At 36.9% G+C, this 124,233-nt stretch overlaps 3 protein-coding genes and 1 long non-coding RNA gene across 10 annotated transcripts; 3 read left to right on the forward strand and 1 right to left on the reverse strand.

Moving 5' to 3' along the window:
• Nucleotides 1–17,456: 17,456 nt before the first annotated feature.
• Nucleotides 17,457–27,431, forward strand: LOC143341782 (myosin-IIIb). 2 transcript variants are annotated; one of them, XM_076764988.1, is made up of 16 exons: nucleotides 17,457–17,588; nucleotides 18,751–19,085; nucleotides 19,235–19,516; nucleotides 19,793–20,377; nucleotides 20,500–20,891; nucleotides 20,985–21,313; nucleotides 21,408–21,914; nucleotides 21,998–22,284; nucleotides 22,402–22,676; nucleotides 22,822–23,192; nucleotides 23,329–23,436; nucleotides 23,529–23,785; nucleotides 23,898–24,106; nucleotides 24,218–24,298; nucleotides 24,683–24,850; nucleotides 25,513–27,431. In XM_076764988.1, exons 1-16 carry the CDS (start codon nucleotides 17,573–17,575, stop codon nucleotides 26,465–26,467), a joined length of 5,157 nt encoding a protein of 1,718 aa, XP_076621103.1. In that variant the 5' UTR covers nucleotides 17,457–17,572; the 3' UTR covers nucleotides 26,468–27,431. The 2 variants fall into 2 exon arrangements, with proteins under 2 accessions (XP_076621103.1, XP_076621105.1); XM_076764990.1 differs by lacking the exon at nucleotides 24,218–24,298.
• Nucleotides 27,432–27,838: 407 nt separating this feature from the next.
• Nucleotides 27,839–109,745, forward strand: Alpha-catr (alpha-catenin related). 5 transcript variants are annotated; one of them, XM_076765966.1, is made up of 13 exons: nucleotides 28,090–28,184; nucleotides 42,664–42,719; nucleotides 65,954–66,143; nucleotides 83,695–83,972; nucleotides 84,559–84,801; nucleotides 87,895–88,158; nucleotides 89,240–89,491; nucleotides 89,716–89,875; nucleotides 90,032–90,150; nucleotides 90,771–91,100; nucleotides 93,914–94,120; nucleotides 96,037–96,538; nucleotides 98,504–98,616. In XM_076765966.1, exons 2-12 carry the CDS (start codon nucleotides 42,705–42,707, stop codon nucleotides 96,439–96,441), a joined length of 2,463 nt encoding a protein of 820 aa, XP_076622081.1. In that variant the 5' UTR covers nucleotides 28,090–28,184; nucleotides 42,664–42,704; the 3' UTR covers nucleotides 96,442–96,538; nucleotides 98,504–98,616. The 5 variants fall into 5 exon arrangements, with proteins under 5 accessions (XP_076622079.1, XP_076622083.1, XP_076622081.1 ...); XM_076765964.1 differs by lacking the exon at nucleotides 42,664–42,719 and having other exon boundaries at nucleotides 27,839–28,184; XM_076765967.1 differs by lacking the exons at nucleotides 28,090–28,184; nucleotides 42,664–42,719 and adding an exon at nucleotides 29,072–29,244.
• A 5,030-nt stretch (nucleotides 109,746–114,775) lies between these two features.
• On the forward strand, nucleotides 114,776–118,977 carry Nbs (nibrin). Of its 2 annotated transcripts, XM_076765176.1 has the most exons (9): nucleotides 114,776–114,971; nucleotides 115,050–115,183; nucleotides 115,255–115,415; nucleotides 115,488–115,647; nucleotides 115,852–116,107; nucleotides 116,176–116,313; nucleotides 117,236–118,368; nucleotides 118,463–118,546; nucleotides 118,626–118,977. In XM_076765176.1, exons 1-9 carry the CDS (start codon nucleotides 114,947–114,949, stop codon nucleotides 118,704–118,706), a joined length of 2,172 nt encoding a protein of 723 aa, XP_076621291.1. In that variant the 5' UTR covers nucleotides 114,776–114,946; the 3' UTR covers nucleotides 118,707–118,977. The 2 variants fall into 2 exon arrangements, with proteins under 2 accessions (XP_076621291.1, XP_076621292.1); XM_076765177.1 differs by lacking the exon at nucleotides 114,776–114,971 and having other exon boundaries at nucleotides 115,056–115,183; nucleotides 115,475–115,647.
• A 116-nt stretch (nucleotides 118,978–119,093) lies between these two features.
• On the reverse strand, nucleotides 119,094–122,271 carry LOC143341862 (uncharacterized). Its single transcript, XR_013079687.1, has 2 exons — nucleotides 121,977–122,271; nucleotides 119,094–119,692 (listed from the first exon to the last, which is right to left on the reverse strand). It is a non-coding gene; the product is annotated as an uncharacterized LOC143341862 (long non-coding RNA).
• Between the last annotated feature and the right edge of the window lie 1,962 nt (nucleotides 122,272–124,233).

Here is a 124,233-nt window from a genome sequence, read left to right on the forward strand (position 1 = left end):
CACTCGCGTGCCCTGCTCCTACGTCGCCGATCCTTTTTGTATCGTCTCGACTGTACAGTACCGGTTAGACAGTCACGCAGTCGCGAAGTGCTGGTGAACTTACCTCGAGGACTTTAAACTGCTCGTTTTTCTCCGATCGACACGCAACTGGTTTCGTGTTCTATCGACGGTGCCTCCTCCGGTCATGTGAGTCTTCTTCGCCAGCCCCAGGAAGCCTCGTCTTACTCCCAATTAATCTCCAGCCAATGACCCGGGTACGTAATATCCAGCAAATTCGACTCTTTTACGCGTCTTTCGAATTAACGTTACGCTATCAGTCGCGGTAAACAATCGACGAACTTTACCGAACTTTGGTCCAACGTTTGCAAAGTCTTTCGTAGATATTGTGTGAAATATATTAGGTCTACTGGAAATTTCTGATCGTCAGGAAAGTGTTCTACGAAAAGTGTCTTGTGATTTTATTAAAAAGCTACCAGAATATTTCGGTGGACCGAATACGTTTCTTGTTTCGATCGTTTCAGTATTTATTTACGGCGAAGATTTGTGAAAATGTAAATTTCGAGGCGATGCGTTGCCTGTTGTTTTTAATTAAATAGCAACGGATCATGCACGAATGGACGATCGAAACGTTAAAGCAATTACAGCGACGGTGAGCGTACTGCACGTGATCTGCTTAAAATAATGCAAGTTTTATCGTGGAACGTTCCTACCGATGCATTATACACGAGGCTCGATCTATCCGTGAACTTTTGACGGTTGTATTTTATCTTGACAGACAACAATTATGTTATTTCGTGGCGCAACGTACGGTCTGCGAGCCAGAATCCATTTATTTACCTCGTCTGAAATTCGTTTCGTCGCTGGTAATCGCGTTTGAAACGATCTCGTTGGTTGTTGTAGCCGTTTAAATGTTACAGCATAGCGATTGCTTCGGAAAAAAAGAAAAAAAAATATACATTCTGCACGCTAAACAACTCGCAAACACGTCAATTAAAGCCGAACTAAAAGGATTCGTGCAATTGCTCGTAGCACGAAGCGTGCAATATGAAAACATTTAAGAGAATTTGTCCCGTTAACTTCGATATCGAAATTTACCGGTGTTTCAAGCTTTTGGTAGGTGTAACGTGAAATTATATCGAAATCGAAGTAACGATCAATAGATATCACAGAGTGCTAAAGACCCAAATATGATTCACAGATATCTACGAACGTCGCGTTTATTTTTCGCACAGTAGTGTCAAAGAAACTTCTCTTTTAATGAATTAAACATTCCCTAAAAACACGTTTCTTTAATAATTGACGTACAACATTTGCTCCGCATATAAACATAACGTATGACGATCTCTATGGTCTCACTGATTGTAAAAGTTTATCAGAATTTAGTGATTAAGAATTATCGAGATAAATCGTGTTATCTGGAGTTGGAATTCCAAAGCAAACTTGAAACACGCTCACGAGTAATCAGGTATATCTGTACCTTGAACTCCAGCATGGACGAAAGGTCAAGAACAAATTTTGCAGGCCACGCTCAAAGCAAATATCCCAGAGATTCAGAGAAAGGTAGAAAGGCTGGGCAACCTGCTATATAGGGTGTTCCCAATACCCACGTGTGTTACAGAAATGGCAACAACCAATAGAACCAGTTATAAATCGTCCAGCACGTTAATACGAGGCTTCGTGGATCACGAGAGAGTACCTTTTGGAATACCACACCCAGAAACACGGTCATTTCGCGAATCTATCTTGAGACGGTTAATCCCCAGACACTGTATTCTCATCGGAATTAATACTGTGCGTACAATATTTCTAGAACCGTGGCGTGTCAGGCAGAGTCAAAATATTATTGTTTTCTTTTTTGCTCGTGCAAACGTAGAAGACGAGATTGATAAGATATAGGTGTGTTATTTGGTTATATCGAGCAAACTGAGGTTGTAGGAAAAACCGAAAAATTATTAAGATCCCAAAGTATTACAGTTATAGATTGTTATTATTATATATTTTAAGGCTCGACTGCCGCCTTAATTGGCAAGAAAACGCGGAAGGCAAAAACTTGACAGGACTCTTGGCAGCGTTAAATTATTTTCTGTGCAATTTGCATCCTTGGTATAGAATTTTATAACTCACCATTACCTTTTCAAGATTAATGTACATTGGCGCACGTAGAGATACCGTTAAGCACATGCACGCGTGTGCACAACAAACCTAATCAAACGCTCGTTAACGCGTTTGTGGTTCAAGGTGCGTTTAAATTGCTGAAAGCAAAATGCAAAGTGTCGTGCGATTTAAACGATCGACATTACGTGTTCGAAATTGCTGGATTCGACTCGTGCGAACTTCACGTTCCGTGGTTCTGTATGACGTAAGCGATATTGTCGCAAGAAACGAACAGTCATTTAGACGGTACGATGACCATTGGATCTCGTGTCGCGGGAATAATGTGACTGTTCATCGCTGATTACGAGAAACCTATCGCAGGAAGGAAACGTGTGCGACATATGATTATTAGCTGCATGAAAATTATTGCATAAGAGAAAGTTCGAAGTTGTGAGACTTAATCGTTTTATCGCGTCGTTTCGACCAATCTTGATCATTAAAAAACCCTTTCTTTCCCACATAGTTTTACTTTCGCTCTTTTATCGGACACGTTACATAAATAATTATTTGAGAAAAGCACACTAAGAACTAACGGTAAATTATAAAAGTTCCTATTTATAATTTAACGTATATAACCATTGCATTTTCTTGATCGAATTTGTTTTAAATTTAGAGTAGGACTAGTACAGATTGTTCTACTTCGTTTTTAAAAGCAATAGATTCGGTTTAAGATGAAATCCCTCTGCAGGATAATTTCGCATAGTATTGAATTCTAATTAGATGTTGCGGCAATAAACTTGCTTTATATTACCACGAACAATTAGTATGGTAATTTGATTCTAGTCATATTTAGTTTAATTGTATTTGAATTTCATATCAGAAACAATTTAGTCGATATAAATAAAACGAAATCTACATCAATCCCGTTTTAAACTTTCAAGAAATTGGAGCAAAAAGATGCAACGATAGTATCGTTTAATTGGAGTTCTGATTAAAAAGTTGATTAATGCCATACTTATATTTTCTGTAATATATTGTAAACTTTTATGAAACTTGTACAAAATTTATAATGACCATTACTGATATCCATTTTATTTTAAAATCGTACGAAATCATTCATTATTAAAAACTTTTTGTCTCAAACGTAAAGGTAAATCGATAGTCGTGTCATAATTTTTTAAATTCGCCAATAATTTCGTAACTTTTCACTGCACGCAAACAGAAGAAAAAAGAATTCAATATAATAGTGTGCAACGTTACATCCTATTACGTTAATTTTCTTTTTATGCGCTTCGTTGCATTCAGGAAGTGCATTTCCACTTCCTCTACGATTGGTACCAACATCTAAATTCACTAGATTTTCGCGTGATTTACAAAATACAGTTTCACAATGTGACGCTAATTGCATGGACGATGAAGAAAGCAAAACAGATGGAAACGATCGCACATACTACTTGAATTACAAATAAATAAGTTAATTTTTAGGAAATTATTGAGTTTACTATAATACTTGCGTATATCATTAGCAATATATAAAAATTAATTGAAATTATTACCTTGTCATAGAACTATTTAACTTTGCATTTACCAGTGTCATTGTACAAAAGGAATTAAGTTTAAATATTGTCGTTTCGTAACAGAAAAGTCACTTTCGCAGTAGAATTTCTTTTACAAGGAGATTTCTTTTCTCTAATTGTCGTTAATTACAGTCGCATTTAGACGATTAACTGGCAAGGAAGAAAGTTCATTTCCTTAGAATTTAGTTCAATGTTTCTTATTTCGTAAGATTACGGAAAAATTCTACGTAGAAGTACAGTTGTACAAATTTTTTAGTACAGTTTAATTTTTTAAATATGAAACTTTAAATAATATGTATTGTAATAAGTATAATAATTTCAGTAATTTAGATACTTTCATTATGGAAGTTAGTAAGTATCACCCATATAAGTTTCTTACATCGCAGAAAATATTAACCGATATCTTTCTTCCATTATAGTTCTTATAATACCTTTCTATAGTCTGTACTTATAGACAATCGAACCAATTAAATAGAAGAAAGCGAGTAATTCCGTGCTTCGATTTGTTTCTCGGTCGATTCACACGATCGTGACGAATGTTCGAACAACGATACTTTCACCGATCTTGGTTATCACTGTTTTTCCCTTTTTTATTGCAATATTGTTCCGGTTCTCTGAATCCTTTGTCATTTTCGATAGGAATTTATTTCTGAATGGAACGCGCCCAACGCTGGAAATTGTCGCGATACGTTGTGCGATCGAACGAGCGATATAAATATGAATCATAATTCAAAATATGACTACACTTTTTAATATCTAAATAAACATTCATCTCAAGTTCCATTAAATCATGATTCGTATGATATAAGAGTAAATATTTAATTTAGACACACCTGAAAATAATCTACAGGAAAGTAAAAGATAACGAGAGATTTTCTCAGTGCTTATTATATTACTCATTTTTTACTTCGTAAAATTTACGTACGTAATATATTTATTTATTTATCGCGTAGAAGCAGTCAACCAAATAACAACAATTTTTCTAAAAAGACAGCGACCGCGAATGATCTGATTTCATAAAGTAAAAGTATGAGAGTTGTACTCATCGAGTGTACTCGTGTGTAAAATTTCAATGAAGTACCTAAGCAATCTTTCACTGACGACAAACTATAATGTGAAATATCCTCGCAGTGATCTTTAACGATTTAGAATGTTCAAAGTAAAAGTTGACATAAAAATCAAAATAATGGACCTTGTGTGCTAGAAAAAAAATTACAAGTCTAAAACACGTCCATCTTTCCACTATTAGCATTGAAGTCTTTTCAGGCAAGGTACTGAGTGACCGATGAATAGATTCTGAATCATATTTATACGTTCTCTATGCTTGCAATGACGAATTAAAAAGGAAACGTGAAGTATGTTTTAAACATCTGTTGCCAGCTATTCAGTACCTTCTTTGAAGAAGCTTCTATAGGAATATAAAATTTAACGTTTCCATATAAAGTTTCAATCAAAACATAGTTTAGTTAAATGTGTCAATCATTTTTTATAGTAATTAACTGTTTTAAAATACTTAATATTGTTACCTTAAGTAAGTGTTTACTAATGTGCATCATGTAATCCTACTTTGACGTTTCAGAGTTTTTACAATTGCAGTTACTATTTCCTTAGTATCTACTTACGTGACACTCGATTCTTAAGTACAAGAAACACGCTAACGACTCTTTAGGCATTTAATTGTTCCTTCTCACGAATTTCTTACCGCCATTTACATTACAAAAACAAAGTATTCGAAGCACTACTTCGCAGATTAATGAAGTTTTATGTAACAATTGAAAGTATTGCTTGTTCGAGGAAGATTGTTAAAATTTATATTTGCAGAGACCTTAACGAAGCAAGGATCTCCGGTCTACTTTCTGGCGCTTATATGTCTTGCAAAGAGTGACATTTAGATTCTTACCGCCATTAGAAAATATATTCATGATGTCAATATTATGGTCGATGCCATTTTAGCTTCGATACTCTTAAGGAATTGAAATAGTGATCTCATAAAACTCGTGTGGCATTTGCTAGACCCCGACGTGTCATTCGTGTATAAATTTTATTTAGCAAGTTGACGTCACCTTCTAAAATTTGATCAGAATTTTAAAATATTTGTGGCATGTTGATCTCGATTGATTTTTAAATAAAAAAAGGAGACTTCGTTGTCAAAATAAACTCTATCAATGGGTATTTGATAAACAAAATGCTTTTCATTAGCACCAAACATAAGAAAGTTTATATTTCGATGCACTTAGTATATTTCTGGAACTACTGAACATCTTGATTTTTATACTGAATTTTAAAGAGCAAGTTACGTGTTATACCTCTTACAATTGGTATCCTTCTGGTAGTTACGCAAACACAATACGTATTCTTCTCTTATTATAATAACTAGGAAAACAAACATGTTGCCAATTTCGAAGAATAAGATTTCCTTGCAATCATTCCTTAAATAATAGTCGGAAGTTGTGCCCATACGTGAGAATTACACACAATGTCTTTCTCTCGCAAAGTGTAGAGAAAACGTCGATGCAAAAGAAGGTAATCACAGTATTCAAGGTACGCGCGTCTTGTACCTTTTCTTTAGCCAATTTGTTTCCTTTCATCATACGTACTCGAACACAAGAGACCATAATAATAATTGATCTCTGCACTAGCATGATGTTGCTCCCAGAGAACGTTTCTACCAACGAATAACATAACGAATAGCACACATAATGTATGTCATAATTCAATGATAGTTTAAAATTGGAAAAATAATTTTTTATTATTATCTTATGTACTTAATATAACCATAATCATAGAAGATGAACGAGCTATAGTTAGTAAGGTATAAAAGATCTATTTGTAACATATAAAAGTGCAAATTTAGGAAATATTAACATACAATAAGTGTGCTGTAAGACGAGTCAAACGTCGTGAAATTAATTAGATTTTGAAGCTTATTAAATCTTAAGGAAAAAAATTGAATGATTGAAATAGATCAGACCAGGAAGTATAGGAAGACTTCCCTTATTTATTGTCTGCGATATTCGTGAGTATTCCCTGACATTGTTCAACCTACGCTCCTAAGTAAGCGTGGGCGTTTGATATTCATACAAAGCATCCCGATTGCATTCAGTGGCTTTTCAGCTGTTAAAAAGCAGTAATTAACTCCGTGGCTCGTTATGTAGGAAGTGTGTTGCGCAATTTACTTGGCGTTTGCCTGATCCGTTCCACGGACCAAGACTAGGTTCGATTTACAAGGCATTGTAATTGAATTTTCCCTCCATGTTGAGCGCGTGTAATAGAGCGATGCTTCGTGGTTCGTTTGAAAATTTCGATCGTAAAAAGAAACTGTGCTCGTCTGCCTTCGTTCACCTCCTTAAGGAGCTGTTCTTGACGAGCAGTGGCTCGTTGAATCGCTATTGCCAAGGATTCTAGACGGTCTGATTATCACCAGACAACCGATAAAAATTGCGTTATCGATTCTATAAAATAATTAAAAGAGCTCGCGTGTTTCTTGGGAATTCGTTTCTGCCAGATCGTATCTTCGAATTTATAGCAAACAAAACGAGTGTTCGACACAGAATAAACACGAGAAATGAATAGAAATGAGTTTGAAAGCGACTCGTTACGCGTTTTAAAACAAATATAATTCAGTCCATACAATTAAAAAGGGTGCAAAGTTATCGCTTTTCTGGTTTCGAATTTATTTAATCGACACAAGACATTTAATTTTGCTATTTAGTGCAAGTTAAACAATGTTTATCTATGAAATTATCCAGTATACGTTTTCTTGTCGTTCTTTTCAACGTATTAATCGATCAGGTTTCTGCGACAGGTAAAAATACCGACTGTGGAAGCTCGTTTATCTCATTAGAAGTACAGACTTGCTCCACGCTGCTTGTCAGAACCATGCAGAATTACAACGTGCAATCTCGATAACGTAATTCGATGAAGTGTATCAAGTATCCTATAACATATATGTATAAAAAATGTACACGACTCGCGGATCTGATAACAACATCATAAGATCAGATGTCACTCGTAGAAAGCTTCTATGACATGTTCAAATTCATCTCGACTTGGTTTTGAGATTCGTAGTAATCACTTTTAATATATTAATCTTACTACCTTACAATTGTTCTTTATTTCGATTCCTCGACTATGGTTTTATATTTAACACAGGACTGATTCCAACCGGAAGATTAACCCGAGAGGAGAAGTAGCAAACTTCCTGCATAGGATAATAACCAGTAATTTTCAACTATCGACGATATTAATTATACAAAAACAGGTTCCTCGTTAAACGGATTTCCTCAATAAACGTCTGTGTATGTTAGGAATACGGTATTTTTTCAGACAAAGTCCACACGAGTCAACAATATTGAGTGTGTAAATAATATACTGTTAATAGAATTATTGTTAAACTGTAACGCGATTATCTATGAACTGCTAGTGTTACCTTTACAAGGATTCACGCTCTCTTACGGATGATTAAAAAGTCTACAATGGCTACGTTGGAGCGTAACGAGTATGAAAGCAAACAGTGGTCAAAGGTTGGAAAGTAGGGCTTCGCATTATTGTGGAATTAGCACACTTTTACGGAGTCACAGGTGGCAACGACACGGAGTAAATTTTATGCATTCTTCGGAATATCGCATGCACAAGCGGAAGGGGTACTTGCCCTTGAACGCCATGCTATACAGACGTCGATACGCGTTCATCTATTGTTTGTAAAATCATATATTTTCAAAGAACGATTATGTGAAAGTATTAAGAAATTGATTTTCGTAACTTAAACCCTTTTTAAAACAATGCAAATTGTGGCCACGAGTACCAAAATATCTAGGTACGGCCCTGATTACGTGTACTACTTTTTAGTCTTTTACTGAGTTCCAATTCGTGTGAAATGATCTTTCACTTTTGACACACAGTACCGTGTATTTCTTAATTAATTGTCGTTCGTGAGCGTAGGAATGTTAACATTTGTATTTCATTTTCTCTGTCTTTGTTAAACTAGACCGCCAAATTAAATTTTATCGACCTACTAATTTTCGTGTGAAAACAATTATTGAAGAACACGAAGTAACACCCAGTTACCACTTTCGATCAAGACGAAATGATTTTACCATAAATCAGATACACTGTTCTAGGGAAAAACTTGTTCATATTATCATAAATGTGCTAAAGTCATCGCCAATCAGCTTATTCATCCAACCATATTCTACAAATTGGAAGTTGAAGCGTACAAGCACATTTCTGGTACTACGGACAAGTTTTTCTTGAAGTGAATGCACATTGCATATAAAGTTCGTTTCACGCCAAATCGATCAAATTTATCTTCGATGTCAAAGATTTTGTTCAAATTGAAATACATTGCAGTTTATTGGAAGATATAGGAGTTTAAGTAATTTAAAAATCATTTCTTTTGTTCTCAAGACACAGATCCTCAAAGTTGACAGTTTTTATATTAGACACTTCAAACATTGCGTGTAACAATTGCAACTATTTCTCATGTTAATATTATCGTGACGATGAGTGAGAATTTTCACTAGACTAGATATCTTGAACTGTAATTAAACCTCAAAGTCAACTGTGTCATACTAGCTCAAACCACACAGGAAAAAATCGATTAGATAAGTTATATTGTAAAAAGCGAGGTGTTAATTAATGAGACAAATTTATATTTATATATCCTCAAGGTTCCTGGTGTTTTTAATTTAAAATAATTCGAAAGAAACTGGAGAAATACCGCGACTGCAGTTTCCTCTTTATTATGCAGTACGCATGAGCGTATAATACACATATTGTCCAATCAAGCACCGCGTAAAGTAATTTATGGAAAAAAGTTTGCATTCACGATGGAAACACGATGAGCCGTTTCAACGTCACAGAAACTTTTCAAATGTAAACCATTCGGGGTAACTGTTATAGCGAATTTGTCTGGAAAATTCAAGCCCAGAATTAAAACTGGAAGAAAAATTAAGAGACATGCAACCCAGTCTTTCAAGACTTTATACACGCATTTAATAGAGTCTGAAAAGCCACTTAATATAGTATGAAAGTCAGAATAAATGATATTATAGGATTATCAATTTTCATTATCAAGGATCAAGGAAATATTAATGCATAAAATAATAAACACAATTTTTATATATTTCGATACATCTACGTGTAATAATTGTTATAAGGTTTTATTCTGTGAAAAGAAAGATCCGATAAATGATAACGATTGCAAACCGTGGAAAAATTTCGACTTCCACGCGATCAAAAATTTATCCATTGAACGGTGAACGCGTAATCGTATTAAGCACAAACGGCCTAGGAGGTTCGCCTTTGCTCCTTCGTGGCATGACACATGCGATTCGCGAGATGGATTGCGGAAGTGTAAAAAGCAAAATGCGGAGAAGCTATTGCACGGTGTTATGACAATTCACGTCGTTGCAATTTTTCACCGCTTCACGTTCTTATCACGGCGCGGCCGCCATAATTCGCCGTGACCGTAGGAAAGCCAAAACAGTCGCGATAAAAACGCGCCTGGGAAAGAAACTCGTGGCCGTTCGACGACGATTGTCACGTTGCGCGTCGGACACGGTGAAACGATCGCGCGAACCAGACCGGCAATTTCAATATTCACCGTCGCGCACCGTCGAAATACATACGTATTTCGCGTCTACCGGAATTAATATCGCAGACCCGTTCTGCTCCGGCAAACAGGCGGTATCGATTTCGCGGAAGCGCGATCCGATTTTATGTCGCGATAAACGAGGGGAAAAAATCAAGCCGCAGAAAAAAGGGCACGGAAATCGAAGTCGGTCACCGATCGGTTTGCGGGATCGGCACGCGAAACCGCTATGATGGAATTTTGCCGTTTGTTTGTGGAGCGTATTAATCGTGTTGAGTCCGTCATTTTGAAAAATCTACCATTTATAATATTTTAAAAAGAATTATTTTAAAACTATCGAAGAATGCGGAATATTACTTTCCATAGGGCGATTAACGTCTATTACAATCGATAAGAATTGATGAAACTTCTTTGAATACATAGCGTCAAAGTAAATGTTAAAATAAACATAGAAGACAGCATAAATAATAATATTTTATATATTCATATGATAGAGGATGAAACACCCTTTAAAATGAGCGTTTGTGCGAGTCGATAGCTCAATTAGTTCCCGAGATATAGCGATTTTAATTTCAAGTCGATGCGGTGGATAGTTTCGGAGATATAAGGGTTTGAAGTTTTGTTTACATTTCGATGCGCTCGCGCGAGTTCATTCATCTCGCGCGCGTAAAATAGTAAAGAGTGCGTAGTAAATTCTTGGAAATACTACGTCTTCCTGGTCACGTGACTGTCTCGACTCACGCGCGACAAGGAGGTACGACGCGACGCGTCAGACGGAGACAGCGATAGTCAAATTAAGAAAAATACCCTTTTACATAAATTACGATATCTCGAAAACGGAAAGTCGGATCGGCAAAAACCAAAAACCATTTTAAAGGGGAAGCTTTGCCGCTGCTAACAATGCCTCAATAATTAATAAAACACTAGTAGTTTCGGAACTGCACGTGTTTAAAATTTTAGTATTTTTAATACGCATTAATAGGCTTCCGTAATGTGAAGAGCGGAATTTAAAAAATTATCCTTTTACATAAATTACGATATCTCGAAAACGGAAAGTCGGATCGACAAAAACCAAAAGCCATTTTAAAGGGAAAGGTTTACCGCTTCTAACAATGTCTCAATTATTTATAAAACACTAGTAGTTTCGGAACTGCGCGTGCTTAAAGCTTTAATATTTTTAATACGCGTTAATAAGCTTCCATAAGGCGATGAGCGGTATTTAAAAAATTACCCCTTCACATAAATTGCGATATCTCGAAAACGGAAAGTCGGATCGACAAAAACCAAAAACCATTTTAAAGGGGAGGCTTTGCCGCTTCTAACAATGTCTCAATTATTTATAAAACACTAGTAGTTTCGGAACTGCACGCGTCTAAACTTCCACTATTTTCAATATGCGTTACTAGACTGTTTATTAAATTATTACAACCAGTAACTAAATTATTTGCATAATTTTATAAATAACAATAGTACTAAATGTCTGTTAGCTGGTATTTATTATTCAATTTCATAAGTACACTGTTTAACAATTTTAAATAATATTAAAAGAACCCCTGACTTACAATAGTATCAAAGATTATTGACTTTTGTAACGTTTCGAATATGTTTGAAGATTTGCTTTTTGTATTAGATCGTTTGCTCTATTCGACAAGGCCTAGAAGGCTGATACCAGCGACAAATAACTGAGGAAGTCTGATCAATACCCGCAAGAAAGACTTTTAAGTGCCGAGGCAAAAGTGATCCAGGGTCACCATCCGAGGGTTAATGATAGAAAACAATACGAGTCTGATAGAGTCAAATTATTACGATAGCTTCTAATTTAGTACTTATTTAAAATCTGAACAAATGTGGATTTAAAAATTAACATGAAACCGTTTTTATTACAAAAGGTACCATTATAGTATATAATATTTTAATATTTCGTCGTGCCAGATTATTTTACAGTTGTTTCTAATTTATAAAAGTATGTTAGCTGTGACTATACTCGATCAGAATATTCGGCACGATACATTGCTAAGGCATTCTGTCTATTTTTATTGCATTTCACAAGCACTGAATACATTAACTTTCTCATTATTAGCAAAACTCATTACGATATGTTTCGAACTGATATAATCACGAATTAAATGAAATGATCTAGAGGGATGAATAGAATTTTAACATGGAAATTGAAATATTAAATATCTTTTAAAAATTCAATTGTTACACGATAAATGTTCGATGCATTCACGTTGCATTGTTATACCAAAGTACAACTGCATAGTGAAATTTTAAATGGAAAGAAATCGCGCGGACTTAGTTTTATTGGGTTCTATTGAAAGGCAAATAATTGGTGTTAAATTGCCGTGTAACGAACATGTTCGCAATAAAGATAGTCTCGTCAAAAACTTCAAATCGTACAAACATTAAAATATTACGAATTTAGTATTGAAAAATTAGAAACAAGAATGTTATATCATTGCATTCTAAATTAGTATTTCCTCTATCCAAGTTCCTTTATACGTATATTCAATTTGTATGATTTACAACGATTACTTTCACTTATAAGATAAGTACGTTTACGATCGTCGATAATAATCTATAATTAAATGTTCATGCACAAAACAATTTAACGCTTCGGTTTTTTCGTTTTTCTCAATGTTATCTTGTATAAGATGTTAAATACTACATTTTACATAAAATTTAGTTATTTTTATCAAACGTGTAGTAATCGTAGATTCCCCGATATTATGTCAATTCTAATTTTTACTTGTGGCTAAATAACTTTATTGCTGTATATTTGACGAACGTGCAAAATTTTGGCGTTAATATCATCGACGGTATACACACACTATACCGTTACACCGTCACGGTGTGTAGATCAAACCAGAACCGCGAAGTTGGTAGCGCTTAAAGAGGATTTACATTTCAATAAGTCAATGAAAAATCCACGATAAGAGTTACTTTGTCGCAAAGTTACATTCATAAACTGTAGACGTAATGAAATTATTAAAAATGAACTAATTTCAAAAATTTTATTTATGCCTTAGTAACCAAATATAGTATGTTTTGAATATTGTATGTGGGCAGGAATATGTTCCTAAAATTATTAATTTTTCTAGAAACGAGATTGCACTCGAAACAATTAGCATAGAGACTGTTTATAGTGCATTGTTCACCACACTGGATCCTCTCATCATTACCCTGAAGTAATATGGCCATTGATGGCACGCACTATACCGTTAAACCGTCACGCTGAAAGGATTAAAACAGCGGAACCGAGTAAGTGTGTGTGCGATTGGAAAAGCTTCTGACCTTTCACTTCATCCACTTTATTGTTTGATTAACATCAAAAACATACCATGACACATTTTTCACGAAAACATGGGTTTCTTATATCCATCAGTTCTGTTAATTAATATCCATAAAAATTGTTTTAAACGTTAGGTGCAAAACTTTCATGACTGTGCATATCTAATAGAATCTATAGAAAACGGAATAATTTACGATACAGAATTTCGTAAGTCGATAAAATGTAAGTGAAAATTAAACTCCCTGCAATTAGTATTCCAATTATCATTACATTATTTTTATATCGCGTTAATGTTAATATTACTAATTAATCATGATAATAGCGCGTTTCATTTTGCATTGAAAGTAGATTCTGTTAACCATAATATGGAAAAATAAAACAGTGAATTTCGATTCATTTTGAAGAGTTTCGTAAAAGTACCAACGAGAATATATTATAGTCGATGACTAACTAGTGTAAGTAATTTATAGCGTAATAATTTTTTCAACATCTGCACAAATTCGTACAGCATTTTATTTTATGGCTAGCTACGTGTTACCTCGCGATTGATCTTTGAGCCAATACCTCGTTTTATAATCTAGCTAATTCTGGTTCAAAGAAAACTGATAAAAATAGGATGTCGCGAAGGTCTCGTCAAAGAAATAAATTCGAGGCGGTTATTTGCATGAAAAAATTGTTAAGATTGATATAATCTATGCCCGACCATTTAAGTAAAAACGATTTCTAAAGGAATCATGCTTCGTTTAACAAATGATGTTTTGAATATGAAAACAGGAGTGACTTAGTTGATGCTTTTTTAACTTCGATCTCGCGGTAGAAAATGTAATAAATATCGCGGAATTTCATTTTTCATGCCAGTTCAACGAGAATATCTATTACTACTTTTTTTGTCGAAACTTTCGAAGGCATTGTTCTTTTGTAAGTGGAGAAACGAACCAGAAATATCAATGAAATTTATTGCTTAAAGTTTCCAATTTTTAAACGTTTGATTACAATTGTCTAATGTTGCTTCTTTAGCTTTTTCGAGGATAACTATACAACTTCGTGATATTATTTAATAGTTATAAAAGAATAAAGAATCAAATGTTTTTAGGAGAGAACAAAATTTATTCTTTTGAATAACACGTTACGTTTCGAAATAAAATCTTTGACCAATGCAATATGATAGTCAGAAAGCAACGCAGAGACGTATTTCAACGAAGAAACTGTGATGTACAATGGAAGAAAGAGCGATTAAAATCAATAATTGTTAATTACGAGATGTTTATAGCCAATGACACCGTTATAACTGAGAAGCCACGACGTTCGTGACTTCGTTGGCTTATGCACCACCTAATGTGGTTCAATCAAGTATTGACCAAGGCAGTCGGATATCCTGACGCAGCTCCAAGAGACATTACTTTACAGTCGGGACTTTTAAGCCAATTTCACGTCGGGTTTCTTTGCTCTAATACCCATCTCACCACGTGACCGTGCACACGGCGATTGGTTACTGTTTACGATTTGTACCTTCAACGAAGATATCGAACCATTGACCAGCCCACAGATCGGTCGACCATTTTAGCAGATGGACGAGATCATAATCGAAAGTAACGACTGCGATTCGTGACGAAACTGACAATACTTTCGAAACGATTGGAAAGAAGGCATTGTTCGTGGAAAAAGCCATCGATCTGTGAAATTGACAGGATTCTCGTATTCTAGGTCGAAGACACTAATCGGTTGTTCTTTTCAGCAAATAACGGTTTTCAGGACAAGAGTTCAAGAGAAGAGTTAATCCGCACACCGATAAAGAAATTTATTTTACATTTTATTCTTCCATGAAAATCGTCACGGTCGAGCTTTGAAGTAAATTACGGCTTAACGAGTGTTGAAACGAAGTTAGATTCTAGAATAGCTAAAATTTTCACGAAAGAGTAACCATGTTAGGCTATTTCCTTCGGAATTCTTAATAATTAGACAACACAGATAATAATCTGCTATAGGAAATGGATTTTGGCATAAAATTAGTTATGATTTGTAACGAATTACCAAATTTTTTTCTATCTTTTAACAGTCTGTATCTGTATACAAGGTATACTGTATACAATATTACAAAAAATTTCAAATCGTTCTGGAAAAATTAGTTTTGGTTGCAGGGGTCAATTACAATCATTTTTGGTGAATAGACATACCCCTCAATTCCTACGCATTTTCGAGAAAAAAATTCTTTACCGAAAATATACTGTGTGGTCGGAAATATTTCTATAATTTTTTAACGAAGCCTTAATCAACAAATTAGTATCCTTGATTTTCATCTTATTTTGACCTCTAGAATCTCCCATTAAAATTTTTCCCAAGGGTGGCCAAACACCCTGTATGTATTAGTATTAAAATGAAAATGAAATAACCTTATTAAAATTTAATTTCAACGCATCGAGTTCCATTAATTTTAATTAATATTTCAATTACGTTTTTAGCACCGATAATGTGAAAATATTATTTTGCATTACTTTTAGCTTTTATAGGATGTCAAAACGCCTCGAATAATCAGTTTCGTTTTTAATAGTAAATTATGAAACAGGAAATAATTTCCTTTGCATGTTGAAAATGCATTGTATACCTGATGAAACGATTTCTACGATTCGTAGTGTATTTACACTTACTCGATCGACGTTTAAAATGCAAAATCACAATTTTACACGCAAATTGCTCTATAAATGTATCTATTTAACACACCTCACATCGTGGAACATATCGTGTACAATAATTAACAGGTGCGCGTGCTCGCTTACAAGATTATGAAATTATCTGTGTACTTCAGCGTGTCCTTGCATTTCCATTTCAAAGCGCATGAAAATTTTAATTATAGGTTTAGGAGAGGAAACAACTGAACATCTTTTAAAAAGAAATCAATTAAACGCGTTCTATGGAACCTGATAATAATCGTTCTCTTCTCTTATCATATTTCATTGTAATGTTGCTGTTTAGAAATGGTACTTTCCAGAAAATAGCTTTTAAAATTATATAACACTTTATCAAAATAAAACTTATCGAAAACTGATTGCCATAAAGATGAAATAAAGCTTTTCGAAATGTTATGTTAATCTAAATAATACGAAAATGATTAGAAATTTATCACTCGTGATCCATAAATGTCCTGTTTAATTTTGTCTTGCAAAGTGACATTCGAAACTACGGATGGCTTCGATCCTTAGGCGGCTTCATCCAGTAGCATAGACCACCTATTATTATATCTCGAATATTTTTTACTCCACTTGCAGGCAAAGAAAAAACATTGTTCATGTTCTCATTATTTCCACACACAAAATTTGTATGAATTTGTCCCCTCATAAAAGAAAATTACTTCAAGCAAATCGATTAAAAATCAAAACAAAAATACAAAATATTTTATAAGAGAGTGAATGTTATTTCCTACTACCAAGGAAAGAATAATTTTAAAATAGATTTTCCGATACAATTGACACAAACTACTTGTGTTCGATACAAATATGAAAACGTATTGCAACTATCCGTTCTGTTACATTCACACATGGCTAAACAAGATTATAAGGTAACATTTAATTTTAAAAACAATACCGTAAAATCAAAAAGTATTACAACACGATTCGTCCAAGAATCGATGTGCTCGTATAATATCATCAAACGAGTCGCATTAATTAATTCCCTCGTTACCCGCGAGATAGTTCCCATTTCTCACAGCCCTGGATACTAAACTCATAATGCGTGTGTAAGCCTATTGAAGTCATTATGGAATTAATATCAAAACCGCGAATTGAAATGACAGAAGTACAAGTGGCATGGTCTTCTTACGAGACCTATTTCTGAGCCCGAGCAGAAGTGCGCCGGTCTTACAGAACCCAATCCTATTAAGGGGTTAACAGGTATCTGGTTAGAAAACGAACGACCCAGTCGTATCTCGCACCTGGTCAGGTGAACAGTGTTCAATAATATCACTTGTATTTAAATGAAGTACCGAGATTTTTGAATTTCCAAGCGCGAGCCACAGTTACCGATATGGGTGATATAATCGGTTAGTAAGATTCATCCAGGAATTCTGCCGAGCAATAGAAAGTGTAGTGGCATGAATCTAAATATTTGTAATAAAATTTTTAGGAGAAATTAGTGCCCAATTGTTGCCAGATAAAGGGTGTATTCCAATGAAAAATTGCTTCGAGTAGCAGTGAATGTTTTGTGTTTCATGGAACAATAGAATTGCAGATGAATCGTTCTGGAATCATTTCAGATAATAATTACTTTAACGCGAAAACATTGGAAAAATTCTGGTAACCAATTCTAAAAAAACAGCCCCGCGAAACGTAAATTCGATTATTATAAGAAGATATAATATTATGTTACATAATCGACTTTGCTGACTTGTAGAAGACCTGTCTATATTAACTGAATTATAAGCTGACTTTGCAAATTCAACTTTCCTGAACTATCGAGAGATATGTTTGTTTTCAAAATTATACCTTTAATAATTGTATTCGTGTTTATTGGTTTACTTTTAGAGTATTGGTGAACAATAAATTTAGAGCTTAAAAATGTAATTTGTTTCAAGCTTTGGAAGAGCATTTCTTTAAACATTCTTTTTCTACAAGATTTAGCTTGAAAACGTTTTATCGCAGATATACATTTCTTCCTGTGGTTCACCGCAACTTTCTATGAGGCTAGATCTAGAAATTGCTTCACCACGGTAATTTCCGCTCAATGGCTATAAAGTTATTAATAAATATAGGGTGGAAAACACTACCAGCGTAATTTTCCAAGTTACTGTCTATAACGTTACTCGCTACAATGTAATAAAGTTTCTCCTTTTCCCTAAATCGGCATAAAAATGATTTCTAACCGTTTATACCTTGGACGTATATTCATAGCAAAAAGAAAGCTTTTAATAATAATTCATATGCAACGACCGTCATGTGTCATTTATACAAAAATTATTCCACGAAAAATATTTTCTCTTTACGCTAACAGTTCGAAATAAAACAGTGTTTGTAATTCAACTGTATTTTAATGACACTATTTACTTCATATAAAATTAGTATACAAGAATGCAAAGTCAATACAAATTTCTTCATTTATCTTTTAACGTTTCATAAGTGAAGAAATTTTTACTGATTTTGCAATGAAACACCAAGAAGAATAAAACTGTTTTGTAATAGTTAATTTTATATAATTTACTGTCCCAGAAATGACCGGTGGTGGGACCAATATGGCGTATCACGGTCTCAGTCAGCACGTTAATTTCGATGCGATACCAGATCCTGGCGATCGTTTTGTGTTGGAAGAATTGATAGGCGAGGGAACGTACGGAGAAGTTTATTCCGCGCATTGCAATGAAACTGGCAATAAAGTTGCAATCAAGATACTGGAGAATGTTGCTGATAACATCGAGGAGATCGAAGAAGAATATCTCGTGTTAAGGGATTTGTGTCTTCACCCGAATATTCCACACTTTCATGGTTTATTCCTAAAAAGGGCGAAGCCTGCTCAGGAAGAGGATCAACTATGGTTCGTCATGGAGGTACTGTTACTTTAATTTTGTCAATTGAAAGACACATTCTGTATGTTTCAATATCTTAAACGTTCGCTTCGTTTTTGTGATTATTTATCGTGCAATTTAATAGGTTGTAGTTTCCAAAGTGAAGAATAGATTAATTATTTTTGTTTCAGTTATGCACCGGAGGGTCGGTGACCGATTTGGTACAGGGTCTCAAGAGAAAAGGAAGACGTCTAACGGACGAACAAATAGCTTACATTCTCAAAGAAACGGTGGAAGCGTTAATTTATTTACACAGCAATCACTGCATGCACCGTGACGTTAAAGGACATAATATTTTGCTTACCGAGGAGGCGCATGTTAAATTGGTTGACTTCGGTGTGGCTTCGCATCTTGCTGCCACGCTCGCGAGGAAAAACACGTCTGTCGGAACACCATATTGGATGGCACCTGAGGTAAAGTACAATCATCGTTAAATTTCTCGAATTACATACGAGTAATTAAAATTTCTCAAAATTGTAAGAATTAAGAGACATACGAAAGCGAATTTTATTTATATCACTTTGTGTAATATTATATTATTATTCATTTATTAACGGAAAAAACTCTTTAGTACACAAAGAAGCAATATATAAGTAACAGTAAAATACAGAGAAAATATTATTGCATATGAAATGCAGTTTAGTAGATTGCATAGAAAGTTGTTTTCATAAAATGCAAACGTCGAACAGGTAATAGCTTGCGAGCAACAACTGGATTCCTCTTACGATTCCCGATGCGACGTATGGTCAGTAGGGATCACAGCGATCGAGTTAGCAGAGGGTGACCCGCCCTTGTCTGAGCTTCACCCCATGAGAGCACTGTTTCAAATTCCTAGAAACCCACCCCCATCTTTGAAAACCCCAGACATGCATTCGCCAGAGCTACTGGACTTTATCACGGAATGTTTGGTCAAAGATCTCGAACATCGACCTTTCGCTAGCGAATTAAAAGAGCATCCTTTATTGGTGAACATTGAATCGAATATGGAAAAGACCAGGATCGAACTGAGGGAAGAGATTCGTCGGCAGAGAGCGTTTGGCAGGGTTCACAGGCAACCGGAAGTGACGACCAAGCATGGAAAATTAAAGACTGATCGAAAAACCAGACCGGAGAAAATGTATATGGACGATCTGGCTGCTCTGGACATGTTATCGGAAGACGGAATCGTCGAACAATTGCAGCATAGATACGAACAGGGTCAAATATACACGTATATCGGTGACATACTCGTTGCAGTTAATCCGTTCACGAATTTGGGATTGTACACAGGAATTGTAAGTATTTGTAATCAACTTTAATAACGTTTAAATACAGAGTCAAGGAAGAAATTTCTTAAAGCGCAAAGGGTACTCGACGTTAAAAAATAGATATAGCGAGAACATTTTAACGTCTGCAGGAGCAAAAGAGATACAAAGGTCAGGCGAGGTCGGACAATCCGCCGCACATTTTCGCTGTCGCCGATGCTGCCTATCAAGCGTTGCTGCATCAGCGACAAAATCAAGCGATAGTTATCAGCGGCGAATCCGGGGCTGGAAAAACCGAAAGCGCGAATTTACTGTTGAAGCAATTGGTGTACCTCAGCAAAGCACCGAATCGTAACTTAGAAGAACGAATTCTACAAATAAATCCAATAATGGAGGCTTTCGGTAACGCGACTACTGGAATCAATGCAAACTCGTCGAGGTTTGGGAAGTACTTGGATCTAACGATGACCAAAGGCGGCAAAGTCACTGGCGCCAGAATATCTGTATACTTGTTAGAACAGTCTCGAGTAGTGGCTCAAGCTGAGTGAGTAACATACGATACGCTTCAGGTTTAATATGGTAAACTAGGTAACGAACTGTTGGACGCTTCACAACACAAAATAATTTTATTTTCCAGAGGCGAGCGTAATTTCCACATATTTTACTACATGTACGACGGTCTGGAGGCAGATAATCGTTTGTCAGAGTTCTATCTGGATGAAAACCTTCGAAAGCAGCACCGATATCTCATGGATCATAGTCAAACGTCTCAGGCGCATATCGACAAGTTCAAACAGTTAAAGAATGGCTTTAAGTTGCTCGGTTTTCAAGACAGCGAGGTGGACACGGTTTACCGAATTCTGGCTGCCGTGCTTCATCTTGGCGATATTGAATTTGGCGAGGTAGCCAGCGAGGACAATACCGATAATAAGAGTCGAGTAATTGACACAGCACCTTTGCACAGAGGTAATTACGTGTTTTCGTCGGTAAATATATTTGCTTCGAGCGCGATTCTCTCGGGGAAACGCTTCCGGTTCGTGACCTTTAAAACACGTTACAGTTTCCCAATTGCTCGGCATCGAAGAGAACGATCTTCTAGAAGCCTTAACATCGAATTCGGTTATGACCAGAGGAGAAACAATCACGCGGAACAATACAGTGGCAGAGGCGTGTGCAGCGAGAGACGCCATGGCCAAAGGACTTTACGGTCGATTGTTCGACTGGATGGTCAATCAAATCAACTGTTTGCTATGCTTCAATCGTTCCCCGAATTACGAGCCGTTGGCCATTGGTCTCCTCGACATTTTCGGATTCGAGAATTTCCCTAGAAATTCCTTCGAGCAATTGTGCATTAACATCGCCAACGAACAGATACAGTATTATTTCAATCAGCATATCTTTACGTGGGAGCAGCAAGAATACATGGCAGAGGGAATACCGGTAGATCTGGTCGAGTTCTCGGACAACAGGCCAGTCCTTGACATGCTTTTAAGCAAACCTATGGGACTTTTAGCCCTTTTGGACGAGGAAAGTCGATTTCCTAGAGCCACGAATAAATCTTTGATCGGTACGAATCGCTATCTATAACTCTTCACTTGAAATTTTCTATTTCGCTATTACACCGTATGGGAATTTTAATGTATATTACAGAGAAATTCCACAGCAACATCAAATCGAAGTTTTACGTACGACCGAAATCGGACGCGGTTTGCTTCGCGGTCCACCACTTTGCAGGGCGCGTGGTTTACCAAGCAGAGGGATTTCTAGAAAAGAATAGAAATTTCTTGCCCCCCGAAGTGATACAGCTGGTCAGGCAATCTCAGTACGACATGGTTCGCTTCTTGTTTCAATGCCCGATCACGAAGACTGGCAATCTTTACTCGGCGGTACACGAAACCGATTCGAAGAAATTGTCGCAATCCCATCAGAACACAAAGGTATTTGCAACGTGACGTATTTGTCGGTTGCTTTTTAATTCAGTGGGAAATAAAAAAATGTCAGCGGTATTATTTAGTCGCGAGGGAAGACTAAAATAAAAAATTGAATCGTTCCAGGAACGTTATTCCAGCCGGGGATTAGCGTCGCAGTCCAGGGCTCAACAAACGGTGGCGACGTATTTCCGATACTCGCTAATGGATTTGTTGCAAAAAATGGTGTCGGGGTTGCCGCAGTTTGTGCGTTGCATAAAACCGAACGATTCGAGGAGCCCGCGATTCTTCGACAAAGAAAAGGTCGTGAAACAATTGAGATACACCGGGGTCCTCGAGACAATTCGAATTCGACAGAATGGCTTCTCGCATAGAATACCATTCAACGAATTCCTGAAAAGGTACTTACTAAAATGTCTTTTATTAGAAAATATAAGTACAACGAAATTCCTATAAATATCGTCCAACAACCAAGTTTAGTGTCTTTGGATTTCTCAACTATGCCATCATCGTGAAGTAATTTAAACCTTAAACCATGAATTATAGATACTGCTTCTTGGCATTCGGTTATGACGAACGAGTGATGGCAAATCGCGACAATTGTCGTCTTCTTCTCATCCGCTTAAAAATGGACGGATGGGCGTTGGGTAGGACAAAAGTGTTCCTCAAATACTATCACGTCGAGTTTCTTTCGAAGATGTACGAGGAACAGCTTAAGAAGATCATAATGGTCCAAGCGTGTGTTCGTCGATGGCTCGCCAGGATCAGATTCAAAAAGCAGAAATGGCAATTCGCTGTGTCTGTTGTTACTTTGCAACGTCACATTCGTGGGTGGCTATCGAGAAAGCATTTGCTCGAGGAGCTGAAGAAGAAGCAAGAAGAAGAGGAAGAAGCCACTGTTCTGCAAAAAGCGCAAGGTAGTTACGTAATATCAATATATTCATTACTATTACGCAATCCTAATCTTTGCCCTTCCTTGAAAAATAAAAGGAGCAGAAAGTTCTTTTCATGAATCTATGATATAATAAATGTGATTAACAAACATCGTTACAGAAGAACAAGAAGCAAAAGCTAAAGCTGAGAAGCTGGCAGAAGAAACTGGTGAGGAGAAAGAAAAGGAACCATTGAAAGAAACCGACGCTGCCGTCATCATCCAAAGTCGTAAGATCATTTTAAAAATATATAGTCTTGCTTTGTAAAATCCTGGACCAACTATTTTCGAAATTAAAATCGTGTTTCTGGACTATCTGCAGACTTCAGAGGATACACTATTCGCAAACGTTTCGGGCCCGAACTGGAGGAACGCTTTAAGAGAATCCTGAACGGTCACAACGACAAGTTCGAAGCTCACAAAGCGTTGTTGCGGGAAGGTTTGAAGAACGCTGATGCCGCGTTCATTGTCCAGCGATGGTATAAAAAGGAAGAAAAAGTTAAAAAGAGGAAGCCACCTCCGAGGGACAGCGTACATCCCAAACTAAGACAAGCTGATCTTATACAATTCTCTCAAAACGTGAGTGAAAGACTAATTATTATCGCCCTTCCAAAAACTACGTGTTTTCGTGATTATTTGCAACCAAGCTATTATTTTAATTGTTACGATGATTATTGGAATTCCATCGAAGGTCCACATGAAGAACCAAGAACTGCACAAGTATCAACGTCGCAATAAACCGGGTGTCCGATTAAACGATATAGACGAACCACCTCCTGATTACGTTCGCCCCGAAGGGTTCAGCATGGTTCAACCTATCATGCAATATCGAAGTGGCACTCAAGTGGAAGGGGAGGAGACCATTAAGTACTATCACGACTTGAAGAACGAGATGAGCAGGTAAATAGACTCAGTGTTATATTGAAATCGATTGCCCAGTTTCTTTTTTCGCGTACGAATGCGAAATTCGAATGCTCAATTTTCGAATGCTTTTGGCACTCGCATCGGAAGTGGTTCGGACTTCGAAGACGACGAAGTTGGCTGGGACTTACCGTTGATACAGCTAGAAAATGACCTCCACCCATTGTCGAGGTACAATCGTACATTTCAAGTCGGTCTTCCTTAGAGAACTTCTAACTTTGAATGACTAAATATTCTTAAAAAGTCCTTGTTCCTCCCTGAGACATCCAATACAATAGAAACAATTAGAGCGATCAATTGCTTGAAAAGTAAAAATTCATACTTGCAATAATCATAGCGAGCTTAATTTTTGTGGAATACGAATTTATATAGATACGTAGAAAGCTGTAAATTAGAGATCTGTGCGATTCTTAATTTTGTTTCCTAGTTGTATGTTCGTAGGAACTAGTACGTTTTAATCCATCGTCGTAGAACTTTAACGATTGAAATTAAAATTGTTTCGTAGTTGAACATTTTGTAACGATGTGATGGATAATATTGCGTTGAACGTTTCAGGAGTCGAATGGGTCAGATTTTAGAAGTGAACGCCGAGAGGAGAGAACGCTTGGAAGCTCAGGGCGACTATGCGATAGCTTCGGAGCAACAGCTTTCGGATATATGGCACAAAGCTTTGAGAAATCCAGGCGAGGTGACACAACAAGAAGACAACTCAACCAAAGTGAGGTACGCTCAGGCTTTCTCCATAATTAAGCTTCTTGTTCCTTTCCCGACCAATCTTCAATCCTTCTACGATCTATTAGTTTCCTTTATTTATTCCCCCGATTCTAAATTCATTGATTCGTAATAGGAAGCAAAGTATCGCTGAATTAATAATCGTAACATAGTGATTGAGTTACTAATCTTTTTCGTTGTGTTTCTATACTTTGCCAGAGGTATCATGGCAAACTTCCAGGTAAAATAATAAAATTATGCCCTCCGTAGATTTAATTTCATTTAGAAGTCCCTTATGTAGTCGTTACCGCAAATATAAAGAAAAAAAATTAAATTTCTGATTCGAGAAAACAGCTAAGCAAGGGAATCGTACAAGAACGACTAAAAACATAGTTTGTTCTACACGGGTTATAGTTGAGACATTAGAATAGGTAGTGAAGGCAAAAGAAATACGGCTGCAAGCATAATTGAATATCTGGATCGAACGGTGGAGTACTGTTGAATTTCATGCTGTCTGATCGAGCATTTCATTTATTTCTATTTAAGTAATATGATATTTAGATACCTAAGTCATGCGTTCGTTAAAAATTTTTATTTATAAATCCGTAGCTTTGAAGCCAATAATAAACCAAAGAATTGCAACAATGTAATTGGAAGAGATTTTTTCCTTACAGTTCAAGGATTAATCACGTGCCTAACAACAAGCTGCGGTCCTCTGAGGGCTATCCACACCGTAAACAACCTGGAGTCAACTCTTCGAATATCAACAATACAAATGGCTTACGATCCAGATACGTCGACAGACACAACGGTGTAAACGAACATCAGCAACCAATCAATAGTCACCAGCGTAATGTCAACGGATCTTCCGTAAATGGAAACCAGAACGCATTAAACGGACACTCCAGTTTCACAAATGGGCATACCACTTTCATTAATGGTCACACAAATAATAGTCATAGCCCTCTGAACGGACACGAAACCCCCATTAATGGCCATATAAATTCCGTAAATGAACATTCTTCCCCGATCAGTCACGTGACTAAAGTCAATGGTCATCGAAACATTGTCACCGGTTGTCAAAATGGTTTATACATTAATAGAATGGTTGCAAATGGATTAGCCAATCAGAGTGACTTGAACAAACAGTCTGGATTCGCCAGTGGCGTTAAGAATAATCTGAACGATCGGAAAGGAACGAAGCTTGCGAAAGAGAATAGCGACGTCGAGAAAAATCGACAAATTCGAGTGGACAGTAAGAATGGAATCAACCGATCTGTTGCCGGTCAAAACGCTGTGGGTGGCCGGGTGGGAATGAGAAAAGAACTGGGGAAGGATACGTTCGGTATTCCAGGTGATCTTAGACAACTTCTGAGGCCCACCGTCGTGCAAAAGCGGCAAGAAATCATCAAAGTCGATTACGATCCGGAAGATATCAACGGACCATATAACTTTAGACAGCTTTTGAGACCAGCCGAATATCTTCCGACTGAATCTTTGAGGAAGAGGAAAGGTGGACTAGCTTGCAACGGAGTTCCAGTGTCGAAGGATAAAATTCCAGAGAAACATGTAAAAAGAAGGGCTCCGCTGGCACCGAATCAAAATAAACTCGTTAACGTAAAGAAGTAACGTTACGTGATGCCTGAACGTTCAAAATTTCTCAGAGCACAGGCAGTTAGATAATTTATTTGCTAAATACGAGATATTAATCAGCACAGTGATTAGAAATACGGAGTGTTTGGAGAAGGGGGTTTAGAAATTCAGAAGCATATAAACTTCATTCATAAAATATTGCTTAAAGTAATTATGAAATATTTTTGTTTACTCGGGGTTTATCATTTTTTTTTTTTTTTTATGAAAAAATTATACATCAGTGAAGAAATTTTTTTGATAGAATATAACAATCTACGTTAATTCGACATTTTTTGTTTACTTTCAGGTGTATCATACGCTTCTGAAATCCTGAACCCTCTTAAACACACTGTGTGTAAAAGCAGCATGCATCTCATCCCTATATTACAAATTTTCAACAAGGTTACTGTAAAGATCGTGAAATATAATTTATTTTAATTCCAGAGAATGTTCCTGCCGTTTTTCAAATTCGTTTACGATTTTTCTCATTTTCTTTTTTATTTATCTACAAAGACGTAATTGTTTAATGGCCGGAAAGAAATCGTCAGTTCATTGTTACTTCGCCAGGGAGTGCTGCTGCTTAATAAAACGTGTTTCAATGATAATCTATGTTTAGAACTAGTCATGTGTAGCTTTACAAAAGACTTAGATGTATTCGATAGCGTTAAAAAAAAATTTGTTCCCGAAGTTTTAACGGTGTTTACCTCGTATCATGACATTTATATTAAATAACTTAACTTGTAATGTATGACTTATACGATTAATCGACGAGGTTGTTTATTAGTGCCTTGTCTCGTTAAATATTTACGAAAACATCGTGATTAGTGGCTATTATCAAATATTTGTTAAATATTATTCACTGATACATATGTCGACAGTACAGCTTGTATATATAATTCTTATAGAAATAAGAATAACAATAATATATTAAATATATGTTTCGCTTTAGACTACTAAAAAATTCGTTCTTTGTTATCCTATCGAAAACATTTTTGTATATCGAGGAATCAATGTTGCTCGACTCGTCAATAGAAATTACAAATTTGATTATCATTTTGTTCCATTAGCATAGAATATGAATCGAAAGAAGTTATTTCCTAGCATTCGGCGCGAATCTCCATTGTCGTACAACGGTCATGGCGCGCAAGCGGGAAGTAAATATGAAATTACATATATTATACCTTTATTAAATATGAAGTTACATATATCATACCTTTTCTTGCGATCTAGACATTGGTCCTCGACTAAACAGCACGTAACGTCGCACCAAACACATTGCACTTTCCTGTTTTTAAACTGCACGAAGAATCACTGTCAAAACGTAACGAAGACGCCACAGTTTGGGAACACTACGATAGATGGCAGAACTGCACCATCTATAAAACCACGATGGTTGGCCAGTTCCGAGCAGTTGTCTACGCGTCGCCGCCTTAACGTCGTGTCGCTCGCATCGACGCTCTTCTGCGCGATGATTGGCCAATGGTTTCACGAGTAGGGAGTCTAGGGAAATAAATGGAAAGGATCGGTCGTCGCGAGGGGGTTGTGGACAGGCACGAGAAGTGAGAGGGGTGCAACGAACCCTCTAGGCTCGGTTCGAGTCTACGGAGCGCGGAGTTGTGTTCTAATCATGGCGACACCCGACCCCGTAGACCCAGCCACCCTAGAGATTAAGACCCGTAGCATAGAACAGACACTACTCCCACTAGTAAAACAGGTAAGACAATTAATCGGAAAGTGGAGGAAAGGAACGTTCGTGTGCTCTAATCACTCGGTTTTTATTTGAGCCGCTTACAGTCCCTGGCCTTTAACCGCGATAGGTTAAGGTCTTCCTACCCCGGCTTTCCTCGATACTTTACGTTCTGTTGCACGGCACTCCGTTTCACCCATATAGCAACCGTGTTCGCGTGTGCGTGTTTCGCGATTCTACGTGTGCGTGTGTGTGTTGCACGTGTGTGAGTTTATACGACGGGAACACCGGTGCATGTATATATATTCGTAGGAAAGCGAGTGGACCGCGTACCTGACAAAGAGAAAGAGAGAACGTAAGACGAGCGAGAAGGCTGCGTACGTGCGACGAGGACAAACAATCGTGCCGGCCGCTTTTAAGAGCGAGACAGACATACGAAAAAGAGCGTGCTCGCGAGGGATTAAGAGTTACTTAACAGACGAGAAGCACATAGTTATCAACCGTTCCACCGAATATCGATTTGATCTGAACGAAAATGTCTCTTTCTGGCCTCCGCGGCCTTCTTCGTTTCGAGAGAGACACTCGGATATTTGACAGTTCTCGCACCGGGCATGTATATAGTTTGCATCATCGAGCGACCGAGCTGCCACGCGCTCGGTGTAACAGATATTTTGGTATTTCTTCGTTCTCTCTCGCTCTCGCCGTCCGTCGTTGAGCTTTCTTTCTCGTTCTATCTTTTCTATCCGTAAATGTATATGCGTACGTGTATACGCACACGCCGTGTATGTACATCCATACACGTATACTTCCCGCGGAAGTCACGTGATCAGTGTTTCGTGCCGGCGGCGTCGATTTCGAGCTTTTATAAAATTACGAACAAGTTTTCGCTGTGTGATCCGCGAACACGTGTGCGACAATAATTTGTGTGTGCACGAACGCGGCAGCACGCTGTGTCACAAGGAAGAAACATGCCGCGAAAGTCAAAGGCCGTTGAACGTATTGAACCTGAAATATGTTTTCGTTCTAACTTCTACGAATTCGACGGACTAATATCACGGACCGTTAAGAAAGCTACGTCGCTACGGTGGTAAATACGATTAGTTTTACTTCAATATAAATATTCACGTAGGTAAATTCCTTTTTCATTCGAAATCGGAGAAGACGCGCGAATGTCGCCATTCTGTTTACAAAGCTATTTTATTGGAAAATTATAACAAAGTAAATATACTTGTGCTATAAATAACTCTTAGTATGCGTATCGAAGAACATTGTTTTGTAAGAAATTTCAGTAGCGTGTCTTATACTTTATTGCGGTATTTCTCAAATTGTGGTCCACGAGAAAAATATAGTACTTCATATTTATTAGAAATATTTTATCGTTAATAATAGAGATGTACAACGTGAAACATCTGCCACTTTATTTTTTATAAGCATCATTACTCCATCTCATTCAATTTAGATTTACTCAATTTTTCGTATACATTGATCAACACTGTTTTGTACTTTTATTCATCAATTTTCATTCTGTTTCTGACAAAAGTAATAGCAGATAGCAAACTTTATTGATTTTCTTCGTTCCCAGTGAAATAGTATTACACAGAAGACAAGGAATAAAGATTTTTTAATACTATTCAGTAATAAAATTAATTTATTAATTACTAGTATTAAATAAATCTCGAGTTCCATGTGAGTTCGTTTCATATTTACTTTTGTCTGTTGTTTACTACAACGTATGAATAATCTAAATTAAAAATGTGAGATTATACAAGTTATATAAAAGTTTCTTTTATTAGAAAAGTTCGCGGGAAAATTAAGTTTGAGAAACACTGCATTATTGCTTCTATTTTTCCCCACGATACTAATCTTAGAGACATTCAATAGTCGAAGTAATATTTCGGTCATTTTTCGTTTTCGTAGACTTTTGTTTCGTGATTTGTTCTTTTTTATTTTCAGAAAAATCCACGTGGCGAGTTGCTTTAGGAATTCACTGCAATTTTATTTCATTACTCAAATATTCGTATTTTAATTAGAATTCGTTTTAATTACTGTGCATAAAAGATAGTTTTGAGATTGTCTCTTACTTACATACTATCAACCAGGTATTTCAGATCACATTTTTCGTTATATTTTGCAATTACATAGCTATAATAGTGCAACATAAATTTTTAATAATTATTTTAGCTGGTCATTACATTTTATCTAAAATAAAATTAACAAAGGAATAAGAATTATTATAATTGTTTAATAAGAAGTGGATATTTTCAGGTTTCTAAGGTAGCTTCTATATAAAATATTGGATCCCAATGAAATCATAAGTATTCAGTCTACTAAGGAGTTGTGTGAAACGTATGGCAGATATTGCATCTATTTTTACCTCACACTAAGGAATGAGCTGTATACTCTATGCCTAGTTTCGAATTTATAAACACGTTACAAGTGTGAATGAAATATTACAGTCGTTACTCAGCGGGTCGATTTAGACAATCTTATTGAACAATAACAAAGTAATTTCCGTCAAAGCAATAATTTAACGATACAGCTACATTTTTTAACTCGATCGCGACTTAAAATTCATGTACACATTCGTATCACGTTATGTAGTCATACAGCTAATTGTAGAAACGTGTCATTGCATTATATTAGGATTCCAACGTGCAATATATATTTAGCAGTGAACAAATTATAACTCAAAGTAGAGTATTTGCCCCAAGGTCTTCTTAGAATAAATATCGAAGCAAGAATTACGAAGGGTCACTGCCTCTTTGATCAAATTAAAGGCAGCACGTTTCTCCCCCTTTTAAATACGTTTCAAAGAAAGCTTGTCTTTGCAAAGAACCTGAATTCACGATCGCTTTGAACCTTCTTCAACCTAAATTCTCGTTGCTTTCTCTACGAAATAGTCTTCAAAAACGTAGTTCACAAACGACGTCATTAACACAAACAGTAGAGTAAACGAACAGGTTCGAGGAGATTCTCTTTATCCTAGATTCTGTTTAAATTCGTGGTTATTAATATCGGTTTCTGCGTCATTTTCCGCTGTGATTAATTGAAAGCAATGTATGAATACGAATATTAGATTTTCAGATGAATATTTCCAACAATATAGGGGTTTTTTCAAAAAGAATTTTACTTTATTTTAAAGCAAGCATGTTATTTATTACTTTGATCAATAACGATAACAGGCTATCGTAAAATATTGTAATTTATAAATATGTAGACTTTCAAATAACATTTTTGGCATTTTTCCAGCTAATCTAACATATTTTGTACATAATGGTTACTTTTTTAAAAGGGTGCGATATTTTAAAAGCACGAATATGCTTTTGTGAATACGTAAACAGTAATTGGATAATTAATTCACGGTACATTATACGGGATCTGTCGATATTTTAATATTATATGTATGTATATACAAGGTGTTCCGTAATTCGTGATACAACTGGGCAAGAAGTGATTCCTCGTGAAGGAGGAAGTCAAAGAACAAACAGAAAATGTTTCCATACGAAGCTTCCTTTCGAAACAATAAGGTTTAAACATTTATTAGATTGTACGTAATGGAGTTCGACGTAGACGTCAATACAAGTAGATACAGCGTGTAATGGACAGACGTATCAGCCAAATAGTATTCAATCATATCGTATTCGACAAATTTTCAAATACAATTATATCGAAAACGAAGCATCATAAGAAAAAATTTTATTCTACATTTTCAACTGATTTTTTCATGAGTCATCATCTCTGACTCGTTATAGTACGAATAACCGAACACCCTATGCATTCGTGCGTGTAATAACATTAAAATATTGGCATATCTCGTAGCTGCGTTTATCGAATGACAAATTTCATTTATTACAACTTCCCTGTACGCTCGGAATGCTACACAAATCCCCAGAACATTTTATATTTATGTTTTCAATCTATTTATTCGATATCCCCAGGTGCATTTGCTCCGTACGAATTAATATAAAAGTGGCATTATCGTAATTCGGAACGTTAGAGGCATTAGGAGAAATACTGGAGTATTAAACGATTACGTGTCGTTGGACCCAACATTCGCTCGTAAATTCAAGCGGGGCCGATCAAACCAATCGCGCGACCAGAATTGTGGACGCGTCGCGGTGAAAATTATTTCAAGTCAAAGGGAACAAAATGTCAGTCGCTCGGGAACAACCTTTGTGTCATGTTAAGCGATATGCATCGATGTTGGTGCACACGTACACACACGTAGGAGTGAGAAATTGTTGTGTATTGGTTAAACCTCTTAGATAGAGAAAGCGCACGAGTGTCTGGTGCATGGCACAGAAGGCGATCGTTACGGACTGCAGCCACTTGTTAGAGCCCTGTCTAGCCACCCCCTGGCTCCTCCTTCTTCCACACCTTTCGTCTTTTGCTTCTTCCTTTTTCCTTTCTCGTTCCTTTTCCCTCTGACAGAGACCTTCGACCTACACCTTTCGCGTAGACTTTTCCTTACACACCTGGTTAAAGAGTGGCTGGACTGCGGTCGATGTTTCATCGACCATCGGCCAGTCGATTTGTTGGTAGACCGCAGCCGTTCTATTCCCAATTTTCATATTGGCTACTTCGCTTTCGCGAAACGATCTTTTCATTATTGTTTCACGCGAACGCGCAATGTAATCGACCGCCAATCTAGTGGATTGTGAAATAAAGAAGTTCGATCGCGAATGTATTCCGATTCTAAGAATACTGTTCGAATGGTATTAACCACTTGCCTTCGAAAATAGGAAACTGGCGTAGATAAAAATAGAGATTATACGCGGTGTTCAATTTTACACGAAAAAATGGGAAACATAATTCGATGCAATTGAGGTTTTTATAGATGGTCGTGTAGAAACCATTTAGATTTTTACACGAAACACTTTTCGATAGATTAATCGATACAGCTTGTAATTTTTTATGAAAAAGTATTCAGTTATTTATCTCGAGAGATTAATTACTCAAGAGGTACTTTAACCACTATATTATTAGCACATTATCGTAGTGTCGAAATTGAGAAATTTTCTAAAATTTCGATAGTAGAAGAATATTCTTTTGTCTATATCAAGGATCGAAAATATCAGTTCCCCTAAAAGCAAACAATGGTTATCAGCAACGAAACAAAATTTCGATCACTTATAATCATTATTCGTAACTAAAAATATTTTATAATTTAAAGCCTCTGGCTCGTCTTCGTAATTAAATTCGAAGAATTCTGGATCATTTATTACGTTTTTCGCGCTTTTTGGATTAGAAAAGTTAGTTTTACGTTGCAACGTAGATCGTGTCGGTCGCGGTGAAATACTTTTTACTTATTTCTGCAGAGAAGACAGAGAATCTTTAAGTAGAAAATGTCCAAGTGATGACGACACGATCGTAAACCAGCAATATCTACTGAGAATTCCTCGAGTGGCACACTTTAACACTTCAATTAACCTCGATCTCCGACCTAACCCCACACTGATCCATTACTGGCATGTTGCGATCGCTGACTATGGCCACAGACTTCCGCAGTGTCTGTCCTTGGTTATAAATGGGAAACTGTGACAGATAAATGGGGACATGAAGCACCGAATTAACTTCAAATATCGTACGACAAATTTCTATCAGTTAATTGACCTAATCGCTAGTTTCTTCTAAACGTGTATTTTTAACTTCGATCGTGATCAAGGTGTCTTCTATTTCGACATCAAATTCGTGCGTTTCAAGCTGTTCGCGTATTTTTAGAATCAATATTAAACGTGAGTGTGCATTAGAGTTTCATTTTTATCGTGTTTATCTTCTAACTTGGCACTCTTTGAAGATCGTAGACGTTGTGAAATATACTACTTTCTTCACTGATCTGATCGTAGACAGAAAATTGCAAGAAGCCCTATATTAATTAGAAATGGTACTTGATTAAGTACATGGAACATACTTTAATTTCGAATACATGCATCTATTTCATAAATTGAATATTACTGTCTTGCCAAAGTACGATTTCAATTAACGTTGACCGCCAAAATTAATACGTTTGTTTAAATCAGCAAACACGCTTGAGACTAATGCAACTGAGTAACTCAAAGCAATTTTCTGCCACACGTGGGAAGTTCCATATCTTCCGGAGTCCAGGCAGCGCGGTTGAGTAGATTTTCTACTGGAAAATTACTTCTCGTATTTTCGATCGTTGAGGTGTTGCGACCGGAGCCTATGAAAGACAGAACTTTTCCTGACAAGTGTGTGCAGTGAACTGTAATTTACGACCCCGAAAAGCACTCGGCCTTAAGGTTCCCTGCAAAGTCACTAAAGCTCAGACACGCTTGGAACTTCAAGTCGATGGGTGGTCGTTATTAAAGAATTTTAATGAAACTGTAACCGAGACTGGTAAATTTTATAGATTCTCGACTACGTAACTGGAAACTGGACGCTTGATTAAACGACTGTTTACGGTTTTAATGATCGAGGTACATTTCATTCCGTATCGTTAGCAACAAATTTGTACTTAATTGTTACTTGAAACGTTATTTTGCTGTTACTGGATTATGATATTTTCTAAAAAGCGTACAATATTTTCTTTTCGTAAATTTGTTTCGCGAACCTGTGTGTAATTTCACTTAAAGGAGTGAGGGGACCCTTGAACGACTTCTTGGTCTAAAATAGATACAGTCTAGAGTTCAAATCAACAGGGTATCTCTTCAATTTAAGTGTGATCCAACGCCTGCTGTGAGCAATCAATACTCTCATTACGAGCATACTATTGTGTTTTACCCTTTAAAGGGATATTCTAGTCTAGAGAGTCCAACGATGTTCGAATTATTACATTTTCTTATAATTTAGGATCTTAAAAATGTCTCGAAAGTATTAAGTCGAAATTCATTAAGTTATCTGACATATCAAATTTATATAGATTTATTTCCTTTCATATTTTGCAAGTTTCTATTTTATTACTTAGTTCTCGTGACGAAATGCCACTTTTGTCAAATTGCATAAAGAGCGAAATTTATAGAATAGACAGGCGACGAATATTGAATTACACGTCATTTCATTACGAAGCCCTTCGAGCAGTTTACGCCTTTGTAAGTGATCCATCCATCTTGCATCATTTGAATTAATTTCATCAACACGTATTTTCAGAGAAATGTTATTACACGGTGGATGATCTATCACACCGTGCAGAATACACTCTTCGTTACTGAATTTTACTTGCAAGGTGTTCAAAGTATATAGAGAAATTCTGTGACACTCGATCAGAAATTTTAGATACATTTCAAAAGCTGTGAATTTTACTATTAATCTTTCCCTATAAAAATAAAATCAGTTTTTTCCCGTCATTTATTCATTTTCAATTCATTACATTCAAAATTCATCATTTTTTTTTTCCGTCGAAAAATTTCACACCTTCTCGAATTTTTTTCTAGAAAGTGGGTAGAATTCTTCATTTTCGTCTTATTTTGGCCTCTAAAATCCTCTATTAAAATTTTTCCCAGGGGTGGCCGAACACCCTGTATACAATTGAGTTAATATAAAAAATCATGGGTAAACGTTGATGCATTTGCAAAGGATAGAAGTTCTATGACATTCCTGAGAACAGTTTCTTGGTTCGGTTTGAATGTGAAGTTTAATACGTTTCGTCTTTGAAGATGCAAACAATCGTCAGCAAATAATTTGAGAGCAATATATACGGCGTAGATATTTTTCATTTGCATCCAGAGTAAATATGTCAGAAGCCATCGAACAAACTAATATTGACCGTCGGTCTACCCAACGATAGTAAAACCTCGTTCGATCAACATTCTGGCATGTCGGCTTAAGAAGGGTTCACATCTAACATTATCACTGCACTCGGGGTAGAATTTTTCATATCTTTCATGCTCAAATCGTAACGTCTTGGATCTACTCATAGAAAATTAAACTTTTATTCTACTAAATAAAAGCAGACGCTTTGGAATTACTAAAAATATCCTTTTACAGAAACAAATTCTTTATTTAAATTAATTGTGATTTTTATGGAGAACATGTACTAAATATCTAGAAGATACGTAATTATGTAAAATGAAATTTTACAGAGGCTAAATTCACTTACAAACTGTCCATCGTTTCGATGGTCCAAACAGGTATGACAATTATGAAGATTTCAGCAAAATTTAAGAAACATTTTACAATACTTAGTACTCAAAATTTTGATCGCGTTATTAAAGTGAATACAACAGCGTGGAACAATATTCGGTTAAAATTGGTATCGTCTTTGTTTACTGTTGCACAAGTGTAGTCTCAGTCACAGTAATCGTGTTTCTTAGTATAGCCGATTTGTCGTCTATCCCTTCCCTTTGTGAAATTGCATTTCTGTTGAAATTTGTCGCAGCTTCTGGAGACTTGACCTAAATCTATTGAGTTATCGAAGTTTAAGGAAAGTTTAGTTCCAGTAAATCGGATACCCCCAAGACTGATTTATCTTTGCACTTCTATGTGAATTATTCTCTCAGCGATGAAAATTATAAAATTGTTATTACGTCGTTGAACACCATTATAAAGTCATTTCATTAATTGCAAGTAGTTTAATCTCCTTTCGTATATTATGAAACATATTTAGGATCATAGTTCTTTCGAAAAGAATCAACATACATAGTTGAAGCATGGAATTCTATTGCAATAAATTGAGTTTACCTTGCTCGAAAATTAAAAAACGATATAATCTTGGAAACTACGCAAACACCGTTACTTATATTCGTTCTTGGGCCGTTTCTTTCGTGTAAAATCTAGGAAAATGATCGGTAGAACATGTTGAAAAAATATTGACACTCTTATGGCAGTGTCTATCGATATAAAACATTTTGCACGCTCCATAGCAACGCAGCAATTAAATTGAGAGCCGCGTGATGTGCTTCATCGAGCGCGTTAATCCATTAACAGGAAACGTTGAAAATTTCAATCTTAAATGCACGCTCCCTCAAAACGTCCATTTCGTTTTTATCGTTTCTCGCGTTAAGTCCGGTTCAATAAACTGCTCGTATCGTTGGCCATCGCAGCTAGCAAAAGCTAGTCGCGTTTTGCGCCATCTTCGACGAGCGACACGTAAAAATTTTACGTCCCACGAGTTTTGCCGAATCTCAAATCATGAAAGACTGAAGGAAAAATGGACAAAAACGTGGAAACGTTCGTTCCACGCGCGTAAGAAAGCCTAAGTCAGAATTACTCGTAATTTTTAATTGTTATTATACGCAAAATTATCCAAATTCTAGCGTACGCGAGCGTGGGTTGAATTTCAAAAAGCTGCTCGATTTAAAGTTCGGGCACACTCGCGACGTTTCTCATTCTGCAGAAGTTTCTTCAGTCTGGGATTCGCTGAAAGAAGTGCAAAAGACGGTCGGATGAAAATTGCAAAAGCGAGAATCGTTTAGAGCGAAGCACGAATACCGACAGTGCACACGCTGAATGAAATGGGGGGGAAAAATACGTGGGAGTTTCGCGCCATATATTATTTTTTAATAACTCAATATATTAGGTAGATCGCGCGAAAAATAAAAGACAACGAAGGCTATCGAGAGAATCGAGAATTATGGTTAAAATTCACATTTGTTCCTTTTTCCTTCTGCTTAAATATTTCTTCATTTTCGCTGGCTCCATTTCTCCACCTTATATTTTTTATAAAAGATAATGGTAGCTTCTTTCATATACATTACCATAGTTTTACATATTTCTTTTATACATTGAGCATGGTTTTATTCGATGGTTGGCCAAAAATAGCTTTCTATACGGAGATTTCTTTTAAAATATATAAGTTTAATTATATTTTAGTCTGTAATGTTTAAACTGAAAAATACACGATATCCAGTGTTACATTTCTTAATAGATTTTATATGATCGAAAATGTTTTACCGAAGTTATAATAATACTTGCATATATTAACTTCTTTTTAGATATCGAGTAACTTATTTCTATTTTAATATAACTTCTATATAAAGAATTAAAAAGAATAGATTCATAGAACCTGAAGAACTGCCTTCTACGATGAAACTCAAAGAAGCTGATTCTTTTTATACGTACTATCTCAGATCGCGGAAAATAAGGTTTTCACCTTCGACTGCTGTAATATTCTTTGGAATAAGATGTCAGCTGAAGGTACAGGATACGTTGAAAGAGATCGATACCTAGTAGCAATGAAATCGAAATAATAAAACGGCGAGAAGTATGACGGGGAAATGAAACATGTGAATTAAAAGGCACTGAGAGAGAAAGGGAAACGAAACAGCCAACACAGAAGGGAATCCGAGTAAAGAAAAAGTAATCATAACTATTATATCGTATACTCAGCTGGGAAATATTAAAGTTGATTACTTCCTTCTTATTTAAACTTCCGATCTATAGGGATTCTAGTAACGTTTACGCATTGCTTGCGTACAAACGAATTTTATAATAATACCCTGTTTCGTTTTACTGTACTGTTTGATAGATTTTTAATTCGTTTATGTTCATTCGTACATATTGTAGAAACAATGCATCGTCAATTAAGAATCGATTTCAACTAGAAATTATTTTCATTGAAATTGGAAATTTATTTTTTCGTGTAAATATTTAAAAAGGCATCTTAATTTAGAATCTCTGTTCGAAATAATAATAATGCAGTTTCGTATCTGCAACGGAGAACAACATCATATTTTAAAAATATTTAACAGCGAAATTCTTCAAAAAAAAAGTGTAATTCATAAACACTAAATTAGAATTTCAGAAAAGTTTTTATAATTTTGACCGTGGTAACGCGTGCCTTCTTTTTGGAACCGAGTGAAGAATATCGTTAACATTCACATTTTTAATTAAAGGTCGTTTTAATTTCAAACGCCTACAACTCAGAATCACCAAGTCGGCTGTTACCATCTTAACGAAGCTGTTACTAATGCATTTAGGCGGGGAATTAATTCAACATTGGGAATCGCATAAATTTCATGGCACGTAGAACCCTCGTGAAATACAGTTCCTCGAATATCCAGGTCAGATTATAAGTATTTTCAAGCCTCGTTTCGTAAAACAGTAGGTGTTGGAGGCAAGGTAAATTTTCAAGTAGAAAGTTTTACGTCAGAACTTCACGAAAAAAAATATAATACTTGAATGTTACAAAGGAGAGTAGGTTTAGGACCATTGACTGACGAGTACTCGTCTATTCTTTACAAATAGTGTTACAACAACTCGAGATTCTTGTCAGCTATTTGGTTATTTAAGAGAATTCGTGGAAAATTCCCTTGATTTCATATTTAGCAACTAAAGTAGTCAAAGAAAGGAAGCAATGCTGATAGGCTCGAGAACAAACTTATAGAGAACGTACAATTTATCTTGCGTTACCTTCACAATAAGAGCTACATACGCGTCACTCGACAAGAGAAATATCCGCATTCATTAACGGCAAATGTCAAACAAGAAAAATGTCAGGCTTGATCGACTCTCGAACTGGGTCGTACATAAAACAAGAAACGAGATCGGAGTATCACGTGTTCTTCTAATGATTCATCCTTTCCTCCCTCACGCGAGGTGACATGCTTCAAAAACCCTTTCAGTATTCGAGATACATCCTACGAAATTCACTAATCATCTCCAGAAAATTCTTGGAACACAATTTTGAATATTTCATATTTATCCGATCTGTACAGCTTTGACCTTAAGAAAGAATCTTATTTAAAATCGAGCAAACCCCATCCTCCATCCCTCCCTTATGGATTCTCTTCAGCTTTTGCATATTCGTAGACCGATGACATCGTTATAAATTCTTTTTTCTCAATTTTTTCCTAGTTAAAATAGTAACAAATCACTACTCTTAGAAGACACGAGGTTTTTATATCCATTTTTTTTTATTTATCTGATCACACAAAATTTGTACGCGTAAATTCATACAACCTACGAACTCGAAATTACAAATTAATAAGTGAACACATCACCAATACTTTGACGTCTATTAGGATGAAAATGAAATATGATTTTTGGGAACCGGGCATTGCAACATTTGCTTTGAAGTTCTTTCTTCGAATAATATTAGTACTCTTGTGAATAAAACGATTCTTTTCACATATTTAAAGCGCTCGAGCGAAATGTTGACGCTTTCTACAGCCCGTCGTGGTTTAGTGCTTTATCTACTTTGGTTTGCTTGTTCCGTGCTTAATTGTTTAGCTTCTCTTTTAACTCTTTCAAACCAGACAGTGATATACGTGCTCCTGACATTTTAAATCAATAGTCGCATACATTTCTTTTTTAAATCGTATCGATTCCTCGGAATATTCTGCGTTACAATATAAAGTACAATATTTACAAAATTAGATTTACGAACGTGCAACAGTTGAAGAAAATCTATCGTGCGAGTAGTTCGAATAAGATTCCGTTCCCCCTGGGTATACTCCGTCCTCGTTTTTTAAGAAAACTTGACGTCATCGTTCTTCAATTCTACTTTCAGCGGAATATTTTAATAACATTTCGTCGCAGTTGAAATTATCACGCTTCATGGTACAAAGCTTACGAAACGTCAGAGTTTTTATTACTTACAATCAAAGAAATTCATTTACCCGTAACGTTTCGACGAAAATTTAACCTCAGGGCATTAAAGAAACCCGACTTTGAATGCTTCGCGAAAAGCTTGATGATCGAAACACTTCAAATTTCCCAATCCAACGTGGAACATACAAATGTTTTAGTATGAAAATAAAAAAGTTCCGTTTAGAGTTTAGTTGTTGAACGGTTTGGCACAAGAGTTCTGTCATTTCGATTTTAAGGCCGTATAAAAAGTGTTTCCCTTAACAGGATCATCCAGACTATCTCCATTTCTCGTGATAACACGACAGGGAATTTACAGGAGAAAATTGTACGTCTCGAAGGGGCAAATATTCTGACAAGCATCAATATTTTTTACAAGGTGATATTTCTCGAGATTTCAATATTTTCGACACTTTTTTATATGGATCTGTCAAAATATTAGCATTATACAGGGTGTTCAGCCACCCCTGGGAAAAATTTTAATAGAGGATTCTAGAGGCCAAAATAAGACGAAATTGAAGAATACCAATTAGTTGATCGAGGCTTCGTTAAAAAGTTATTAACAATTAAATTCAAACATTTCAAATCGTGCTAAAAAAATTATTTCTAGGTTTTGGGGTCAATTGCAAGCATTTTTGGTCAACAGACATACCCCCGAAATCCTACTCAGTTTCGAGAAAAAAATTCCTTACAGAAAATGTCTGACCATACATTGACATGTTTCCCTGAAATTTTTCGGCGAAAAAAAAAATTTCAAATCGTTCTGAAAAAATTATTTTCGGTTGCGGGGGCCAATTACGATCATTTTTGGTCAACAGACATACCCCCGAAATCCTACCCACTTTCTAGAAAAAAATTCGAGAAGGTGTGAAATTTTTCGACGGAAAAAAAAAATTTCAAATCGTTTTGGAAAAATTATTTTCAGTTGTGGGGGTCAATTATAATCATTTTTGGTGAACAGACATACCCCCGAAATCTTACGCATTTTCGAGAAAAAAATTTAATACTGGCGAAACTTTAAACGTTAATAACTTTTTAACGAAGCCTTCATCGACAAATTGATATTCTTGATTTTCGTCTTATTTTGGCCTCTAGAATCCCCCATTAAAATTTTTCTCAGGTGTGACCGAACACCCTGTATAACACTCATAAGTACATAATACATTTAATCAATTATTAATACTTTTAAGAAAGTTTGTTTTCGTAGAACTCTTCATGCGTTTCTATCATTTTTTGACGTAAAATCATGTAAGAATCTCTTACAGTTCATCTTCCACAAAGTCATTCACCGTTTTACTTTATGCTTTCATTAATTAAGTGCTCGAACTAATTCTCAATAGAAAATTATTAAAATTCTTTTGTTACCTTTAAGCTTTGCAGAATTTTATAAAATTGTTACCTCTGTCACTAACTTTGTGAATCACTATATAAATTCTATTTTCAATTCTGGTAGTTACCTGTACAAATAATATCATTTTCTGAAGAGGACCTTAGATAAAGCTCGAAACGTATCTTCCACACGTACCACCATTCTTTAATTACAAAAAAAAGAAACTACGTAAAATGATATTATTTCCGAAAATTCTTACAATTGTTCCTTCCTTAATTCGATCTTCGATCTAGTCGATGTTCGTTGTGAAAATTGTCTCGTTCGAATCTTTCTTTGTACTTCGTCTTCACGCGAGAGTTTCGAGAAACCACTGAATATTTCGCATACTTAATCTAACGTTGGTTACGTATCTCGTGGGCGCAGTCGTGACGTAATAGCAACGTAAATATTATTCCGTTTTAACGCGGGAAACTCATACGCGAAATATCATTTCAGAGAATGTTATTTCTCGGGGTATGTCCGAAATCTCTTCACGAAAAGCAAAATTTAGCTCCGTGTCCCGACGGCGAGAGAAACCCCGAACTGGAGAGCCATAGCGTCGCTTTACACTAGAAAGTAGAACGAACAAGAAATCTGCACGGCTGTGCGAGATGATGATTTTTTTCACTGAACGGATTGTACGATATGTTCTAGGCACATCTTCGACAGCCGAAACAATTGAGTTCGTAGGTATAATGGGTTCTTCCATGGTAAGTTTTTAGTGAACAATGTTTCACGGACACGTAATCGCTGCGTACATGTGGTGTAACACTATTAGAGTTCCATAGTTCAGTAGCGGTACTCGAGTGGCGTTGTTACATGTGAATAGAAAAAAAAAAAAAGAGAGAAAGGAGATAGACTGCCTAATTGAATATTTCGTTTCCGAGCTTTTTTTTCAGAAGTTGTTGCGTTCACATAGATCCATGTAATTAGACGAAACACACGACGACAAAGTTACACAGTTGAAACGTTTGTTGTGCCGACACGAATCAGTAGAGATGTTTATCGACCGACTGTTGTGTGTGATTAGAAAAAGGGGAATATTGTTACTGCCTAATTGTTACGTTTGTTTTCCGTTCGTACTGTCGGGCGTTTATGTTCCCTTTTATTTATTTTTTTCTTTTTTTTTATTTTTCTTTCTGTTTCACAGTAGCTTATTTTTCGGACGAAGCATGATTTTAGTTTGCATTTCGATTTACTGTGCTGATACCGTTGTTTTACGTTAGAGTTAGAGAAGTTTGGAGTTTTCTGTTGCAGAATCCTCCGTGGAAAGAATTCCAAGATACTTTTCCACGGACAAATTTCCTCGGAGCTTCTCTGCAGTGAAATACTACAAGTTCCGATCATTGTTGTTTTAGTTCGTTCTTGTTACGTAACTTTAAGCAATTTAAAATGTTACGCAATGCTTGAATTAAGTACCTGTTCAAAGGAGAATCGTTTTCATCGAAGCCTTGTTAATTTTCACTAAGCGTTTAGTTACACGTAAATTACTTCGATCCAAAAAAAAAATATTCAACAATTTCATTATCAATTTGTGTGTAATTTAAAATACACAGTGTACATAGAGCATTTCTCTTCACTTATTATTACAACATTCATAACAACGAATATTTCGTTACATATTTAGTTAAATTAATTATTCTCAAACGGATTCAAATTAGGTGGTGGTAAACATTCGATTCTATTTGAGACAAACATGTTTTTGTTGTTTGTATTTAGTGTCATTCAACAATACACATTTTTTTATTGAAGAAACGAATATTAGAAGAATTTTGTAGCATCTATTTTAAAGCCATTTCCGCGACCATTTTATCTTCTTCATCGTCATACCTCTTAATTCATGATTTAAAATCAATCCAGCGACGAATTAAAATTCTATTAAGGGCACGCCGTTTCCGAGCACCATTGTCCTGAATTATCATAAAATTAGGCCTCCATTTTCTGACCGTCGGAAATTTCGTTATAAAACTTAATTCTCGTGAAAGAGGAGAGCATTTTCACAGCGTGCTTCCTTTTCTTAGACAAATTAGCTAATGCAGTGCAGCGCGAGCTAAAAGACTCGTGGCAAACAGCAAACCGACACAAATGCCTAGGAAAGGATTAAGTCGAACATTTTCTCGTAAATGAGTATCCCATTAAGGGGCGATCCGAAGTAGCGCGTACAATCGTAATTCATTCCAAATTATTTTTCTAATGGAGCATAAAACACCGACTGTATCTGACGTAGACGGGGGGCGCATATAACAGGTCCATAAAAAAGGAAACCCTCTAGTGTTCGAGTCAACTCTTTACACAGTGCAAAAGTAAGGAGCAGAAGCAAAAATTTTGCTCCTAAAATAGATATCCAACTTTGTTAATCTTCGTTATTTTGGAAGTTTCATCGAATCTTTAGTGGCTATAAAGTGTGATCGGAAAATTGTATTAAACGAAAATTATGGTAAAAAGATTTACAGTTAAAAGTAAAAGAAACATTTTATGTAAATGTGCAACGAAAGATGCTGCGTGAAAAATATTTGAACATGCATTGAAAATAGCGTTCCCTTCGTATTTCATATTCTCGTTTTAGATTTCCAAGGAATTATTTCTTCAAAAGTTGTATCTATTGTGGAACGTAAATTTGCCACAACGTAACATTCGAAAACAGCGATTTATTCGTCCATTGAGGACGCTGTCGTCTCTACTTAAAGTTGCTGAGTTCTTCTTGCATAACGTTGTTGAAACTTAATGAGATTACTTTAAACGAAACTGTGTCGATTAGACGATTTCCTCAAGCTATTTTGAATACTATCGAAACTCGTTACTATTACACTTTATTCGCACGATAAGAATGTATATTGATAGAATGGATACGTAAAATTTTATTAAAATTATTCGGGAATATCTGGCGAGCGAAATTTTGTCTCCTTTTAGCGTAAACTTGTTCTCTAACGTAAAGCCAATTCCATTTCATAATGTACTACCCTATAAAGAAGCTTTTACTCTTTCGTAGTACGGAGAAATAAGTAATTACTGTATACTCCTTTTTATAATTAAAAATCCTGTAACCTCTGTCTAATGCAATTTTATTTGCTTTGTGAAACAACGAAGGGTGAAAGAATTTTTCGAAAATTCATAAAGACTAAATAATAGTAGCGCTATAATTTACATTAAACACTGAGAAATTTCTAGTTGAAACATTTTTGGACCAAAGGACACTTTTATTCTTTTAATTTTCAAGCATTATTTTTAACTAAAAGAAACACGTTTCTAGTACTAAGTAAAGAGTCTTAATGGTTCAATTTTTTATGCCTGACAGCTTGACGAATATTTTAAAGACAGTAAACTTTCAGAAAATGAGGAAACAACAAATGATTTTCAAAAATAGTGAATTAGAATTTCTCCGTTTCTTTCATACTGCATTAAATATTGTATAAAAGTATTTCACATACATCGATTCCTTGAAATACATTTTCGGTGGCTAGGTTTTAAATATTTACTTCTTTCAGCCTATTGTACATACTACGGTACATACATATCTACTTGATGTAGATAGATCACACTCTTCTTGCCGAGAAAAAACCGATTTCCTGGTCTCTGAAATACAATCGGTTGTAACACCTTCTGCTGAAATACAGAATTCAACTTATTGTAAATATCTCTTTTCCAGTCTTTCTTACAAAGCACGGTAGATTTTCTTATGCGTCGAAAAATTCGTTGGAAATAGTTTTCCAAATCACAGGCTGGGCAAAATGCACAGTTCTATGTTTGCAGTCGGCTTGAATTTCCATTAATAAATTATTCTGCAAAGAATTTCTTTTAGGTTTTGCGTACTTTGGAAAAGATATATTCTTTCGAAACATAAAGCTACTACAAATGTGCACAACCACGTTCTATGGTCGGTGTCCTTGTACGGATTATTCTTCTCTTGATTCAATTTCGTGTTCGGCGTTTCTCTTCTTTTGTGGAATTCATCCACGGGTCTAACTGAACACGAGCTTTTGTTCCTTTCGTCGAAACGTTACGTAAAATTAATGTGCACAGAAATTGTGTACTAGGACGATAGAAATTGTTGAGCTGTACGCGATCCTCTTCTACTTGTACGCGGTGGTCTGACCACACACGATTCAGTTCTACTAAATACGCGGTAGAAATTGTTTGCCTACGTACATTAAAACAAACTCTTTTCAGTTTTTTTAACAAAGTTCTATTGAAAAAATGGGGACTGTTTGATCGACTAAACTTTTCACACAAATCTTCAAATACTAATAATTTTATTCCTTCAAATAGAAATTCTAATCGAAAGATAAGAATAAAATGTTAAACACACTGAAATATAGCGTACTACAATATCATCTAGTTTTAATTTCGTTTCTCTAATTATCTAAAATTATTATTTGTTTGAAGTTTTACTTTTCATATTCCACAAAATATTATGCATAATTTTAAATGCAAGAAATGCTTCTTCAGCATTTTCTGTTATATTCTTTCCGTATCTCGCCTTGGAAAAATTTCGTTCGCGATGCTTCTGCGATTTCATTTTTACTGGCGAGATACGTACTCCATCTTACGATTATAATATTACAATAATTGTAATCGGAGATTTTATCGTAATTTATGTTGAGCAGAAAATTTGCATAATATTCTTTCGTAAAAGTCTTTTTTCTCTTACTGTTTTCTATGCAAATTTAACGATGGTTTCTTTAAATATTAAAATATCTAAGAAATGTTTCGTCTTTGGTATCAATCATTTTTACATAATTTGTCATTTGCTGTATAAAATTATTATACAGACTTTCCAGTCGTAAGAAAAGAAACTTCTGAAAAGATTTATCTGTTCCCGTAGAAGCTCTTTAATAAGTAAGATATATCAACGTCGAAGTTGTCGAAGCTTCAAATTGGTCGCAGGACTTTTTAAAACTTCCATTTATTCGTAATCATCGTTAAGTTGTTTTAAAACTTATCGAATTCACCGTAAAACTAATAATTCCTAATCCCTTTCGTTCGAAAATAGAAAATCACATTGGCGACGCGCTTTAGCGTCACGGAAATTTTTATAAAATTACTGACCACACATTTAGACATATCTGTGTAGTAAAAACTGCATGTCGACGCGAGCCAAGTGTTTTTACGTGGTTTGGCTCCAAGCGATCGTATGAAGTGTACTTAATGCCGCGATAAACAAATTCTTGTCGCCAATTTTCTTATCGAACGTGTAGAAGTTTCGTCAACGATTTAATAGCACGTTAAGCAAACAAAGATCAAGGTTCTATATGATTTATGATATGCCTCTGCATGGTCTAAATTAATAAGGACAGTTTTCCGCATTCGTGTTGCTTCAATTTCCGTCCAGGAAATTTTTAGCAACCCTGTTGACAACAGTCTTATTGTTAGTTGCATAGTTGAACGTAATCCCATAGAAATAATAGGGGAGAGTTGCTTGATACGTACTGCAATTCCTTTTAACAAATTAATTCATTCTTGGTTGAAGATTCATTTTTAATGGTAAGCGTTTTAATTTAATCAAATTACAGTTGAAATATTTTTAATTTTATGATTTTTGCAACTCCCCCCTAAGCTTTAGAACGACTGTATCAAATTGGGAACATAAATACGTGGTATTACGTAATTCGTAGTGCAATCGAAAAGATAATCTTTTTATCCAAAAATAAATTGGAACCGTGAAATAAATTTTTATCGTACGAGGCTTTGCTCTCGAGTTAAACAATGTACAAAAACGCGAGGTACTTGCACACGCAATTGACAAAGTTATAAATCGAAATTCAGCGCTCGAACATTCGTTTCTCTAATTACAAAATGTTTTCGATATTTCAGTTTGGAAAACGAGTTGTTACTTACAAATTGCTATCATTTATTTCATCAGTGGTTGAAACTGTAATTCAAAATGGCAAAATAGATAAATAGTTTTTCTTATATATACGAACGTAACGAACCACGGTTTACTAAAATTGGCGCGTATCCCGCGTATTTTCAAAATGTAGTGTCTCGAAAGGAAAGCCACCGTTTAGAAAAAATATTATTCCATGTTTCAAATTTGTTTTCGACCGTCGATGGAAAGTTCGAACCTCGTAGAGGCCTGTCGGTCGAGGTTCGCCGAAAAAAAGATCGAAGGAAAACCACCCGGCAACGGTAAATAAAGAAAAAAACGAAAATCATCACGGAGAAAAATTAACGACAACTGGAATCCCATTGTTGCTCGGTTGACAAAAGGTAGCGAGCCCACCGGAGCGTCGTTTCCATCCACATCGGCGTTTAGCCAGCGTCCAAGAAACTCCCGCGCTTTTTCGCTCGACTCAGCAGAAAGAAAGAACCGAGAATTCCCTAGGTCGAGCGATTCCATCGCGGAAATGTTGAACGGGAAAATTCGCGACGGACGGACAGGGAGTACCGTGGAAAGTAAAACGAAAGGGAGGTACGCGAAAGAGGAACAGTCGAAGGGTAGATGGAAGAAGGAAGGAATTGTGAAAATTGCGATTTCGCGGGCGAAAGTACGGGCCTGCCGGCGTATTGATTGTCGGTTGGTGGAGAGAGTCAGCGCGCCTGTGCTCCGACGTTTCACCCAGAGACAGAGAGGAACGGAGACAGAACGGGAGAGGAAGCGTACCAGTAACGGAGAGTGGAGCACCGTGGGTGCACGGAGGGTGGAGAAAGATCGAGGGAGGGAGAGAGGGCATAGAGAGGGAACGGAAGAGGGAGAAACACCCTCGTTCCCGTGGTCCTGCCACCGAGTCGGTTTCGAGTCCAGTCTTCCCCTAGGCACTCGACAGGCCGGTACCTGTTTCTCGAAGCGACACGCGCTCTGTCGTCCTCGCAGCACACACGTACACACCACCCACCCACACTAACAGGAACGCGTAGACGTATGAGTCCGGCACAGACACACGGTGTGTCTGCATGCATGACACGTAAAGACCAGCTCATACGGAGGTAGATATATAGGGAATAGAAGCACGTACGCGGGACCCACACGTACAGAGAACACACTCACGCACAGGCACCCACATGTCTACTCACACTGTGTACACGCGTACGCGAGAGAGCGAGCCGCACACACGCAACGAGTGGTCATCGTCTTCGTCGTCCTCTTCGTCGTCGTTCTCCTTATTCGTCCTCGCCTCGTCTGTCTGCACCACGCGTCATAATCATAGAAGAAAACGAACGAGGCCGGACCTTGCACCGTAAAACGATCGGGGGCACATTTGTCAAGCCAGCTTTCCGGGATTGCGTGGCAGAGAGGGATTATACACCCCCGTTGAAGGGAATTAAAAGCCTCGTGCGAAAGGATCGTTCGGTCTCTGAAAACACCACCAGCTTCTTGCACACTGGACGATCGCAGAGACTCGATGTGCAGAGTCGCGAGATCGCTTGGAATGTCATCGTGATCGACGAAGGCGGGTGCTCGGCCCTACGAAACGCTTGGATACCTGAATATTCGAACCAGCCGACGATCGAGATATATCGTTAACAACCGTTCCATCTTGCTAGCATGAAACTAACGAGACCCAAGCCCCAGCGGTCTGTTGTCTGACAAATTCTGCTAACCGGTTCGCGCTAACCTGGCTTCATCTCGTGAGCCTACGAGCACCGAGGAGTTCGCACGCAAGGAAAATTAGCAACGGAAAGTTAGCCTGATCCGTCTTTGCGGGTCGTGCACCCCGTTTGAAGGGCGACGACGAACTTTAAAGTTGGGTTCGTTGTACCACTCCGATCGGAGACAAGTTCTCAGCCTGTGGCAGCAGCCTAAAACAGTGATCTTCCTGCAGAATATACATACATATATACAAGCGTCTATTTTTGTTCAGATTTTCGTTCGCGACGGGCCCCCTTCCCACCCCTCGTTGCAAAGAGGGGCCCGCGGATATTAGCGCGGCAGAATTAACGATTCTAATTATAATAAACAGAGAGCACACTTGTTAACGAACGAGATCACCAGCACCGAGAGAGAAGATTAAATATTTCTATACGTATAAAAAGGCACACATATCTTAACGATGTTGACGATTTATAGTATATTTTGGTCATACTGAGAGCAAGAGAGAGAGAGAGAGAGAGTGTGTGTGAGAAAGAGCGTGAGAGAAAAGGAAGCGGAGATTAACCGAAGAGCAACCGACAAATCTCAACAGGCACAATAATAACGAACTTCTAAGAATAATATAGAGAATAGAAACGTAGATATTAAACGGCCGATAGTACGAAAGGAAAAGAGGAGACGAAGATCATCGTTTGAGTTGATTATCACTTGATTATCTATATGCCTGCCGCATTCTATCGACGAGACAGAAACATGTACGACTGTGGCATGGCTCCTGATCGTCAGGTACGTTTAATGATAGTATCACGTCTTGCTTTCGTGTCTTATCACGTCAGGGAGGTACTGTTTTCAATTTATGTTATCTCGAATGGAGAATTTATCCGAAATTAAAATAAACCGTAATGCGGAATGAATCACGTACGTGGGATCTTCTAAATACTTTTATTATTTATGATCGTACGAAAAAACTCCTTAAGACAAAGTTATATAATCTTAAGAAACACACATAAATCATCTTTTAATGAAATTTCGACACCATCGATGTTTTCTTAAACGAAACTATGTGTATATTTCTTTTATGTATCACTCGATACTCTTTTCTATTCTCCACAAAATTTAAAAGATGTTCTAACTTCTGCTTTTCAACGCTACATTCGAATTTATCAAGCTTAAACATTTTTTCTATACGTTTTCACTTGTATTTGCTACCAACGTTTGTTATACTTTCATGCATATATTTTTTAAACTGATAAATTTTCGAATTTCTATGATTCATCTTGATCGCGTGAACGTTAAATGTGAAAGTCAATGAATAATCTTCGCGAGAGGACGAAGTGATTAGTGAAACGTAAACGCTTTCGATCGTCAAATACGGTTCTTTTTAAATACTTGAAAATTTTCTAGTTCTTCAATATTTAACACTATTTTATGAATATTATTTTCTACTTTATAAAATTCTTTAAATTATTTGCCCTCTGCAAATCTCTCGACTAATCTCCTATTTACGAGCTAATTTGCCGAGCTAATACCATCCTCTCATTAAGAATTTAAACATGAAAATATTTTTCTTGCACGTGCGTGTATGAAATACGACCATACAACTAAATTACACATAATCTATATTAAGAATTTAAAATTTAAAATTGTCAGATTTCGCCAAATGAATTTTACATTTTCTGAATTAATTTTTTGTCAAAGAATATTGTATTTACGAGGTTCAAGTTTCTCCTTAAAAAATTGTGTACTTTTCACAGTTTTTAGTTATTTAAAATTGTGTAATTTTGTCCTAAAGATGTTTCTCATACGACTTTAATAACGAAGATACATAGATAATCTCATCTATGCAGTCCACCCTGCATACATTTTTTATATATTGTGTTAAGGTTCTTGATATTTGTTCGAAAAATCATTTAAATATTCAAATGAATTTGACTTATCTTTAGGGACTTATTTCTAGACGCATTAACAAACTGTTCTTTGTGGATAAATACGAAAAGGAATTTTCTTTTTTTAGACCAATTAGAACTATAACAAACGTTTTCGTGTTACAATACATTATTTATGTTCAAGTATATAAGATTACGAAATTATAAATATTTTACTCCGAGCATCACATGAATGAAACACAAAAGATCAATATCGTTTTATTACAGGGTCGTAGAATGAAGTTAAAAATAGTTAGAAGCATAATACTAGCAAGTCTATTAAATTATAAAGTGAAAGATATTGTTAGCAGTACGTTATATCTGCTCCAAATCTTTAAAAACAAACAAGTCTCAAAAACCATCGGTTAATTTTTGTTTAAAAATGGCATTATAAATAATTCAAAACTAGTCGTTCTAGAAACTTTTCTTAGAAAGCATGAAGTATTCATGTAACGAATCTTGAGGAATTATTCAACATTTACGAACTCAATTTTCCAGTAACGTGTGTCCAATAAAGTGGTAACTTGATTTCCCTTTATTCAGTTATCTACGAATACGATTACTGTAGCTTGTGTTAAGGTTTGTGTAACATAAAATGACGCAACACTCGAAACATTACAAATTTAAGTCTCACAAACCAAAGAATAATACTGTCACTATACGTCAGTATGTTTATTATTTGTTACAATTAATTTCTTCCGCTTATTCTCTAATTATAGAAAGCACGAAATTATTTACTTCCACAATCATGTGATTGATTAACAAGTTCAGCTTAAAGGAAAATCATTCACAAGTAAATGTATTACATAATTTTAATCAATGCAGTTTCTAATTGTATTATTTTCACGTTTCTATTATTCATACGTGATATTTAAATGGCACTTTTAAAGCGCCCCGCTTTCTAAATCAGTGATTTTAAAACAACGCAGTGGAAGAGAAAATTGATTGCGATTGTCTCGTCGCAGTAATTCAAGAAACAATTGAAAACAAACATGTTCGTGCTTAGCAGGCATTATGCAAATTCGAACGTGGCTTTTAAAGCATGCACGTCATAGCATTAATTTTCTCGCTTCGTTTGTTACGACTCTTTTACTTCGTAACAAAGGAAGAACGGTACTATTTCACGTGCCAGTTAATAACCAATTAAAAAATTTACGTACGAATGAAGTTTTTCAGTCGCTTTGTAAATTAATAATAACGCGAGTGGAAAAGGGGACGATATGCTTGCAATGCGCAAAATTAGCAAAAATTTCTCTCGAAATTATTCTCGTGGATCCAACAACGATAATAACGATTCGAAAATAGAATATGGCTGTTAGTTTAAAAACGAGGTTCTGAAAACATTTACGCAGTAGCGAGGAAACAAGTCGAAACGGATAAACGGCTTTGAAACCATCGAATAGGTGAAAACATTTTCTCGATAAATTCTCACTGAATCGTCGATATAGGCCACTGGGAAAGTGGATTGTTAGTCGCCATAACAATTGTTGTAAAGCACAATAGAAAAATGAGTACTCTCATCAGCGTTGTTTTTATCGAGTTTACTAGCACAAGTAGATCGGTGATAAAAACAAATGTTATCATTATGTTGAAGAAAGACTCTCGAAAAAGGAACATAATTATGGAGATAAATAGCTTATTGTTTGTACTTTTTAGCAACGGTGGACGTTTATTAGTGAATACTAGAATTGATTTTTATTTTAAAGATTTTATTTGCCATCTGTTAAATTTCCTAAAAAAGTAAATTAAAATCGTTTTGGCTTTTCGTTATAGCCTCGATCCTGTTATTGTTCTCGTCATAACGACGTTCGATTGCACTTGAAATTTCGTGTCGCCCACGGTATCCATTACATTGATTTGATAAGTGCTATCTATGTCAGACGTGCAGTAAGGATTTCGTCCAGAATTCATGTAATCCATCACTTCCTCGGGAAATGCGCATTGAATGAAAACGAGGAGAAAAAAGAAACAAATGAGATGAAAGGAGGGTGCTCGAGGAATAAGTCTAAAACGGCGGCCGCATTTCTGCGAAACGACGCCTTCGGGGTGCCTTTTGATTGGTGTGACGTTCTAAGAATTCGAAATTAAAACGTACAGGCGAAATCTTTGGAAAATTTGCATTTAAGCGAGAACGAAAAACAGATCTTTCGCATCTATCGATGCACGTATTTTCTCTTGTTTTCCATACGTTCGTGTCAGAATACAATCTTCTAGTGCATGCTTAGGGTTGCTGTCAACGTCGTAGCATTTTTTCCAGTCATTCGTTGGAACTCCCTTTCGCGAATCCGAGAATTTACATTTAAAAAACTGATTTAATTAGGATCGCGCGTTAGCTGCACCCTCTTTGTCGGTTAATATATGCACAGACTGGCTGCAAGTGACAGTCGGTTGTAAATTTAAATTATACCATGATAGCCCTCATTATTCCCTGTATTTTTCAAAGCCTAGCTTGCGGTACAATTTAAGTCCGTGCAAATCATTTTTTTAAATGAAAAATAATACATTATTTCGTGAATAATAAACCAAATTTTGCATCGAAACGGATCGTAGTCGACTATTGTTTTCTTTTGATAGAAGAGAGAATCGGTTGCAATTATCCATCTGTGTCGAAAAACGAGTTAATGAGGATATACTTCAGCCTATTCAACGGTAGTGTGCGTTCTTCATTGTTATTAATTTATTAATTATAAGATTCGAGCCGTCGGTCTGCACAAAAGAATTTCACTCGTTAATTAAACGATAAATGTTCTCGAGCGTATCGCTTTGAAATTAATTACGTTAAGGGGAAAATTTCTTCTCGCTTGGTTATGCATTTTAATTTATTCCACGATCACTCGCGTCCCCGACATTAGATTCATCAACGGGGACGAGGATTTCATAAAATGTTACTCGTAAAATTGCCCGGGGGTTATAGATTCGCTAGTTGCCCTCGTGATTCGATCATCGTGCCTTTTCGGGAAAATCCCCAATGGAGAAACCACCCTTTCGCCGCCATTCTGTGTCTTCTTTTCTTAAGAAGGAACCACCGAGCTTTACTCTCGAAGCAAGGTGGTCGGAACCAAGCGAATCTTCTATAAAACCCAGCTTATTAGTTTCTGCTAGGAACGTTTCGAGCAGATATATGATATCGTAAAAGAAAAATTATTAGCCTCAAGTTCTAAAACTTTTTACCATCATTCAGTTCCACGAAGATACAAGTACGAGAATTATGTTTCTTGTATGTTTAACTCGAAATTACTAGGTTATTACATTTTTTACAGTACTCGCATCATTGATTCTGATTATCAGTAATTTGAATCAAACGTTGTTCTATTGCAATTATACCAACAAATTTCAGTCATAAATAACGATTATTGTGCAATCGAAAAGTTTAGAAATATTTAGCAATTTGTTTTTTTTCTAAATGTGATTTGTATTTTATCGAAGATAACTGTTGAATTGTTTCCATTGTCTTATGCTACGAAAGATTCTGTATATCGATATACAGAGCTACGAGAACACTGGAAAATCATTTTATGAAATTTGGAAGGAAATCGAGGAGATGAGTTTACGTACCGTTTGCATTGCAATAAAACTCCGTTCGACTGATTCTCCAAGCACACTTTCTGTCGAAGCTTCACTTTGAGATGGTGAGATTGAGTGGTACTGAAAGACGTTTCCTAGTATTGATAACAGAAATTTCGTTTATGGTAGATCGTTGCAACTTGGAAGCTTTGTGTTGTGCAATAGAGAAAAGTGATAATATTGAGGTTGTTTGCAAGATTACGATCATGTTTATTGAACGAGTGATGGAGATATTCCAAAGTATAACAACATGATTCGAACACTCATTTTATCGCTTTCATTCGTTTCTGATGCTACAGATAATATTAGATCGTTTTTAAAGAATGTTTTGTTTATCTAAATCTAGAATAATTTTTGTTTCCTTTCAATTTAGACTTTTTCTACAATTAACAATCGAATAAACTGTAAAACGTAAAAGTGAAGAATTTTAAGTGAATTTTAGATACGAGAAATTTTTATAATCGTCCTCATGCGGATTAGCTACCACGCGATAATGAATATATCGTTCGAGTATGATTTCATCAAATCGTCGAAGGCATTGATTTCAGTCTTTACAGGTCATTACAGTCGCGACGAATCGTCTTCTGTGGCATATCTATGGAATCGCTTGGAATCCAATCATGGATAAACGGATTACGTTAACCCTGCACGCTGTATCTTTGTTTACATAGCAGTATCGCAAACCGGAGCATGATGCAAAACCATCATCCGTGTGACAAGGCAGTTTTCCCACTGCGAGGACGTTGTTCGGATGCTCATGCATACGAAATTAGGCCAAGCTACGGCGAATTTTCAGTTAAAAATTATTCTGAAATCGAAAATTTGGGAAACAGTAACTTGATAGAATATTTAATACGTTTATATCGGTCCAGTCAAACGTTCTTTAGAATTAGAAATAGGAATGTTATTGCATGATACGTGTTTTATTGCATCGAAATTCTATCTGCAGAATCAAAACCAATCAACACTCATATTACGTGTGGAAGATCATTATTCTTTCAAAATTGAATTGTGTTTATATTTCGAAGTCAATAATTTTGTAACGTGCAATATAAGTAAGGAGATAAAAGGAATCAAAATTCGATCTCCTCGTTTAATTCTTTCAAGCAATTATTTTATCGAAGAGAACGAGGGAAAGAGAAGGATCTTGAGGCATAAGAAGACTATGTTTCTATAAGACGATCGCAAAAAAACAGTCGACGGTTCGTAATCGATATTTGGCCACCGCGTTACAAAAGCATGAGGCATTTATAATGCATGTAAATTACACGTATGTATGTAACGAGCATCTAGCCTGATGGATATTAGTTCTGGACATTAATCGACGATTTTATCAAGACCCAGTGTAAATTTAGTTACTCCCGTGAACGCTCTATTATGTTTTACCACAGCTCACCTGTTACACGCAAGCTACTTGTGTCTACAAACTGAAATGCGTTGCATGGAAATTTCAATCGTTTTCGGATTCAACTTACAGCCACTCGATTGTTTAGTTATGAAAATGGGGGTTCCTATTATCATAAATCGTCACTCTCTACATCATCGACTGTCTTTAACAATTCCCATTTAACTTAATTGTGCTCTCGAAACAAAATTTGATCCCGTTTCATTTTCTTCGTTCAAACAATTTGTGTGTCAAGATCGACGTTGTAATTTCATTGATAGTCTAATTACGCGTATGAACATGTTTTCTTAATACGAAACCGAAGATTTATGCCAAACGTCTGATAATTGAGGCACGTCCAATTAGTCGAACTGCTGGCTTATACGAAACGTAGTCTTTTATATCTAAAAATATAAACAGACAAACTGGAGTGCGCGTATACTTACGGTTGTAAATTCACAGAAGAAAGAAAAAGCAGTTTCTCGTTCGAGTTCCATCTTTTTCAAAGCTTAACTTTATGAAAGCGAGATTAGTTGGTGAGCCAGTTAGTCGGAGACGGTACCAAAGTTTCGAAACTGCGCCTTTGTTCCTTTGGTTTCCTTCGCCAACCTCCGCGCGACGTCGGTGTTTGGGCGAACGACATGAACGAGATAGGCTTCGAACCTCGAAATACAGAGAAAGCAAATTGACTGAATAATTCATTTTACCCCCGTTTCCTAACTTCCGTTTCACGGGAATGAACTCGTTCGTAGCGTCACGTTCGGGCTACACCTTGGTCACCTAGCATTTATCTGGTCGAAACTAATAGAATCTTCCCGTTTGAGCAATTTAATGGGCTACATCGAGTAATTTCGCGACAGGACCTCCCATCGCCGTTCCATCTGTTTCCTCGTTTACTGCAAAATTAGGTCAGATTGCTCTGGCTGTTTTGAAAAAAAACTCACACGCTATTCAAGTGTTGTAAAATCACAGATACACGTACTGAAAGAGTAAAATAACAGGATTACGTACTCGTAGTACAGCTGCCACTGTTTCTGCAGTTACAGTCTACTAGCAATTCTAATAGTCCCGATAATACATTCTTTTTTTAATTTTCAATAAGCTGTAATTGTTAAAGAACCGTCAAACAAGTGTAGTGTAACAATTACGTTATCGATTATGTCGCACCAAGTGTTTAGAGATCATCGATACTGGAATGCTATTGTTTGCATGCAATTGAGGGTTTCCAAGAGACAAATTATGTTAATTACGTCTATTAACGTGGTCAATGTTGGTGAATGTTAATAAATGTAATTTTTGAGTCACAGTATAAAGAGTTCAATCGAATCGATCAACAGTACACTTATTATATCTCCAGTTAAAAATTATTTAAAATGTAATAGTTTTATTTAATGAGTAATACAGGATTTAAGATTTGAAAAACAAAGTTCAATCGCATATAATGTTACAATAGTTAATTAGTGCTTGAATCGCATACCATTATAAAAAATTTGCAGTATAATGTAAGATCGTTTAAGAACAAGTCGCTCGAAATTTAATTACTTCCCTGTAATCAAGTTTTCGTTTATACGTGTACAATTACGGAAGTTTTTGTGCTCCTCGTTTAAACTTTTTTCCGGTGTATAAAATTAGGTTAAACTCTTCACTGATTACAGCTTGAAAATTCGTTGGTACTTTGTCTTCGAGTTTTCTTCCCTTTTAAAACTAGGTTACCATTTCTCTGCTTATTTTCGCGATACCGTTAGTTACAAGATATTGGAGGTATTTGTAATTTAAAGTAAAAGCGTAAGATGAAGCTCTTTGACGAAAATTGCGAAAAGAATATTGAATGGCTGAATCGAAAACCAACCTTTAATCTGGAGCATTGTACTTAACGAACAATCATTTCAGGCTTGAATTAATTTCATTGGAATAAAAGTGAGGCCAAAATAAGACGAAAATCGAGAATACCAATTTATTGATTAAAACTTCGTTGCAAAGTTATTAGTGTTTAAAGTTCCATACTGACCGGACAATTTTTCGGAGAAAAAAAAATTTGAAATCGTTCTAAAAAAATTATTTTCAAGTACAGGGGTCAATTACAATCATTTTTGGTCAATAGACATACCCCCAAATTTCTACGCACTTTCGAGAAAAAAATTCGAGTAGGTTTAAAATTTTTCGGAGAAAAAAAAATTTGAAATCGTTCTAAAAAAATTATTTTCAAGTACAGGGGTCAATTACAATCATTTTTGGTCGATAGACATACCCCCAAATTCCTACGCACTTTCGAGAAAAAAATTAATTACCGAAAATGTCATGTCTGACCATTCGTTTAGACGTTCTACTGAAAATTCATGTGTATGTTCAAAACGTCATAACTTCTGAACGGATTGAAGGATTTTAATGTTTAAAAAGGTAAACGACGCGTATTTTAATGAAGAATATGTAGAAATTCTAACAATATTAAAAAAGTTGTTCCTTAACCCCGTAAAATGAAAAAAACCCCATAAAAATGGTTCAATTTTCAAACTTCTATAATAGTCAATGGATCTCATTGAAATTTAGTATAGAAGTAGAGCTCATAGATACCTACAAAAAAGTGTTAGAGAACTTTTCTGTAGGACGTCAAATAAATTCATAACGAATATATAAATCAGAATATTTTCTTTATTAAAGGAAACGATAGAACAGTCATTTAACATTTGCACGTAAAACTTAATTCATTTCAAAAATGAAATGTGTCGAAGGAAGACATCCAAGTGAAGAATGAATGAAACTGAATAAAGCTTTTAAAGAAAATCCAAAAAGGACTTTTCTTCTTCGCGAGTAAACAAAAAAGAATTCACTAGGATGTTGGAGCTTTAATAAGCCGTCTTTGGAATCTCGTTACTTTGCCAAGGGAAACATCCACTAGTAGGTAAATAAAAGACAGAAGTAAGAAAAGCGAAAAGGAAACAGGTAGCCAAGTTATATAGTAGAAATAGTCGGACCGTGGTTCAGGGGAAAATGGCAAAATGAGGAAGTTCTGTGACGGATGGCGCGAACGGTGTAAAAGCACAGCTCATGCATCTTTTATTAGAGCAGAAACCAGGGGGATGTCCCCTGTGACGTCGTGAGTAATCGTATGATAGGTCGAAGGATAGGAAAAGGTACGGGGTTGGAGGAGTCATGAGGAAATGACGAAGGTTAAATCATGTACACGCTAACAGTCATTTTAAAAGGTTTGAAATCCACAATTAACGTTATGGATTTTCGATTTATTTCTCTCGTACAAAATCACTGTCGTTTCAATTGTAATATCAGGTAGGAATATCTCATAGGAGCAAAGAATAAATAGCAGATGTTTGGCTTTTTACATACGTATGGCCACTCATTTTGAGAGACTCGACGCTCTAATTAACATCGAATTGAATATTCACGACCTTCTTCGAGTACTCGTCACGACCAAGTCCATCTTTCTACGATAAATGCAAGCAGTTTCGCATAACCATTGCGGGTAGTATCGTACTCGACGATTTCCCATATTTTCCTTAAATTCCACTCTTTGTTTCACACAAGTGAATTTCTTTTATTTGTACCACGTTGCGATTTGATATACGGAGGGTTGCTATAGTTAGTCAGTGACTGTATCCGTGAGAATAGAAAGAAACAAATTTTTTTTTTAAATTAAAAATTGATCTTTTCAACGTTCCTAATGGAAATTCCTCAATTTCGAATTAATCCTTCACACTCCTTAAACTCTGATATTTATAAATTTAATCGGTGCACGCGTGCATGCCAATTAGCAATTATCACACCAGAGTTTGCCGCTTAATATGCAAAATTTCTAAATTTATACAAACGGACGTGCGTAACGCGGCATGCATTAATTAACACGTGTACTTAATTGTACCGTGCTCGCGGTGCGGAAGGTTTTCCACAAAATGGTCGGCGATAAAAATGCGAGGAGTGCGTGAGAACGGTCACGTTAAAGGCAAAGAAAGAATTAATTGGCACAGAGGAACACTGAAAATCTGTTCGTAAAAGGAATGCCCATTCTGAGAAAACTTGGTTAGTTCGTGAACTTGGCTCGTTAGATGGAGAAGTGAACTGAGAGGGGTTGGAAGTGATTAAAGCTTGAGTTAATGTCACGCTTCGCATAATTTGTGCTTTTCGAGTTCAAGTGCCTGTGTTTCAGCTCCAATTTGTGCTACCACAGGGGCCGCTTCCCCTTGTTTTACTAAACTCGGATTAATACGACGGACTTGTTATTAATACCGTTGGCGTAGTTACTGATAAATATGTCATGTTAATTTTGCTCGTTAGAATGCAATCAGATTACGGTACAGAACATCGAACTACGCTACACAAATTAAAGTTAATGAATACCGCGTACTGCTAAAACAGTCTGCGCGATTTATCGTCCATTAAAAACAATTTTCCTCTTTACTGCTGAATTCTACTTTCACAAACGATATCATCGGAATATTATAAAATTGTAAATCATAATATACACTGAGTCGTAAATCCATTAGCTGCGTGATCTTAGTATTACTAATTATTACTTACTAAGTATTATTAATTATTGTATCTCCGAACATTAAAGTCTTTGTTATTCTACTAGTTTCAACTATTTATCAACGCGATTCAAACGAGGCAATCTTCCCCCATTTATCTTCGAATTCCAAACAGAATATGTTTACTGGATTTAATATTTTTTAATTTAATAATTTACTGTGATTCTCGTTTTTCGATAAAAATTTTCAAAGGATTCACGATGAAAGAACTGTTGTTAATTTACGTGCTCGTTAAAGTTGTAGAAGTTTATTAGTTGCAAGATTAACTACATGGCAGATACGGAATTTGCGATGCGGCAAACAAGTTACATGTAGTTTATGTAATGTCGTGTAATAACTTTCCTCCCGCAAGAAGGATGAACTTATGCAAGGAATTTGTTCTGTATAGCATCGCGCGATGTGTGGCCTCCTTATATTGAACTAATGAATTTACGAGCTCCTGTCCGACCACGCGAGTTGTACCACGAAGTTTTCATCGCAGTGTCACAAATCGTAAGAGATTGAAACGTATTCGAGGCACGGTACTTCACGAACAACCGTATATATCGAACGTATTTTCCAATATGAAATCCGTCTGGGGGCTCGAAGCATTACAAATCACGAGTAAATTTTGCTTCGATAAAATCAATAACGTCGATTATAGTCGTAACGGGTTATTCATCGGTAAACGTTATCGATCAACAATTTGTAATCGCGTTTAAAACAACCAAAACAGTGTAATCTGTACCCGCGAAGAAACGAAAACATAAATTGCATACTGAGAAACTTTATTGAATAAAATAGGCGTGCCTTTTGAACAGCAAACATTTGACTAGTTTGATGGATTTTTAAAATAGACTATGTTTCAGTCTGTACGTAAACGAAGAGGGCTCAATGTTTGTAAACTTTAATATCAAATTTAATTTCTTCTAAAATTCTAAATATATTATTTTAAAGGTTTCAAATACAATTCATAGTTTGCACAATGTGAATATAATGTATTATATTATATGGAAACTCTTACTTTTGGAGCGTCACACCTGTTCCGTTTCGAACATAATTTCAAATGGCCGGTCATAATTTTCCTATTTCCAAGGGAACGAAAATGTCGATATCGGTTTAACCAATTCCCGACATGCCATCGATTTGGTCGAACCGTTTCAAGAATTTTAAGGGGCAGGGTTCTCGTAGAATACGAAACCACAAGCATTAGGACAGTATCAAACTACGCGTTCCAAATCTTAATCTATAGCAATTCCCCATTTTATGGGCTTCTACACTACGCCGCAAAATATTTAAACAATGTAATACACTACATTCTATTTTAACCAGCAATTTATATTTTTTGAAAAGAAATATCCTGATACAGTACACGTCTGATCCAAAAATATTCGAATTTTGATATGACTATTATCGATATCTTCTGTTAAAGGCTTCAATTATTCCTCGATTCTATTTAAATCTCGTTGCTCTACTTCGCATATGTCGTACGAAGTTCTCCAATAATGCACTCGTGATCCAAAATAACCAAGTATTAATAATTTCAAAACAATAATACGGTGTTAATATGCAAATAACCTTCAATAATAAATTACCAATTAACTGAAGGAGGAAAACGAATTTTATAATTTTCTAGAAGCCAAAATAAGGCGAAAATCAAGAATACCAATTTGTTGATGGTGGCTTTGTTAAGAAGTTATTAACATTTAAAGTTCCGCCAATACTGAATTTTTTTCTCGAAACGGAGTAGGATTTCGTGGGTATGTCTGTTGACCAAAAATGATTGTAATTGACCCCCACAACCGAAAATAATTTTTTTAGAACGATTTGAAAAATTTTTTTTTCGCCGAAAAATTTGAGCACCGCGATTTTAAAATAAATAAATAGTAACGTCACGAATATTTTTCCCAACAATTGTTGCTAATTTGCCACATCGGGACGAAACGTGTACGTAAAGCACCGTGGATCGAAAATGATAGCTAAAACGGTGACGTAAATCGGTCCGATCGTTTCCCAAAGGGAAGCCATCACCTTTGTTAACGTTTCCCTTTGGAGCTTCCAGCGAAAAACGTTTTCCCGTGCGATGATTCGCGATTGTATCGTGGCATAAAAGAAGCCAGACGATAAAGATAAGAAAATTCGAGTCTCGTCGATGCTCGAAACCTGCGTTCACCCTTCGGTGGGGGGGGCAGTGTCTGCGCGGGGTAAACGTCTGTCGCGTCGAAAAGTAAATGTAACGAGAGGGAAACGCGTAAACCACTCTGACCTCGTTCCCTTCGCCGTGGCGATATTAAAATTTTCCGCGTGCTCGCGGTGAAATGTGACAGATAGGGATAAGTCCTGCCTAAAACGAAAACTGTAACGGCGACAATGCACGGACCGGAGAGAAAACGAACCCCTGCGCCGAGCGACGTCACGTAACTCCGTTGCTCTTGTCTGGATCCGCGACATTTGACAATGCCTGGAACATAGACCCGCGAACCATGAGTCGACTATAGGTGTAAAGATCGCGTCGGTGGTCGTGCACGTTTCCTCGTATGTGTTCATTCGATTGTACGCATTCACGTCGCAAAACAATACCTTCGTGTCCGTCCCTTTTCCGATATTCCCTCTTCTACTCCCGTTTCTCTCTGTCAATTACTCTCCTATTTCTTCCTCTGTTCCTCTTCCAAGCCCTCGTTGTTACCGACTTCTTGCCTCGCCATGCAGATAGCGCGGGTTCCACCGTTCTTCCTATGCGCTGATTTTATCACTCTAATTTCACGTTACTCGTTTATTCGCCTCATTTATTAACACCGTAAACTGCCCTGGGACCAATTAACGTTTTTCGAGCTAGGAAAATGGTTGGAAAATGCATCTTGATTAGAAAAACGGGGGACGAAGTTTTTAGATGCTTCTAAAAGGAAGATTTTTAAAAACGTGTGCGATGCAATTTTTGTTGAGAAAAACATTTTATCCTTCGTGACACCCTGTGGAAACCTAGTCGTTTAGAAAAACTTCGTCAAGCGATAATATGCTTTTTATATATTCGTAATTTAATGCACATTTCAGTTACAAGAATTGAAGTAACGCGGTTTCGAATTGTCTGAAAGCAAAATTTTAGACGGGTACGCCACTTAGTTAACAGATTAGCACCCTTCGGTATACAAAACAGAAGTTAAACGACGTAAAGTTCTCCCAAGCATACGGAATTACAACGCACTTCAAAGGCTGACGATAATTGGCACTAAGCGCGGAATGCCAAGTACCAACTTCTAGAAATCGGATAGTAAATAAGACTTGGACTAAAGGCTCCGACAAAGAGAATTGCCTAGGTAAAACCCTGACCTTTTAACGAGCTTCCAGAGTCGATATATACGATTCTAATACTTCTACCGTAAAATTTCGTCTCTTGCACATTATTAGCAAAAGAAATATTAGACCCCGCGGGGACCATTTATGTCTTTTCACCTTCATCCCCGATTTTTGCTCCAGTTTTCATCGTCCTTTTCGCACCTCCTTCCTGCGCAAACTTTTATACGCGTCTACACATATGTGTAGGTATATATGATATATACATTTTGCTCTGTACACATAGATTCTCCTTTACATCTTCCCTTCGCTCTGCTCGTTCTTCTTCCCTCGACCTGTTTCTGTTTCCGTCCCTCTTCGCCCAGAAACCATCCCCGTCCGCGTCTCCTCCTCGTTTTTCTTCGCGTCTGTCTGTCTGCCCTCGACTGCAGGCCTCGCGAAACAGTTTAAGAGGGGCGGCGGCTAAATGCATTGTCCGATTGTGTGGAAAATGAGGTATATAGACCCCTGCAGCTACAGGCCAAGTAACGGGGTTACTCTCGTGCAGCTTTCTTGAATACACGTTTGGCATTTACGAGGAAGATGCAGAGGGCGGAGGGACAGGGAGGATCTGTCTGGTCGTTAGCCGGCAGACAAAACAATCCGAGCGTAGGCGCTTTCCATTACAAGCGGAGGAAAGCTTCGCGTGTGTCGGTAACGCTTGTTTTTTTCACAGCAACGTACACCGAGACGATGCATTAATTAGAGCTGGTTTGAACTTGGGTAATAATGAGCCCTGCCTCTCTCTCTATCCCGTATTTTCTCTTATTTTTATATTCAAGATCGGCGATATTCGAGGACTCGTATTTAGCTGGGAATACTTTTTCAACATTTCATCCTTGGGTGCTCGATTAGGAACGTTCGTAATTAAACAGAGAAATTATTACATTATTTGAAGTGTCCATGTCTGAAATCTATTAATTTATTACCACGAGTAACGAAATCATCCGATAAACATGCATCGTAGCATTTATTTTAATTAAATTCGCCATTAACGACAGTATTATTGCATGGATCTCAGGGTATAAGTGTTTTAACGGAAAACAATTAAAATTAGTATATAAACTCGTAACTAACGAGAGACGCTGTAGATCGGTGGTTTTGTGTAATGTATCGCGTCTATACATTATGTTCGTGGAAATTCAAGCAATTTACGAGAGTTAATCTGCTCGAATTAATTCATTTTAAACAGCTAATTTATTCACAGCTAAAATGGTAACTTGGTGCTGTGCCAGGCAAATACATACCCTAATTCTGTTCTCGTTACTGCATGTCTACCGAGCATACACTTTTTCTTCCATATAAATGTACCCTTGTAATTTTGGTAATAATTTTGCTATACGTGTCGCAGAATAAAAATTGTCGACCATTTAGATCTCACGTAAATAAAATTCAACTTTATCTACGCATGCAGTCTGGGTATTTTGACCTGAAAATTGAGGATTCTTTACCATTCGTGAACAAATAATTGGATCAGTGTAACATTGTTTCTAGCATACTTCAAAGTTTTATTTACATCAGAATTTCCGGGTTCAAGTACTTTCCTTGTTAGCACCATTGTTATTACGAGGGTCTACCAAGCAAATAATGTGATCTGCGTCACGATAGGATTTAATATGTTCGTTTGAGTAATTGTTGCCTTCGATCAAGTGTGTTAAAAGTATCGTAACCCGTTTGTCTTTATTAATTTTTCCAGATCTCTACGTTGGTGTCGCACAGAGAACGTCCGCTATGTTCGGACAGAAGTCTACATGCGGTCGCCAGAGTCGGACAAGCAGTAAATCTGGCGGTCGAGAGGTTCGTCACTGTTGGCGAGACCATCGCAGATGACAATCCGGAGATCAAACAGGATATGTACGAGGCATGCAAGGACGCAAGAGTTGCTGGTGAGTCGTTCTTTCGCATTAAATCCTAAAGAGCAGCGACTCTGAAGCATTTTTCCCTGCATATCCAGCCAAAAAATGATCAAATCACGTACCACTTTATGAGTACTATCTATTCATATACGCGAAAACATTTTTTACTGGATAATGTTTCGTGTAAAATTCAAAAAAATTATTATTTGTTCTTCCCCCTTTATCCTCTCCATGTAGATATTATTACCTTAATACTTTTTGTTTTCCTATGATATTTTTACCTAAGCTCCGGCTGATGGGTAAACATTTAAAGCAAACAACAAATGATTTGCGAACCTATAGTTTTAATACAGCCCTCAAATGCGTCTAATTTGATCGAATGATTATAAGCAATCTCACTGCCCATAAAGTAAAACAAACACAAATAATATATGCTTGAATTACTTTATCGTACTCGAATTAAATAAATCGTGCCTTAAATTTTTGAAACACAGAAATAAAATTTAAAATTCCATTGTAGCTTTTAAAGACAATACCAATGCTGTTCGTTCTCGTATATCATCCACGTTTGCCTCGTACAGAGTTCCAAGCGCATCGTGAATTATAATTTCACGAAAAACAATGATCAATGAAGTTTCACGGTTACGTATGCAGAAGTTGCCCCGCCAGGATTCATATATCAAAGCTTGTTATGCAAATAGAAAGCTCCTAAAAAGTCGCACGAAGATTCTAAAGACGTTTGTCACGGGTTGTCCCTTCTAAAAGCTGAAAAAGTATCTCTCGGTAGGCATTCATGCTCGTGCTGACGCTGAGAGGCATACAATCATTGTACCTCCAACAAGTTATGCTGTGGCTTGACTTCGCTATACCGCGCTCTCTTGACAGTTGGAACTGGGTATCAATGCTCTCAGCGACTCTCCAGGTGCAAATAAAATCTCTGGGAAAACGCTACTTGCCCTTGAAATTTCATCCAGATCTGAATCTCCGCGCTCCTCCACTTTTATCGCGTATTCGCGAAACTCGGGATCGTACGAGTTCATTTCCCTGCCATTTTACTGCTTTTGCATGGTAATTCATGATTACTACAGAACCTCGGTTATTCCAACTAGTTATAAGACAATTTAGAAAATTGGTTTTTAAATTGCACGATTTAACAGAGGCTTAGAGGCAAGTCCAGTCAAAAACAATAGAACAAACGCAAAAGTGGTTGGAAACATATGTTCCACCCCATTAAAACTTTACTCCCAGTGCTTATGAGCTTTGTTTAATCGCTTCGTGTAACGTAATTTCTGTGCATTCGAAACAATTATAAAATGAGTGCATTCGTAATTCGATGTAACAATATAGTGCATAATTGACTGCAATTATAGAAGAAATTGTTGGAATTCTCACAAACAAGTAATAATTAATGTAGGATTTTAGTTTTTTCGTTGTTTTACTCGCGGATTTTTTGCTCGAAATTTTTCTCGAAAATCCTCGCTTTGTCTATTAACATTCTCGTGTTCCGCCTTGGTTTTCGCGTTTTTTCCGATTCACGCGGACCGCCCCCGAACAGAAACACTTCTCTCCGATCTATATCGGTGACGTACGAAGGAGTGCCTCTGGCTAAAAGCTCTGAATATCGTCGCCAAGAGGACATAAATGCAAACTCTCGTATGCAACTTTGCAGAAAGCCTTGGTAAGAATACGCAAACTGGAGGAAAAAGTCGCTTATGCCATGCTGGAAGTACTTCTGGAAACAATCTCTCAGAAGTAGTCTGTAACAAACACGTTCGTCCTCAAACTTGAATATTCTGCTAATAGTGTAAGGACAATATAAAAGCGGGCTTGCGAGTTTTTTGTACTAAAAAACAACGTTTGTAATAGGGAAACTAGGGAAAAAACGGTTTCCTTACTTTGCGTCAAACTACTTGCAAACCTGAAACGAACGTAAGAGTTTTGGAGGCATAATCGCGATGATAATAACAACATTGCTCCTTATAACCATTACTTCACTTTTTCATCGTTTTAATTTCTGAACACTTTGGTATCAAACCATTTCATATCTTCTTTCTCCAACGATCTAATTTATTAATAATATCGTGATACTATTCTGGTGTAAATAAATCAGTGATAGAGCTTTTGATGTCATATTTCCCTCGAATTTAATCTCGATCGTATTACTGCCATTCAGATAATTATATGGTTCATTGATAGGCTTCATTTGCAGACGTCCCGCGTGATTAGAGGATTGTCATTCAAAATATATGAGCGAGGCAGTATGACGTACCTTTAATTTATTCTGTTTATTATACCTTGCTGCAAATTGAAAGGTTTTCCGTAGTTCAAAAATATTCACACTACGTTCGATTTTGCGACTTTTATATTAATAATATGAATGAGAGTTCTATGCTTCGTTGTGAGAAAAGAAAAATGTTTCAAGTGTCATCTAATACTCGTTTAAGCAGATTCGTTAAAGGGACGTGCTCTTAAGTTCCAAATTCTTAAAGCTGAGCGTGTTTTCGTAGTGAAACGAATGCCAAAACGTATCGCGGGAGCAAAAAATGGGTACGTCATGGCCCAGATTCGAAGGTCCTTGAAAGATTTTTCGCCATCTTAAGCGGAGCCTTGAGCAATGTCTCCTTCAGATGGAATCCAACCAACAAGAAGTTGCCGAAAGCGTTTTCTTTTCGGTTATCCGTTTTCTCCACGGCGGTACTCGATGAATCGACGTAAGAAATCACCGAAGAATCGAGCCACGACTTGTTTTCGAGATAAAGTACAGACATTTTGGTTACTCGGGGTGCTCGAATACCAATGGGCATCGCTTAAGCGAATTGCGCCAATTTGTTTGCAATTTACAATCTGAGACAGTTCTTAGTGCTGACGAAATATTTAAAATGCATTTACTACCTGCAATCGTGCATATCTAGGGGTTTAGAACGGTCGATGAGAAACAAATATTCTTAAATATTTTTCTGAGAACTATCTTGTAAATAAATTTATTTATTATTCCCTTCTCTAGAATGAAATTTAACGGTATACCATAATGCAGTCGAAACAGAAACTGTACTGAAGTTGAATAAAAATAATTAATAAACTTGTATGTAGGACGTATAGAACAAATTTAATATAAAAATATCTGGAGACAAATTGTATTAGATGCTGTGAGCTAGCCCATGCAACTGTAAGTCAAATGATAAATATTAAACTCAATAGTAACATAGGATGAGTGATTTGATTGTAAAAGTTCTCACGTAAGCTGTCGATTGATACACTCAGCAAATAGTTCAGATTCTATCGAATTGAGTTACTGACTCGTGAAAGAGAATGAATATCTTATGATTTTAAGATTATCCCAGATGGTACGTCTGTACGGCGTAAAAGTTTCTCCAATTGAAACAAATAATTCCCTCCACTCTGAACTGTGCTTTCATTCGTTTCTTTCAAGTCGTTATCGTTACTCGATCGTCCATAATCGAAACAATTCCTTTCGTTCTTTGTTTTCCCATTTTATGCCATTCAATTAAACCGAAATTCGAGATTTTAATCTGATGGTCTCAAGATCAACATTTATTTCGCTTGTATGTATAATTTTATAGATTGTAGATTTAGACAGTACTGTATCGCCCAAATAATGAAATTTACAAGTTGTTTTCTTATGTTTTTAATTAAATGGTATTCTTCGGGCTATCAAGATTTATATTAGAAGTTTCGCAGACCATATTCTCCAACTCTGGCTTTATTAATCGTTCATAAATGTATACAAATCTACCAGCCAGCAGTGTTTTTATAAAAAATGTCCCGTCAAGACGTTACGCACCTTGGTTTCTTTGAGAATGGCAATAAAACCGCGAAGAAAATATACCACAAAGACCTGCTGGAAGGAGCATTAAAGCCCCTCAGTATGACTCCCTTCTAAAGGCAAAGGTGGATTCTCCGACGAGACATTTCTCCACTTTATAAAGCAAGAATAACTTTAAAATGGATACCGAACAATGTCGACAAGTTCGTTTCAGCTGAAAAATCTAGTAGTCCAGACTTAAATAGTACAAACTGTGGTCAGAGCTAGAGAACCTCTTTGTCAAAATTTGAGTAACAAGAGTAGCTTTTTAAATAATCTTGGAGACCATATATTATTTGCCCAAAAATAAAAACTTTGTCCACGTAGAACGTTTCATAGAGATAATTTTCTTATTTCTCTTACGAAAGCTCGATATACTCGTAACTCGTAACAGATCTTATGGCAGTAGTACAAACTGTGGTCAGAGCTAGAGAACCTCTTTGTCAAAATTTGAGTAACAAGAGTAGCTTTTTAAATAATCTTGGAGACCATATATTATTTGCCCAAAAATAAAAACTTTGTCCACGTAGAACGTTTCATAGAGATAATTTTCTTATTTCTCTTACGAAAGCTCGATATACTCGTAACTCGTAACAGATCTTATGGCAGTACTAAGTCGATCGAGGGGAATACTGACTCGGCAAATTGAATATTGGTAAATCATGAAATCGAGGACACTCGAATGAAATGGAGATTATCTTCGCCGAGGCAGAATAACGGTTTCCCTCTAACTGTCTCAAAAGAGCAGCGATATTAGAATTTGCAAAGGTCAGAACAAAAGTGATATCTCTAGTAGGGCGATTCCTATCGCACGTGAAGTCCATTGTAACTAATCCGAGTCCTGTGAACGATAACGTGGGGTGGAAATTCACGGCGATGTGGCACGCAATGTATCCGAATAAATCGTTGGAAGCACTGGTGTCATGTATATTCTATACGTACATTGTTATTCTATTTAGTGCTGACAATACTCCTGCACAAAAGTATCCAGAAATTTATAATTCCCTGCAGTGTACGTATTTATTAATCGTGGACTGTTTTCTTTCGATCCGTTTATCAAAATAAAGTATATGGACTAATTATTAGAATCTCATATTTGTCTTTTTATTATACAAGCAAAAGAAAAACTGACAAAATGGTAATTTCAATTAAATTATATTCACTCTGCCTCAGAAGTAGTAATATGGTAATATCATACTGGTTTCTTAAATAGGTAGTCATTAATTGTATTCTATTAGTCACAATTTTTTTTAAATATCATCTAAGACTGAAATTGTCTTCAACGTAATAATAAAACTTACTATTTTTTAACAGAAGATAATTCAAGAATGACGTCGTAATATCAATCTCTCCGAGGAAAAAATTTGTTTGATAATTCAGTTCTTTTATCTACTGTGCTTCTGGGTCTAGAAATTCAATTCCAGGAATACTCAAATGAAATGATATCCTTTGTACAAGGAACCTCTCTAGAATTTAATTTCATTTATTTCGCGATCGCTCCTTAGAGAAGTAATTACTCTATGGTAGTAACAGAATGAAATTAGTAAATGAACTTTAATTGTATAAGGAAGCGCGATACGGTGCTGTGAATAAGTATACGCGCGAACATTTTTTTCTGCTAAACGGTCTATAAAAAAAGTTTCTTATGCAAAATAACTCTCGTAGAAAATGTCAGACAGCTATTTGTCACATTTTATAGCATCGATAAAAAATTTCAAGACCATTTTTCAGCGAGTTAATACGATTATCTGCTATCGTGGATCGAAATTGTGTTTCGCATCGTAAACGAGATTGATGGTGTATCAAAAAATGTTTAAACGCAATATTGGACGTCAACAAACCGACGACGCGTTCGCGAAATTGTTGAGTTATGTCACGGAAGATTCAATCGCGTCGATCAATCGAATAGTAAGAATTTAATAAAGACCGCAATGACTATTAGGCCACGATTAATTGTTAATTGAATCTCTGATTCGGATGCAGACGAATCTGGGCGCGGATCCACCGGAAATTGCGACGATTTCATCCACAAGAACGATTGTGTCCGCGGTGGACTACAATTTACGATACACAGACTCGAAAATTCGCGATAAATTCAACCAGCCACGCGGCTATCTCGTACATTACGAAGTATATTTACGAGCAGCATCATGCACGAGCAAAGTGAGTTTTCTGCGGAAAGAACTAAATTTCGTAACAAGTAGAATTTATAATGTAAATCCATTCGAATAGAAAATCAATACCTTTGCGTAACATTGAATCCGTGTTCAGTTCATTTATAATGCATTTTAATAATTGATATAAATAATTCACTTTGTCCTCTCAGTGAGCGCTTTGCATCGTTAAAACGTACTATCTTTCGATTGAAATTAAGAAACGTCAAGTACAATAAAGGAAGCACTTTAATAGTTTCGTTTCTTCAACGAACGTACACTCCGAAGATTTCTTATCTTCAACGATCGTACACGTACGGAGATAGCGAGGAAAAGTCAGCAGATAGTATCAACGAACGAATGACGTGAGAAAATGTAGTACGAGGTCGAAAGTCAAGAGGTAGACAACGATAGTTAAGAGGATAAAGACGAGGAGCTATACCGAGGAGGTTAAAATCGACAAAGGCGAGAAGTTCAGATTTCTCTGTGTCTCGACTCAACCTATACTGATTCTTAGCAAATGTCTATTTTCTTAGGATATTCTATTCGCGTTTCCTGGCAATTAAACACCTGTAAACTTTATCTGATTAGAGAAAAAAGAATTAGAATTTCGTACAAAATCATTTTACAGAATTTAACCATGCAAGAGTAAGATATTAGTAAATTAAAATTTGCTAAAAATATAATGTGCTCTTCTTTGTTCGTATTATTTCTTTCCTGATGTTCGAGTCTACTGTTGCTCGTAAAATACAAGTTTTTAAAGATCGTTTCCCTAAGAAAATTGCATTACAGCCGTTTCTAGTTTTCATCGATGAATGCCCACGTTCTTGGAACGAGCCTAAGCGTATATTGAGACAGTTTAACCTCCGATTACTGGTTTTTTTTTCGTGAAACAGAGCCGTTTCAAATGTTTCGTAGTCTTGGAGTGCTTTACGGACAAAGACGAGCCGGGAAAAGTGGGAAGCAAGTAAGGCAAAGCAAGCAACACCGTCCAGGGAGTGGCTAAATGCCAAGAGATATATCGTCATGAACAGTGTGCATAAATTTCGAAATGAAGCTATCTTATTATTGCTATCTTGCCCTTATTGTTAACGATCCACGAGTCAGCGATCGTTTTTGGCTTCAAATTCCTACAACAACCTTTTAATATTGTTCTTCCTGTCGAGAGACTGTCCACGTATGCTGCATCAATGTCTACTTGATGTATTCTTAGAAATGTTTCAATTAAGAGTACGATGGTGGGGCCATGTCGCTTTAGGCTCACATTTAGAAGCTTCTAAGATGTCAGAGAATGGACTTTAGCAGGTTCCTAATTTTACGAAGTATAAAATCACATTATTTATTGTATATTTTAATATATTCACGCTCACTGACATTATTTTCTATGGTTGACCACAAGAGCTTTTCATTTTTATTCTGTTAAATTGTACGCAGATAATTATATAATAAAAAACGTATTATGATGTAGATGTTGCATTCCTCTTCGAATATGGTATTTATTATTATTATATTTACTGCAAAAGCAAGCAATTAGCTTAATGTACAGTTCAAATGAAATTAACGCAGGAAATTAAAGTACAAACTCATAGTTAAGAATTCAGAATATGTAAATATTTCTTGTATTCCAAAAAATTCTTATTCCTCAAATTGATTTTAGAGAAAATCTGATTGACCATTGTGTTATACTAACATTTCATATAGAGACGCTATTAACAAACGATCGAAGGAATAATAATTCGATATTTGATTTGTGGATTAACCGAGAGTGATTGTAAAGCGCGCGTTTGGAAATTCCGATGTTGGCTTTTGCTCGAAGAAAACGGCTGCTGTGTCGTCGTCCACTAATAACTGCATCGATCAACGGTGAACAGTAACTTCTTCCACAGTCTGTGTACCCTTACGATAGACGGCACTCTGCTATTTTTATCCCAACTACCTTTTAAGATCGGGTCAAGTCAACGTGCAAAACATTTATTAACCCCCGAGCATTTTTCAACGAAGAATGAGGCCGGGTACATCGTTTTGGCAGACGTCGAATATTTTCACACTTAACTTCAAAGACTTTTCTGCCTCTAAAATAAAATCTCGATGCCTGTCTGACGTTAAGCGAATCAAGTATTCTTAATTATCCTCATACCGTAATTTGAGACGGTATTAATATTTGATACACACGATGCAGAGTTAGGTAATAGTAGTGGATTGCTTTGTTGCAAAAATAAATCTTTTAAATTTATATTCGGTAGACTAATAAAAATTTCATAAGATCTCAACGCGTTTTTACTTTTAAGTAATATTCGATACAATTATTACTTCCAGTTTCAATCTACATCGTTTCGAGAAATTTTAAAATAGAAAATCTCACGCTTGAGAATAGTATCAAATGTCTAAACGAAATCCATTTGTTTAGCTACAGAATTTCTCGGAAACGATAAGCGAAAATGATTCGATGTTCTAAAGTGGATTTAATTCAAAGTGGTTGCACACTTCCCAGTGCATATGTCAGCCGATTTCTACGAACGTGCCAAGTTTGTGTACGAGTCGTAAATTCATTTAGCGGTGTGACAGTTATAGCGAACTGTAACATCGACGTTACACAGTATGTAGAAAAAACAAACATCGCGTGTCGAATGCATTTTGTATGCAAGGTGAATATCCGCGAACACGTGCAGTTTAGTGCAACGTGTTTGACATGCACTCGATTGGCAGTGCATTTCATATCGTAACACGTACGATACGCGATCCTGAGGGATTAATCAGACAACCGGAAAGGGAACGTTAGCATTCGACGTGGAAATTGTTAATATTTCCGAGCGAATTTCAGATTTCTGATTAGCGAATATCGGTGGTGTTCCAAATATACCTGCTGCATTCGATAGATCCGCCGATATATCCGGGACGTGAGCTTGAAAAATCTGTTTTTTATACAGAATGGTAGTTTCGAAAGCGGAAAAATAATTCGTGGCGTTAACGGAACGATTGGTGGCGTGATTTATACTACGACCTTAATTAATGTGTTACGCGATACGATTTATTAACTCCCATTCGTAACATTCTACAATTTTCGAAATAGTACAGCGTACGGCCATTAATTCGTCTTTATTCCACAAAACTTTTACGCGTTACAAGATTAGAATAAATAGAAAATATTCTAAAAATCATAGTCTGGGATCAATGTGCATATTTTTCAAATTATGTTATTTAGATGAGATGGCTTGTTGCAAAAGGATTCTTTCTATTTCCTTAAAGGGTAGATTGTCCCTAAGATTTGAGTTAATATTTTTTTGTTATGCACCATGATTATATTTATTATACAGTTAAAACAAAAATTGGACTGTGTCTCATATGTGGGTTTTCTGATCTGTTATTATCAATTCTTAGAAACTGACAATCTGTTTTCGCGTTTGATTTGTCAGCTTCCATTATCATAGCAACGGATCAATGGTACCAAGCTACCAATCGGTGAACTGGGTTATACGCAATGCGCCTATATTGCGGTGCTACGATCTGCGATATCTGTAATCCGATGCTCACAAATTTACATGAGATGCTGGAGGACGATCCAATTCCATCGTTGCATTCCTAGAGCAAAGACTTATTCAGGACGTACTGCTAATACACGATCAAACTTCTGCTATACGTCCAGTTTTATCCGATCATACTGGTAGACAAAATTGATTGAACATATAACTTGTTGATATAACAAGACCATTTATTTTTAAGCAATCTTCATAAACTAAACAAATCCCCAATTTAAACCAGAATAATACAACTCCCCTTGGACAAAATTATAAGACACTATCTTGGAAAATTACACTTTTTGCAATTTGCAGTGTTTTCGTAATTTTAGCTTACATTTAGGTGGTCTTGTTACGATCGAGATCCCCCGCCTCTGCAAACGAGGGTTAAGAAAATGCAAAAAGAAACGATAAATCGATTTTACGGTCCAACGTTACCAGACTTTAACAAAAATTTGCGACTCGAGCACTGATTGCTCTCGATTGTCACTGTTTCTCGTTCTTTGCTTTCGATTCGCGAGAATTGTTCCCGGAAGAGCCGTTCCAATAGATTTCTCTTCTCCGCGCTTAATCTTGCGAATTGCGATCGACGCGGTGCATCGAAATACAAACATCGATATCGGGAAAAGCACTTCGCTTTAAGATAAACTCGAATGCGCTCCTCTGTAATATTGCGTACGTGCAGACATTTTGTGCGACTTACCAGCTTCTCATTATCAGTTCTCGTTAATATTTAATTAACACGAATGAGAACGAAAGAACGAAGAATGAATTACGAACGTTCCGCGTAGCTCTCAGGGTTTGTGTCTATTTTTCTTCGAGTCTGCTTTCTTGTTCTCCCAGCGTGCGGTAGGTGTGATTTTAAGAGAGTCTGTGAAGTTTTAAAGAAAACCTCGTTTCGCTTAGGAGTCGTGTCCTAATTCTTAAAATCACGAAGCCGATGTTGGAAAGAAATGTAAAGAAAACTCGATAGCTGTCCCGTCTGAAGTTTCTCAAACTGAAACGTAGACATTGACACGCGGACTTTCGCTTTCAAGGAACGATCTGTTTATTAGGTAGACACGGTGGAAAAACATTGTAATTCAGGCGATATCGAGTCAGGACGAAACAATGTACTTTTGCGATTGTTAAATTGGGTCAAGGGGGATTGCATGGCGTACTTGATACTCAATCTGCATAAAGCATCGTAAGGTTTCGCTATCAAGGCAGCTGAACTGATTACGTTACACAGCTATGCCTTCTAGGTTACTATCAGAGTGTAAAATTCAGAACGAAGAATCCAAAAACCGATGCGCTGGAATCTCTGGAATATTTGGAGCAACATTATCCAATGAGCCAGCGAACTGAACGTGCACAGGAAGTTTATGATACAGTTTATGATGAATTTGTGTCATTTTCTCTGTTTAAAAAATCTCGTACTTAAGTAATCTCTCTGTTGCATAGTCAAGTATATTTTGAATATCAACTTCTTGAAAATAAATACTCTCGAAAGCTGTAATTACTCTAACTGTACGCGTTCTTCGATCAGATTCTTTTTAAAACTCGCATTACTGGTTGGAGATAAACAAATAATTTAAATTAATTCCACCTGAAAGAAGCAGGCTCTTGGAAGCTCTTCGATAGGATGTCGGCGTCGTGGTGAAATATGGAGAGTTTGTTACTTGATCGCGGAGGATGAAAAGAGTAAAGAAAGGTAACAGGATGATTTAACCGAATCCAAAGCCGTATCTTCTCTTCTACTTCGTTTGCTTCGTGCCCGCGGTGCTTGATTCGATCAACGAATATAAAAACGCTATCAGCTAACGCTTCGTTAAACTTCCTCGGCATTATTAATCCTAAGACTCTCGATTCTTGTTCGACCATTAATCGATAATTCAATGAATCGTATTTAAGTCGAGGTACAAGCGAAAATTCTTACACAAATTTTTCGTACGATGTTTTGTTGAGCCCTCTCGATATTGTGCAATATTTTTCAATAATTTCAAGTACCTCGAAGCCCATCGATACACGGTACAGCGGATAATCAGAAGAATAAAACATATTTCGGAATTGGATTGCTTATTTTTAAGTTGATTGCAATCAATGAAAGACACGCAACCAACGAAGAGAGTTGAAAGAGTTTTCAAAAGAATTTGTCTTCAAATAAAAATAACCTGCCTAACTATAAATCTAAATTCGTTTATTATATCAAGAAACAATTCTAAATTCGCAGCCATTAGCTCGGTGTCACCCACGAAGAATAACTTTTCCATCGTGGGTGACACCGATTACCAGGTCTCACCACGTGGAGGTTGCTGCGAGTGGAGACCCGAAAGGAGATAGATGGAATCCAAGTTCCATCGATCTCCCTTTTACATCCTTAGAAACTAGATTAGTCATGTCAAGTAATTATTTTGTTTAAAAGAGGGATGAAGCTAAATTGTTGGAGACGCGACGCGATACGACGCGATGCACCATGCAATAGTGCAAGGAACGAGAGACGCGAACCGAATAGCGAGGTCAAAAGGGTCAGCTCGTTGCCTCTTGGCAAGTCCGATCGAAGGGTAAGGGAATCGACGCACCCGACACAGGTTCCCCATTTCCCCCAAGCATCCTGTTGGGAGCCAAATGGACCCAACTCGGGATGTCTGACAGAGAGAGGGATCCTGAGTCGGGGCTACCGTAGACAGGAACAGTCCCTGATCCCCTCTGCGGCCGAAATACCCTTTCCCTTGGATCGTCTCGCTAGAGGACGGCAACTGACCCTTCGGACCAGCTAATCGGCCGATCACTTGCTTTCTACATGGAAGCAGTGGTGATCGGAGGGGACGGGAGACGAGGGAAAGAGAAGCTACTTGTTACATAATTACTTGACAGGACACGCGACTACACTAAAGACTTAAGTCTAAATACCAAGTAATTATTTTGTTTAAAAAGGGATGAAGCTAAATTGTTGGAGACGCGACGCGACGCGATGCTGAACCGTGCAGCAGATCTTCGGATCGAATCAACACTGCCCTTGGTAGATTGATTTCTATTTCTAGAAATCGATCTATCATTGGCAGGCGACTAGATCTTTCGGACAAACTGGACGGCCGATCACATGTTTCGTTCGACGAAACAGTGGTGACCGAAGCAAGAAACGAGAGAACGAGTCGAGAAAAGCTACTTGTTAAATAATTACTTGGCAATATTGGGGGACGCATACAATAGGGACTTAAAATTAACGTCGAAGCTCAAGTCTAGTCAAGTTGAAGCTAAAATTCGGACGATAGAAGGAAACAAAGTTCCTTGGATGTTGTACCAAGCAATTATATGGTTAAAAAGAGGGATGAAGCTAAATCGTGGGATACGCAACGCGACGCGACGCGATGCTGTACCGTGCAGCTGATCCGAGGATCGAACCTACTGCCCTTGCTAACTCGATCTCAACAAGAAAACAGAGAACTGCAACTCCGAATCGAGGTCTCCATTTCTCCAACGCAACCCGCCGGGAGCCCGAAGGACCCGACTTAGGTTGTCTGACAAAGAGAGAGTACCTGAGACGGTGTCGACTTCCGCTGGAAGGTATGCGTTTCCGCAGAATACGGAAACTCCACACCTTCCAGCGAAGTGCCGTTTTCCCTCAACCAAGCTTACCAAGGGAAGGCGATTAGATCTTTCGGACCAGATACACGGCCGATCACATGTTTCAATCGATGAAACAGCGGTGACCGAAGCTTGGAACGAGGGAACGAGAGAACGAGAGAAGCTACTTATTGAATAATTGCTTGGTACAACGCGGAAATATGTAGAATAAAGAAATCTTCGACGTTAATTTTAAGATTCGCGACGAAGCTTAAATCTAATCGACTTAGAATTAAATGTCCCTCGGCGGATGTGGCGTACTCCCTCGATGTCCCTGCGAATAATCTGAAACTAAAATTGATACACATATTAGTGACATACGAAAGGAAATTTAATAACCACCATGCAAACTAGACGAAGCGATGGAATAATTAGTCGTGCTGATGTACCTAAAAGTGAGAATCTATAAGATTCTCGATGCTAGACCTACCTAAGGAAATGTACAAAATTTACACATGTTACGAACAAAGTATTCTACCTATACTTGCGTAATGTGAGTATAAAGTCGAAGTAAAATAGCGAATGATTACAAAAATTGTCCGAAGAACCATACAAACTTCAAAGACGAACAGAAACAAAGATTGAGAATCCAACGCAGAATTGAAAATCCAACGATGAAATCAAAGAATGAAAATACCCAAGAATCAAACAAAATATCTTAGCGAAATAGAATAAGAATAAAAATCTTATTCTAATTAGTGACATCGAAATTCATAAAATAATATACAAACAAAATACATAAAATAATCTACAAACAAAAATGGTACATGATCCAACACAATTATGCCAATTCAAAAAATAAGGCAGAAATAGAAATAGAGGAGGAACACATAATAACCAGATAAAACCGGACAGTAAAACAACACCGAATTATGACCAAACAAATAAAATAAACTGGTCAATTCTGTGATAATAATATAAATAAGTAAAGTGGGCTTACTACTTGTTGAGCATTAGTTACCATTACAAAGGAAGCAGCACCAGAGGTCCAGCTGTAACATAAGAAACGATTCGTAATTTAGCAAAACTGTTAGACAGTTCCATAACGTTGAATTGGTGTCAAACGACAAAATAGAAGTGGGGAGAGCAATTTTAAATAGTTCTTACCAGTGGTCATCACGGTCCGGCACTGGTCAGTAGTGGTCAGTAGTGGTCAGTAGTCGGATCTCCACTGGTCAGCACTGGTCAGTAGTGGTCAGTTCTGGTCAGTCCTGGTCAGTCCTGGTCACTCCTGGTCACTCCTGGTCCCCCCAGTGGTCAGCACTCCACGAATGGCCTGACTTTGGCCCGCGGGACCCGATCCCCCTGGATGCTCCAGGGGTACTGAAGAATTTGTCCAGCGGTAGTCTTCGAGTGGGGAAGTCGAAGAGTGGGGAGACAGTGTCAACGTGAAGAGTTAAGAACCGCTTGGTCTAGAGAACAATGCTATTTCGATTGGTCCCACCTCTTGACCATTTCTGGATCTTCACTGGACCGCTGACCTTAATGTCAACCTCACTGTTGACCACCAGTGACCATAAGCTAGTCATTGTTGACCCACTAAAACGATTACGAAGATTAAAGCCTTCTTACGAGGATCCCCTTACAACTTGATGCATGATCTTTCTAACATTTTGTTCCACTTTGGATGAGTGTATCTCATGTTATAAAATACTCATGGTACAGCGATAGGTCTATTCTTTAACTCTTTTATGTGCAATAGGTATACATGGGTTGGAAAATAACAATGCCTGGGCAGTTGAGACTCAAAATCGTATGCAGGTTGACACAAATCGGATTTTAGCTGTTTCGAAAGCAAGAAAGAAAGACAAAGTAATTTAAAAGTAGGAATGCACGAACTCTCGTCAGACAGTTTGAAATTTTCGTGAATCGAATAATGGTTACGTAAAAATGGAGGCTCGCGACTTATCAAGTTGGCTGGACGAAAATTAATATTGACGAAACAGAATTAAAGGGTCGTAAACTCTCGGTTAGCTGCTTTACGATGCCACGTAATTAGAAAACGCGGACGTCGAGCACTGAAAAATGAAACGAGCAAAACATCTCTCGACGCGCCAGTTTAAATTAAAGAATTTCGCTCCTGGTCAAAAAAGTTAGGAACGCTGCGTCTCGCCAAAGGAAATGACAGAACGCAGCGTTGTTGATGCGCTGGATAATTAAATACAATTCAACTTTATTTCCATAAAATTTTTATTTCGATTTCTTGAAACTTAAAACAATGTTATAAAGATGTAGATACACGCAAAATCAGAGTTGCAACGTCAAATATACTAATAAAAATACTCAAATGACTTTGTCACTTAGTAAGATATTCGATGCTTTAAAAAATATTATGAAAATATTGCTACATTAAACCAACGATTTTCCTTTGTTCTTGATATTTAATATAACGTTTATTTTATGAATATGGTTGTGTATTCTCTTTATAAAAAGAGAAATATGTCGACAAAGAGAATTGACAGCGAGACCGTAATGAACGAAACTTATTTTTCTGTAATATAGGAGACTTTGTTTAATAAACGGAGCAGAAAAACTGTCGCACAGAACAAATTAACAAATACGGTTATTGCAGACGAGACAAAATATTGCATTGGACGATACAAGCACTTTATAGGCATAATCTTGCCGCGTTATTACAGGGGAACACCTGAACCCACTTTGTATATTCTGTATATTTCATAAGATACTAAAACGTCGAAGTGGGCTTTCTTTGTAGACGCTGAAGTTCGAATACAACAATACAGAGTGCAATTTATGAGAGGAAACTAGAATGCAATATTTGATATTAAAAAATGTTTTATTAGAGTGACACCTTTCGTGTAGAATTCTACGCCAAAAACGAGCGAATCGAAATTCACTCGGTATTCTTCATCACATATTCAACGCATTTCATAAGATGATAAATATTCATCGCTGGAGATGAAAGGACATTCGATTGTGGAGGCACGACGATATTGGAGACGAGCTTCTGCATATCAGAAATTGTCAAAGAACTGAAAACGTAATGTCTGCGTTCACGAGAATTTGATTAACATTGAAGGGTTTTCATATAATTCTAATAACAGGCACGTGTAACTTGTAGGATTTCTAGAATAAATGAAAAGAAAATTAAATAAAATCAAGTAAAACGTGAAATATATAATCGATGCAATTTTTCTACAAATTTTTATCTAACATGTAACAATTGAGTCTTGTAATTGTTTAAAATGTGATTATAACTGCATTGTTTGGTTCAGCTAATTGTGTAATTGCATTATTTAGAGAAAGACCGTTGGAAATAGAACGAGTGTTTAATTACGCACACTTACGGCGTTCTAATTTTAGAAATCTCTGTTTCTGCGATGAGCACGTATGTCATATAAAAGCTTCACTAAGCATTTCGTCACTCTCGCGCTATTTTCTCGATGACGCGTCATTATATCGGAACAGCAGGATTTAATCCATTAACGCCATTTTTCTCACAATAAATTCACTCGCGCTCTGTTCAGAGAATGACCGCGAATTTAACGTGTTATTAAACCGTCTTTTTGACGATATTTAACTTTCATCTAAATTCGTGAGGTCTACAAAGTGCAAACTAGTTTCAATCGCCAATTTTTTGAAAAAAAAAACTGAAATGAATAGAACAATCATTGCAGGAAATATCTGTGTAGTTTCAATACTAATAATAAATGTGAATAACAAACCATCGACACAGTTTTTTCAACCCAAATAGCTTTTCGTTTCTGTGAAACTCGTTAAAATATTAATGAAAATGGTAATTTATTGGTGGCGTATACGCTGGATATAGAGAACGCGGTAAAACTCGTTAATTTTTCACAATGTGAAGAAGAATCGATTGTTTTTCTATTCTCTGAAGTCGATTGTTGTTTGGTTTTTAAAACACACCGTACAGTAATCATGGTCTTTTCGTGGCAAGGGCTTGGCTGGAGCATAGGCCTTGGTGATCCATTTTCATTCAACCATTGGAACCATTGGTCAATATGCAGTCGACGAATGGAAGCAATTTGTTTCGCTGTGGCAACGAAATGGAGACTTCTAGTCTTTCCAACTGGTTGGGCTGTCGTTCGGTTTGCCTATTTTCCGTATCTTTTCTATATACGATCGAACGATCAGACACTGCTGATTTTGAAACGCCAACAGTTTACTTCCTACACAATTTAATTCGAACCTAAAACGAATCATTTGTTAATCTCATCATGCACTGTTCACTTATAATATCTGAGCTCCACGTTTCACTAATATTTCGAATTTCTCTTAAATTCATACTGCCACTATTTAAAAAATACGTGTGTGTTTTAAAACACTGTAAAGTTCCATGAAAATTCAACGAATGGTTCTCATCAATAAATTTTAAACGTAAAAAAAGATGGACATTTTATTTAACAATAAGTGACAATCAGTTGCTATTCTATTATACAATTTCATCACGATCTCGATGTAGAATGGAATATTTTACGAATGTAATGATGATTGTTTTTCAGGCTCGGCGATCGAAAAATTATGCGAATGTGCGATGGAGGACAGCCTGGCTGACCGAGGCTCTGTCGTCAGGGCTGCCAGATGTCTTCTTGGTTCTGTCACGAGGGTTCTCCTGCTGGCTGACATCGTCGTGGTCAAGCAACTCCTTCTTGCGAAGGACAAGGTGGCTCGTAGTCTTGGCCGCCTTGAAAGTGTCTCGAACTTCACCGAATTCGTGAAAGCATTCAGCCAGTTTGGGGCAGAAATGGTGGAGCTTGCACACCTGACGGGTGATCGCCAAGTAAGTAGCTCATCGAATAATTTTACGATCATTCTACGCAAATGAATTACCAGAAGAAATAATCCCACGCTTTAAATCTTAAAATATTAACTCCAGGAATACTTGTAAGGTTATTTTTCTTTTATTTTGCGTCTCCCAATTATTAATGTTTCCTATTACTATCAAATAAAATCATTCTTACCGTCTTCATCAGATAACTTTTACAAATAAATTCTCGTTTCTTCTTTCCCTTCCTCAGAAATGCTTTCTGATGGATCGTGTACCATGTACTTTAAAAATAGCATCGATAGAAAAGGTGAAAAACATCTGAAAGGTACATTAGTCGTGGAAATAGAATCAGTCCCTTCAGGATTTCCAGTATCATAACTTTCACAGAAAGACATAAGTTCAAAAGGAATTCTAGTGCTTTTTGTATACTGATAGTCAAGAATATCCAGCCTTTGATGTCGTAACTCAAGAAAAGAAGCATTTATACAGAATTATATTCGCGTAAAGTTAAAAAAAAAAATTAAAGCAACGAAACGTACTAATCATAAATATTGTAAAAGGGGTACTTCTAAACGGAGAGAACTGTTCGAAATTTCAGAATGATTTAAAAGACGAGCGACGAAGGGCGCAGATGGCTGCGGCACGCCAAGTTTTGGAAAGGAGTACTATGATGTTGCTCACGTCTAGTAAAACGTGCTTGAGGCATCCGGAATGTCCATCTGCTAGGGAGAACAGGGACACCGTGTTCTGTCAGATGAGAAGAGCCATGGATTTGATACATTACGTTGTGAAAGACGGCGTGTTAGACTGCAGTGACTCGCAATCGTACTCGAACTCCCAAGTAAGTGATCTTGCAATAAATTTCGATAAAAGTATTTGAAACAAAATTAAAAGAGAAATGTACGAAGGTTATATACTCAGACACGGTGATAAAAAAAATATTCTTCAGTTATCTCAAAATGTAAAACATGTAAAAATACAGACCAACTTGTAACCTATTTTCATATAAATTTATTACAAGCAATCTTGTTTATTGCAACCGAAATAAACAATCTGTATCAGAATGGAGCTGGAAAGAGTCCATAAAAGTGAGAATTATTGTTCGTATAGGAATAGTATATATTCGTTCGAACGATCTACTAAATCTTGCAATAATTTGACCCATAGTACGCACAGTTTAATAAGTCCGTCCTAGGATATCGATGTCCTGCTTTTATGAATTTTTGGCGCCACTCAACGATGTTTATTGTCGTCTTACGTTACCTACAAACGTGAACATACAATCATAGAAATCATACGAGAACAGAGGATGAAGCGTTTACAATGAAATACATGAGAAAAGTTGGAACGGATCCAAGGAGCTTTCGTTCGCTAAATTGTGATCCCCGACTAACCCATAACGCACAATTTCAGTGACCTTGTGCAGCGTTGGCTGCATAGCAAAAGTAATACACGAGAAATCGAGATGATCTCCGAATCGTCGCCAAAACCATGAAGAATGACTATGATTTCTATAGTGACTTTTCCAAGCAGTCGAAACAAAACGAGAAATGCCAAGAAACGAAATAGATTTTCATTTAAATTAATGTTAGTACTTCCACATATTCTTCGCCAAAATGAGAGTTGTTTGTATTTTGAAATATTAAAATCCTCCAATCCGTTCAGAAGTTATGATGTTTTAAACATAGGCATGAAATTTCAGGGAAACGTCTCAACGTATGGTCAGACGTAATATTTTCGGTAAGGAATTTTTTTCTCGAGACTGAGTAGGAATTCGGGAGTATGTCTATTCACAAAAAATTATTGTAATTGACCCCTGCAACCAAAAATAATTTTTCCAGAATGATTTGAAATTTTTTATTTCCGTCGAAAAATTTCACACCTTCTCGAATTTTTTTCTAAAAAGTGGATAGGATTTCGGGGGTATGTCTATTCACCAAAAATTATTGTAATTGACCCTAGCAACTGAAAATAATTTTTTCAGAACGATTTGAAAAAATTTTTTTTTCGCTGAAAAATTTCAGGGAAACATATCAACGCATGGTCAGACATTTTCGGTAAGGAATTTTTTTCTCGAAAATGGTTAGGATTTCGAGGGTATGTCTATTGACCAAAAATGATTGTAATTAACCCCCGCAACTGAAAATATTTTTTTTAGAACAATTTGAAATTTTTTTTTTTCGTCGAAAAATTTTACACTCGACAGTTTATAAGTTTAATCTTTTAAGAGATTTTTTATTCAACACGTGCGATGGAACGTGGCATCCGGAAGTTAAAAATATCCCAAAATTTTCCATACTCGAGGCAAAATGCCAACACCGTCTGGACAGCTCGCAACTGGAGCATTTTCGAAATTTAAGGAGCATCTCTCTAGTGGAGAATGGACGCTATGTATCGACAACAATGCAAATTGATATCGTACCGCGGATAAAGCCGACACATAGCAAACAACGCTGAAATAGATGTCATCAACGTTGCAAGGCATTCTTCGGCACGTGCCAAATAGCAGCGTCGCGATTCCAGTGCATTAATGCACCGACATTATTTAAATTTCTTGCCAGCCACGGACCGGGAGGGCAGCCAAATTTCGCGCAAGAACAATGGTCTAGATACGGGGAATTTATTTAGTTTAAATGATATTAAAATGCCCACTTCTGCGAAACTTATGAAGCGACAACTGAATTAAATTTGGTGCATATAACGTGGGTCTGTGACGGTCACTGCAAACGATAATTTCCATCTAACGAATGCTTGATGAATGGGACAGCGAAATTATTTTCGAACCTTGACACAGAAAATTTAATTCTTAAGAAATTTGCTTAATTAGAAAGTACCTTGAAAGATCTTTTAAATAATGAACAGCACTTTCTGCTCGTAAATTGTGTTTCGTTATATTTTCTTTCCTCGCGTTTATTTTTCAAACGAATTTTCAGGTTTCTGTAACTTCCAATAACAGAGATCAATTCTTTATATATTGAGAATTACTATCGTAGAAGGTTTATATTCGATTTAAAATTATTTTTATCTGTTTCATCGAAATTCTTTTTAACTACGGTCGAAAGCATTCACTTTGTAAAAAATTGTCACTGAGAATTTGATAAGGGCCGTTAACGAACCATTTAGAAGAATATGTAAAGTGACCGAGAATTTATTACGTGCAGATTAACCGATATTCCAGAAGCTTTAGAGGAAAAATTAATGCGGGATGCTCGGTCACGTTCAAGGATCTCGTGCGAGTAATTGCACTAGAAAAATGTATAATGGCCACTGTTGAGGTATTTTATAGCTGAATGCGCCCTACGCTTGGTTCAATGCAGTCGGTTGAACTTCAAATGTGTATGCTAACCTTAGGACAAGAATATATTTAGATACCGTACGTCAAAGTTCCGTATAATATAATAATACTAGATTGTGTTTACTACGTAAACACTCTATAAACTTAATAATTTATTATCACGCGAATAATGCGGTCTTAAATTCACAACGCGTGCTTCCTTAAAAAGGTACTTTCCATTGCTTAAAATATAAACACAAATATTAGCAATATATCGATTGTACTAGAATAAATATAAATCATAAAATTTTTCAATTTTCAAAATTTAATTTTGTTCGTTTTATTTGAGAAATATAAATTTTTTCATATTCGTGATATATTTCAACGGGGTGGGAGTCGGGTGACATAATTTTTTTCAAGAGAACATTTTTTAAACATTTTTTAAACGACTAAAAAGAATAAACTGTTTCAGAATATTTCCATAAAATAGATTTTAGTATTTAAGTTTTTTTTAAAATGCGTACGTATGTGATCCCTTTTCTCCTTAGAAACTGACTGAGCAGTGTCAAAGGGAATTCCCTTCAAAGACTAAATTGTATCATGTAAATCCGAAAAAGGGGAGGGGGATGAAAGTTTGACTGACTGTGTAATTAATTCCAGAGTCCACAGCAAGAGGACTGGGACAGCAGCACAGCTTTCTCCGCATTGAAACACTTCGAGAGACTCGTAGAAACTACAAGGATGACCCTTCTAGGGCCTGGATGTAGGGAGACACTCACTTCTGCGCTCGATACCGTCGTCGAAAGGACACAGGACTTCACTGACAGCGCGTACACCAGCCACGAGCACAGAGAGAACATCCTCTTGCTTTGCGATCGGGCGAAACTCGAGCTCAATACGTTGCTGCGAATCGGTAACAGCATGGTAAGGACCATGTCTATTTAACAATTTTGAGAACATTAGCAAAGTTCGTGTCTCTCGCAAGAAACATCTATGAAGTGTCCAAACTAGACACTTTCGAAATAACTTTATTTGAAACACTGTCTCAATGTATCTTCATGGAGTAACTTGGAAAATAATAATTCTACATTCGAAGAATAAAATAATAAAATGTAACACTTCGGAATCATTTCATATACGAAATTAGAAATACTTTTGTGTCGTTAAAAATATATTTTTCCGCCAATATAACTAGGACAAATGTAATTTGATGTTACTGGAAATATGTACGCGTCGAAGGCACGAAAATTGATATTGAATGTATGTTCGTTATATTACATTGACTAATTGAAGTACATCACTTCATCATGAATTCGGAGTTCAGTGGTTTTCAGCAGAAAATCGATACGACTTTTCGATAAACGAAGGGATCACGCTGTCGATGATGTTTTTTCGCGGACAGAACAGTTTACCGGGCTAAAGGGTAGATTTGGCGCAAAAAAATTTCATATAATACCGGATTATACGTGGAAAGATAATCCGAGTTGGCCTGGTCCAAGTTGAAAGGAGCCTGACATTCCGGCGTAAAACCGAATGAATGAGCTGGCTAAACTGAATCAGTTATAAGAGCCTACTACTAGTGAATAGACACAGGAGACTAGCTGGGCAATTCCCTCTCTGAAAAAGAAAGTAAAAAGGCATTTTCCTCTTTGTCGTTGAACGTCGGGAACATTAATAAAAATAGCCACTGCGCGTCTCGATCTGTTTTTCTTTTAAAAATACTCCGACGGCAACTTGTTTTAATAGACAGTAAAAGGTACAATGATTAAAAGTGAAAATGAAAAGGATATACTAGATAAATAAACTTACGAAAAATCGTGATATATCAAAAATAATGTTACCATAAAATTAAATGATATATTACTGAAAATATTGTTTCGAATAACGTCTAATCTACAAATTGTAAATTTCTTCTTTGGAATAATTCTGAGAAAGAAATTTTCAACACAGAATCTTTATCGATAGGAATGGGGATAATCGTAAAATGATTATTGTTTCGTGTTAGAACTACGAAGGTGGCGGTGGTTCTCCAAGTTCAGAAATGGAACAAGCCATGCTGGGAGTATTACGCACCACCAGGGATCTTCGCCAACAGCTCTGCGCGACAACGATGGAGCAGGCGGGTGATCTCGGACAGGTAACCAAAGCGGGCCAAGAACTTGTGTCAACGATCAGGAATCTCGCTTTGGCCAACGACATAAATCGTCTCCAAGAGAGCAGCGACAGATTCCACGAGTACATCGACCACATCCTCGAAGTGAGTGTCTCCTTTTGATATATGTACGATCGATCTTACGACGGAACGTAAACGTTTAAATTTAAAGCTCGATGCATCTTATCCTCGACTCGCGGTTCAATCTAAATTTTCTTCACTTTAAGACCGTTACTAAATTTGATTCGTTTATTGGAAAATTAGATTGTAAACTGATTAGCAACGTAGCTCCGATTCTTACGTGGAATCCACAAATTGTCAATTAACAGGTGTGCAAAATGCTGAGACACGTTGCGCTTTCGGAGTCGTTGCAAGTTTCAGCAAAGTTCACGGAAATTAATTTGAGAATATACGGTCCCCAAGTGGTGACAGCGGCGCATACGTTGGCAAGGCATCCTACTAGTAAAATTGCTAAGGAGAATCTGGAAGGTAAATTAAAATTTATCCGGAAACGTAGCTTTTCGATTCTTTCGATTTCCATCGGGAAGTTCGTATCGTTGCCGATGAGAATGTAGTTAAATTGGAATAAAATAAGCTTGCACCCTCGTTGTACGATAAATTTTAAGTATCGTTCGCGCGTTTCAGTATTCGCGGACATGTGGCAATGGCTCATGACCGACGTGACTACGGTGGCGAAAGATGTGCTCGAATTGAACCAAAATCGACCAGAGAAGCAAGTATATATGTCCTTGCCACGGCCAGGGGTAAGTGAACTTTTACATTTTATAATTTTTATAATTTTCTGGAGTGTCTAAAAATTTCTGAGTATCCTATATCATGGCCCCTTCATTCTACTTTGCAATATGTAATATTTCTAGATAACGATCAGTTCAGATAAACTAACGCACGATTATTTCAAATAACACCTAGCTAAATAAGATAATAAATTACTCGAATGATCATTTTCCAAATGCTTCCTACGAATAATGCCCAAGCACGATTGAGACTACACTTAACCCATTCAGAACGAGCATCGTACATTTACTCCGAGCTTAAGCGTATGACGCCCGTCCTGAATAGGTTAATAGTATTATTTTGAGCGACGATAGCATCTCGTGTGCCAAATCGATTCTTAGAACTGTCCATGAAGATGTGCAAGAAATTGTGATATTTACAACGCAATGTTAAGTATAGATCCTACGAATCTGCGGAGTCGAATGTATTTCACATATCCGTAGTAAAGTTTTATTCCGTTTTCGTTATCAATACTCTTCCGATCACTATTGCTATCCCATTAACAATGCAACAGGCTCAATGAATAGGGAGAATAATACTAAAGTCCAGTAGGCATAAAGAACTGATTGGGACGTGTGTCTGATTTCAGAAACACGGCACCACAAGCAAGCCGTTGAAACCGGTGAGATTGGACAGCGAGGAGCAGGCGAAGATCGCAAAGGCTGGCCTGGAGATGAAGCTGATCACGTCGGAGATGGACGCGGAAACGGAGAAATGGCAGGAGAGCGGAAGCGCCCTGGAGGAGAACAACGACATCGTGAAGCGGGCAAAGAACATGTCGTCAATGGCGTTCTCGATGTACCAGTTCACCAGGGGCGAGGGCGCCCTGAAGACCACCCAAGATCTGTTCACCCAAGCTGAGTATTTTGCCGAGGAGGCGAACAGATTGTACAAGGTTGTGAGACAATTCAGCTACCAGGTACGTGTCATTTACCGATCCGTCATACTACGAAATTGCAAAGTGATACACATTTTTAATTGGACTGATGTTGAGATGCTATGTATATACGTGTATATGTACAGGGACGCCTGTGCGTACGCGTATACATGTACATCACCCTTTATTTATGATCATTCTTTTTTACCGTTGTTTATTATTATACGGATTCTATACTGGACTTGACTCCGAGTTTTTTGATCCTTGCTATATTGGAGATATTTTTCCTTGAATTTCGCTATTGAGTTTCATTTTTACGTAATTGCGACTACCGAGCCACGTCGAATCCAAGCGTCGACCGATGCAGAAAGTTACTCTTTTTACTATTTCGCGCTGGTCTAATTAAATACGTGGACAGAGATGTTGATCTATGGTAGAACTAAATAAGTGGTAATGTTGCAGATGGATTGGAAGTGGCTCTGGTGTGAGTTATTAGCATTAGACATGTTCGAATTAACACGTTTGCTGCCCTTTCGACCCTCCTAGCTAGGCCGAATATATATAGTTACCTGAAACCATTTTGATCTCTTTATACTCTTCTTGAAAGAAATCAACAAAAACGCTAACCTTGTAATATATTCTGTATTATGAAACCCTTTTTTGACCCTCGCTCTTTGAATGCCTCCATCCAGGTAACTCTTTCTCTCTTTACTTTAGACCCTTGTTGGGCTCATAGAGATCATATTCACCTTGTACAGATCGTTCTCATTGCCGTGCATACCGCTCGTTTTCTGCGAATTCATTGTTCCAGTTGCTGTTAAATGTTGTCGTTTCTCTTACATCACTACACGTTATTGTTACGTATTTATTATACGCAAGTGTTGCTATGCAAGATCATGACACCTAGTATGATCACCCTAACAATCGTTTCTTTTGAATGACGTAGCGTAACTACACCTATTTTCTTTTTCCAATGAATAAAGCACGTTGCAAGGAACAGCCAGTTTCTGTAGCGGCTACGACAGTAAAGTAATTTCGTAATTACCTTGGATAATTGATTAATTAAGAACAGACATTACCGTATTACCTATTGTACTGGGAAAATTAATCGACTCAACGGGACGAATATTGTATTTGGATAAAAGAGTGAAACCAGACGAGTAGTAACATCTACAAATTCACACGATGACAAGTATTCAAAGTAGTATGAAGTATTCTTCTTGTGTCAAGTTTCACGTGTAATCGAAATTTGAAATGACGAAGAATACAACGTATCTTATTTTCTACTATTAGTCTACTATTTAGGTCGAGATGAACGAATCACATTCCGGTTTATACTGTATTTCATGATTTATCTCTATGATGAGAGGATGAATTTGCTTATGTAACGTCAATTATAGACTGTTATTTTCCAAGAACGTGATTCTCGTTTCAATAATTACATAAACTACTACTGAATTTTTCACTCGTCACTCCATCAAATTAACTACGATCATTATTTTGTTGGTAAATCTATTTTGTGTACATACATTTATGACTTTTTTGTGTACGATTAGTAAGGTGTGTTTTAGATGCTACGGGAATGCTTCCGTCTGTGGACGACGTCTATGTGCATTGTGGTCCCCCTCCTTCCACTCTCTGGGGCATGACTATTAATGTCTCAGTTTTTGCCAGCTTCCGATTTCATTATTCATAAAAATCAATACTATTATTAACCGGCAGCTAAGGTGAAGTTTCTGCACTTGTTCGCAATGCATCATATTCATTGAAACAAATGTATTCATAAATCACGATACATTTCCTACGAAAAATTGAAAATGAAATGTTTGTAAAATTTCTAAAAATGTATAAATGCATTAAATAATTAACGATCATACATCAGACTATCAACTTTTCAAATACCATCGTTGTCACGAAACTGAAATTAAGTAAAGTTCCTAAGAAAATTGCTACTCCTTGGCATAATTAACGCATAATTAACGCATCGATGCTTATTTAAAAAAATTTATTTTCAACATCTGAAATTTACGTAAGAACAGTTGCTATGCTCTGCTTCCTCTGTCTTATGAATTATTTGTTTCAACTTCGTCTTGGCTGTGATCACTTGTTCAGTTTAATCTTATGAGTGGTTTGATTATGTAACATTCGAGAAGCTTGCAAAAAACAACAAGGTCTGTACTATTTCACTGTCATTCACACAGTCACTCTCTAATGTTCTTCTCAAACTATTTACACTTTCCGTTCAATCTTTTGCATTGTGTTCTATTAGGACGAATAGAGAATCTTTCTGTTAACTTATTAGATGCAATCTTACAACTATCCAAGATTCGTATTTTAAAGTATTTACTATTAGTCGACGAACAAAGAATAGAATCAGGCATTGCTTTGAAGAGTTATTAAAAGAACGCTACATATGTACGAAGAATAATTTCGCAGGGCAAATGTGATTGGTGGTTTTCAACGATTATTTAAAATACACTTAAACTTTTTTGCGATCAAACAGCGCACATGTTACTAATTTAAAATAATTATTATGTAGGTATAACATATTCCAGTCTCGACAATTTTGTTATCCAAGAATTATTACAGTTTTTATTACATTCAACATTAGTGCGATATTAAAGTAACTGAAATTCTATTTTAATAAAATTAATATTTTCTGTATACCCGATTAGTTCGAAGGTGAAAATTGTATAACATGAATTCATTGAAATGTTCCATATTTCTTGATTAGATGTTTCAATATAATATCATCGCTATTTTTTACGAAAAATCGTTGTAAACAGTACACGAACGCGTTTGCCTTGCGACATGAGTAACGACGTAAGTTTGTATACAATGTTACATGGGCGCAGGTACCAGGGGGCCCGCACAAGAAAGAACTTTTGGAAAATCTCGACCGTGTGCCGACATACGTCCAGCAGCTACAGTTCACCGTGAAAAACCCCACCGTCGGAAAAGCCGCCACCTTTACAAAAGTCGATAACGTAATACAAGAAACAAAGAATCTGATGAACGTGATTTCGAAAGTGGTCACCACATGTTTCGTCTGCGCCACAAAGGTAAGATACGCACACGCGTCCATCTGCCCTGATCATTTCTTTATGTCGCACACGAAAATTCAACTATCAGTTGGACAGATTACTATTTATACTCACTTTACAGTTTTGTATTTTGTTTAGTACTTTTGATTTTTATTTTTGCGCTCGAGAACGGAAGAACGTTCAGTCTTTGCTCTCTGTGATAATTTTTCGTCTAGTAGCTCAAACGATTATTAATAGCTTCATTGAATAATGTTAATGTTATCGATATTCTATCACGTTCGATGTTAGCTTTAATATGTAGTCTCAAAGATTCCAAGTCATTGTTACCGAGTTCACGAGGAAGGATTGAACAATATTTTTTATCGTAGCTAGCTTTGTGTCAGCAAGAGACATATTTAAATTTTTTTACAAACTTATAGCTGTGCGTAAAACGTTGGACTCATAAACAGTTCATTCTGTGCGAATATTTCTTACGCGAAAGAAAAAGGTTAACACTAAACCTACCATGATCAGTCAAATGTGTACAGTTCCGAAACTACTAGTGTTTTATTAATTATTGAACCACTGTTAGAAGCGGTAAGGCCTCCCCTTTAAAATGGCTTTCGGTTTTTGTCGATCCGACTTCCCGTTTGGGAGATATCGTAATTTATGTGAAGACGTAATTTTTAAAGTTCCGCTCTCCGCCCTACAAAAGCCCAGTAACGCGTATTAAAAATACTAAAACTTTAGATGCCTGCAGTTCCGAAAGTACTAGTGTTTTATTAATTATTGAACCACTGTTAGAAGCGGTAAGGCCTCCCCTTTAAAATGGCTTTTGGTTTTTGTCGATCCGACTTCCCGTTTGGGAGATATCGTAATTTATGTGAAGACATAATTTTTAAAGTTCCGCTCTCCGCCTTACAAAAGCCCATTAACGCGTATTAAAAATACTAAAACTTTAGATGCCTGCAGTTCCGAAACTACTAGTGTTTTATAAATAATTGAGACATTGTTAGAAGCGGTAAAGCCTCCCCTTTAAAATGGCTTTTGGTTTTTGTCGATCCGACTTCCCGTTTTTGAGATATCGTAATTTATGTAAAAGGTAATTTTTCTTAATTCGACTATCGCTGTCTTCGTCTGACGCGTCGCGTTGGACCTCCTTGTCGCACGTTGACCCACTGACCGAGTGACTGAGTGACGTCACATTTACTATTTACTACGGTCACGTGCGGTCAACGGCCTTGAGTAGGCCGTAGTAAACAAAAGCTTCGGACCCTTATATCTCCGAAACTAGCCACCGCATCGACTTGAAACTAAAATCGCTATATCTCCGGAACTAATAAAGCTATCGACTCGTACGAACGCTCATTTTAAAGGGTGTTTCATCCTCTATCATATGAACATATAAACTATTATTATTTATGCTGTCTTCTATGTTTATTTTAACATTTATTTTGACGCTATGTACCTGAAGAAGTTTCAACGATTCCTATTGATCATACGACTGGTGTGCGATAAATACTGGATCATAGATTATATATTTCATTAAAAATGAGTTTAAATTTGTATACAGAATGTTCGTGTCATTATTAGCAAGCTTCTTTTTCGTAAATAATGGTTTTCTCTGGAACTAACTACAAATTTTTAAAATGCATGTTTTAAAAAAAACTATGCAACATAAAATGGAAAGAAATCTTAAGAATGAACTTTAAAATACAACTTTCTACAGATATAATGTAAAAATTAGAAGTTCATTGCCTCGTGAAAGAGAAAAATAAAATCATTTGTCCGGTCTTGGTAGGACAAGAACCACGAATTTAGACAGCTATCTATAAGAAACGATGGTTATTAATATAAATTACAATAAATATTCGCACAGATGAAACGTAAAACTCGCAATGCTATCATACCACGCCTAAAGTGTGTACATGTCCTTCCATGTATTCAACGAATAGCACAATGTCGCCATGCCGCAGTACGTGGAGCTCAGTCCAACGACGGTGCCTGGCCTAGGCGAAGAGGATTGCTTGTACCCAGTTAGTCCCCAATTGCTACCATCGACCAGTCCCTACGTGCAACCCCATCCTTTAACCTCTGCCCAATTACACAACATTCTGAGACCACCTGGCCTGAACTTTCCACCTTTCAATAGCGCCACCTTACCACTCCCGAGTTCCGCCAGTGGTTCACGTAATTCCGCGTCCTTCGTTCATCCCTCTGTCCTGCCGTATTCGTCAACCGTCCAGGCGTCCAGTTGCGGACCACAGGCACCGTATTGCCTTCAGAAACTACAGTTACTGCAGCTACAGCTGCAACAAGCGCAGCTGCAGCACCTAAGACACGCCACTCTACCGAGATAACACAGACTTTCGTTGCACCGTGATGGTCGCATGTGTTCACGTGCGCAGCCACGATGCTACGTGCACACGCCGAAGCGCTGTTCTTTCTTTTGCACAGGTTCGACTTTGGTTTCCATTTACCTTTCTGTTTCGATTTTTATTTTTTTTTTCGTCCGTTTTGCCGCTTCAAACGTTGCTTCTGGCGGTGTTGTTGCCATTATACGTTTGTTCTTGGTGTCGCGATTGGCCGAGGGCGAATAATCGAATTACGATCGATCGAACGACGCGTCCCTCGGGAAATGACTCTCCTGCGGGGCGATCCTCCGTCCGTGGAAACATAGCGTTCCGTAACTACGATGCAGGTTAATCAAATCTAATGGTTTCGATAAAATTGAAGAGAAATATATCGTTCTTGAATTATCCTGTTGCCTGAATTTAGTCGAAATTATGCAAGAAACTTCTTTCTCTGGTACCTTGAACGAAGAATATCTTTATAACAAAATTTTGAGGGGTGAAATTTTTCACCGTAAAACGTTTAAACGAATTTGGAATGTTACGTCAATCTGACGAATTTGATTAATTTAATCGGTCATCTAGCTTATTCGGCGTCTGCCTCGAAAGAATTTATCGGTAATTAATTATTGAACCGTGTATTCGTGTCACGAATGTTGATCGATCGTTTTCAGTCATTTGCGTTCGTCAAATATTTTTTTTCCTTTTCTCGTTGCCGCTATTTTCATGGAACATTTTACGCGTAGGCATTTCTGTCGCTGTAGTGAACTGGCCTGAATATTTTCTTATTACATTTTTACAGACATTTTTTATCACAACAGCTTTGCTTCGATTAACAAATTATATGGTGACAAATATACAACATAATCCACAGCACGAAGATAAACTGATAATCAATCTACTGTTTTCAGCTGTCTTTACAGGAATGGGCGCAATGCAATGTTTCGTAACAGAATTAATTTTTTGTTCAATTGTACTACGAAAAATAACGTCCATTTTAATGTACTGAAATAACCATTATTAATTACTTTTTCAAATATCGATTTATTGAACAACATTACTTTACGAATTTTGAATTTTGTTAAGGTATTTTTACACAACAAAGCAATAATGCTGTTCAATTCTCTTGGTGATGGGGCCATCGATAGTCGCATTAACGACATTTTGTGGGAGTTGCAACTAAAAAACCTGGGTTAATGAGCAGAGAATGAACATATCGTACGAAAGTATTTTGGAATTAAAGCACAGATATGCAACTCTATGAATTCTCAAAACAATTTTTAAATATACTTAAGAAGAGGTTACAAGTTTGGTAATATAAATCGTTATATAATACTGGAAAAGATATAGTAAATACTAATAAATCCAACTACATTCGAAAATATTTCTCGTACGATATTTCAAACAAGAGGTGAATTATAGTCAGAACAAAAGGTTTCGTCTTCTCAAAATCACGTTGTCCTCTTGTCACATACATAGATACAGTGTGGAACAAAATGATAGTTAACTTAAGTACTATGTATAGGGTGCAATCACGAGGGATAAATTATTTTGTGTTAATTTTAAAATACAAGACAATTTTACAGACGTGCTACCATTGTATCCACCATATTACTCTGAAATAGGTATAAATAGGGACATTCTTCGTTAACTTTATGTAGAAAAATCTAAGTAGGATCAGTAGTCCCTGCTGAACATGGTTAAAACGACCTTTTACAGCAATGATTCTTAAAATGAACACGTGTGATTCCTAAGTTGACCATTTCTGTCCCTTCCAACTGAGGGGGGTCCCCCTGGGAGCCAGCGAAGCGTGAAACACGCGTTTGAAATACGATACTGGTGTCGAGTTTCGCCTCCACTGTACGAAAGATGAACGTGCCAACCCTGGAGCGGTGTTCATCTTAAGAATCATTACTGCATGCTCTGTAGGGGCAGTGAATCGGAGTGGTCTTGACAGAAACCTTTCGTCCAGGCTATAACAACCCCTTGCGCGACAAGGAAACCTTGAAAGTCGCTCGAAGATCTGACTTGTGCATTTGATAATCTGTTGTTCGGGGCCTTTGTATTTCAGTACAACCTGGATTTCCGAGGTCTGTCGGCGCGCGGGACCGGCGGCTCGCCGTACAGGGGCGGAGAGGGTGCGGGCGCCGACGGCGACGGTGGCGGTGCTGGTGTCGACGGCAGCAAGACGGGCTCCGCCCCCGGCAGCGACCCGTCCGTCTGACAGTTTGGGATGGCCCGACGGGCCAAGGGGGACGCTCGCCGCACTCGGGTTTCCTTTCTGCTTTTCTAGGAAGAACCTCGCCTGCCCCAACGAAGCGTACACGTCGAGCTCTCGCAGCCATCCCGACGAGATCCGCTGGTGCTCGTTAAACAAACGTATATTCGAAGGGACCTCTGTTACATTAAAAATACTCGTTCGCATGGTTTTTAAATATGCACAGTGGAAGTCTGGAAACGATGGTACGATTCTACTTGAGACGTTTGCATCAACCATGCCCTTTTGGGAATACAATAGAATTTTTATTACTTGGAAAAGCATTAGTCTCGATTTGAAGAGCCTTGGGTAAGTGTCATTCTCATAATTCTTTTGACATATTTTTTAAGTTTCGTTTTCTAACCGAGTACTGAATTATAGTTCAATCTTACATCGTTGAAAGAACTTTGAACTTTTTCATACAACTGATATCGCCTAAAATATTTCTTTCGAAGTGTATTGATTGACTTTTTGGATTTAGTATCTTAATTGACAATATCGTTATACGAAAAGTCCCTTCGAAATACAAAATTCTTCATTCGATACAACAGAAACAAATTTCCTCCGAGAACGTCTTTAACAGAGCACAAATTCTCGAGATTTTATTTAACTTTTAACGCATGTTAACAACGAATACGAAACGTCGTTCTTCTCAAAGGTAAACTAAAACGAACGATTGAAATTTTAATTAAAAACTCGAATCAAGAGGTTAACATTGGTGCTACAGGGCCAGTTGAAACTGGTTTCGTGATCGAATAAGAAATTAAATAGGGTGATAAGCTAACCGCGGAATTGATTACAGTATATTCGAAACGTACAAAATTTTTATGCAACGATTGATCTTTGAGAACGCTTCATTTTCAAAGTGAACAGTAGATCGTCGACGTGTACGTTTCAATTGTAATTGCTTCGAGCACAAGCTATGTTCCAGCGATTAGTTTCAGTACACATTTCTGCGTTGCTCAATATAGAAAATTCGCAGGCTTACCGCTCGAATTACACCGCGTACGAAAAGCGATCTTAAGTCGCTGAACGTGACTGCCATGATACACGACGAGAACCAAGGAAACCGACGACGAATTTAGGCACGCTTTTTACACGAAAACGCACGCGTTATGTCACGAATCAAATCAAATTATTTGTTCCAATTTTCTTTTGCAGCGATTGATAATACGCTGAAGTACCGACTTTACGAAATATTTCTAAATCATTAATTTCCTTGCTTCGTTGGGAATAAAAAGAATGTCCAACGAACGGTGCAATCAATTTTTTAAAATCGATGCGTACGTTTAAACTGTAATCACCTCAATCACGATCGACCCGACGACTAAACGAAACACGAATTTACGTCGCTCGGGGCACACACGATTCAGCGAATAGTTTTCCACTTGAGTTTCAACGTGCAGATAATCCTGAAGAACGTAAAACGCGAATCTTTCTAAATCGGTGAACAAATTATTCAGAGATCATACAGTGCACGATGAAATTCAATCTCTCCAATGGCAATAACACAGCCATATCAGAGAAGTTGATGTCTAATGCGAACAGGGGACAGCTTCAATTAATCGATGTCCGCGGTAAGAATCGCTTTTACGCTGCTTTAAACTTGAAGCCTTTTGTCGAAGCAATAATCAGCGCCACTAGCTCTTTCATCGACGGCACTATGTAAATCGCTCTAGTGTAATATTTCGCTGCCACTGCAAGAGCCAAGGATATTCATAGCGATTCGTTTGTAACTTGAAACGCGAACGGGTTGGCCCGAGTGGCAGCGAAAGGAAATTGAACGCAGCTTGCGGCACGTTTCGTCGTTAACGACGAACATTGTACGGACCTCTATTTCGATCGGAAGTATCTCGTTTGTAACGAAACGTTTGGGCAAACGACTCTGCACGAAGGAATCGTTCTTCCACGTAGAAAAGTTGGTGCAACGACAATAATTCGGACTGTCGATTGGAGTGCCTTTTAGGGGTGAAATATTTAGAGGCTAACTTCCACTTACGCGTCTCACCAACTTCGATCTTCAAAGAATTCCCGAACGTGCAGAGCGAACAGATACCCGCTGGGGTTCATCTTGGATGCATTGGTTCGTTGTCGTTGACGCGACGTGCTGCGAAACGTAGCGCTTGTCGAGTATTTTCTTTCAATATCTAGCTACATACGTCGAATGAATATTTTGCTAACTAGCATTTTGGCAGGACACTATACACTTCAATAGAGAGGGCAGTCCTGCTTACATGTACATCTGCCGTGCGTGAAAAAGCGTGGAATCTGAAGTCTCGACTGTAGGGGACTGTCGAGAAATATTGTTGACGCTGTTCGAGGTTTCCGGTGTGTAGATCGTGTCCTATTATATAAAAGTGTTCCGACATTTTGTCTGGGATCTACTCGGGTCCTAATACTGTTCTCTGTTGCACCCCGAATTCTCGAACAGTTTTAATCGTAAAACTTGAGGAAGAATCGCCTCGATATTAGTCGTTGCTGTTGGGACAGAAACAAATCTGATTCTGTCCCGAAAATAAATCAAAATACTGCTTTAGAAGATTCAGCTCCCTGCAGTACTGCTCGGAAAGAGACTGATCGATTCACGTTTTCTACACTCGAGCACCGTAGTCTAAGAACGACGCCAGCTGCAATTTTTGCGATTTGTTGAATCACCGAGCACAGCTTAACACTAAGGGGCAGGAGATGGTCGTTGAGGGTGACCTGGGTGCGGCAGCAGGGCGGTCAGGGACGTACTTTGTGGCAAAGACAAGACATCTCGTGGTTCGAGCACCGTTTAAGACAGAAAAGCATACCGGCTGGACGATTCGACGGAACGCGATCATTTTACGCCCACGCGGCGTCTTCGAGCCCCCGAGAACGTCGTCGAATCGGTCAGTCGGTGCAAAGCTTCCTTCGTAGTGCCACAAACGAAACACGATCGTTATTGTAATACGTCTTTGAATCCGCTAAAAAATAAAAATAAAAAAGAAACGAACGGATTATCTTCCAAACGATGTCACCGAATCGAACAAATCAGTCCACGTCAGAAGCTGACGCGAACGATCCGTGCACGAAGAACGCTCGTCACTTTTGTATTTTAGACCCGTACCAGACGTCGAACCGATCCGCGTTCGATCAGGTATATACATAGAACGTGTAAGTTGCATAATGTTACGTGTTTAATGGTTACAAAGAAATACGCTAGTCATAATGTATAAATAATAACCGACACCGCAGAGTTCTTCGTGCGCACGTGAATCAACGTCGAGAACGCGACTCTTGCAAACACGTCAGCTAACACTTTGTACGGTGATATTAAGAACCGATTCTCGCGATCTCGCGAGTTCGAGACGACGGAGCGACGCTGGACAAGCGTTCCTCGAGGAACGAGTCCTGTCCAGGGACGCTCCGAGCCGTGCTTTCGATTAAACTAATCGTTCTACCGTGGAAATTACAATTAAAGCGATCTTGCGTATTCTATAGCGAACGCAAACGAACGTCTGTATATACAGCATTAAGCTCGCGCGAGAATAACGTCGACCAGTCATGCATTTCTCGTATATAGAAGATCGATTCTGTATGTATTATACAGAGTTGGCACAAAAGAATGTGATGTACTTCACAGGGAAGTTTTGTGGATGGGAAACGGGCCACTTTTATCGACGATGCAAAGTCGAGGCGTTATACTCAAACGACGTACGCTGACCGTGGATATGTCCTCTTCGTTCGAAAGAGTCGACTTTTCTTCGTCAACGACTGCGGGATCGGCCCTTTAAATCGTAACTTTAGAATCGGCAAGGTTCACAGAAACGGTAGATCAACGAGGCGGCGAAAAACCGGAAACGAAGGGCCTCGCACCGGAGGGCAGAAACCGATGTCCTCAAGATGTTCCTAGAGTGTAATATTCGCGAATCCGCGTTCTGTGAAGTGTCCGCGTAACCTCGCAGGAATGTAATACCGACACGTTGTTATAAGTCGTAACACGTACGCGACGCGTTTGTACAAACTCTGTATCATACCTTATCGCGGTCTTTAGCGTATAGAGTTCGTCAGTTAAGGGGTTAAGCTTAAGTTTTTTCTTTTGTATAAAACGGCACAAATATTTTCTAAGGGAACGGCAGTGAGTTCGACGTAAGCGTTTAGTTTCTATCATTATCCGATCGCGTCAGTTAGTGGGCCAGTTAGAAACTGAACTGCGAAAATCGGTCGCCGGATCTCGAGGAACGTCAACTTTTCATTAGAAAATTAAATTTGACTAAATTCGATTATAACAAGTAATAAATTTACGGTTAGTAAGTGTTCGGTGCTTTAACAAGCTTTTCTTGCAAACGTTATTTCAATTTGAGCATTTTATTTCCAAACCCCTGTTTTACTCGAGTCCAACATGATCATCTATCTTTTTTCTTAAAACTAAGAGTCTTATTTACATATTCTTTAATTAATGATTCGATGTTTAATGACACGGTGGTTGATTCCAGAGCTGGCGATAGATTTTCGCGTCAGATCGACTTCGTTGTTTCCTATTGAGTGGAGTTCTCATCGCATATAGCATAAACCAAAGTGGTGATAGTACGCATAGATCATTACGAATCTAGTCGTTACATAGAGTCAGTTCGTAAGTGTAACATGTATCGATAATATCGTTAGGTATATGATGATAACAGTAATAATAACGACTCGAAATTAGACGCTAGTATCCACGGTCGTGTATGGTTTACCAAAGGTCGCCATTACAGTCTGAGAACGGTTCTTCTTTTCCATTTTCATCGATCGAGTATAATAACGAAGTTTGTGAGCGAATCGTAATCTCCTCGCATGTGTGTACATCGTCTCGAATTTACCATGGTGTAATTCTACCTCAATTCCGTAGTTTAGACACCTCGAAAATTTGCTTAGATACTCGCTAGATTTCTGCATCAAGTTAATCGTTTTCGACATACGTAAATTAATCGATATTAAAGTCTCCGTAAGGATACGTATCTGGGCATACATATACACTGGAGAGCTGGAGAGTATGCCCCTGGATAGAATTCAGATTTAGCGATCGAAATTTTTTTTTAAAAACAAAAAAAGGTTATTTCATTGCTGAGCAAGATTTCGTATCGTATATATTAATGACTAATGGACACTGCTGTCTCAAAAAGACGGATTTCTCTCACATCGTGAACATCACTCAGGGGCATTCGTTAGATTCTTGCGATAGAAAGTATACTAATACAGAAGCAAAGACAGAAAGAAGAACCATGGGGGAAGCAATTTCGTAAGGAGTAGAAACAAATAAAGTCTCGTGAACGATCTAGCGAACGATCGCGAAACGTTTTCCCATGAGCTCATTGTTGCCGTCGGTTGTGCCTGTCTCTTCTAAAATTATACAAAAGTTTACTCGAAACACACGTGCATTCCAGTATACGCAAAATGTCAGTGCGATGTTCGCTTGTGACCCTTCGTGCTCCAATTAGGAAAACCCGACGCTAGATGTAACAAACGGAGTATAGTGCAAATTCTAATATTAATATACATGCATTATTATTATGTAATATCGAATAGCGACGACTACCGTTAGTTGGACTGTTTCGTGCCTGTTGTGAAATATTATCGGGTTATCGACATTTGATATTTAACTGTCTCCAGAAATTAATTAAAAAAAAAAAAAAAAAAGAAAAAGAAAAACCAAAAAAAAAAGGAAAAAAAAAGAGGAAAACGAAACAGCATTATCAACAAGCATTTGCAATAGGGGAAGCGTGATTCGCAGGGCAATCGGGTTAAGACCGCGAGAAATAAATTCTACGATCGTTGTCTTTCCATTTTTTAAATGGTCTATCGCAGTGGTCGCCGATCTATCGCTCGCAATAACGAATTTGGTAAACCATATTAACTTGGATATACTTTTATCCACTATAAAAATACAGTTTTAAAAAATTCCCCCTATTTTTGTTACATTATCAGACTTTTATAATTTCGTATTCGTACATTTATGAATACCTAAACGTGTATATACATTTATAAGATTTCAGAAAGTAGCTCGATGAAAATAATGAAATTAATATAATGGCTTCTGTACCTATTCAAGATTGGCGACCACTGATTTAATTGGTCATGTATATGTACCGTGCCTCGTACACTGTCGTTCTGATATATCAAGCAGCATACTAATTGATCCCGTATTTGTTGACGATTTATACAAACATCGATGACAATAATTTCATACATAGTCTGGTCGAAGAAAGAATCTACTCTATTGATCGAAGTAGCTAATATTTCACGAACGCGTTTCCCCACTCTGCCTTGCTCCTACTGCTTTAATTTAGAGACATTTTGTTGTTATTTAAAAAAAATATTTGCTCTATTAGAGACAACGAAGCTTATAGTATGTGATACAATATCAATTATCGATGTTTCCTAGCGGTACTATTTTTTAATTGCTTTACCATCTATCTGAAGATGTACAGTTTGATTGGTTCGTCAAATGTTTCGATATAATTCGAAGTCCCGTAAATAAATACGATTTTCCTAAAAATCGTGTCCATGGTCGAAAGAAGAGTGTGTAATAGATATGTAATTTTTGCAAAACAATTAAAATTCGATAGTTTAGTAGTAGCGATCATAAAGAGTGGGGATATACTGTACAAGTGGAGATTCTTTTCATTGGATTGATTACCTTAATAATTGTGTGAATTTTCAACATTTCTAAAAATGTCCCCATTAACCAGCATTCTAGATATCTGCAAGTCAAATATTTTTTCTTTTTTTGGCACACAGTAGTTTTCAGTCAGCACTTCACAGCATCCTTCAATCTACTATTAATATTGCGATAGAAATTTCATAAAGGATTTGACAAATTTCATTAAAAGTGATAAATAATAAATATTAACTATTTAGATATACTCGTTGGGAATATGTGGTAGGAATTGAAAGTAAATAAGTTAGCTAACATGTCTTAATAAATATATTCTGCGACTTTTCTTGATAAAAACAAATTACATCGTAATTAATCAATTTATATAGTAACGTGGAAAAAGAAATAATATTTAAGAATGTAAAACATATATAAAACGAATATTTCTCCTAGCTAAAGAGTAAATGTTTATTGATTGTTTCTACATTTCGATCCAATTAGGAAAATAGTACTATGCACTAGTTTTTGCAGATGCCTAAAATGTTTTTTATTATATGATTAGAAATATTTTATGATGTTTGTCCCTCCTAATTATATAAGAAGTCTGCACGTACATTTATCGTATTGAAACAAATGGTTTTTCATTTAAATTTGTTGCTATTTGTGACATACTTAATCCCATTGCTACTCTTCAACCCATATAGTAGGTGACGAGTGGTGGGAAATTTTTCGAGTCGATTCTTTCTTTCTCCCGACTATAGTTACTTTTACATCGGTTCTAGAACTTTCGATCTTCATAGATGAACGGAATTCATTATAATCATGGGGATAGAATACGAGTATTTTTTAATATTACTACTGGTGATCTAATTGAAAGTAAAGTCAGTGTTAATGGCATGTCAGGATCTGTTTTAGGGAAATTATGGACTGAATAGTGTATTGATGCGTTTTGATTTTTAAAATTTTTATTAGTATGACCAACTATTATTTATTAGTCGATAGTAATAATAGTTTTAATAGTGATTAGAATTTTAATAATTAAACGAGTTTATTTATAAAATGAAAGATTTTTCTTTAAATTGTACACTTCACAATTAATTGGTAATTAAGATAATTTTATGTTATAACTAGTTTAATAACAAGCATAATAATTCAACTTGTTATCACATTCTATTTAATAATATACATTAATTGATAGCAGAAGAATGCAGTTCGTAATTTTCTTAAAAATGATTCTAACGTTCATTGCGTTGGCAACGCTAACTTTATCATTTTCATGTGATTTACTTCTCACTTTCAGAGCAACTTACACTGAAATTTTATAAATTTACTGAATATTCAGTCGTATTGTATAATTACATAATGAAATGAAAAAAAGTTCACCAACTAAATGGATGAAAATGAGCGAGACAAATTCTTCAAGTATCTATTATTAATTATTAAACTTTTGTACCGACGCTTAGAAAATCAATTGAAAATTCATATATACGAGCTTATAGCACTCTGATTCATCGATAAAATAGATCATTGAATATCGTTCAATAAATTTCATTTTTAACAACAATCAGCAGTAAACTCAGCGTGAGAAAGAAAAACATTTTTCAGAACTAACTAAACCTCGGTATCCAGTGGACGATAAATTCAATGTAAATGTTCGCAAACGTAGTCATAGTAATTTGTCCCTATTCGTAACGCTGTTAAAAAACAGTTGCGATGTGTTTTCGGAATTTTCGAGCGTTCGCCTAATTTATTTTTCTTACTAACGTAAGTGTTTGCTTCAAGCCTCTTGAATATTAAAAGCGCGAATTAACACGAAGGTGCAAGATCGCGACGAGCGGTGATAACAATTACGTGGAATTTGAATAAAAAATTTCTTTGATAAATAGTTTTACGGAGAAACGAAGCGTACAATTTTTCGTTTTGCTTTTTTTAACGCGTGTGAAAAATAATTCGATGATTAAATCGTTTTAGAAATTGTTGGTTTCACTATTCATTGCACAACGATGGAAGTTCCTTTTCGTTTGATAAAATTTCGAGTCTTAGAAGAGATTTAGGGGTTTGTAGAATTCATTTAGGATCCGTAGTTACCCGGTATGTTCATGTATCGAGTCTTTATGTGTTGTGCAAGATCGTGTGGGTGCTTGTCGAGCAAATTAGCGTATATGTAAATGAAAGTAACGCGTACTCTTGAACAATTGTACGACAATCCACGACGAATGTTTTAAAAAGGACATTTCTTTATCGCGATCCTTTCTCTGGCTCGAATCGCGGGTATCGTCGTTGTTTTCACCCCCCGAAACGATCGCAAGGGCGAATCTTCCATTTCGCGAAAGAGATCGACGATTACGTTTAGACGATTTTTCGATGAAAGATATTTCTCTTGATATGAACGTGCGTACACATTTAAGCAAAGTGTCCTAGTATATGTGTCACGAATCAATTTCTAGCCTTACGACGTCGACGAAGCGAATTCTCGACGAGTGGATGGGACGAATCGTCCGACTGATTTAAACGTATAAATAGGGATGGAGGGAAATCGCGAAATCGATGTACACGTTACGTGTAAAAATACGCCCAGTGAATGCAGACTAGGCAAGCATGATTTATCAGTAATTGACGAACTTGTAACAGTTGGCAATCTCTGTGATTATAATTTTTAAATTCAATTTCTTTCTTATTATACTGTTAGAGCGAAATTGGAAACGTGGTACCACCGATGTACCGATGTATGCGATCGAGGAAAATATTTTCTAGCGTTTAATCTGGCGATAAACGCAGTTGCAAATCCAGTTTCCCGACTGATTGTTTCTCACTTTGTTGACGATTGATCCTTGCGCGTGATTATCTGCACAGAAAATATTTTCAATCGCTGGTATACGGAAACAAATGGGAAGAATCAAGTGAACTTGATAGGAGACACTGCTTTTAGCAATGTAATACGAAAAGAATTTAATTTTCAAAGAATTGCAGTCACAAAACAATTCGTAGACTGTCTTGCTAAGATAACTACAATCGCTTGTTAGTCACCGATAGTTTTTATCAAGTTTATAATTTGATCTCTTACCGTTGTCTTCGACGATCAATCGCTTTTATAAATCTGATCATCTCTGTCATTCGACCCCGTTTCATCAGTTACGTGCAAGCTACGATTAACTATTTTTCGAAGAGCTGACAATTCCAAACTTATACAGGGTGTTCGGTCACCCTTGGGGGAAATTTTAATAGGGGATTCTAGAGGCCAAAATAAGACGAAAATCAAGAATACCAATTTGTGAAAAATTATTTTCGGTTGCGAGGATCAATTACAATCATTTTTGGTCATTACACATACCCCTGAAATCCTATCCACTTTCGAGAAAAAAATTCGAGTAGGTACCGAAATTTTCAGACGAAATTAAAAAATTTCAAATCATACTGAAAAAATTATATTTAGTTACAGGGGTCAATTACAAGCATTTTTGGTCAATAGACATACCCCTGAAATCCTATCCACTTTCGAGAAAAAAATTCGAGTAGGTACCGAAATTTTCAGACGAAATCAAAAAATTTCAAATCATACTGAAAAAATTATATTTAGTTACAGGGGTCAATTACAAGCATTTTTGGTCAATAGACATACCCCTGAAATCCTATCCACTTTTGAGAAAAAAATTCGAGTAGGTACCGAAATTAAAAAATTTCAAATCGTTTTAGAAAAATTATTTTCGGTTACAGGGGTCAATTACAAGCATTTTTGGTCAATAGACATACCCCCGAATTCCTACGCACTTTCGAGAAAAAAATTCTTTTCCGAAAATATAATGTCTGACCATACCATCGATATGTTTCACTGAATTTTCATGCGAATCTTTAAAACGTCATAACTTCTGAACGGATTGAAGGATTTTAATGTTTAAAAAAGCAAACTACGCGTATTTTGATGGAGAACATGTGGGAATTCAAAAAATATACGAAAAGTTGTACCTTGACCACGTAAAATGGGAAAAACTCCCTAAAACTGGTCCAATTGTCAAACGGCCATAACTCCTACAATAGTGAAGGTATCTCATTGAAATTTTTTTCTGAAGCAGAGCCCATGGGCACCTACAAAAATGTATTAGACAACTTTTCTGTAGAGCGTCAAACAAATTTATGAAAAATGAAACACGAATTTATAAGAAAAATCGACAAGGGTAAGTGCCTAAATTTTTCGGCGAAAAAAAAAATTTCAAATCGTTCTGAAAAAATTATTTTTAGCTAGGGGGGTCAATTACAATAATTTTTGGCGAATAGACATACCCCCGAAATCTTGCGCATTTTCGAGAAAAAAAATTCAGTACTGACGGAACTTTAAATGTTAATAACTTTTTAACGAAGCCTCCATCAACAAATTGGTATTCTTCATTTTCGTCTTATTTTGGCCTCTAGAATCCCCCATTCAAATTTTATTTTTCCCAGGGGTGGCCGAACACCCTGTTTTGTCAGTGTCTTGAACCTGCTGAACGCGAATTAAATTAATTAAATGTTACCAAGAGCTTCCAAGGGCTGGCGATAGGGGGTGGATGACGCGGATGCATTCCGATTCGCGTTTGCGTAGTCTGCGATCGTCACGCGGGAACGATGCACGTATTTCGCGAGAAATAGCGTTACTCCCACGCCTAGAGCAAACTATCGAGAGAAACGAGAGTGAACGTTGCCCGAGCTCTCGTCACGATCTACCTTAGTATGTAAGCTACGAAACTCGCTTCGATGCTTGTCGATGATCGACTTAAAGTCAGATCCAATACGTATCTGAGAGTATTTGCGAAACGTTATCGACATCGACAGAGAACACAATGCGCTTTCGTGAGTTGACGAGGCAACTTTGTCGGCGAAGGGTTCGATTCTGTCGCTGCTTTCTTTCCCTTCGTTCGGCATTTTGAACGCGAGGCTGTGATCGTCGACTGAAACACACGGCCGATATAGCACATCGCGGAGACAATTTGATAAAACGTCGCACGTGACTCGTACCGCCATGGCGCCCCCCGTTTGGCGCGAATCGATAGAATTTCGCCGCGAGGACGACAATTTAACCACGTGAATTCGTTCGAATTTGATACGCCTTCGTAGTTCATACGGTCTTCCTATCGATGCTTAACGTTTCCGCGTTGCGATACGTTTATAACGACGCGAGGCGTGAGAGGAAAAGCCGCGACGGGCGTGATTTCTACGTGAACTTTTTGAAAAAAAAAAAAAAAAAAACGTTCGTTTAACCGAGGTAGGTTCGACACGCTTGACAGTCGTGCTTCTCCTGTTAATCGAGAAACGGCGAAACAAAACGCTTGCCTACCTGTCTGGTAATTTATTTACCAAACGTTTCATTTGTATGATGATATCAGAACAAAAATGTATGGATCGTAGAACAAGTTTTGGTGTAGATAGGTTTCGTACTTCGTATTTAATGAACATTATTAAATCATTATATATCCAGTATCACATGTATTGGAGCTGAAGATGACAATGGAAATAAATAATTGTACCCAGAGACGAGGTATTGCTTTCTTTCCCTTCTCGGAAATCTCGCTCTAGTTTAAAGTCTAATGACACGCGTAATTTAAACGTTTCATCTCGAATATTAAATCATTGCAATCGTGATTAATACATCTCAAAACTTTAGAACAAAGTTACAACATTTTCCAAAAAGCATTCTTCGGGAATCAGGGATCAGAGAATACTAGAAAATTAATTTCCCAATCTTTTAAAGAATTACAATCTTCTATTTGCAATCACAGTCAGTCATAATTACATATCACAATTAAATTTCTAATCGTAGAAGTTCAAGTAGTCTCTGCCTGTCTCCGCTAGCCTCTGTCCGCCTCTGCTAACTACTGCTAATGACAGAAGGAGACTCCTGGCAACTTCTGATATCATATAACGATCGCCACTAGCCTCTGCTGGCCTCTGCTTGTCTCTTTTGACTCCTGCTGACCACCGCTAACAACAGCACACAACTCCTGACCAACTGTCGACAACACATGAGGACAGCTACTGGCTATTGCTGGTTCGTACTAACCTCTGCTGATCTCTGCTTGTCCCTCACGACTGCTGACCACTCGTGACAACATATAACACAGGTACTGGCTATTCCTGGCCTCTGCTAACAACTACTGACATGATATTTGTGTAATATAAATCTTCGGCAATAAATGATACAATTTCAAAGGATTTAAAGTGTTCTCATCATTTTTACCTATCTTTTCCTCTCCCCATTATTCCCTTAGCTATAAGCTTAGCTCTCACACTATGTCAGCTCTCCACGAGCTCACGTACGCGTGATCTTCCATGTGTGAGTAGGGCACCGGGTGCTGAATCTGGCATCTATGCAAAGACCTCGAAGGGTCGACAAAGACAAAATGACCGTCTCGTGGGAGTCGAGAGAGAAAGGCTCACACTTCCCTTCTCGCTCTTGCACAACTAATATCCGATCTCCTGTCAACAGGTCTCCACTGGCCTCTGCTGACCGCTGCTGACCACTCCTGGACTTTCTGACAACGTATAACGATTACGACTGGCTACTGTTAGTCTCTCCCAGCCTCTGCTGACCGCTGCTGACCACTCCTGGAATTTCTGACAACGTATAACGATTACTACTGACGTCTGTCAGCCTCCGCTGGCCTCTGCTGACCGCTACTGACCACTCCTGTTACTTCTGACAACGTATAACGATTACAACTTGCCACTGCTTGCCTCTGCTGGCCACAGCTGACCACCTCTGATGCTTCCAACAACGTATAACGATTACTACTTGTTACTACTTGCCCCTGCTGGACTCTACTTGCCTCTGCATGCCTCTGCTGGCCTCAGTTAGCCTCTGCTGACCGCTACTGACCACTCCTGTTACTTCTGACAACGTATAACGATTACTACTGGCTACTGCCAACCTCTACTGACCTCTGCCAGCATCTCCCGACCAAAACTGGCCCCTGCCAACATCTCCCGATGTCAGCTGACCATCGCTGACCACTGCTGACCGTTGCTGACAACTTGTGACATGATGTAATATAATATAATATGTTTATATGTATCAAAGTTTTGTATAATGTAAATCTATGACAATAAATGATATAATTTCAAAGTATTCAATGCGTTCTCGTCATTTTTTACCGTCCTTTTCCTCTCCAAATCATTCTCTTACCTATAAGATGCGTACCACCTTCTTCGCAAGTTCACCAGCATTTTAGAAATGTTCCAGGAACTTTGGAAATCCGAATTTGACCTTGACCTTGGCCCAGTTTCGAAACTGGGTCAAGGCCGTTCGAATCTTAGAAAAATTCCGGCCGCTTCGAAAATCCGGATGGCCTTGACCCAATTTCGAAAGTAGGTCAAGGCCATTCGAAATTTCAGAAATCTTCCGGCCGGCTTGGAAATCCGGATGGCCTTGACCCAATTTCGAAAGTGGGTCAAGGCCATTCGAAATTTCAGAAATCTTCCGGCCGGCTTGGAAATCCGGATGGCCTTGACCCAATTTCGAAAGTAGGTCAAGGCCATTCGAAATTTTAGAAATTTTCTGGCCGACTTGGAAATCCGGATGGCCTTGACCCAATTTCGAAAGTAGGTCAAGGCCATCGAATCTTAGAAAAATTCCGGGCGCTTTGGGAATCAGGATTTGGCCTTGACCCAGTTTCGAAAGTGGGTCAAGGTCACCGGCATTTCAGAAAACGCTCCCAGCACTTTGGAATTCCAGTTTTAAGTAGAGAAACGGTTTCTTATAACTAAGGGAATAATGGGGAGAGGAAAAGAAAGGTATAAGTGACGAGAACACATAGAATTCTTTGAAATTATATCATTTATTGTCATGGATTTACATTATACAAAGTTTTAATACATGTACATCATGTTAGAAGTCGTTAACAAAGGTCAGCGTGGTCAGCAGGGGCCAGCAGAGGTCAGCAGAGGGATGCAGAGGCATGCAGAGACTAGCAGGGGCAAGCAGTAGCAAGTTGTAATCGTTGTAGGTTGCCAGAAGCATCAGGGGTGGTCAGCAGAGGTCAGCAGAGGCTGAGAGAGGCTGACAGTAGCCAGTCGTAATCGTTATACGTTGTCAGAAGTAACAGGAGTGGTCAGCAGCGGTCAACAGAGGCCAGCGGAGGCTAGCAGACGTCAGTAGTAATCGTTATACGTTGTCAGAAATGCCAGGAGTGGTCAGCAGCGGTCAGCAGAGGCCAGCGGAGGCTAGCAGACGTCAGTAGTAATCGTTATACGTTGTCAGAAATATAAGCGGTGGTCAGCAGAGGCCAGCAGTGGCAAGCAGAGATCACCAGGGGCGAATAGTAGCAAGTAGTAAGCGTTATATGTTGTCAGAAATATAAGCGATGGTCAGCAGAGTCCAGCAGAGACGAGCAGAGGCATGCAGTGTCAAGCAGAGATCAGCAGGGGCGAACAGTAGCATGTAGTAATTGTTATACGATGTCAGAAGCATCAGGGGTGGTCAGCAGTGTTCAGCAGAGGCCAGCAAAGGCATGCACAGGCAAGCAGAAACCTGCAAAGGCAAGCAGAGACTTGTAGGGACATGCAGTAGTAAGTATTAATCGTTATACATTGTCAGAAATACCTGCAGTGGTCAGTAGCGTTCGGCAGAGGCCAGGAAAGTTCAGCAGAGACAAGCACACGCTGACAGTGATCAGCAAAGACCAACAGGGGTTAGCAGAAGTCAGTAGTAATCGTTATAGGTTGTCAGAAATATAAGCGATGGTCAGCAGAGTCCAGCAGAGGCAAGCAGTAATCAGGAGCAGTCAGTAACAGTCGCTGTATGGTGTGAAAAGTTGTCGGGAGTTCTGTACTTTTGTCAGCACTGGTCATCAGAGGTCATCAGAGGCAAATAGAAACCAGGAGTAATTTGCAGAGTTCAGTAATGAACTCTAGGAAAGGCAAGTAAAAATGCCTGGGCAGTCGAGATTCCGAATCGTATGCCGTAGACGGGAGGTAGGATTTCAGTTGTTAAGAGCGAGAAGGCAAATGTGAGCCTTTCTCTCTCGACTCCCACGAGGCGGTCCGAAATTACTTCGGGCAGCTTCAGAATAATCGAGAAAGAGAGCATCTGGTATGCGTGAGTAGGGCACCGGGTGCTGAATCTGGCATCTCTGTTTGTAAATCCGGATAGCAGAACGCCCGTTTCGATGTAGAATAGTTCATTATTTTCAACGCTAGATGGCGCTTGTTTTCCGACCTCAAACCCCCTGGTGCTAAAACGCCCAAGTTTGTCGTGGAATAGTTCGTTATTTTCAACGCTAGATGGCGCTTATTTACCGACCTCAAGCCCCCTGGTGCTAAAACGCCCAAGTTTGTCGAGAAATCCATCTAGCGTGGACGATACGAACTATTCCACGACAAACTTGGGCGTTTTAGCACCAGGGGGCTTGAGGGTCGGTAAATAAGCGCCATCTAACGTTGAAAATAACAAACTATTCCATACTCCATGAGCTCACGTACACATGATCTGGTATGTGTGAGTAGTGCACCGGTTACTGAATTTGGCATCTCTGGCTCAGCATGGCTCGATCGGCTGTGTTATGATGCGTCACAACAAGCTCCGATTCTATGTGCAGATTTGTAATTAATATTGTTTGAAGTTACTTGAATTGAAAGAAATCTACAAGGAACGAAAATAATTGCGTGATTGTAAATGTGCAATATCTAGCAGAATGTGGTATTTGATAAATTCTACAGGTACAACCCCTCATTTTATTAAAGTAATATGTAAATTATTAATTTATAATTGAACGGTGTTTCCATTTACGATTGCAGGGTACCGTTTGTACCTGAAACCAAATGCAGAATTAACATTCGGTAGAAAGAAGGCTGATATTCTTCTCCAAAATGATGAGTCTATTAGTAGGTTACATGCTTCCATTTACATTGAACCAAAAGAAACAATGATGGTATGTGTGAAAGTACTAAATATGTTCTTCATATAACAGTAACTATTATACATAAATGTTTGTTTTACTAGATTAATGAGCCTACATCAATATGTAGATTGAAAGACATGGGTTCAAAGTATGGTACATATGTTACTTTGGAAGGGGAAGAAAAAGTTGAAGTATCTAAGGGATGGTATAATTTGAAGAATAATGATAAAATACAGTTTGGTTTGCAACAACATATATTTACGTAAGGCTTCAATTTTAAATTCCTTTCTTTTACAGTTTATAATATTTTTTATTAATTAGGTTTACATTTCAGTGTGATGTACATGCCTATAATAACTGTGATATCTTCTCTGAATGATAATGATAAGGACAAATTACAAAAATTGATCAATGAAATTGATGGGATGATTTGCACTGATTGGACAACCGCTTGTACTCATTTAACAGTATCGAAAGCCGCATTAACTGAAAAGGTTTTTATCAATAAATTTTTATATTTGATGTTACATTGTATATCTACATTGACATTATCGGTATTAGCTTTACATTGCTATGATAACATAAGATGTTCAACAAAAATTGAAAATATGATACAAAACTGCAATGACACGATGTGACACAAGACTGCTATAATTAAGAGGTTTTTCACACATGTAATCAGTTTTAGTATAATCTAGGTTACTTGGGCTATGGCTTCTGTTGTGCCAATAGTAACTCTAGGTTATTGGGAAAAAGTTAAACATGCAATTAATAATGGCAATGAGTTTCCAAAGGTGGATAACTTTGTTCCGCTAATTAACGAATCATTAATTATCAAAGGAAAAGTATCATTGTGTCCTAATGAGAAACGAAAGACATTATTTCGAAATTTAATATTCGTATTCTTTAATTTACGCCAATATAAAATATACGGAAGAATGATTAATATGGGAGGTAGGTAGTAAATAGTCCGAAAAAGGTCGTCGCGTTTCATTGTTTCTAATAACACAAATACATTTAAGGTGGTAAATTACTTTTATATTCAAAGAAACCTTTAACTAATCGTGAACTTTGTGCTGCAAACGTTGTTGTATTACGATATTCTGACAACAATGCAACACAATCGACACAATGTATTGTGCCTGAGTATGATTCAATATGTAAGTTGTTACATTTTATCATAAGTTTAGGCTGTTTTTCCGAATGGCACCGGCGATCATTCGATATGAAATTTAAAGGCAGTAGTACAAATTTCTTTGCAAAAATTGCCCTTTGCAGATGTCTGAAAGCCCTAGATTTGATCGATGGCGACCAAAACTTAAAACTTGAAAATCTAATTAGGCGCCTAAATATTATGACGAAAATAAAAAATTTCAAATCGTTCTGGAAAAATTATTTTCGGTTGCGGGGGTCAATTACAATCATTTTTGGTGGATAGACATACCCTCGAATTCCTAACCAGTTTCGAGAAAAAAATTCGAGTAGGTTTACAAATTTTCCGACAAAATTAAAAAATTTCAAATCGTTCTGGAAAAATTATATTTAGTTACAGGGGTTAATTACAATCATTTTTGGTGAATAGACATACCCTCAAATTCCTAACCAGTTTCGAGAAAAAAATTCCTTACCGAAAATCTTATTAGATGCCTAAATTCGACGAAAAAAAAAATTTCAAATCGTTCTGGAAAAATTATTTTCGGTTGCGTGAGTCAATTACAATCATTTTTGGTGAACAGACATATCCTCGAAATCTTTCGGATTTTCGAGAAAAAAATTCAGTAGGGGCGGAACTTTAAACGTTAATAACTTTTTAACGAATCCTCCATCGACAAATTGGTATTCTTGATTTTCGTCTTATTTTGACCTCTAGAATCTCTCTTTAAAATTTTTCCCAGGGGTGACCGAATACCCTGTATGTATGTTTAGGCGGCGAATATAATTCCCAAAATCTTTGTTAATATCTTGGAAACCTAATTTAATTCCTTGCAAATTTCATGTCGATCAACCGTGGGCGTCATTCGAAAAAATATCCTAAGTTTATACACATATTATTTCACGCGTGTAGTTAATTTTACTTTCTAGGTAATACATTACGAGCAAATAAACGTAGAATGATATCAGAATCTGAGATTCCTCTTGCAATTTTACATTGTTCTATGGACAAGTATTGCAATCCAAAATTTACGTTCACAGAGCTCTTAAAAAGAACACAACCGAAACCTGATTCGTCCGAAGTTTTAGTCATTGATACACAAGACGTGTTATCTAATAAAGGATCAGTAAAAGTAGTTTCTAGCATTCCAATAAAATTAAATAAAGTCATAATAACTTCTTCAGATAGAGAAGTCGAAGTTATTCCTGAATCATACGATGCTAGCATTGACTCATTAGATAAAGTCATACCTTCTTCAAATAGAGAAGTCAAAGTTATTCCTGAATCAAATAATACTAGCATTGACTTATTAAATAAAGTCATACCTTCTCCAAATAGAGAAGTCAAAGTTATTCCTGAATCATATAATACTAGCATTGACTCATTAAATAAAGTCATACCTTCTTCAAATAGAGAAGCCAAAGTTATTCCTGAATCATATAATACTAGCATTGATTCATTAAATAATGATACTCAGGGGAAAGGAAATCTCAAAACTAGTACACCAAAAAGTGCCAATAGTACCAGTGGTTTAGATACAAAAGAAACAGAAGATCTAGGAGAAATACAAATTATAGACTGCATTCCAGAAACAAATAATTCGTCCATATCAAATGTTTCACAAAAGTCCACAGAATGTACTGTACAGCAAACCCAAAGTTTAAAGAAACAACATACAGACAAAGAAACTCGTTTGAATAAAGCAGTAGATTTAATCCCAAACGAACATACTCAATTAAAAGTTCCACAAGTAAATGAGGACAAATGTGATAAAATTCCTAATATAGTAATGACACAAGAAAAATTGAATAAACTGTTATTAGTTGCAACTAGTGTAGGAGACGAAATTCCAAAAAAAAAATTGCCCGAAAAAAATAACAACAACGATAATAAAAATCCATTAAGCTCGTCGTCAGAAACAACAGAGAACGATATAAGATTAAAAGCAGGAAATAAACGTTTTAGCGATTTTGAAAGTGACGATGACAATATAGTTATACCTAGAAAATCAATTTATATGAAAAGATCGGATACGACAGATACAACAAAGTCATCGGATACTGTAAGATTATTACTTTTAATCTTTATAAGAAAATGTAAACATTGATAGGTAAAAGTCATAATACAAATGGATAATTTGTATTTCAAACTTTTAGGAGAATCACAGAAATCATAGTAATTTATCGAAATGTAGATCATACTTTATTCGAGATAAACCTGGTTTCAAGACATTTAAAAAGGTATGTTACAAAACGCATAAGTACTCTCACAGAACGAATTTTCGTTTATTTCACCGAATTTCAACTTATTATTTTGTAGATTTATAACGTAACACGTGAACGAAGAATAAAATTAAGTGATATGTATGTATGGAACCAATCTAATATACAAAGTTTATAACAGTACTTAAATATTCTCGTCTGACATCGTGTAAAATAATCGTCGTCAAATTTTTAGTTTTTTATGTTAATAAGTAGAAATACTGTAAACAACAAAAGAGCTGCGCGACCAAATTTGTCGTAAACGGTAACGCACGTTCGACATATGTTAATAATTAACCTTTGGTATTAATAATATATTATTGTTTGGACTTTTCTAATTCTGTGTGATGATGTAAAAACAGTACCTTATTAATATAATATTATTTAATTAACGAATTCTTTCAGTTTCTTGATATCTTCAAGGTTGCCAATAAACTAGTTTATAGCCATAGTCGATTAATAGGTTCTGCTTGAAAATATCAAAAAAGGAAATTGTCGGTGTTGCTGGTTAATGAACACTCAGATATTGTACATATGTAACAATTTATTAAAACTGAAACAGTTATTAGAAAGTGTTACATGCATTTTTGGAAAGCAAACAATTCAACGTCGCATATTTCAAAGTTTGTCGATTTTGTCAAATTCGTGTTTCCACCAGGAGTGGGTTGTCGGAACTTTTGTAAGGTCTGGAAGTTCAACATCCTCATAAGTAAAAGAATCGACGGTGTTGTCAACAAACTCCTCAATGTCTTTCACTATGTCAGAAGACATTAAATCGTGTAATTCCTGCTTTTTATCGCCTATATCGACTGCCAAATCATCTATGACAAATTTCAATCCCGACAGCACGCACTGAGCTTCGACGCGTTTATCGGCATTTAAAGAATAGTGTATATTTTTTAATCCAGCCTCGATCGTTGGTAAAGATACAAGTAGTTGTCGTTGCACCTTACAACGTAAACCGTCAGGAATTGGTATTTTTTTCTGTCGATAAACGTCGAAAGCGCCAAGAAGGAAATTCATTGTTATCGTATAACTGTTAAATGGTTCTTCTGCTTTCGACGGCATATCGAAGCAGTTCAGCTGATCGAAAATCTCCGTCATGATTGTATTTTTTAGAAACAGCTGTAGAGAAAGGAACGTAGAATATTATGAACGACGCATGATATAATAAATAAAAATGTATCATTCTTATATGTCAGCGTCAACATCTAAAAATTGCGATTAGCAACCCAACGTATACAGGGTGTTAGGCCACCCCTGGGAAAAATTTTAATGGGGGATTCTGTGGAGGCCAAAATAAGACGAAAATCAAGAATACCAATTTGTTGATGGAGGCTTCGTTAAAAAGTTATTAACGTTTAAAGTTCCGCCCATAATGAATTTTTTTCTCGAAAGTGCGTAGGAATTCGGGGGTATGTGTAATGACTAAAAATGATTGTAATTGACCCCCGCAACCGAACATAATTTTTTCAAAACGATTTGAAATTTTTTTTTCCGTCGAAAAATTTCACACTTTCGAATTTTTTTCTCGAAAGTGGGTAGGATTTCGAGGTTATGTCTATTCACCGAAAATGATTATAATTGACCCCTGCAACCGAACATAATTTTTCCAAAACGATTTGAAATTTTTTAATTTTGTCGGAAAATTTGTCAACCTACTCGAATTTTTCCCCCGAAACTGGTTAGGAATTCGAGGTTATGTCTATTCACCGAAAATGATTGTAATTGACCCCTGCAACCGAAAATAATTTTTCCAGAACGATTTGAAATTTTTTAATTTTGTCGGAAAATTTGTCAACCTACTCAAATTTTTTTCTCGAAACTGGTTAGGATTTCGAGGATATGTCTATTCACCAAAAATGATTGTAATTGACCCTCCTAGCTAAAACTAATTTTTTTAGAACGATTTAAAATCTTTTTTTGTCGCCGAAAAATTTAAGCACCTACTCCCTGTCGATTTTTCTTGAAAATTCGTTTTTCATTTTTAGTATTTTTATCTGACGCCCTACAGAAAAGTTGTCTAATACTTTTTTGTAGGTACCCATGAGCTCTGCTTCAGAAAATAGTTTCATTGAAATATATTCACAATTGTAGGAGTTATGACTGTTAGAAAATTGGACCATTTTTATGGGGTTTTTCTCATTTTGCGAGGTCAGGGACCAACTTTTCGAATATTTTTGCGATTTCTACATATTCTCCATCAAAATACGCGTAGTTTGCTTTTTTAAACATTAAAATCGTCCAATCCGTTCAGAAGTTATGACGTTTTAAAGATTCACATGAAAATTCGGGCAGACATTCTGGCCAGAAATTATGTTTTCGGTGAGGAATTTTTTTCTCGAAAGTGGGTAGGATTTCGAGGGTATGTCTATTCACACAAAAATGCTTATAATTGACCAATGCAACCAAAAATAATTTTTCCAGAACGATTTGAAAATTTTTGAATTTAATTCTTAATAACTTTTTAACGAAGCCCCCATCAACAAATTAGTATTCTTGATTTTCGTCTTATTTTGGCCTCTAGGATCCCCCATTAAAATTTTTCCCAGGGGTGGCCGAACACCCTGTATAATTAATATTTTATTTTATTTCTTTCGCACTCGACACTCCCCCACATATCCAACGACAATCACACACCTAACATCCCAAGACAAATGCACTATGTTATAAAGGATAATTATCGAAATTTAACTTCGACGTGTATGTACGTCTCATTGACTAGTTCTTTTTGTTAAGGACGGAGAAAATGGAAACACACGTGGATGAAAAGCAGGTTACATTTAAATGGGGGTTGAAAATAGTTCTGAGATCGGTTTTGGTTCTTGGAACAGTTACGAAGAATGTTTACATTGAGTAACTGTTCCAATAGAACCGATATTATATCGGTTATATTACATGTTTTCGACGAAGAAATATGCTGTTTTTACTGCATTAAATTAACGTTATTGCTACAATTTAGTATAGATATATTAGCCGCGAATGACACTTGAAAAGAATGTTGACATCGAGGGTCGAAGAAAATGCAACATTGTACAAGTGAATGACGATTGACAATGAAACAATAGGATAAGTTGGGAAGAGGAGGAATTTAGTTTTTCAATTTTCGTAATTGGAAAGAGGAAATAATGATCAATTTATTTATATTATCGATAATACCAACCAATATTTGTATTAAATCGGAACAGTTACTTATTTTAAACGAATGTTATCAAGTTAACCTTAAAATGTGCAACAAAATGTTTCAAAAAATAAGCAAGCATAAATGTTTGAAAAGGTTAAGTGAAATAATACAAAATCACAAGTGGGAGCTTCAATTTAAGAGTTGAAAACTTCTGTATTGAAAAATACATTAGCATAATAATATAACCCGCTGTAAGATCGGTTTAACTGAAGTAATATAACTCACCGTGAGTGCAAATCACCAGGTTAATCCCGCCTTTATGTAATGAATAAACTCTGTAATGCTAGTTACACTGCAAGACTAAAAACCGACATGAACTCAGGTGAGAATTAAGTCAGTAAGTAAGTCTTGTCATATTAAGCATTAGTTCCCAGAAATTCGTTGTTATCACGATATAAAAAAGAATGCACTGATATACGAAGGATTGTAATCGCAGTGACCAAAGCTTATCATTATTATAATAACTACACTAGTGTCCACGTAAGTGACCGCATTTTTGCCTACTTAAGCGTCCGTTTACTTTGCCCCTTATCCCAAGCGCGGACATTTAAATGGGCACCCTACCTAATTCACTGTATATCTATATATATTAAAACGACATCTACCATAAAACGCCCAAGTTTGTCGAGAAATAATTTATTTTTTACACACTAGATGGGGTACCAATCATTTACGATCGAAAACTAATTTTAATTTATTTATTAACGCAACAATATACAACATAGTAACATAGATCACTTATAAATGCTCCACAATTAACGCCAGAACTCCAAACTTGACTAGAAACAGTCCTAATCCTGTCAGAACACACTGCTAACCAACCCCTTTGACACTGCAACACATATTCCCAGTTTTTACGTTTCTTTGAGCATATACACGGTTTCACATCGTGTCGAAGTATAATACACATTAACTTGAGACTGTACGCACGTCAATTTAATTAATAAACAGTGTTTAAAGCGTATTATTAATATTATAACTACGTAATTCACTGTATATCTATATATATCAAGACGACATCTACCATAAAACGCCCAAGTTTGTCGAGAAATAGTTAACTTTTTACACAGTAGATGGTGTTCCAATTATTTACGATCGAAAACTAATTTTAATTTATTTATTAATGCAACAATAGGGTGCCCAGTAATTTAGATCACTTATAAATGCTTCACAATTAACGCCTAAGGTCCAAACTTGTCTAAAAACAGTCCTATTCCTGGCCATTAATTCCGTTAATCTGCGTCATGGGTAGCGATGTCTTCTGACAAGAATAGGACTGTTTCTAGACAAGTTTGGACCTTTGGCGTTAATTGTGGAGCATTTATAAGTGATCTAAATTACTGAGTTCTCTATTGTTGCATTAATAAAGAAATTATAATTAGTTTTCGATCGTAAATGATTGGAGCTCCATCTAGTGTCTAGAAAAAGGAATTATTTCTCGACAAACTTGGGCGTTTTATGGTAGAGGTCGTCTTGATATATATAGATATACAGTGAATTACATAGTTGGTATATTAATAATACGTTTTAGACACTGTTTATTAGTTAAATTGACGTACAGACAGTCTCAAGTTAATGTATATTATGCTTGCCACGTTGTGAAACCGTGTATTTGCCCAAAGAAACGTAAAAACTGAGAATATGTGTTGCAGTGTCAAAGAGGGATGTTGGCGTGGTCTTCTGGCAGGATTAGGACTGTTTCTAGACAAGTTTGGGGCACTGTCGTTAATTGCGAAGCATTTATAAGTGATCTATGTTACTGAGTTGTATATTGTTGCGTTAATAAATAAATTAAAATTAATTTTCGATCGTAAATGATTGGAGCCCTATCTAGTGTGTAAAAAATGAATTATTTCTCGACAAACTTGGGCGTTTTATGGTAGATGTCGTCTTGATATACATATATAGATATACAGTGAATAGGTAGAGTAGTGCCCATTTAAATGTCCGCGCTCGGTATAAGGGGCAAACTAAAGGGACTATTAAGTGGGCAAAAATACAGTCACTTATGTGGACACTACTGTAGTTATTATAATAATAATAAGCTTTGGACACTGTTTATTAATTAAATTGACGTACATATAATCTCAAGTTAATGTGTATTTACTCAAAGATTTTGTGATCATATTTTAATTATTAAAAAAAAAAGGAATTTATTTTTATTATTAAGATTGAAAATTAATAAATTAAAATGAGAGTCCACTCTTTGCCAGTATAGTGCATGCTGTAGCATTCTTCAATAAGAAGTGTTATAATATGAACAAAACAGAAGAATTAATTGTTGCAGAAATTAATTAATAATGATTTTCCTCGACATGTTTTGAGACTACCGTAAAATTAGCGTCCTCTTCTCATGGATGGTCAGTTAAGAAACTATTCACTGAATTAGTATTGATAGGCAATCAGCTGTAGTGATTCCAATGTGGTCGAATTTTCTAACGACCATAACTTTTACAATAGTGAGTATATTTCATTGAAATTT

The sequence above is a fragment of the Colletes latitarsis genome, chromosome 5 (genome assembly GCF_051014445.1).
Source record: "Colletes latitarsis isolate SP2378_abdomen chromosome 5, iyColLati1, whole genome shotgun sequence".
Taxonomy (NCBI): Eukaryota; Metazoa; Arthropoda; class Insecta; order Hymenoptera; family Colletidae; genus Colletes; species Colletes latitarsis.

What these genes read in the sequence shown, in the direction of transcription:
- LOC143341782 (XM_076764988.1), top strand. An exon ending in CACGAATAAATCTTTGATCG is followed by an intron (nt 21,915 to 21,997) that starts GTACGAATCGCT and finishes TGTATATTACAG; the next exon opens with AGAAATTCCACAGCAACATC. An exon ending in TGTTCTGCAAAAAGCGCAAG is followed by an intron (nt 23,193 to 23,328) that starts GTAGTTACGTAA and finishes ACATCGTTACAG; the next exon opens with AAGAACAAGAAGCAAAAGCT.
- Alpha-catr (XM_076765964.1), top strand. Translation starts at nt 28,098, where the DNA reads ATGGCGACACCCGACCCCGTAGACCCAGCCACCCTAGAGATTAAGACC. An exon ending in TACTCCCACTAGTAAAACAG is followed by an intron (nt 28,185 to 65,953) that starts GTAAGACAATTA and finishes TAATTTTTCCAG; the next exon opens with ATCTCTACGTTGGTGTCGCA. An exon ending in TGCTAAGGAGAATCTGGAAG is followed by an intron (nt 89,876 to 90,031) that starts GTAAATTAAAAT and finishes CGCGCGTTTCAG; the next exon opens with TATTCGCGGACATGTGGCAA.
- Nbs (XM_076765176.1), top strand. Translation starts at nt 114,947, where the DNA reads ATGTGGTATTTGATAAATTCTACAG. An exon ending in GTATTTGATAAATTCTACAG is followed by an intron (nt 114,972 to 115,049) that starts GTACAACCCCTC and finishes TTACGATTGCAG; the next exon opens with GGTACCGTTTGTACCTGAAA. An exon ending in GCCTGAGTATGATTCAATAT is followed by an intron (nt 116,314 to 117,235) that starts GTAAGTTGTTAC and finishes TTTACTTTCTAG; the next exon opens with GTAATACATTACGAGCAAAT.